Raw genomic sequence first — 141,019 nt, forward strand, 5'->3', positions numbered from 1 at the left:
GTACATTATTATTATTTTTTAAGAAAGGCACAAATGTTGATAGACTGACGGTAGGGAAGGTGAGTTTTTTTATTAGGAAATATAAAATGAATTGTTAAGAAAAAACAGAGAAAGCGAGATACGGCAGAGGAGAGGAGGGTGGGGTGAGGGAAATGAAGGAAGAGAGTGGCAGGGACGGAGACAGGCTGGGGGAACGCCATACATAACATAATGGAGTCAATGACAGTCTACAGGAATTTATAATTATATTTGTAAGCACTTATAAGTATGTACCTCTAATTTTTTTTTCCCTTCCATCTTCTATTTTATTAAAATTCCTCTCAGCCGCTGGTCAAAAAAGAAAAATCTTCTCAGCCCTCCCGTCAAATACTGTGTCATGAAAAGGACAGGAGAGGGAGCTCTATGCTTTGCAGGTAAAAAAGTTACAAGTCGGTCAATGTATTTTATGTATGTGGATGATAATAAAACGCAATTTTATAGCCTGCTTCGCCCCTTGGATCACTTTTTTATGATCCTTTTGAAATAATTTATCAACAACTTTTTAATTATAATTTACTGAATATATGAAAATATGTAGGAATAATTTTATCTTAATTTATGTAAAATATGTTTATAAATAATTTCAAACATGATGACAAATGATGCATCTATCTGTGTTTGTTCCTTCCAAACACCAGGACATGAAAATAACAAAATTGGGTCCTGTCAGGAAGGTGAGACATATGGCAGTTTTTTAATTATAATTTATGAAATATAAAATAAATATGTAAGAAAAATTTTCTCTCAATTTATATAAAATATACTTATAAATAATTTTAAGTGATGTCAAATAGAGCCCTAGTTATTCCCTAGGCTCAACGCTTCCCTCCTGTTCCCCTTCTCATCCTCTTTGGTCCTTCCTTCTTCCAACGTCCACCTCAAATTAAAGGAAGTCTACATGAATATAATGATCTTTGCGAGAGAATACAGGCCTTGCTTGAAATTACATTAAAAATGACTTATAAACACGTTTCATTAGCATAAAACTCTACTCATATATTTATCTCATATTTTATAAATTATGATTAAAAAATTACTCATGAATCATTTTAAATGAACACACACGAAGATGCCATATTATACCCCCACTTCCTGCGTTTTCTCACTTTCTCTCTCTTCCCATCCCTTCTTCATTATTATTGCATCTTTTATTCTCTTCTTGATGTTCCATTATTCAAGTCATTTCATGCTTCACGGCCCTGCGACTTCATAAAATGACAACAAAAAAATTAAAATGAAAATGAAAGCCAAAAATTAATATCCCTTTTTCTCTCTAAAGATTGCGCTTTGAATCTCATGAATAAAAATTTACTCGCCGTGAGCTATCCGCATCCCCCAAGAGTACATTACTACGATTTTATTTGGAAAGATGGGAAAAAAAAATTATAGCAAGTAAAAGTAGTATTCATAAAATGACAGACATCCCTGTTAAATCCAATCAATCATCAACAGAATTGCTGGTCAAAAAAATCATCAACAGAATAGCCTTAAAGTGACACGTGGATGGGATTGGCATCCAAATTTGAGATTAAAAGGGATTCTTTTTTTGAAAGATGACAAAAACAAAGGCAATTGCAAAATCACAAATCAGGTATTTTCGCAAAAATATGTTATTATTTTTAAGTTAATTATTGTCAAATATTGTAACAAATCAGAATTTGAGATTTTGCAATTTTCACGATTTTTATTTTTCATTTTTTTCATTTAAAAAAAAAAAAGAAACATTGACTGGGACTGTTGTATGTGAAGCTTTTATTCGTTGTGTCCTAATTGATTAACTTTTGCTCGACTTTGCCTGGGTCTTGCCGCTTGCTGGATTTTCTTCGTGCTCCACTTTACATTTTCCTACTATATTTTGTTTTATATACTACTGAATTATTTATGTTTAATACCCTTTCTGGTTTCAATTCTACAAACTCGATAACTAATTTATGTAAATCAAAAGATTTAGTTGAATTTATTATTTGTAAAAAATATATATTGATTTTCGCAAGACACCCATTCTAATTAGTCGTAATAGAAATTATCCCATATGAACTCTTTGTTTAACATATGCCGTCAATAGAAATAATTTAAAAAACTATCATAAATTTAAGACAGAAAGCAGACTATTGTTTGTGAATGAGACCAAAATATAATTATATTTACTCCACTTGTATAATTAAGTGTAACATTATACTACCTTAAGTCCTAATTATAAGAGCTAGTTGACTAATTTAAGGAGATTAATAAAAGAAGTTAAGTTAGTTATTTGTAATAAATAGATGTTATCTTTTCAAAAATATTCTTGCTAATCAGATTTATTGGTTAGAATTATCATTATTAGAAGGATTGACTTTAAAAAATACATAAATATGATAGACAAAATAGATTAAGGTTTTATATTTAAGATCATAATAAGAGTCAAACAAGATTTTATATTAAGGATAAGAGAAAGTATTACTCCTCTGGTCCTAATTATAAGACCCAATTGACTTATTTGAGGAGATTAAGGAAGTAAGTTAAGTTGGTTATTTATAATAAATAAGTGTTGTTATTCCTAAAATATCCTTGCTAATTAAGTATATTAGCTAAAACTATCATTATTAGAAGGATTATCTTGGAAAAAAATGCATAAATATAAAAGAGAAAATGGATTGGGTCTTATAATTAGGACCAAATAAAAAGTCAAACTGGGTCTTATAATAAGGACCGGAGGAGTATGTGAAGTAGGCATACGTCATTGGTTACCATTATATCTATCATGATGAAAATTAAAAAAAAAAAAACATGTTTTTTTTATTAACTTGAAAAATGTAAAAACAAATTTACATGAATAATTAGCGGATCATATGCAAAACATAGAGTCTCAGATGCTTTGTTTTTACTTTTAACCCTTTTTATCTGTCTCCTTCGTTCTTCTTTCTTTCTCTTACTTTTCGAGAACGACTTCACTCTTCGATGCCTCTCCAAAGCGAAACAAAAGAAGCCAACGGGCCTCAAATGCTGGAGCCATCACTTCAATATTAAATACCAACTTCGATTATTTATTTCAAAAATCAATTATATAATTAAATACCATAATTCGACGAGACTATTATATTGTCCAAGTGTATCATTACGGAAAGTATGGCAGGGAGTAATAGCATAAAGAGAACAAGGCCAGAACATACATAATTATCACAGAGTAACGTGACGGATCAGAAAAGAGTATTTTGAAAAATGATTAGTGCCACTGAAAAAGCTGGAGGGGCAGTAAGAAATATACATGCAAAGTCTTGGAAGCACTTTTATCGTTCATTATTATTATAATATTTGTGGTCCTCCCAAGAAAGAAAACAAGAGTATGGCTATAATAATAATAAAGCGAAAGACCCGTTTCTGTGGATTGATCAAAAAGCCACATGGTGGGGGGGGTATATATTGTATTGGATGCTCAGAGGCACACTCATTGAACTCTACTTTTACAGTTCAACAACTCTAAACAATCCCATTCCTATGATTATGAGATAAAAGCTTCATCGTATGTTAATTCTGTTCACCTAATTCTGTATCTTCTCTGCAAATTGGCCCAAGAAATTGACAGAAATACATGCTCTCTTGTCATCCTAGGAAATGAAATCTAATAACTCTGGCAAGTGAAGAGTGTTCTTCACGAAACACATGAATATTTATATATATATATATATATATATTAGTTTACTCCTCATTCAGCGCCACATGATGCTCATCTACCTGAAGAATAAGAATGAGAAAAAGTTAGAGACAGGTGAGAGAACACATGACAATGCATCATCAACCACCATAAAGAAAAAGCTTTCTTGCCTTCTAAGTTCATTGTTTTTAACACTCACACACACACACACACACACATATATGCTGCTATGCAATAATGGTGACTTATGAAGCTCCTTAGAGAAGAAAGCTTTTTCCCCCCACAAATGTTCAAGCCCTTGGTCATGAGTAGGAAAGTACGGGCACAAACATTCAAACGTTAAATTATCTTAGAGTTGAGTTTAAATACCAGTATTCATTGTTCAGAGGTTGTTGGTTTGATTACAAATAAGAAGAAACACATTACAAGATATGTACTCTGGTCATCACAACCATTATTACAAATTCAATAGTATCAGAGTAACATCACAACCACCATAGCAAAATATGATTTGATTATTCAATAGATTAGAACAACCGAACCACCACTTTTTTCCATAACTGTGAAAGAGCAAACGAGGCGAGTTCATTTTCATGGAGTTATAAGTTGTGATTAGGATGTTTGAGTTTTATTAGGAAAAAAACGTTAAATTCATTTTGATATGAAGGACTCACTTCGATACGTAATTCTTTAAGATACACTCCACCGGCAAATAGCCTTTTATTGTTAAAAGATATTCTTCACCTACAAAAGATAAATCAATCAAATCAAACCAATCAGAGAGACATGTACATAACATCAAAAGTAAATTCTATTGAAAGATATGCTACACATTTAAATCTCTTTTAATAATTAACATGTTTAATTTATCTTTTATAAATCGGATGTGCAATAAAATTTATGAATGGGAACATCTTCAAATGTAGGATACGGACTTAAGAAAAAGAAAAGAAAAAAACAAGAATTGATGAATGCCAAGTGCTAACAGCCATCGTAAGGAATTTCACTTAGTGGTGGACCTGAAGGTATACTGTACTAACCCTTTTCAACACGCTGTTCCACCATCATGTGACTTCGCTTAACAGTTGAAGACCCAGTAGTTCACCCAACTCTCCTTTTTCAAATAATGGAGTTTGAATATAGAACATGTTTATCTGCCATGGCCATTCAAAATTTTCCATCTGCTTGAGCAATTTAACTTCTAAAGGGATTTCACAAAAGAAAGGGGGAAAAAGTCAGCATTAATGTAGAGAATCACTCACATGACTTGCTCTTTTTGATGACTTGGTGACACCTCAGGAAGAAAGACTCCTAGTCTTGTCACTGGTTATCATGACCTGAATAGAGGAATTGTCGCCACATTATGACGCATCTTCGAAAAACAACGTGCAGCACGGTCATGCAAGTCAATGAAAAAATCTGGTTATACATCTTAAGCAAATATTGGGCTTAGTCCACTAGTCTTCTTTTAGCACATTGGAACTGCTAGTTTGATTGTGCTCTTTGAATGGAAAATTGGAAATAATTTCCTTTGCACATGGTTAGGCAGACTAAGCATTTTCAGTGACTGCGAAGCGGCATTGAGTGTTAAAGTGCTGTACTGGTAAGAGGGAATGCAAAATATGTATATGTATCTCAGAAAAGGGATTCATAATCTTGGCCTCTCAATCATGGAAAAATGCCACCTCTGACACTTCCTCATAGCTACTATTAGACAATTAGTCAACTCTCTTCTGGGTTATTAACTATTGACCTGGTGAAGAGCCAAAGGAGGCAGTATTTCTGAACTTTGAGTTTGTTAGAAACAAAAAAGAAATGTGTTAGAATTTCAAGCATTTATGGTACAAGAGAAAGGCTATCTTCAAGAAAACATCCCTCTTTCACTGCAGCTAGATCACCTTTTCCGGGAAAATTTAATGATCCTGACAATTTTGATCTGAAATTGCATCATACCCTAGTACAGCAAGTTCTGTTTGAGAAAGATTTGCCTATGGAACATTCTCCCAATTGATGGATCGATGCCTAATGTGTAGGGAAAATGATGTCAATCCCAAGGGGAGTTTGCATCCTTCTATAAGTTTTTACCATAATCTGACAGTAGATTTAGCTTTCAAGTTCCTTTCCTTCAATAGACTTGCCAATCGCCACTTTCTTATTCTCCATGTTACCCCCTATTTTTGGCAACTCATACAATTCCACCGGAATCATAAAGAAACATAGAAGAGGAGGATTTTTTCTCAGTACTATGGTCAACGAACTTTGCAGAATCCATTTCCTGTCTCAATAAACTCAACGTGGTGTGAATTTCTTCTATCTGGGGATGTGATCTAGTACCAGCAACAAATACATGAAGATCTTGTCCAACTTCAATCCAGCTACATCCTGGAATTTTTCTCAGGCCCTTTTCTTTCATTAGGCCCCTTATACTTGACACTTTATCCCATCTTCCTGCAGTTGCATACAGATTTGAAAGAGCCACATAATTACCTGAATTACCCGGGTCCAATTTTAATAACCATTTTGCTATATAACCTGCAAGTTCAATCTCATGGTTTTGTCCACAAGCCACAAGTAGAGATCCTAATATATGCGCATCGGGATGGCTAGGCATAGTAATAATAATCCTAAGAGCTTCATCTAACTGGCCATGGCTGGAAAGAAGTTTAATTAAGCAACCATAATGTTCTGCACTTGGCTTCATATGGAGTTCAGAGACCATATATTTGAAAAGCTCCAGACCTTCCTTCACCAATCCTGCATGGCTGCATGCTGACAAGACACTGGTAAAAGTTATGTGATCTGGCACTATAGGGTCTTTCTCCATTTGTCTAAAAAGCGCAAGAGATTCAATAGCTTGACCATGTAATGCATAAGCAGAGATCATTGCATTGTAGACGGGTAATTCCTTTCTTGAACACATGTTGAAAACACTCTTTGCGGTATTTATAGCTCCACATTTAGCATACATCTCCATTATAGAGGTCGTGATGTGAAGAGACAAAGAAACATAATGTCTCAGAACATAACCATGAATTGCCCTTCCATATTTCAACAATGTCATATTTGTACAGGCTGAGAGTGCACTAGTTATGCTAATGCTGTTTGTTCCAATTCCTGCATCCTGCATCTGCTTAAAAACCAGAATAGCTTCATAATTACGACCATTCTGAGCCAGACCAGATATCATTGTAGTCCGTGTTATCAAGTTAGGTTGAACACCCTGGGAGTACATTTCTGAAAACATATTTTGAGCTTCAGTAACCTGACCATTCCTAAAGAAACCCAAGATCACAGAATTCCATGATATCACATTTGGTGTGACGGTCTCTACTTGCATCCGATAGAATAATCTCAAGGCCTCACCACTCAGTCCTAGCTCTGCATAAGCAGCTAACATTGTATTCCACAATACGATATCTCTTTTTGTGGTAGAGCTAAACACTCTCCTCGCATAATCCATTTTCCCACATTTTGCATACATATCTATTATGCCACTTGAGACAACCAAGTCAGATTCGAAGTTGTTTTTAATGCAATAACCATGCCCAATCATACCAAGTTCTACATTCCTTGTATCTGCAGCCACAGTCAATAAAGATGATAGAGTCACACCGTCAAACCTTAAGTTTTCTTCTCTCATCAGATGGCACGTGTAAAGTGCCTTCTCAACCTGCCCATTGTGCACGTAAGTGGATGTGAGCAAATTCCATGTCACCTCGTCTTTCATGATTATTTTGCTAAAAACCATTTCAGCTTCTTCAGTCAATCCGACCTTGGAATAAAAGTTAATAAGGGAGCTACCCAAAATGTTGTCCAACTCTAATCCACCTATAATTGCCAGACCATGCCCTTGTCTTCCCTCTTCTAGTGCCTCCAAATTAGCAGATGCAGTAAGTAAACCTGATAGAGTGACCTGAGTCGGTTCGACACCTTCCATTCGCATGGAATGAAAGAGTTTAATTGCCTCCTCGTTCTGTCCATTTTGGGCGTAACCCAAAACCATTGAATTCCAAGCAACCACGTTCTTCTCAGGCATAGCATCAAACACCTTCCTTGCATCCTCCAAAAACCCAAATTTCCCATACATATCCACGAGACTACTTGCGACAAATACACATTGATCAAAATCCTTCATCTTTACGACGTTTCCATGAATTCCCTTCCCAGTTCCAGTCCATTGCAGAGCACCACAAGCTTTTAACGCATTTGGGACGACAAAATTATCCGGTAAAACCCCATTCTCTTGCATTTCACAGTAATTCAACAATGCTTCTACATACAAACCGCTTCGAGACTGCAAACCGATCATGGCAGCCCAGGAAAACACGTTCTGTTTCTCTAGTCTACGAAATAGACGATTTGCCACCTCCGGTTCCTCACATTTTGCATAAAAAATCACCAATTTCGTTTCAATGTACTCGTTCCTCGAAAATAAGTCGCCTTTTTTAATAATCTTAGCATGAATTTGCCTACCCAGAAAAAGAGCCCGCTCGTATACGCATCCCTGGAGAATTTCTCCATAAACATCAGGTCCAGCATGGAGGTTCCTGGATTCCATTTCAGTGAGCAAGCCCAGAGCTTTCTGGATTTTCCCATCTTTGCATAATGAAGACATATAATCAAAGTACGACTTGTGCAAGTCTTGATGATTTCTGCCATCATTATCTTTGAGGTTTATAAGTTTTGTCGGGACTTTAGGAAAGTCCAAAGTATTTTGGGGTTTCAGACGAGATAATCGTGGGGCTGTAGTGGTTGAGAAAGGAAGGCAGGCTATGCATTGCATGGAGGCTCAGTCCGACGGCAGCAACGACGTAGGAAAAAGGCGCCGATTGATTTTGCAGTGCCGCAACTAACCGAGCGGGAAGGGTATTTTCGTCAACTAAAAGTTTAACGGTCATCGTTCCCCTCGAATGGATAATGTCTGAGACAGAGTTATATAACAGTAACAGTGATATATTTTCTTTTACCTGAATATTTATTTCATAATCTGTAATTCGGAATAAATTAATAATTTATTATGTAAGTACTATCTCATTTTTTAATATAAGACCTTATTTGACTTTTATTTTGATTTAAATATAAGATCCTAATATATTTTGTCTCTCATATTTATTAATTTTTTTAAGATAGTCCTTGTAATAATGATAGTTTAGACAATACACTTGATTAGTAAGGATATTTTAGAAAAGGCAACACTTATTTATTATAAATAACTAATTTAATAATTTCTTAATTTACTCAAATTAGTCAACAAGTCCTTATATTAAGGACAGGAGGTAGTAGTATTTTTTGGCAAAAAATAATAATATTTTAATTTATTTTTTAAAATAAAACATTTATATTTTACTTTAATTAAAAGAGATTAAAGAATAAATATGATAAATAATTCACAAATTCCAATATTCCACGGGTCCACGAGTAAGAGGCTTGGTTAGTTTGTTGTATGCTTATTGGGCTCAGCCCAAGCATATCAAAACTATAACTCACTAGGCCCATCAAATCTTACCATGCATTTTATTTTATTAATAAAGTCATTATAGAAATATTAAATGAGGAAGAGAAGCTGGGAGGAAGTGACAGAAGAAAGTGCAGAATTTGGATGAAGAAAAAGAAGGTTGATGTTGATGGTGGGAAGTGTACTTTTGGCTGTTTACACAAAGAATTGAGGATGAGGATATGAGTCAACAAATATTTTAATTTAATTATAATTTAAATTAGTGAGAATAGAAATTCCAATCTTCTCAGTGACTCTAACTTAGTGTAACCTTTCATTTTCCCAACCAAATTCTTCCTTTTTCATTAGAGGCCGACCAATCCCCATTCTATTCCTTATTCTCCACTCTCTTATGCTTTCCCTCTCCAGATTCCCCCCCCCCTCTCTCTCTCTCTATATATATATATATATGGGGTCAAACTCGGTGCCAATCCTCTGTTATTCTCCATAATTAAATCATATACACCTTTGTGATAATCACCGTCTGATATATGTATAAATTGTTAGCTTTGCCTTTGATCATACATATGCTGAGTTAGTTAAATATAAGATTATGTTTTACTGATCCTTTAATTGTTTGCTTTCATTCGAGGTGGTTGATTCACATTCACATGCACTTGAAAAAGCAGATCAACATCCAATGTCGGGGCATACACGTGTACATATATATATATATATATATGTATAGTTGATTGAGATATGAATTAGTAATTAAGAAGAGAAGAAGATGCAGAAAAAAGTGAAGAGAATTCCCACATGGCCAAAGATGGAAACAGCTTGAAATATCATTATAAAATAAATAAGGTATAAGAATCTAATCTCGAAGTGGAAGAAACAGTGGCAGAATATGGAAGAACAATCCTGGCTAATAGGTGTTAGCTACTGTGTGTGTGTGTGTGTGTACATCACAAGTGCAGCTGTGAAGTGAATTCCCCGTAAATAACGTACCTATCATTGTTGGCTTTAATTAATTTCCCCTCCATGACCACCCACCAATATATATTAATTATTATCAAATTTATATACTATATATTTCATTATTATTCATTTCATCAACTTTTTCTTGTATCATAATTATATTATCCTGTGAGATCCGAGTTTAACCGGATTTTGGCACTTGTAATATGGCATATACATGAACTGGGAGTCGGGAGAGGTGTTTTGTGGTGGATTCATAGGAATATATATACATAATATAATATCTATGTCATGGAATTTCCAGTTTCTTGTCAATTGTCGTCTACAGCTTATTGCCTCATATGTCACTTTTAAATTACTGGTTCCTTATTTCTATCAGTATCTTTGATTTTCTCACGCAGCACTTCAAGTGAAAACCAACTGCTGAATTAACCCATATTTAAATACCACGAAGAAGTGATAAAATTGCAATTCATGGTATCTTAGATAGGGGCAACGGTAACTGGAAGGCAATTTTTTGGGGGGCAAAAAATCAATTGATACCATAACTTATAATAAGAACAATTTAATTTTTTAGAAGATCCAATTATTCCACCTACAATTTTGTGACGTGAAAATATTAAAATGTTAAACTTAAACTTAGAAGGTCAATTTAGCAATTAAAAAGACTATGTTTTACCTAATAATAGTATAGAAACACAGTACTCAGATTTATAGATAACTAATGACATTTATGTATTTTGTTTTATGATATTTTTTGGGCTAGCTTTGGTGAAGAAATCTCATACAGATGGAGGCTTCAAAATCATGAATAAAGTGTTTTTTTTTTTTTGGGGAATATATCGAATACGACAAACACACGCGTGTGCATAATCAAAGTGTGATTCCAATTTTCTTTTTGAAGCTATGTAAATGCAATACTTGTCTATAACAAAATTGAAGTAGCATATCCACATTGTTATATCGTCAGTATATAGACAAATGGATTTTAATATTTTCAAAAGAATACTTCAACTAAACTGTGCAAAGATATAGATGCGAATTATAAAAAAGCCAACCACTCATTTTTCTTATTTATATTTTTTATGATATCAAATTTTAACTTCCCCATTTTTTTCCTTTTGAAATTAAGAATTGAAAGCATATGAAGACTGTTGAAAATAGAGAAAATAATAATTCTCCACTCAGAAGCATTATCCCCAATATTTTTCTACCCTATTTGCAATAAATCAAGACCAAAAAAAAAACAAAAGAAATGAAACATTGAAGGTACTCCTCCGGTCCTTAATAAGACCCATTTGATTAATTGATTAGATTAAGGAAGTTAGGTAAGTTAGTTAATTATAGAAATGTGACAGTTTTCCTAAAACACCATGATCATCTTTCTTAATACATTTCTCCCTCTTCTACTTGAGTATGGTTTAGAGAATATCTATAGGGGTAATTTAGAGAAAATTGATAAATATGAGAAATGGGTCTTATATTTAGGACCAAAACCAACTCAACAATTGGGTCCTATATTAAGGACCGGAGGAGTATTAGGAAAGACAATGATAATACATTGTTCCTAGAGAAAATTAGCTGAAGAAATAATTTAAATATTTGAGTTAATTACTTTAGTTAATAGCTTCTCACACGTATATGATGAATAAAACATAAAAACACATGCATTTATCGTTTATTATTAAATCAAAAGTTATTGTAAATTGATACAGCACAAGCATTTTATTTAACTGTGTGTGTGTGTATATATATATATATATATTCAAATGAATGGTTGAAGATTAAAACCATTTGGCACAGTTAATATAATCATAAACAAACGCTCCAATATCTACTTATTTACATTCACTAATATGCTAACTCCGGTCCTTAATATAAGAGGTAGTTGACTAATTTGAATATATTAAAAAAACTAGTTAAGTTAGTTATTTGTAACAAATAGGTGTTGTCTTTCTTAAAATATCATTGGTAATCAAATGTATTGATTAGAATTATCATTATAATAAAGACTATCTTGAAAAAAATAGATAAATATGAGAGACAAAGTAAATTATGATCTTATATTTAGAACCAAAATAAAAATCAAAGAGCTCTTATATTAATAACCGGAGGAGGTAGTACATAAATTTGTCACGTGGAGCTTGAATTCCCACTTTTAAGGAGGGTGGGTAAATATGTGCAACTAAATCAAACCATATAAGTGAAAATTTTCTTTTCTTTTCTTGTTTTTTGGATGAGGACTTGACCTAAGTTAGTTCATTGGACTTTTGCTATCGCGCATTGGCCACTTTATCATTCCAAATCCCAATTTGAAATGTTGAGATTGAAATTGAGATGTCATTGCCACTTTAATTTTTGTTGCACTTTAAGGACAAATATTCAAAGATCTGACAATACTGTTATCTCTCTCTCTCTCTCAAACAGATATATGCTCATCAAAGTGTTTGACACTATGCATAGATTAAATGGAGCCGAGCCTTACATCTCCATCAATCGGGCCAACATGTTCAATTAATACGGTCAAATCGAATGCTCTTGATCTGATCTTTGTTCCGTTATGTATTCTAATGCTTCATTTTTTGCCAGTGGTTACAGTAAATTATTCCATCAACAATTACAATTGTTAACCATTGTGCAGTTGTACATATATTCGAGGAAGAAAAATTCACTCATCAACACAAGTTACGTAGAGTTATATATAAGCACATTTAAAGCTGGTTACTGATGTGAAAATCTTGTTCATGAATATCTTATAAAAAATATTTTATTAATGAATAACGTGTAAATACTTGTTTGGAATGACGGTAGGACTTTTTAAAAATATTTTCTAAATCACAATTTATAGAATATAAAATAAGTACAGGAAAAAAAATTGTCTCGATCTGTATGAATATACTAATTAATACTTATTATGAGCAACTCCAAATCAGCCCTAAGAATTGTCAAAGTCCTCAAACCTTCTCCAATGACCTCACTTCGCAATACGAAAAAGATGTCAAGACTCACAATTTTGATAACCAAGATGATTAGCAATGAATTAAAATTGTGACCCGTAAGTTCGTATATTAGCAAAAGGTGGAAGTAGGAGAATATTCCGGGAGAGACAAAAGGGATATTCAGAAGGACGATATGGCAGAATAAGAGTGACACGTGTCGCCCTTATGATGTTGTCCTCTTTCTTTTCACTTTCTTTTTTAAAAGCCTTTTTATTTTTTCCCCCTTCGAAGAAAAGGTGTGGGTTGGAGCGTAGCTTCACGCACAAGACTCACTCTAAAGCAAGTAAGCAACTTACCCCCTTCATTATTGCCTCTCAAAGGAATTCGATGCCCTCTTCCTTTTTTTCTCCCCTTTTATTTTCCCTCATTTTCAAATCACTTGGCATTTATCTTTATTACTAAACATATACTTTAAGATATTCTCTGTTTTTTTTTTAAACAAGTGAATTCCAATGAAGAAAAAAAAGATTGGATCGGGGAATCGGATCAAATTAGTTAGAGCCGAATGAATCGTACACGGATCTTCTTGGCCCATGTGCCCTAATACGGTTCGTATATACTCAGATCTCCCAACAAATTTACCCTCCAAAACAGGATCAATTGTGGGGAAGAAAACAGTTATTTATTATACTAACTGTAAAAAAAAAAAAAAAGGTTAGTTCATGCCATGACTGATGAGTATTTCTTATAATTAACATGTGATTAAATTTAATTAAAATATTATAACATCCCTCATCTACGCCCTTTTTGTGTCTACCAGAGTTTGTTACGTCTGAAATGGACATGAATATTCCAGTTCCAGGCCCCAATATGTATATGTGTCACGTATGCGAATTCAAAACAGTAATTCACTTTTTGGTGTTGGACAAAAAAAAAAAAGAGAATTACTTAGCACTAATTAAATACATAATTATGTATAGCATATTCATAATGTGACACAATATTCGTGTGGAAAAACGAAGGATGATTATGTATTTGCATGGGCTATACGTACGATGTATCCATACATATCCAATTTGGGAAATTCCAGGTGCTATATGAAGAGCAGCGAAGCTGAAGCAGATGTTAATTAGGATTCAAATGCTCACATCAATAAATATATAAAATGTATTATATGGGCTGTAGATATATGTTAATTGAATTTATCTGATTTTCAGATAAAGACAAGTCTTTATATGCAGTTAAAGCAAGACAATTATCAGTAATTACACTATGGTATTTAAAGGAAGACACATGTCATGTTTGGCTCAGTGATAATCCTCAGGGGAATCAAGCAGGCGTGACCCCGACACAAGAAACAAGCAAATACATATGGACTGTCCCCACCAAAAATTTTAAAAAAAAAAAAAAAAGAAAGCAAATGATCCGACCCGAATAGGGATGGATCTCATGACCCATAGATATATATATATATATATATATATATATATCTGTAACGAAAAGAGAATCTTGTTACCTTCCTGCCCACTTCACTAAAGTTAGTAGCAGAAGAAGATTCTCCTGGGTTAGCCTCCTTTATCACTCTCTTGGAGGGTAATTTCCTTTTTGAAAATCTTATTTTACTCTTCCTTTAAGCTTCGTGGCCTGTGCTCCCTTAATTTAGAATCGGAGAATTGGAACTAAGATATTCCTTCCTTAGGGGCAAAAATATTTTATTCTTTATGATGAATGTCTCATTTTTTTTTCCTGAGATTAGATATTCCTCCCCCCCCTCCCCCATCGTTCTTCTCTCTCTGATCAATGCACTAAACCTCATGCAGGACAATTATGCAACTTTCTGGACTCAAAAAAAAAAAAAAGGAATAGTAAAGTTGCAAGGTGGATTGATACTAAAACCTATTTGAATATGTGCTTTCTCTTGCCTTCTTCTTTTTTTCCCCCCTCTTTATCTTTATTCAACTTAATGGCAAAATCATGTTGCGTGGTATATGCTCCCCACAAAGTCTTTGCCATTAATTAATCATGCTAGAATCATTAGTTTCTGCTCTTACATCAATAAGGACACCCACAAGTACTGCTTTGCCATACATCTGGCCAGCATCTTCCATAACTGTTGATTTTTCCCACATATTTTCTTGGTCGCTTTCTCTTTTCGGGTGTTGCGGCCAGCTAGAAATTTGTGCGAGTTTTGATCAATTTATGTTATACAGTTCCATGCAAAGAATCTAAGATTTTCACAAAGACCTGACACCTTAAACATGCATCCAGCTCCCAGATACAGCCGTATTCAATATAGATGATATCCTTTAAGACAGCTAATATTGTATGTAAAGAGACCTTTGAACCAAAATTTTGGATATCCATTCACTGAATAAATTCAGTCTCGAATAGGAAGAATAATGAACAGAGGGGAAAGGAAAAGGAAAAGGAAAAATAAAGTCACAAGAATGATTCACTGTTAATGAAGTTTTAATTTGATTTGAAATTGGCAGGAAGGAGAATCCGAGTTTCATTTGCACATAAATCTTTATAATTAGAAAGGAAAAAAGGAGAGCAATGGGCATAAAAGAGAGAAAGATTAAAAGAAAAAAAAGGAGGGTAACAGTAAGAAGAAGAATCATCTTTTTAAATTGGTGAGATTTTGAATTCGTACAAAGACTACTCAAAGGTTCTTAAACCAGGCTCTAAGCACATGACCCTCTAATGTCAGGCTCACTGATTCCTTCTCTCACACCACCTCTCTCATTTTTTTAATCTTTTGCCCCCTTTTGCCTTGGTTCTTTGTAGGAAGTTACATCCCTCTGCTTTATCTTCTGCTTTTTCTTTTGTCTCTCTCTCTCTCTCTCTCTCTAACACTGCTTTATTCCCTCTTGAACTCACCCTAAAAAGAAGACGATCCTCCCCGATCCTCCTTGTGTTCACAAACAATCTCCACCCTCCCTTCTCTCTCTCTCTATATCGTCCCCACCAGACTCAAACAAAGAAAGGAAGAGGCCAAATACCCTCTTTTGCTCGTGTTTTTTCCTACATACCACCCTGCGCCTATTTTGGCATGAACATCGTCTCATACAGTGATTGTTAGGAGATATTTACCTTTTGTACGTGGGAAAAAAATGGCTTCGCCGTCTGAACTAAGCCTGGATTGCAAACCCCACAGCTATTCTTTGCTTCTGAAATCATTTGGAGATCAGGCAGATCATACCTACAAGCTTGAGGAGTTCCTTTCTCGGCTTGAGGAAGAACGTCTCAAGATTGATGCCTTCAAGCGCGAGCTTCCTCTCTGCATGCAGCTTCTTACCAACGGTACACCTTGAATGATCATTCATATTGGGCTTGTCATGCACATGAAAATTAACAAATTCAGAAGCCTCCAATAAACTAAACACAGAATCAGAAACCTTACCGCAGATTCAATACCATGATGATTATACTATCAAACTGGTGGTATATTCATTCTTTTGATCTTCCCAGTGGCGATTAAAATCAACCTTTTTCTTTATCTTGTTCTATCTATTCTTCCTCTTCTTTTCCTTTTCCTTCTCCTTCGTCGGATAGAAGTAGGCGATAGCTTTATCTGTGTGGAAAATCATTTCTCAGGCTTTATTTTTGAATGCAAAAGTAGTCAGGCAATTACTTGTTCTGGATAGCAACATATCATGCAAATTATTTCCTTTTTCTTTATTGTGTTTCCATTCTTCTTTTGCATATGGGATTGATTCAGTTACCATGATTATGATTTAATTTTGGACAGCTATGGAGGCCTCAAGGCAGCAACTTCAAGCCTACAGAGCAGATCAAGGCACGAGACCAGTGCTGGAAGAATTCATACCCATCAAGCAGTCAAACTCAGAAAGCTCTGAGAAGGCATCCAGCATATCAGACAAGGCAAATTGGATGACATCTGCTCAATTATGGAGCCAAGCAAATGAAGGAACCAAGCCCCAGTCCACAATTACATCCCCTAAAGAAGCTGATATTGGCTTCAGTGTAAGCCCCAAGCTCGCTCTTGACAACAAACAGAGGAATGGTGGAGCCTTCCTGCCATTCTCAAAAGAACGAAACTCATGCCAAAGTGGCTCCACATTACGGGTGATCCCCGAGTTGGCCCTCGCCTCTGTTGAGAAAGAAATGGAGGACAAGAAATGCACAGAAACAGAAAATGCAGTGTCATGTCCCAAGAGGGAAAATTCTGGTAAAGCCACAGGAGGCAACGGTACTGGAGTGATCACCGATCAAGGAAAAGGAACTCCAGTTGCGTCTGATCCACAAACAACCAGCACCACCAACACCACTAATCAAACTCATAGGAAGGCAAGAAGATGCTGGTCACCTGACCTGCACCGCCGATTTGTAAATGCTCTTCAGATGCTAGGTGGATCTCAAGGTATAAAAAGTTTAATTAAAATTTTCATATACATACATACGTGTGTGCGTGTGTCTGCATATTACATAACCCATCTTATAATCATTGGGACAATCAAGTAGTCTAGTTATTTTGATAATCATTACTGCTATCATATGCAAGTAACAACTTTGATTTTTCCTTTTCTTTTCTGTTTTCAGTGGCCACCCCAAAGCAGATAAGGGAGCTGATGAAGGTTGACGGTTTGACCAATGATGAAGTTAAAAGCCATCTCCAGGTATCTCTCTATCTCTCAGACTCACTTTCTTTCTCAGGCGTGGACACGCGGGACAGGCATGAAAGAGGGAGCCCACTGCCCTCTTGTACTATTATAATTGCCTTGCCAGCCTCACTGACAACGTACCACTCTGCAGGCTGCAGAATGTATATTCTGCATTTCCAAAACACACCTTTTTTGGTTTGTGAGTTTTCTTTTCCCGTTATACTCATCCTTCTCTTTTCTTCTGTCGTTGCACAGAAATACAGGCTTCATACACGACGTCCCAGTCCAAGCCCACAAGCAGCCGGGTCACCCGCACCTCAGCTTGTAGTCCTAGGAGGAATCTGGGTCCCGCCGGAATACGCTTCTGCCGCCGCTCACACTGGCGCACCTGCCATCTACAGCCCACACCCTACCTCCCACCCTCCTCCACCGCCGCACTACTGCACCACAACGCCAGTGCACCAAGAATTCTACGCTGCCGCGGCGGCGCAGCAGCCAACTCCGCCGCACTACCACACGCTGCTCCATCACCATATGCAGATGTACAAAACGAATTCGCACCAGGGCTCGCCGGAATCGGAGATGCGAGGAGGGGGAGAGAGGTCCGAGAGTATAGAGGGCGGGAAGTCAGAGAGCAGCAGCTGGAAGGAAGATAGCGGGGAGAACGAAGGGGAGAGGAAAGGGCTGGCGGCACTGAGGGAAGAAGGAGAAGAGGGTAGTCGGACCGAGACAACTCTGAAATTCTAGGGTTTACGGGATATTCAGAATTAGGGTTTTTTTTTCTCTGAAGATGCATGGCGACGATGAATGGTCAAGTATTGTTATCAGCATTATTATTATTCATTCAACATGCGAAGAAAAGGAAGCAAATATCCTTACGGCGTTACTTTATTATTACTAGGTACCTACATATGTGTACATGTATGGATGTGAAGAGGGTAAAAAAGGCATAAAAGTGAACGTTTGTTTTGTTTCATTTTGTTTTGTATGCATTCATGTGTTATTTACTAGGAAAAATTATTATTGGATTCCATCTATGTCCCTCTCTGTCTTTTTCTGGTTTTCTTTTCTATTTTCCTTCAAGATGATGACCAATGATCATGTATAAAACCGAGCGAATAAAACTTCTTCTGTGTATGTAGAAAGCAGTTTATTAAATTTTGCTCAACATCATTTTATTGCAAAAAGGGTAAATTCTTTTTAAAAAAAATTCATGTGTTGCTTTTATTTGAGAATAAAATAATGAAAACCTCTATATTTAAACTGGGGATTTGCCATAGGCAGAGAATCAATTTCCAAACTTTATATATGGGAAAAAGTTGATTTACACTTTTATTCTTTGCTTAACATGAGTTTTAAGTTAGGTAGGCCGCTTTCATATGAAACCTCAGCAGGGTCATTATCCGAATAAATCAAGCAATTAGTCATTAATAAACTCCCCAGAACCCCCAAAGATAATAAAATTAATTATAGTTGGATAAAACCAGTACATGATCTCCGGCCCCCCTATAACATTACTCCATAATCCATAGGCACAAACATTATACTATTAGCCTGAACCTGATCCCATGCCTACGTTAGTACTAACCTTAACAAGGTTCTGGTCCGGTTAGATCTTGACATGGTAAGGCTCAATGCTTATTAATTAATCAATTTAACCAATTATGCAATTCTCTCGTCTTACTATATACTACATCCGGTTCTTAACATAAGAGCTAGTTAACTAATTTGAGCAGATTAAGATTAAAAAAATTAGTTAAGTTAGTTATTTGTAATAAATATGTGTTGTATTTTCTAAAATATTTTATTAATTAAGTATATCGGCTAAATCTATCATTATTATAAGGATTATCTTATAAAATAAATAAATATGAAAAACAAAATAGATTACGGTCTTATATTTATGACCAAAATAAAAGTAGAATGAGCTTTTATATTAAGGATCGAGGGTAGAATTATTTTTTTTAATATATATCAAGTCACGTTAGTCTCAATTAAGTTGAGTTTATTCAAGTCAGATTATAAATGAATATTGTCTCTTCTAAAATATCCATACCACTAATATGCATTTAATCATCTTTTTCATGAAAACAACTTAACATGTACAATTACCATGGAGATTACTTGAGAAAAAAATAAATAAATATTAGAAATAAAGTAGATTTGTGTCTTATATTTAATATTAAATTAAACCTTTAACTAGTTTTTAAATTAATTTAAACTTTTACCCCAAAAAAAAAAACTTCACGGACGATAATTTTCTTTAGTGCGGGACATTGAACTTGTAGAAATGAGATCTGCCTAGTTGCCTTTTAAGAATGCAAATTTGTATAGTAGATTAGTATAACTTTTTTTTTTGGGTACAAAATTAGTACAACTTTAGTGATGTAGCAGAAGCAGAGAAGGATACCAATGGTTGGGCATAGCCTCCTGCCACTCTTATTGGGTTGCGACACAAAAGAGACACACCCTAAGTCACTCTCTATTTACTCACCTGTTTTTCGCAATCCTTTATTTTTTGGGGTCATTCTTTTTAAGTTTTGGGGTGCTCCCAATCCGTTACTTTCAAGGTTCCGGCTACGCCTTTTGCTACCCGCAGGATGCAGTTGAGATTTAAAACGAAAAAGTACATCTAATGTTTACAATACTATATAATAATTTTTAAGTTTCCCAACGTTGAAAAAATTGTATTTTGTTATCTTATGAAATATATAAACCCTGTGATACGCACAAATTTTCCCTAGTTCTTGTTTAAGAAATAATCCCTCACTGGTAAAGTTAAAGTGGAACTTACCTCCATTTTAAGGGCGTTGATAACCAGATAGTATACTACAGTGTCCCCAAAAGGGGGGGGGGGGGGACCTTGAATCAAGGGGGACAAAGTCCAATTCTTATGCCCATCAATACAACTTCAAGGTTTCATCAAAGATAGATAAACCACGGGCCAAAAGTTGGGGTAGCTTTGGTATTTGGGATTGGATGCGTGGAAAGGTTTGGCCCCATCTATCTTTGGATGGCATCAACAAACAGTCAAGGCTCAAGATTACGAGTGCCCCAGAATAAAAATACAGCTTGTTCAAAATTTATACATCGCAGATCACAGCAACAAGTACAAGTTTTTGTCCATTGAACTTGACATAAAATTGTGAACAAAAATTTCGTCAGATTTATAACTAAAGGATGATGCATTTTATGCTTTTTACTTATCACTGCTACGACCTTAAGCATGATAGTTAAATACAATCTACTCAGCACAGCGACAACTCAATGCCGCATCAACCAGAGATCATACATATCCACTCATGATTTGTGCATCCTTTAAGCCAACAGCTTCGCCATCACCATCACTCTCTAACATTGCCGTATCAACCATAGTCTGCATGCCCAAAAAAAAAGCATGTAAATGTAAGCCACCACTGACCAGCATAAGTACACTGTCATATTCACATCCGTTTGAGACGTTGCGCGGGAAAGAGGAGAAGTTCAATGGGAAGTGAGCAACTAGATTTCCAGATGGATTAAAATCATTACACCGCCAGAAATAAATTTAACAATATATGTTCACTACAATTCTAGTCTTCAAGGTAAACAAACAACGCAAAACAGGATATAATTTGAACAATTACACCAACCTGAAGTTCTTTTTCACAGGTTTTTAGTCGCTCTGTGTACTCTTTCACTTGCATAAAGCATTTGTGCAGCTGAAGATTTTCGCAAACCCAGTGTCAGCATTCATGAAGTAGACATCAGAATGATAATTCAAAGTAGCTTACGCGTAACTAGTTTTACTGGTGATTACCTTGGTCAATTGCATCTGACGATATGAAGAATGTTTCTTTGCATTAATTAATGCATCCTCCAGTTTCTGCAGCAGTTAACATCTTCTTGGTCAAGACAGATTTTTTTGTTCAAGTATGAGCAAGCAGATAATTGAAGAAATGTAATGCTTAATAACAGGGCTATCGCACCCTAGATTGCTTTTGTAAATCCACTACAAGACATCGTTTCTCTTGTAACTTCTCTTCCAACTGAGAGACCTGAAAAACCAATAAATTTCAATTTCCTGAACTATTATAACACATCAGAACCGAAGACAACAAATGGAAGGTTCAAACATGATTACTAGAATTTTTTTAATCCTTCAAGTAATGGCATCCTAAAACAGCATTTCAAAACACTAAAAATTGTGGATTACTCTAACGAGAAAATGCTAATCCCCCCAAAAATACAATTGCTGCAATTGATGAAAACCAACCATAATTTGTCACCCCCTCAGAAGGATGCCTAAGAACATAGGCTTGATCATTTAGTTAAAAAACGACATGTTAGGTTATCCAAGATAACAAACCTCTTTTTTCAGCTGACCAAGCCTTTGAGTTGACCTCTCTAATTGATCTGCAATCTAGAATCCACAAAAACGTGTGAAAAGATAACAGAAATGTTCCCCAATCAGCTTAAGCTTATCCAAGAATTAAGACACCTGCAGGGATTCCCAAATGCTTAAGTTACCTCATCATCGTGGTTACCATTTGAGTCAGATGAAAAATCTATGTTAGGTCGCTTGGCAACATTTAATCTGCAGAGCGAACAGAAATTTGTCTAGTGAAAAGAAAACAAAGGCAAGCATTAAAACTAAGCTATCTCTCACTAGTTTCAACAGTATGTCAAAAAGACATCCCCAAAACAGCCCTCCGTTCATTACAATTAGGACCATAGTTTTCATGGTGGTTCATATATTATGTAAAACACCACCATGCTAATTTAGAAATGACCCAGGACCAAAGGTACTCATACAGATTCAAAATATTTATAATTGTCCCCAAAGAGAAATCATGCAATTAACTCATTGCTTATACACAAAAGCGTGCTCGCATGCATATACATATAATAGTATTAAAAAAATTCACCGAATGTGATTTAATGAAAATTACAACAAAAATACACGTGTCTCATTAGAACATAGCTCTGCACAATCTCTGATAACATCGAGTATTAGAAGGTTCCTACCATAAATTTTTCTATTTTCTTCTAGGACTGTCAACGATATCATGCCAAAACCACAAAAACCTGACAGTAACTAGATGAAGCACTGAAGATGAGCTTTTATTCTTGCTTAGGAATTGGAAACAGTTAAGGATGTATCAGGCCAAAAGATTCAAGTACATTGACAATTGAGTGTTCATTAAAGAAGGGAAGATGAGCTCTCATTCTTGTGGTTTTCAATTTGAATGCAGCAATAATAAATATCTAAGCAATGCAAAGGGACATGCTGCAAAGTCACAAAAGGGAAGGAAGGAGAGTAGAGGTGAGCTAACCCATTGTTTCTCCTTGAGTGTTCATTTCTATCCCCATCAAAACTTCTGTCAGGATCATAAGTCCTGTCAATCTCCCTGTCTGTGTCATAATCTAGGTCATAGTCTCTTTGCACAGCTTGACCAACTACTTTGCCTCGTTCTTGCTCATCATCATCCTGATGTCTCTCTTGACTTCGATCTTTAACATGCAAAGGTTCTCTTTCTTGATCATGATAACGTCCATGCTCATATCTTCTATCCCCTTCATAGTCAAAGCCTCGAGACCTATCATGCTCTCGAGATCTATCACGCTCTCGAGACCAACCTCTACTTCGATTCCTGTGCCTGTCCCTGTCATGATTATAATCAGGATCTTGATCTCTACCACGATCCCAGTCTCCATTCCTATCAGTGTCATGATGAATAAGTTCTCGACCAAAATTTGATCTTCCACCTCGCGTCCTCACCCCATTTACTTTAACCACACGCCCATCAATGGTCTGATTCAGAGCAATAGCAGATCAAAAGTCTATACATTTTAACATAAAAATCAAAAGTAGATACCTCTAAGACTTCCCCTTTAAAATCATGAAAGGAGGACAATAAAGATGCTCAGAAAACATAGAGACGCAAATTTATGATTAATTCAATCATAAAATATACAAAAAGAAAGATAAATTAGCAACTTCATACCCTTCCATTCATGTCATTGATTGCATCAAATGCTGATCGAGGATTTGTGAAAGTTACAAAACAGTAGCACTTGCCCCTAGTCCGGACATCATTGATAATCTGCCAGTTGAACCGAAAAATTGATTCAATAATCCCAATCCACAAAACATCCACGCGTATAAGCAGCAAATAACGGTACTAAGTAGCTAGATTATCATCTTTTCCATGTACAGCACAACAAAACAAACAACGACTAAAGCATAGACAAATGAATTCGATGCCACAAGTTGCATGCCGACGGCATCAGAATCGAATCGAAGTTGGTAAAACAGCTCAGCTCAAAAGGAGAAGAAATTGACAGCCGCGTCCATGTGAGAATACTATCCTGTGTAATTAAACTATCCTGAACTATCCTGCGTAATTAAACTGAACTATCCTGCGCAATTAATCTCCGAAGATGGCAACTCCGGGTCACAACACAACAAAGACTGGTAGAGTTCTACTTAGCGAAAAACCTAATTGGTTCAAACCCAAATTACAGGAATGATACAAGATGGGCCAGCGAAGGTGCGGAAGTAGATAGAGAAGCAAGATACCTTGACATCAAGAATGGCGCCATACAGATCAAAGACGGTGCGGATGGTATCTTCTGTGGCACCATAGGGAAGACCGCCAACGTATATGGAGCTCTCGTCGTCAATCGTCATTGTGCCCAGTCCTCGCCCTTCCCTTACTCCGTCTTCGCCTTCCTGCTGTCAATGACCGCACCTAGCCCCTCTTCAGTCTTCACGCCCAATATCCTCCGGAAATAGCTTTTGCCGAGAAAAATTAATCAATATTTAATCCTATGTTTTTATTCTTGTTTTCAATTAAGTCCCCATACTTCAAATTTTTTTAAAGAAAACCTTATAATTTTATTGTTAGCAAGAGCAGTCCCCGAAGGCTAGATTTATTTATAAAGCCGCCTCTTATGATGTATGTAAGGATACGTGAGGATGCATAGGTTCGTTTGGGATTGGTGGTGAAAAAAATAACTTATTTTTAATATGATTTTTAAAAAATAAAATTAAATTGGATAAGATAAATTGTATTTGGATTGGAATTTAAAAAATTATTTTGTAAAAATGAGATTAGTAAAAGATTATTTAGATTATAATTGAATAAAAGTAAGTTTGTTTGAATTAAAAAAAAAAAATAGAACCCATATTTTGTCTTTCTCTCTCCACTTTTTCAATTCTATAACTTGCAATTTTTAGCTTTTGACTTAAATATGTAATTTTAGCATAAACTCTTAATTTTTTAAGCTCTTCCAATCACACTAACATATTAAAAATCAAAAGCAATTTAAAAGCCACTTAAGCGTGGCTCCAAACAGGTACCATGGTCTTAGTATAAGCTTAAAACTAGTTTAAAAAGTTAATAATAATTACATGTGTGTTTGATTTTGTGTTTCCAATATTAATGCAAATGCATTTTTTATATTGATCCTGTGCATTTGAGGTGTTTTAAGTGCTGTCCCAAATAGTTAAATTAATCTTATGAAAGATTGCGTATTCAATCTCGCAAATAATTTGTAACCTCTCGATATCAGTATCTGCCATTCTAATTTATTAAAAATGGGTGGTTCCAAATATGCTACTTTGCCGGTATTTAATATAGGCAGGTAGAAGAGAGAGAGAATCGTATCCAAAAAAGAAAAGAAAAGAGAGAGAGAGAGAAAATTTTAAAAAAAAATGATTAGAATGTTTTAAAAAATATACATTAATCTGGTCCTTAATATAGGATTCAATTATTGAGTTAGTTTTGGTCTTAAATATAAGACATATTTATCAATTTTCTCTAAATTATCCCTATGGATACTCCCTTAAACATAATCAAGTAGAGGAGGAAGATGGGGTATTAAGAAATATGATTATGGCATTTTAGTAAAAATATGTCATATTTTTTATAATTAACTAATTTACCTAATTTTCTTAATCTAATCAAATTAGTTAAATGGATTTTATATTAAAGACTAGAGGAGTATATCATATTAACTAATAACTAATTTAATTAATATCTTTAATATGTTCAAATTAGTTAATTAGATATGGAAGAGTAGTGCATTTCCTTTTCTATTTTTTGGGTACGTAGATGTAGCCAGAAAGATCAAATAAAATAAAAAGAGAATTACAATCAAGTCTCACAAAAGAGAAATAATTATCAAAAGGTCCTAATAACAATCTCAATAATCTATAATGACAAGTCCTATAGTGGAAGGAAAATGACAACTTCTATAATTTTTTTTAATTGTTTTTTTTACTTAGGACCTTGTTGTCATTCTCCCTAAAATAAAAGCTAGCGGGCCTTTGTGACACTCCGCGAAGTGTAGAGGGACGACGGTGGATCCAGCCCAATATTGTGGTCCAATAAGAAGTCAGCCCATTTCATTTCATCAGGATTCATTGTTCCGATGAGCACTTATTTTGCAATTCTTTAAATAAATATTTTTTTAAAAATAAAGTGATATTTAAAAGATATTTTTTATTTTTTATTTTCAATCAATCAAAATAAAAAAGTTATTATGCATATAAAAATAATATTAAATTTGATCTGGACAATTTACTTTTAATTTGAATAGTTTAAATTTAGCGTTCATCAGTTTATCAATAAAAGCAAGGCCCATTCTCTCATCACGCATAATCAAATCCTAATCAACTCAGCTTTACAATAATAGCGTCAATGCATGGGAAGCTGATGACCTGGGATTAGCATAATCATGCTTGTTCTTCACAAATAGAGTCATACCCGTCACATTCCTAGCTAACCTTTTGATGGAGCTTGCCAACAATCAGACGATACTGTTTTCAGTTTTTTGACAGTACATAGAAGATGCGAATCCGGTCATTACACAGAAACATAGTAGTAGTAGGATACGAATAACTAAGCAACAAGTGAGGTTTTTGGTTGTATTGACGAGTACCACATAGGAAGAAAAAGGAATCTTAATTAACGAATGGCCACCCTTGCCTTTGTACATTGGTCTCTGTCATGTTATTGCCTTCTCTGCTCTGATCTCTATCCTCCAGTGTTAATATAAGCTCCTTGCTCAAGTACGTAGCAGTCTGTGCAAACTATTCCAAGGCCAATTATATATATATATATATATATACACATTCCTTTTGCTCACTGTTTTGGCTTAGTCCGCCTGCTTCATATATATGTCCCACAACCACGTACGCTTGCTTTGTTTCAACCCTAGTTCTTTTTTGTTAGTGTGAATAGATATATATATATATATATCAACAGGAAACAGTTAAGGTGGAGAAAGCAGCCAGCTGGCTTTTATGTATGTTCAAGAACTCTATGATTATATATATATATATATATATATGTATATAAAAGCACATGTCATCATCATGTTGAAGAACCATTATATATGCTTTTGAGCTTGATGGGACTTGTTATTTTGGTTCATTTGCAGGTGCGAAGGCACACGGAGGGGCGAGGGGATATGTGAGGACAAGAAGCTACGTGAAAAGAAAAGAAAAGGTGCTTAGAGAGACTCGAGGGGAATATTTGTCTGCTTCTATAGTTCTATTACAAAGTACAACCCCCCCCCCCTCCCTTCATGTTTCTGTCTTTTTCTTCTTTTATATTGGCCAAATTAATCTTTTTTGGTTCATGTAGTTGTAATTCAATCATTACATTTTTGACTTGATAAATTTTTTTTTTATAATTTTGATTTATTCACAGCTCAATTTGCAAATTTTGGACAATTAATGCCACTCTCTAACCACTCAAAATACTATTACTCCTTATATTTCAGAAAATCAAACTATATATCTCATGAATGTTATCTAAAGATTTAAATGGTTGAAATTTTAGGAGATTGGGTCGTATTAAATCAAAATTATAATGAAAAATTAAATTTTCTGATTCTTTTTCTGTGCCTTTAAAACGTCACATTGTGTTGTTGGTAGGCTGATATTCAGAGTGGGGATTCAATCAAAATTTTCTTTCATTACAATTACTCCATTTACAAAAAAAATGATAATTAGAAAATTAAAAAAAAATCGAATTAAACTAAGTAATAGTAATTAGGATAACAAAATTGCTATTTCAATTTTATACACAAATAGCTTGTGGTGCTCCTGATACATTGCTTTTATTTAAAGCACTGTTTTTCTACCTAAGTAGGTAAAATCTTTTAACTAAATTAACCTAAGCTTTTTATGCTAGAAAATTAATTAACTATTTGTTATTTATTAAAAGAAAGTAAATAGTACTGAAAAATAATCAATCGAGATACAATAGGGGGTAATAATGCAACTATAATTAACAGTTCTTTTGAGGATGAATATTCCAAACACAGGAATATCCATCGAAAAAATAACCAATGAATCTCTTAGGTAATGATTATAGCCAACCTGGTGTTTGGATTTATGGCAAAAAGAATGTCGGTGAACAAGGAAAATTATGAGATCAAAACTTAAAGTAGTGATTTTCTCATGATTTTACAGGATCTAAAGTTTGAACATCCGATTCAAAAAAAACAAAAACAAACAAAGAAACAAAGAATAGTCTTAAAAGCACATAAAATCACGAGTAAATGGTTTTTACCCGCTTCCTAATAAGTAGACCTGGCCCCTTTTTTTGATATCCAGTCAAGAGGACAGATTAGAATTCAAACCTTGGGACGATATTATATTATTAAGAAATATATTAATACATGACATCCCCACTAATAATCCTATAAAGTGTACTTAATAATGTGGATCCTTTGGTTTTTTAAAAAGGAAAAAATTTCAATATATTTACTGCTTTCGAAGTGATAATCTGAATCTTTGTCTGCTGATGTGAGGCCAAAGCCAATAATCATTTTTCACCTTTCTGGCCTTACAAATATGTATTGATTGAATATATAGACACACACACTTGGTCTTTATTTCAATCATTTGTTTTGGCGGGGCAGCCTGGTGTTTTGTGTGTAACATTCTTCAATCCAATCATTTCCCCACTTGACTTGAGCACATTTGTTTCTCTTGCTCTCATTTTATTTTGAGTTATTTTTATTGTTATCGACTAATTATTTTTCATCACGGGCCACGTCTCATTTTATATATTGGATTCCAGGGATTCTAATACGCACAAATAAGATATTGAATTCACACTCAGTGCTGATATAATTATGTGCTTTCAAATTCACTGCTCAGTAACGACAAAATATTGTCTCATTAGATGAGGTTGATTACAAAAACCACACAATATTACTATACTCTATCAACAATTAAATTTTTAGATGGATTGTTAACTGAAACATATCTTACTCAATAACTTTATTGAGTACTACCTCTGATTCTAATTATAAACATCGTTTCTATAAATAAGATCTTATAATTAGGATTGGAAGTAATATTTTTTTTTACCTTACTTTATTACCTTTTAGAGTACTCCATGTATACTACCTTAAATTAACTGTTATTAAAAAAAAACAGAGTGAAAGGTTGCAATCACTAATCAGTTGATAAAAAGTATATATAACCTTAACTAACAAGTTATTGGTTGAGATGACAAGTGGTCATACTTCGTAAAGAGAAGCATATAAGTTTAAATCTTGATAAGCATAATTATTAGAAAGACTTTAATCTTACAATTTCTAACCGATAAAAATTAGTTTTGACATTCCAAGTTAAAAAAGAAAGAAAGAAAGTATATATAACTGCAATTAGAATTGGCTTGTACTTTCTACTATAGTTTTTGAATCTGAACTATGAAAATTTAATAATTCAATTGTCGATGATAAAATTTTTCCTTCTTTTATGACCCTACTATCTTCCATCAGATTGAAGACATTGGATGCTTTGAGAAAAAAATTCTGTAACATTGTGCTAAGTAAAAAATAACTCGAAAAAAAAAAACTTTCTTGTAAACTGTCACCTACTACGAGAGTCTAATTCAAAATGAAAGCACTGTTAATTTATTGATTATGTAAGAATTTTCCTGGGAGGCCACACCAAAAAAGACTATACGGAGCTCCTTGGTATTAAAATTGAGATATTTGATTATAACTCTTTGCATATAACTATAATTTTACATGTAAATGGGGCATGTTTACTTGTATAAGATACAAAGTCCTGTTCCATATTTGTTTCAATTATGCTAATTTTTAATAATGTTTTTCAATTCATCATTTACATTTATTTTTATGAATACGAAAAGCTTACATTGAAAATTTTCATAGTTAAAAAGGCGAAAAAAAAAGAAAAGAAAGAAAGGTGACATCTTTTAATACTGAAAAGAAAAGAAAGAAATCATGGACGTAATCTTGCAAGGGCATGTGCTCCCTCTTGGTTTCTTCCTTTATAAAAGTAGTACCCACCCACTTCCCATCTCCCTCTATCCTCGTCTCTTGCTTTCTTTCCGTCACAATCACTCACCGGAATCTGAAACTCCGGCCAACTAGCCGTCGCAGAAACTGACACCCCCTCTCTTTTCCTCCCCCCCACACCCACCCTTCAATTATTTTCTCCAACAATCACTTGTTTATTATCCCGTCGAAAAGAGCACAGAGCAAGTAAAATGCACTGAACTTAAAGCTTTGTTGCAGCAGAGAGAGAGAGGACAGGCCAGCCTTCAGCTGCAGACACCACTTCTCTCTTTTGTATGGAATCTCACACCTTTGCATACTCCTCTTCAATGTATATATATATCCTAATATATATTTATTCACTCTATGCATCCAAATCCTCCTTTCTGATGGCCACATTTTTTTCCTTTTCATATATATGTTTGTGTTTTCTGGTTCCAAAAAGATAAGAAAGGTGTCTTTGAGTTTTCTTCCCTTTTAATATTCAAACGAGGGCACGCTCACCACCACCACTTACCTTTCATGCTTCAAAAGCCTTTCCGCTTCTCGTTTAAAGCTCCTTTAATTATCTCAAAGGCAGTAGTGGAAGATAAAAAACACTATTTCCGTAACTGCGTTTTCCCCTCCTCTCATTTCATTCACAGCCCTATCAATCACTCTCAAAAGAAATAAAAACACAACAAAATGGGAGGCATATTCCCAGTAATCCCAACCGAAATCCATGTTTCCTCCAGTTAGAGTTAGTATATTCGTTAGAGTGAGAGAACATTCCATATATATCTAGGCAGAGGTTGAGATCAGAAACAGTTTGTTTTAATTCCTCATTCGAATCCAATTCCTGAGAGGTAACTCGTTTCTGTGTATCTTTACTCTAGTTTTAGCCTCATATAGATACGTAACAAGTGTCTGTCAACAATATAGGATTACTAGTTCATATCTGTCATGATCTTCTTATATATTTACTTTTGATTTTGATATGTGGGTTTTAATTGGGGCAGTTAGCAGTTTGTGCTTGAGAAAAAGCTGTAGAGCTATGATAGGGCATGCATGTGGCCACCCTCTAGAGTTGAATAGATCTGGAGCGAGAGCTTACACACACACACACACGCGCGTATCCACTGATGTATAACAGATAATAAATGTAAAATGGAGGCTGCAGAGAGTAATGCTCGTGTCTTTCATGTCATCCATTAAAGTCTGCTTCTTTAATGAATACTGTGCCTACTCTTTTCTGCAGAGAGAGAGAGAGAGAGAGAGAGAGATCAGCAGAAAGAAGAAGAAGGAGGAGGTTGAATTGGCTCATAACCCGATTAGAACAACACAAACACATAGCGTAAAGCACAAGGTTTGCTTCCAGGTCTCTCGTATATATCACATTACTGATACTGCTCAATCTTTGGTTTTTTTCTTTTTGGCTGTGGACTTGTGGGAAAGTGTTCGGCTGGCCCCTACGTTCTGGTGGGAAAATGTGAAGTTATGTGTGTGTGTGTGTGTCATTGAATGGGGATGGCAGGAGCAGGAGGAGGCGTGAGAGTTTGCAGCAAGCAGCCACCCTGTCTCTCTCAAACTGTCATCATTGCAATGTGTGGCAAACTCAGCTTTCTTTCTTTTGGTTTGGTCTTCGCCTTTTTTCTTTCTTTTTTTATGGTTTTGTTTTGAAGTCCCCCACATCCACATCCGCTTCCACATATATATGCTTAATTACACTAAAAGGGGGAAAAAAAATCTTGTCAAGTTTTCGGCTTTCAAACCTTGCTTTAATTTCCTTTCTAAGTTGGCACCTATATCCCTGCTCATTTAACTCTACACTTCCCCCAACTAGTTCTATATGTACTACTCTTTTAAGCTAGCTTCTTTATATCCATTCCTTCATGTGATATATTAAATATTTCATTAATTCATAAACACTTTTCCTCCTTTTAAAAAAAGAAAGAATATGATTTATTATATTTTGAGTATTTTTATGTTATTTTTCAAATGACAACTAGTTTTTTGGTCAAAGAAATTAAGCATTATTTTTAATGATAAACTATATGTTATCCAACACAACTTTATATTGTTAGTTAACTTGGATTACTGATTAGTTATTTTTTTAATATAATTTGATTTTTCTATGTGTAAGATTCAAGCATGCACGTTGAGTCTTGTAGCATTTAACCCATTGGTACTGAGTAGTTAGGACTGGAGGTAGTATTATATATTCAAATCAAATTATATAGCCTATCAGTTTCTCCCCTCCCCCTTGGCCCCTTATTGTCAAAGTTTTATTTTGTTAGTCATAGGAAAGAAAGAAAAAAGTCATATAGTTAATTTCTCGTTTCTTTTATAATTATATATAGGGTTAGATGCAGCATTTCAAAATATTTTTTTTAGATGCATTCAATACCTTAAAATATTTTATAATGTGTCTAATACTTTAAAATATTTTTTTAAGTGCTTTTAGCACCTTAAAGTGTTTTTGGTGCACAGAACATTTTAAAATATTTTTTTTAAGTACGTTTAATACTCAAATATATTTTTTGATGTATTCATCACTGAGACAAACCAAATATTTCAGGTGCTAGATGTGGCTTAAAAATACTTCGGTACCATAAAATATTTTGAAATACTGGATGACCTAAAAAAAAACTAAAATATTTTAAAATACTAGATCCACTTTAACCTTCTGTATGGTCTCAATTTAAGTTTGGGATTGTAGATTTGTTTGGTTTTTGATGTATGTGGTCCAGCCGGCCAGGCATTTGTCTCTAGGTTTACGAATTTGTGTCGTACATTGTACATGTTTCTCGTTTGATGAAATTATGAAAAAGTATTTGTATATAAAAAATTTAGGAAAAATTATATATATTTTAATTTTGCTTTTTGCCTTTTTAAGGCAATCTGTAAATGAACGGGGAATCATTTTTTTGAATCCTTAATTAAGCAATATGTCTGATACATATGCCATATGATTTTAACGTCGGAAATGATTAGATTAAGAAATTAATTAAATATTCTTACTGTACCAAAAAAAATTGATTTTTTTAAAGAATTAAATTCTGGTCATGATGGTATATTGTGATTGGGAGGGGTGTGCGCTGCAAAATTCGTGGGAGCCCCCACTCCCTACTGCCATCGCTTCAGTCATTCTGTGTGTCATTTAATTTGGAGCTTTTGTTGGCCCAACCGCACTCCTTATTTTCAAAATCTTGAATATTTCATTTTTGTCATTAGATAAATACAAATTTTTAAATACATGAAAAAGTTATTTTGCCTTTGAATAAATTTATATTTTTGAACAGTCATAATATCATTAATATTATGTTTTATTGTTTTCAAAATTTTTTCAGACTAATATCATTTTTAATACTCAAAATTTGATTTGATTTTGATTATGTTAAGACATTTTATCTTCGAAATAATATTTTTTGGTCCGTAAAAGAAGAGACTAGAATTCCAAAAACTCATCAAAACAAAATTAAATTTTAAGGACTATTAACTCAATTTTTTCCCCCTTTCTTTGTCTGGGATGGACGCTTTTCATCTTGATGGACCACATATTTTTAATGTCTAAATTAATCTAACGTTAATCTTATAATTATTCATTAATAACTTTTTTTACAAAAATAAAAATCCTATTTTAAATGGAGAGATGATCTTCCGTAGTATTTCATTATAGGGTTGTGGTTTTTTAACGAATCTTAGGGTGATGGTGATGAATCTTGGTAGGGTAGGCTTAGGAGGGGGGAAGAGAGAGAGGGATAGAGCTGAAACGGGTAATACAGACAATCTAATATTCGGATCATCACTAGACAGTGACAATTTGACCCGATTTCTTTTTTCCTTCTTTTGAACCATTTAATTCTTAAACTGATATATGTTTCACAATCACAGGATAGTCCCTTTCTCCTTTTTGTTTTCCTTCCGATTCCGATTATCAAATCTATAGCAGGCGCTATATAGCTTCCCTATGTGATTACGACCACCAGAAACATACCCAACTATCTCAGAAACAAGGGGTGGAAAAAAAAAAGTGTCTTCCACCAGATTTCTCACGAAAAGCAAATTTTTACAGCTAGCTACTACTTCCCAACACATTTATGCACTGTCACATTAACCAAAGTTGCAGCATTCATTCATTCACAGCCATGGTGGCAAAAATTCATTAATGAATGTCTTTTTCACTTTCCTCTTTTACCATTCAGGTGGAGCAAATTCACGACAATGGCCTATCTAATTAACTTCTCAAAGTTTATGACTCCATTTTTGGTTCCAAATATCAAAGAACGAGACTTTTCCTTTGGGTTTTGGAAGGAAAAACGTTTGAGTAAAGATAACTTCTCTTTTTTCCTTCTTTTTTAGTGAACATGCTTCTCAAATTTACATGTGTCATGAGAACGATCCATTGACACTGAGTAAAGCCCCGAAAGGGACACGGCATGTGATTGTTCTTTATGTCTTGTGATGAACTAACGATCCCATGGGTGGTGAGTGTTGTTGCCATCACTTTAACCATTTCTTGGCAAGTTCAGTTTTCTTCCTGCTGCCAAGTGGGGCGTCCGTGTATCTATCTGTATGTTTGTGTTTGTCTGTAGATATATATAAATATATATTATTTTTCTGTAATTGTTGGCCAAGTTTGGAGATTTTATTAGCCATATAGGTGCGCACGTACAGGTGCAGCTGACAATGGCAGGCATTATGGTAAGTTGATGCGTGAACAGTGGCATACAAAGAAGACAAGCTTCAAATTTTGTTTTGACTCGGGGCTTCATTTTGCTGGTGTCATGAACATAACCAGCTTTCTGATTTCCTGATGATCGATTTTTTTTTTTTTTAATGCCTCGTGCCTCTCCCTGTTGAACCCGTGTGTTGTCGTAGTATTATACTTGCTTTTACTTCTCGTTCTGTCACTTTAGTTCAACTGGGAAAGCAGTTAAAGCTCCTTTGTGCTCGCTGAAAAAAATAAAGCCCTTTTTATCTTTATCTGTTTCATTTACTCTAGCTACCCTGCCCATTAACTTGGACTACTATAGGGTAATTCCCACTTGGGACCACCCCATCCAGCTCAATAACTCCTTTCAATGGACCCAAATCTGCACCTTCGGGTCCTAACTGTGACCCCCCCCCCCCAACTGTATCACTCACACCCTACATCTCTGGGATTTGGGTAAGGAGTGCGACCACACTCTCAAATCAATCTCTTATATACTACTATGTATTCAAGCACGTTGACTTTAACTTCCTTTTAATTATAACTAGGGTGGATTATGTGGATTGCATAAAGTCTAGGAAATGAGTAATAGTATAAATGGCAGTACAGCTTATAAGAGTTTCAATATTATATACGTACAGATGTGATAAGTTCCATTTATTTTAGCTTGTAAGTCCATGAAGGATGGAGAGTTTCTTTTTGGTGTCAAGCCGCTTGCTTGAGTTGAGCTTGTTGGAGATGAATGGGAGAAGAAGAAGATTAATTAACTTATTGACCTGCTTCCAAAATTAGCTCAAGATTCTACAAGCATGAAGCAGCACTGTGTTTTGTGAACCAATGGAACCAGAGAAAAATAGGGAGGAAAGTTGTGTTGAGGACAAGAAAGCAATATGAACGTCAGCTGTTAATGAATAGTAGTTTGGTTCTCCTTTGTGTCACATAGGGAGTTTAACTTTAAAGGACAGGAATTGGGACCATTAGAATTTACTAGGCCATTTCTGTGGTTTAGTTTTGCATGTAGATAAGCACGTCACTAAAGTTATTTTCACCCTCCCTCACTTTTCAGAGAATATACAGCGCCTAGGAGAGGAGAAAAACGCTGTGAAGATTTTATGTCGTGCCATCTTCTCTTTTCTCCTTTTACGCTCCTTTTCAGCTATAGCAGTCGTTACAATGCTTCCTGTCTTTCCCTATTCTCTGTACTTTCTCTATGCTTTCTCTTTCTTTATTGCCCAACTTCATCAGCTTAATGGGTTCCAGTGAAAACGTGGCTCTTATTTGTCAATCTCTCTCTGGTAAGCTAGCTACCCGAAACCACCATGTGAAAAGTCTCTTTTTCTGCAGAACTACTCTGTGAAAATGAAGGACCCAGAAGAAGAACAAGTTAAATCAAGAAAGCCTATGCAGAAACACACGGATCGTAGAAGAAGAGGTAGGAGAAGAAGCCATTGGAAACCAGAGATATTAAAAGAAGAAGGGGTTGATTTAGAACTGAATCCTTATGCTGCTTCTTGCAATAGCCTTGAGTTCACCCATAGGCCTGGCTATGGCCAGCTTGGGACAAAGTGTGTGGTCAAAGCTAACCACTTTCTCGCAGATATATCAGCATCTGACTTGAGCCATTACAGTGTAAGTTGGGTCTACAGAAGAAGTGATTCAATGCAAACTTGAGAAAATACCTGGCTTATACATAATTATCTTTCTTGTTTTGTGAAGGTTAAGATAGCGCCTGAAGTTACTTCTCGTAAAATAAGCAAAGCTATCATTGCTGAGTTGGTGAGGCTTCATAGAAATACAGACTTGGGGATGAGGCTCCCCGTTTATGATGGAGGAAAGAATCTTTACACTGCTGGTTTGCTTCCTTTTATACACAAAGAATTCACCATAACATTGACCGAAGAAGATGAGGGTACAGGCAATACCTGGTAATTAACCATATAAATTACTATGTTATTCTCAAAGTAATTTTTTTCTTAATTGCTGCCATTTATTTGTTGTCGTGTTACCTGCAGATTAATCTATTTGCCATTCAAAATCAAAATATATAATATATCCCTTATCCGCCCCACTGAATTTTCTGATTTTGCAACTGGTTAGGGAACGAGAGTTTAGAGTGAAAATCAAGTTCGTAACTCGTGTTAGCATGCATCAACTACGGGATCTTCTTAGTGGAAAACAAGTGAACACCCCACAAGAAGCACTTAACATCATTGATATTGTATTAAGGGAGCTTGCGGCTCAAAGGTGCATTTTCTGATCCCCCCCCCCCCAAAATTTCAAGCATTAATTATCTTCGTCATTTGTTGTAACTTAATCTGCATGTGATGTATAGTTACGTATCAGTTGGAAGGTCTCTCTATTCTGCTGATATAAAAAAACCACAGCAGCTAGGTGGTGGTTTGGAATCATGGCGTGGCTTTTACCAGAGTATAAGGCCTACTCAGATGGGATTGTCGCTTAACATTGGTGAGAATTTCACTATATATTACAGATTTTTCCTTGTGCTAAGACTAAAAACTTACACTATGTTGCCAATGGTAACAAGCTGATTTTGTTCACCTTTGACACTACATTCAGACATGTCATCTATGGCGTTTATTGAACCACTCCCTGTCATTGATTTCGTTGCTCAAATTCTGGGTAAAGATGTGCATTCAAAACCATTGTCAGATGCAGATCGTGTCAAGGTGTGCTGTTGATACAAATTCAGAAATCATTTCCCAAGATTTGGGTAATATTTAACCAAAAAATCTTCTACATGTGGTCAAGCAGATTAAAAAAGCCTTAAGAGGTGTGAAAGTTGAAGTTACTCATAGAGGAAATGTTCGAAGGAAGTACAGGATTTCAGGACTGACATCACAGCCTACAAGAGAGCTTATGTAAGCATTTCTATATTTTGCATTGCAAGTTGGACTTTTATTTAAAAGATACGAATTATTGTTTCTTTGCTCCGAACAGATTCCCTCTTGATGAGCAAATGAACATGAAATCAGTAGTTGATTACTTCCGGGAGATGTATGGCTATAGAATTAAGTATTCTCATCTACCATGCCTGCAAGTAGGGAACGAAAAGAAGGTGAATTATTTGCCAATGGAGGTAAGCTGCTAGGCTATTATTTGAATTCGTTTTTCTCTGTAAGATTTTCCACAGACAAGTCATCCGAATTTTTGCCAGGCATGCAAGATTGTTGGGGGCCAGAGATATACAAAAGGGCTAAACGAGAAGCAGATAACTTCTCTGCTTAAAGTTTCATGCCAAAGACCCCGTGAACAAGAGCTAGACATTCTGCAGGTCCTCAACATTCATCAATAGATTTCAACTCCTAGAAATAGGGAAAAAATGAAGTTTATTTGGTTAATATAGAACGTTTTCAATGTACTTACAGACGGTTGAACAAAATGATTATGAGAATAACCCCTATGCGAAAGAGTTTGGTATCAGCATAGACGACAAGCTTGCTTCTGTTGAAGCTCGGGTTCTGCCTGCTCCCTGGGTAATTGCTCATTGTCATAACCAGTCACCTCTAGTTGGCAATCTTCTGTCAAATATCTGATTAAGATTTTGCAATTATCTGTTGCCTATAGTTGAAATATCACGATACAGGAAGAGAGAAAGAGTACTTGCCACAAGTTGGTCAGTGGAATATGATGAACAAGGTAACCTCAGACATTAACATGTTATAATTCTCTCTCTCTGTTTTTCCCCCCTTAAATTCCCTTGTTCCGAGCTGAAAAGGATCCCAATGATTTATATACAGAAAGTTATAAATGGAAGCATAGTAAGATATTGGGCATGTATCAATTTCTCACGTAGCGTTCAAGAAAGCACAGCTCGTGGTTTTTGCCAACAGTTGGTTCAGATGTGCCAAATCTCAGGCATGGTAAAGATTTTCGTTTTCTTTTATGTACTTTTATATCCACAGACATCAATTATTGATCCTTTTGTACCTGTGCCATGCATAATGTGTTTGATCCTTACTTAGGAATTCAGTCAGGAGCCAGTAATTCCAATATATACAGCAAGACCAGATCAGGTTAAAAAGGCTTTGAAGTACGTACACTCTGCTGCTTTGGACAAACTTGAGGGGAAAGAGCTGGAATTGCTCATTGCCATTCTTCCTGACAACAACGGCTCTCTGTATGGTATGGTTCCAAGTCACTTCTCCATGTCTACATAGTTATAGGGATGAATTTAAGGAATTTTTGGAAGGTTCTAGCTCCTCAAAGATTCTCCTTATTCCTCTCTGACTGTGGAAAATGAAGCCGAACCCTGGTCTTGTTGAAGCACATCGTGTCACACTTTTTCTGTGGGGGAAATTTCTCTAAATTTTATTGCTTACATTAAACGAAACCTACTTTTTTTTTTCCTCAGGTGATCTCAAAAGGATTTGTGAAACAGATCTAGGGTTGATTTCTCAGTGCTGCCTCACAAAACACGTCTTCAAGGTTAACAGACAATACCTGGCAAATGTGGCGCTTAAAATCAATGTCAAGGTACGTTATTACTAATTGATGTATGTATCCATTCATTCTTTACTTTCGGTTCATTCTACATCTTCTTGAATAAATGCATCACATTTTTAGATGGGAGGAAGAAACACAGTGCTTTTGGATGCGTTGAGTTGGAGAATTCCACTTGTTAGTGACATTCCGACAATAATATTTGGAGCTGATGTAACTCATCCAGAATCTGGAGAAGATTCTTCTCCATCCATTGCTGCTGTAAGCTTTTGCAAACCAGTATATATCATGAGTGGCCTTGCATATGTTCAAGCCATACTGATTATTAATCACTGTAATTCAGGTTGTAGCCTCACAGGACTGGCCTGAAGTAACAAAATATGCAGGACTTGTGTGTGCTCAGCCTCATCGTGAAGAACTTATTCAAGACCTTTTCAAGTGTTGGAAAGATCCTCAGCGTGGCATAGTTTATGGTGGCATGATCAGGTATTTAAGTTCAACTCTTATGCATGTTCTTGGTATTTAGCGTGAAAGTTCAAGGATTATACTAATTTGTGGCTGCCCAACTACAGAGAGCTCTTACTCTCATTTCAGAAGGCAACTGGACAAAAACCATTGAGGATCATATTTTACAGGTGGGAATGATAACTGTTTGATTTTTAAAACTTAAAGAATATTTGTTCTTGTTAAGGGTATTGTTAAATAAAGACTTGAGTCATAATTAGGAATATCCTTGATTTTTATAATCGTAATGTCAAGAAATTTATTTACAGGGATGGGGTAAGCGAAGGACAATTCTACCAGGTTTTGTTGTATGAGCTTGATGCGATCCGCAAGGTACTCTTACACTTGAAGTTCTTAAAGTTACTTAGAAGTTAACATAGTTACAGTTTTTTATGTGTTCACTATCTTATTCTTCAATAGAACAATAACATGTGGATATTTTTAATGACTCAACGTCACATTATTATTGATTAATTAAAAAAAATCCCTCTCCTAGTCATAATAGAAAAAGCCTAAAGAACTACACTGTTTTGCCCTGATGCTTATTCAAGTTGACTATACCATTCCTAAATGGTTAAATTCTCACCATATGTAGGCTTGTGCATCATTGGAACCTAGTTATCAACCTCCAGTAACATTTGTTGTGGTTCAAAAGCGGCATCACACTAGACTCTTCTCGAGCAATCATGATGACAGAAACAGCACTGACAGGAGTGGCAACATCTTACCTGGTACACATTTTTGCCTCTGCCGATATGCTCAAGATTGTGTCCTTGTGACCAATTTTAGGATATCTTATATGGTGGTTCATAATGTAATGGGAAAAGTTCGTTAGTTATAGTTACCCGATGCGCATACAAGGAAAGGGAGTTCACTGTTTTGGCCTTTGTCTTTTGCTCATGAGGATGGTACATGCCTGGGTTTCTTTTTCTCAAGTCTTCTACAAGCTGTCTTAATATCTATTTCTCCTTCTTTCTTCATCCAACTGCTCTCTTTAATACTATTTGACACATCAAAACATTAATAGGTGTCCTGAAATTGTCTCGCTTATCTTTCTTAAAAAAACATTGTTAATGTTTAAAGGTTCTTTCATGTTATGGCTTAACTGGCTTTTACTTACCTGCCTGATCAATGTAGGGACCGTGGTGGATTCTAAGATCTGTCATCCTACAGAATTTGACTTTTATTTATGCAGTCATGCAGGAATACAGGTATGAGTATCATTAAGTGACTTCTATGTTGCTACATAACAGTGTCTTTAGATTGGATTGCAAGAGATTTTCTCGGATGAACTTCAATCTTCTTCTTCTTCTTCTCCTTGCTTTTTTTTTCCCCTCTCTGTTGAGACCATTTAGAACAAAAGATGTCGATAAGATATACGTTACTTCTTGACGTTATGATTGGCAAAACTGCAGGGCACGAGTAGACCAGCTCACTATCATGTCCTCTGGGACGAGAACAAATTCACTGCAGACGAGATTCAATCTTTAACCAACAACTTATGCTACACGTAAATAAACATTCTTCTTCTTTTTACTCATCAACTTGGTCTGCTTCATTCTTATAATGCCATAATCAGCCTGCTTAACTCTCTAATTGCAGGTATGCAAGATGCACGAGATCTGTTTCCGTAGGTAATACTTATCTTCATCTAATAGCATAAACTCTTGAACAAATTGACGTTTGACTGGTTTAAGGCATGTCTCAAGTATAAAGAGCTTTCCCATGATCAAAAGCATTTTAGATGGCTAATTCAATCACAAGATGTTAGTGATTTGTTGATATTTAAGAAGAGGGAAATGGCATAATTCTATGAGATATTAATGGTGGCTTGTTTATGGGTGCAGTGCCTCCAGCATACTATGCTCATCTGGCAGCTTACAGAGCTCGATTCTACATGGAACCTGATGTGCATGAGAATGCTAAAGCACGAGGGGCAAGATCAAATGATGGCTCAGTTCGGCCATTGCCAGCTCTGAAAGAGAAGGTGAAGAATGTTATGTTTTACTGTTGAATCCAGGGCAGGGCCAGACGAATTAAAGAGAGATTTCAAGTAGAGAAACAGTAGAGGATAGTTCCAGAGAGAGAAATTGGAGGTGAAATGAATTAGTTGTACATGTACAAGCCTGTTCATATTGTAACGCTTTTTTTTTTCTGCATGCAAAATTTTGACTCTGCCTTGACTCTGTTTCTCTCAGTGTAATGCTTCCGTCAAATTTTCCAAGTTCAACTTTTGGTTCACAAAAGCTCCTTCACTTATTAGCCTCCATATTCTGTAATTAAATTAAAGGTTAAGGATTTAATTAAATTGAAGTATTCGAACTATTTAGTTTTAGCTTAATATGTTGATGAGTAATACATACCATCGTGCTGACTGCTAACTAACGATTAGTATGCACTCCTAATCATGTTAATTAAATACACTATATAATGCCAACAAATGTTGGCAAAGTCGTAGAGGTCAAAAAAATAAATACTCCTCCGATCCTTAATATAAGACCCAATTATTGAGTTGGTTTTAGTCTTAAATATAAGACATATATATATTATTTATCAATTTTCTCTAAATTATCCCTATGGATACTCCCTCAACCATAATCAAGTAGAAAAGAGAGAGAAGGTATTAAGAAAGATGATAATGGTGTTTTAGAAAAAATGTGTCATATTTCTTATAATTAAAGGTAATAAGAAAGATGATAATGGTGTTTTAAAAAAAATGTGTCATATTTTTTATAATTAACTAACTTACCTAACTTTCTTAATCTAATCAATTAGTTAAATGGGTCCTATATTAAGGACCGGAGGAGTAAATTATACTGTCAACGTAAGGAAATAGTTAATAGGTGATTATGAGTGTTTTTTAAATCTGAAGGTATGTCATGCTCTTAATTATCTTTGTAAACTCAACTTATTTAAATTTTTTTACTAATAAAAAAGTAATACAATATATTTGTGATTGTACTTTGAGCAATGCGTTCACAACATTTGGATTCGACATAAATACAATTTACAGGTCAACGGCCTTTTTTTAAAAATAGAAAAGAAAAGAAAAGAAATCATATTGCCGTTGTCCATCAACCTTGAATTTTCCGATAAGTCATCTCATATAATAATAGTAGATAACGATCATTGGTATAATGCGGTTGAAATATTAGATTATTATATTAATGAGATTGTTTACGTACGTACGTAGAAACGCAAGTTTTTTTCTTTAAAAAAAAAAAAATTAAATGACATGGTACGTGGCTATAACTTAGAATCAATCGTTCGTTGCCACGTATATGATGCGAAAGCATCTTCCGGTATATTTGCTGCTAAATTAATAAACAAATTACTAAACCCAACACCATTGGTGGCGGTAATAAATATGTGATTAGTATCATAATCATGACAACATAGGATTTAATTACTAATTAGTTTATTGTCTTCCATGTTCACAAGTTTGGCTACTTTTTAAAATGTGAGCACTGCCTCTGCATTAAGTAAAAGTAAACCCACCAATCTCCAAATCCCACCTCTCTACAAATTAATTTTTTATAATTTATCTGTAAATTGAATGAAAAGCATAATATTTAGATTTAGGCTTGAAATTAAAGTATGACACTCCCCTAATTTATGGAGAAAAATTAAGCAAGTGGACCAATGCATGAATTTTTATTTTTGGACTAGGCACAAGTGCATATAATCATGCTTGAGGTATTGTCATGTGGATATCTTTTTTAACGGAAATTCAAATTTTGATTTATTATACTGTGAGACTATTTATTTTTACCAGACTCAACCTTTGTCGGTCGGCCAATTTAAGATTGAAGTGTATTTGAAGCTGCAAATAATATTTTAAAGGAGGCTGAAAATGGCCGAAGCAGTAAAATGAAGAGGTGATTTCGCTTTCATAATGTTTACTTGGGACGAAAATTGAAGCATAAAATATAGGAAATGATTGAGGCAGAGAAATTAAGGGAGCTTGAGGCTAAAACATGATGGCGTGAGGTTAATTAATTAATTAATTAATTAATTTCGGTAAACATCTCATACATACCCACTCCTCAAATGATGAAAACGTCAGGGTTGTGGACCCTTTGATGGAACACCAATTCGGATATATTACTAGTATATTATAAGGATCAAATATGATTTGGCTTCCTCAATTAATTTTTCATCAGGTTAAGTTAATATATTAAGATTCAAGCTAGTCGTGTTCCCTTGGTTTAAGATGAGAATGTTATAGAACAAATACATTTTTTTTTCTTAAAACGTAGATTAATAAAAATTAAGTACAACAAATAACATCAAAGTTGTATAATATGTAAGGTGAAAGTTGCAACATATTTAAAATTTGAATTAATAAATTCTAATATAACTATTTTTTTTCTTAGATGGAAAAATAAATTTGATAGGAGTAGAATGGTTTGCTCATTATTAGGCTATTAGCTCACCTCTCTTCCCATCCTAAAGCAAAACTCAAGTGTGATGGTTTGCACGGGTATTATGAAGTTATTTGATATCAAAACATGTAATATGGATTTTTTAAAAAAAATATTTAAGAATATATAACCAAACTAAACAAATGACTTGTCATTTTTCCCATTAAAAAGTCTCCAACAATTGACCAATTTACCAATAATCAGAAAACAAGTGGGGAATAAAGGAGCCAGGGGGGGCAGAAAAGAAGGAAGAAGGCTCTTGACTGAGTGGGTGGGACAGATCCCTCCGTCAATGACTTGCCCCTCCTAATATCTTCCTGACATCTTCACGTTGTGGAAACCCCAATCCTTTAAGTCACAAAAATGACATTCAACAATAACCTTTACTCTCAAACCTCACACGTCATGCCTTCTTACAACCACCCAAGAAGAAAAGAAAAGAAAAAACTTCTAATTTCTTGCACATAACATCATCATCACCATTCTCAAATAACAAGGCCTTGGTATTCACAAGAAGCTTTCCTCAAAAATTACAAACTTGTAGTGTGGATCATATATATCCCTATTAGTAAGGCAAGGTGAGGCCAGAGGAGAAGCTGATTCCGGCCAAGTTACAACCTTTCATTTTACAGTCAGGTAGTGGAATCCCTGACCAGTGATCTGTGTTTGGATGGAATGAGATCCACATGATGTCCCAAAGGCCTTCCCAATTGGTTACCAGAGATGCCCTGATCACTCCATTCCTCTGCTCCAGGCAACCCATCATCACCCCATAAACCCTAGCTATCTTCTTCATCACTTCGCTTGGTGCTTTTGATATGAATTCCCACTCAGTCCCTGTTTTTCCCTTCACCCCCCACATCTCTATCCCCTTCAACATCCTCCTCTTCCCATCTCTTCCCCCTCCTTCTGATTCCACGATCATCATGTACCCATCACCGTACACGTGTAACCTGTCTATCACGTTCCCCCAGCTGAAACCTACTCTCATCTCTCTGTCTCTCTCTTCCTCGCCGCCTCTTCTCTCGAATCTTGGCCGGACCACCACTGGATACTCGCACTCCGATGTGCAGGCCACCAGCACGCTGTCTCTCCGACCGTTGACTACGTTCAGGAATATGCGCTCGTCTCCTTCTTCCTGGCTTACCTGGTTTCCACGTGCGGAATTGTTGCCTCTGTTTGCTGTGCCTTCTTCTGCTTCGATGGACTTCCATGTGTCGGTGATGGAGTTGTACACGAAGAGGATCGGGCGGTTATCCACGAACTCCGCGAATATGAATCTGAAATGGGCCGACCCGGGTGGGCCGGTCACCAGCTTCATGCCTGATCTTCTCCAGGAGGAGGTGCCGCGAGGGCCCAAGGGACTGGGAGGGATTCTCTTAACGGTCATGGTGACTAGATTAACCGCAATAACTTCCCTCACGGTGTTGGAGGCGAAGAGGAAGACGTTCCCGGAGGCCGTCAGGAAGTAGAGATCTTCAGAGTGGAAATGGATAGGCTTCAGGAGCTCTGCGATCGGGATCCGGAACCATCGGTCGGAGCGGTCGGTGAAACCGTGGAGGACCGCGTCGCGAAGCCACCGTTTCTTGTAGACGAAGAGCCACGCTGTGGAGCTGGACCGCGAGTTACACTCACGGACAAAGCTCTGATCGGAGATGATGTCGGAAAACGATTTGCTGACCAACTTTAAGCGAATGATTTCGGGTAAAACCAGCGAGAGAAAGATGTTTTGCACAAGCTCAGATGGGAGGAGACAGAGGCCAATAGCATTCGGCGTTGAATTCTGATGATCTTCCATGAAAAGAGTCACAGAATTCCCCTGTCACTGGCACTTGATGCGAGAAATTCTGAGAAGGGACGGCTCAAAATGTTGCATATATAGTGGGAATTTGAAAGGGATGTTTGAGTTTGTGCGTGTTCTGAATTATTATGATTTGGGGGAGCAAAAAGACAACCCAAAAGGAGGAGCTGATAACTAGGCAGAAAGGACAGTGACTCGGAAAGTTTTGGAAAGAAGGGTGATCGCTCGTCATGGGGCGGTGTCATTGGTAGAGACACAAGGGAGTTTTTAAAGGCAAAAATTTTTTAGTATAAAAAGATAACGTTGGACTTTGTGGTTGGCCAAATGTGGAGAGTAAGTGAGAATGAGAACACGAAGGATTAAGAATTAATTAATGATGCATTGCAAGAATGATTTTGGAGGTAGGTGCAGCTAAGCAATTAGGAACTGGAAGCAGAGCACGAGCAGGAAGGAGCACGCCTCCACTTCCCAGTAGTGTTTTTTAGTCAATTAGCTTTAGGCAGGAGTCAGGCTGCCATTGCGTTTACAAGAGACAAACCTTAATCAAACAATTTCTTTTTCTTCAAGACTCACTCACTATTTAATATATTAGTGATCTGAATATTGTTAGGTGGAACAGGGCATGAAATTTTAGGCAGACTTGACGCACCGCACACTTCATTAGTAAACCCTACTTATTATGTAATTTATTTTCAACAGTTGACACAAGAAAGCTCTAGAGGATCCATATCATCCATTCAATTTGTGTGTGGTCACCAGATTTTTTTTGGCTAATTATGTATCCCAGGTTTCCCTAAGAATACGGAATGTGATTTTATGTGTATGTGTTGCATTACTCAAACGGCAGCACTCCCAGGCATAACATTCTCAAGGTTTAAATAGAAAATGCTTCACACTGAAAAGAAGGATCGGTTCTGATAGATTTAACGCGACTGTCTCCGTCATTTTCAGCAACGTTATGAAAGAAAACGAGGCACACGACAAAATTAACCGGGCTCTCTGTGAACTATATATTGGTTGGTATGTGAGCTTCGTGCTAGCAGAATTACTAGAAATCTTAATGGCTTCCCATCACAATCAGAGAACATGCAAATCAGATAAAATGCATCTAATGTATTTGTATAGAATGATTCGATATAATCTATAAGGCAGGATGACATTGGCTTAAGAACACAAGATACGACTAGTGGAAAGAAGGGGCAGTCAGACATGTAAATTGAACTTCATACTCTCGGAGTTCTATAGATATGACTTGCCAAAGCATCAGGACTCGCTCAGGAAGAGATACGGCTACTAGTTTTGGGGTCGCGAATGCTATCTGTTTCTATTCTAGAACCGGAAGATGTGGCATTGGCCTAAAGAGGATGTGAAAATGGTATATCACTGCACAGGAGGAGCACTTGAACCTGCTCCTTCATTAAAACTTCCTTTTGTCTGATCAATGCACTCGCCAAATCTTTAGTTCCGGACTACTTTTCAGTATATTAGAATGGCATATCCATACGATAAACCATGACTATTGGTATGGCTATGGGGAAAATACCAAATGCATTAGACCAATGAAGGAAAATGCCTTTAAAATCATCTAGAATCCGGTAAAACTTGAGGATACCCTTGGACATGATGCCAAAAATTCGCATCTTATACGTCAATATAATCCCTAAAAAGGCCATCAAACATACTTTTACATCTCTGCCTTGAATTCTGTGACAAAAAGTCCAAAACAATGGCTTATCTCCCGACTTACCCTTAATTTCATCAGCCTGAGAACCTATTGACCCTCAATTTTTTATGCCGGTGAAGGGACTATCAGGGTGTCACTAACATTGTGTTTTGATTACAACGAGAAACAAGAAAACCTCTGCATTATGGCTAAAAGCTAGCTGTGAAACTCTCAAACAATTACTCTGACACTACTGCTTCTGCTCAACGGCAGGCTGTGTTGCAATATCACATAACAGTAACTCACTAGCCATAAATTTACTAATTAAGGTTAGAGTAAGTTAAATCACTGATTAAATGCTTTACATCAAATCACAGTGTAATATGGCTGGCTTGAAAGATAACACAGCAAGCTTATAAGATAATGAACAAAGTTGTCAGACGCTTAAGGCCTGCGATCATCATCACAGATAATCCCATTTCAGACCATCTATTTTTTCGTAAGTAGCAATAGTAATAGAACCTAGTACATCTACCTCTCCCCAACATTACAACTTGTCCTATCAGCATGACATCACGCAATATCATGTTCAGAGTTAAAGACGAACAGGAAAAGACTACAGAATCTCTTAAGATTGGGAGACCTGAAGTGACTAAGTCATCAACACTTGTCAAGAGAAAAATTATGGAAACATTATGATCGATTTCACAACTGATTAATACCTCCATATAACCTCATAGCAAAGTCCACCCGAACCCCAAATTTGTTCAGGATTACCACAAGGAAGCCCTCCCGCTGAGAAAAAGAGTACCTTAAAAATCCGGGCAAAGAAATGATCCTTCATCTAGAAAATCTTGATCTGATGAAACCTAGGCTACCAAACAAACTCAGAGAGAAGGCAAAGCGAGAGAAGTAAACTATAATAATAGCAGAACATAACCCTACCGAAACAAATATTTGTCACAATGCAACAAAATTTTCTAAAATCGTTACTAAAGATAAGACCGCAAATAGACCGCTTAAAAATGAAATCCTGACAAATAATAGTACAAATGCTCATACAGATGCATGTTTATTATGCATGCCCATTCGTTGATTCTCATCCGCCAAATCATCATCATCATGATTATTCTCAACATCTGGCTGCTTAGACACCAGTGCATCACGCTGTGGTGGAGCTTTGGTAGATCGAGTAACTGACTGTTGATAAAGAATTCCCCCTGCAATAGTAAAAAGCAGACAAACCAAACCGATTGGGCTGGCATGCTTATCCCAAATAACCACATTAATGGCTACGGTAAGAAACTTATTGACCACTCCGGTGACAGTAAATGCTGTTGCAGAAACAGCTTTTCTAGCTGCAAAGCCAAAGAAACTGATGAGCAAACCAAACACGCAAGACAATGATACCGCAGCAAATGCTGTACGTTCGAATAAATGGCCTGAGTTTGATCTCAAAGCAGCGAAAACTTCAAAGTTCTCTCCCGTCAGAAACCAAAATATCGGAGCCATCATCAATGACAACAAGTTATTGTACAGAACAAACCCCCAAGTGTTCAATCCAAGATTCATGACCATATGTTTGATATACACCATCTCAGTAGTAATTGTTATCAGATAAGCAAACGCCCACGAATAAGCAGTCAGCGAAAAAGCAGAATCAGTGGCCACATACCCTACAGCTCCGCCCAGAATGATGACAAGCGACAAGAATGTGAGCTTCGAAGGGCACGGTTGCTTCCGAAAAGTGGTGTCAGCCACAGCAACCAGAAGGGGAGTCAAGGATCTAAACACTATGAAAGTGTCGACATTTGCGTGACGGAGAAGATTCGTATTGGTAAAGATTGCCAGATAAAATACCAAAGCAGCAGGCAAAAATTTCTTGGCAGTTTCCAATGTGAAAGGATCATGGTGTAAAAATCCCAACTTCCCCAGGACCCATACCCCAAGTGCGGAAGTCAGATACTGCAATGCAGTTAAAAGGCCGGGGTAATTGAACATAGTGATAGCATACTTGTTTATGATGGCAAGCAAGCTGGAACAGAGTGCATACCCAACCACGAGGCTGCTCGTGGTGTAGTACTGCTTGGTGGCATCGAATCGAATCGCCGACATAACGATACTATTTCACCAAATTCACCTCCAAATGACACACAATCCTGGGGAAATCAGAGACTGAGCAGTATGAAGAGCGTAGAAATCAATTGAGAAGAGATACAGCACGGGATCATCGCGGAGGCTTGATTCTGGGTATTCACTATTCACGATATAGGTCGATTTGTAGAAAAAAGATCGAGAGGTGAAATGGGATGGGGCACAGAGTGCTAGCTAAAGATGAGGGAAGGATTGAATCACCGACACAAAGATGGACGCAGATCTTGACGAAAAAGGAGGAGAGATAATGAGAAAATCAGGATGAGTGAATGAAATGAAACGAGAGAGAAATCGTACGCACGGTAATAAAGACGATATTGATTGAAGGGAGAGAGAATGAGAGACGCGGGAGCAAGGCAAGCGTTGAAAGTGAGGACTGACTACGGAGGAAAGAAGCAGAGGCAGGAAGGGAAGAGCCAATGAATGGATAGAAAAGGCGCGCCCGGACCACCACGACATCGTTTGGGAAATCTTGTTCTGGGTCCGGGTCCCGCAAAATCAGGCCCAGCCCATCCTAGTAAACTATGTCTCTTTATTACCCAGTCTCAATGTAAATGAGCCTGTTAGAATCGCCACAGGGCAAGGGGGACGTGCAAGGCCCCTAGTCCCCTACAACACATTTTTTTAAAAAAAATTAAAAGTAGTTATATTTGAGTCACAATCGAGTATTAAACATATAAACAAAAATTTTATTGAAGATTTGAATCTTAACGCGCTACGTTATAAGAAACTAACCCATTATGCAAGACATCCTTGTTGGTGACCCGCAGGCATTGATTAGAAATAAAGAGGGAGGCTGCACAAAAGGCTTCATATTTAGGGGTGTTTGGATATCCAAATAATCACCTTTTAAAAGTATTTTTTTTCGTAAATCGAGATAAACTTCTCCACATATTTACTCGTATACTATAAACACACTCTAAAATCATTAGATTTTGATCTTACCACCAAAACACCCCTTATACTCATCGCCTTATAGTCTAGTGGGATAAATCTATCTCAAATATTAACTAACTAATTAGATATAACACTACTTGAAAAAACAACTATTCTGCTTAGAAATATCTTTGAGTGAGAGGTTGTAAGTTCTACCCTATTTTTAGAAGTGAAAAGTTTTTAACTTTCAAACCAAAGAATTGATGCAGTAAGTATAAAGCGGAGGCAAATGATGATTGAATTTTCTGTTGGAATAATAATTGAATGAGTCACATAATAATAGGGTATGTGGATCCATGGCTGCTACATGCCTGCTGCATCCACATGGGAAACACACTGTGCCGGGCAAGGTCCGAAAGACAGAGAGAGGGGTGTTTTTTTGTTTGTGTGTATGGAGGAGATACAGTGATAATAATAGAGGCATGAGTGCTGGTGGTTGCTCTAATATTATAGATACATGCTACCTTCAGTACTCAATATAAGAATTAATTATCTAATTTGAATAGATTAAATTAATTATTTATAATAAATAAGTGTTATATCTTTAAAATATTCTTACTAATTAATAGTCATTTGATGAGACACTTAATATGTACAACTAAGACTATAAAGATTATCTTTTAAAAAAAAGATAAATATGAGAGATAAATAGAATGAAGTTTTATATTTAAAAACAAATAAAAATCAAGCTAGTTTTTATATTAAAAAAACAGTACTAACATTACATTTATTTATAGGCATTAATTACAATTACAACACATATCATCTCAAACGCAAAGATAATGATCTTCTCTGAGTGAATAGTAGTTTGTGATTGTGCTAGCTCCACCATTACCTTGCAGCAGATCATCAAAACAAAACTATTCGTACCATTTGCCAACACATCGAATCTCCTTGTATAATTAATTAATTCATAGTAATGCACACATACATCCAAAGGGTGCATTTATTATGTTTTCAATTTTCTTTACTTTTGTAATATTGCTGCTTTATAAACTAATCACAAACCCGTACACACACACATCATATAGTTAATATTTATATATATATATATCGCTTTAAAAAACTATAAAAATCACTACAAAACCTTGAGAATACCTTTGAGAATATAAAACACTTTAGTATAATAGGCTATCAGATCAAAACCAAAACTAGTGAGGATATTGCTCAAGTTAAGCCCCTCGAGGTCAGTTTCACTATATACCAAGACTATATAAAACATTTTTGCTTTAAGCTATATACTGTTATATTATATTAATTCACATGAATCATATATGTATCATAATTACTTTATATCTCTCAGAAAAATACCATATTATATGGTGAGGTTTGTGTTGTGTGTGTTCAGCGGGGCCTTCTACTACCTCTTTTTTCTTCTTCTTTTCTTCACTTTAAATAGTCATGGTTGGCTGTAAACGTAAGCAGTCAAACATACACAACACACACACACACACAATCTAAGCTATATATCAATGAAGAAAACACCCATCAACGTTCAAAAATACGTTATACTGTTAATTTGTGACAACAATATATTACGACCATGCACACCATAGTACATATAGAAATACTAAGCTTACAAGCAAGCTTAATAATGTATATATGTGAAGCTGTTTCTTCTTTCTCTCTCTAACCTAGCTAGGGCTTCTAAACCAGTTAATTAAGCAGCTAAAGCTAATCTCAGTATCGATACATATATATAAAGGCAACACGACTCTCACTAAGTGATTTTTTCTCTGTTCTAGGCTGCCGGAGCATAGTCATAGTCGCCGTCCCCGTCGCTGCCGTCATCATCGTCTCCATCTCCTTCAAACTTGGGTCTGGTTTGAGAAGCAAACAGATCTTGCAGTTTATAATAATCAGGCAAGGCAACATCACCATGCAGCCTCAAGCACTCATCATTACTCTGATGAACGACCGCCATTTCTGCACCAGAAAGCTAGAACTGTACCAGCCACAATATAAGGCACAGCAAAAGATATGATGAGCGCAAAAGCTTGAGTGATTCTAGTGGCAGCAGAGAAATGATGAAGTTATATATAGATTTTCATGTCAAGTGGCTTCTGTTGTCTTGTTTTGTTGTGATTAGTGACTGCAGAATTTTCTTTTACGAAAGAATGACATAATATAACGACATTTAAAAAGCCAAAAAAAGAAAGAAAAAGAAAAAAGCAGAAAAAAGAAAGAAAAAGAAAAAGGGAATGGCATCATCAGATCTGTTCTACGTGGGGAAAATACTCTTTCCAATCGTAAATTTACAAACTAGGTAATTAACTTATAAAGATTAAAATGTGTATTGATTTTCTAAATTACCTCTTAATCATTTGCATTAGATATTACTTCCTTGATGAAGATCCTCTTAATATGTGTGTCTGAAATTAATAGGAAGAATTTAATTAAAAAAAATAAATTTGAGAGATGAAATAGATTATTTGGAATCCAAACTAATCATCTTGCTTGTTCTTGCATTTAAGATTGGGAGAGTAGTTAAAGTACCATTTTCATTGATTAAAAACTAATGAAATTGCATTATCTTGACTCAATAGTCTCACTAGCCCCGTCCTAGGAGAATATCTTAACACGCGCGAGGGGATATTCTCAAACTTGGGGAATGCCTGAAAGAATATCTATAGTACTGTACTATTGTATTACTATTCATGAATTGAAATAAAAAAGATAAACTTAAATAAAGGAAATATGGCAACATATTTTTGGCATATTCTAGGCTTAAAAGTGCTTTAGGTGCTGTTCCATTAGTTTCTTCCACCTGTTTATTGTTCAACCCCACTTCCCAATTCTCATATTTGTTTGCTTGCCTCTTATCATGATCCTCTCATTTGTCTTCGTTTCCACTTTTATGTCACTTTTTTTCTCATAAAATTTTGTGTCACTTAACCATTGAAAGTTTTATTCTCTAAAATGGGGACGTTTTAAATGCTTGTTTTATTTTATCTGTCATCTATAAATAAACTACTTTACGAGCACCAGAACAACACCTACGCCAAATCTGATCAATTTCACTTTTTCAAAACAACAACTGCTTCAGTTTCTAAAACACTTATCCTATATTAAAATAAAAACCTAATTTGACACTATATTGATTCTATACGTAAAACTTATTTTACATATTTATCAATTTCTTCTCCAACTTAATCTTAGTGATATTCCCTCAACAATAATCAAGTAAAAAGAGAAGAAAGAAAATTAGAAAAAGAATAGAACATTTTAAAAATATATATATTATATCAACTAATTTAACTAGCATCTTTAATCTACTTAAATTAGTTAATTAGATTTACATTAAGGATGAGAAAAATACCATTGAGGACAAAATAATCCATTTTCTATAGTTCACATGAGCGCACAAGTAACAAACATTAACTTACAAATGATCTAAGTCTAATCTAATCACCCTTAATACTACCTCCGGTCCTAATTATAAGAGCCAGTTGACTAATTTAAAGAAATTAAGAAAATAAGTTGAGTAAATTATTTGTCCTAAATAGGTATTGTTTTTCCTAAAATATCCTTGCTAATCAAGTATATTGATTAGAACTATCATTGTTAGAAAAACTACTTTGGAAAAAACTTGTATAAATATAAGAGACAAAGTGGATTGAGGTCTTATATTTAGAACCAAAATAAAAATCAAATAGGGTCTTATATTAAGGACCGGAAGTAATAGTAAATAATCTGAAAGGTATCACCCCATTCCGACGTATGCAATAAGCTAAATCATGAGTCCACTAATACGATGACCCCACCTTCCTTTTTGGGTCCAAGGCAAGGGGAATTCGATCACAGCACAACACGACATCTAATGACTAACTTCTCACTCAAGCCATTCATGCAGTTGAAAATTCGTAAATATGTCATAGGAAAATTAACATTATCCACAACTACCATAGTTCAGTCAAGTAGGAAGTTGAGAGCCATGAGGTCAATTTTATCCATGACAGAATCTGAACACAAATGGCATGGCTCTGCTGATTCAGTAACATACAACAAAGTCACAACTAATAGAGAAGGGGGGAAATTTCCATTAATTCAGCACCTCTTATCTATTAGTACCCTACTCCTTGGAAGATTTGTTGATCAGAGATTTGTGGATATGAGGAATCACACCTCCCCCAGCAATTGTTCCTTTTATCAGCGTATCGAGTTCTTCATCACCACGGATCGCAAGCTGTAAATGCCTGGGAGTGATACGTTTAACCTTCAGATCCTTGCTGGCATTCCCCGCCAGCTCCAATACTTCAGCGGTTAGATATTCCAAAATAGCGGCAGAGTAGACAGCAGCTGTTGCTCCCACTCTACCATGTGCTGTGGTTCTCGACTTCAACAGCCGATGGATCCGGCCAACTGGGAACTGCAGTTCATATGCAAAGATATAGAAGGATAGATGAGACAAGAGCATATGGTGCCTTGAGAACTATAAGAAAAATGGTCCAATGCAGTTGAAAAAGCTTACTCCCTCGTCAAAAAAGTGAAAGTTGATTGAGAAAGAAGCACTAGGGTTTAAAGGTCTTCCACTAATCACAGGAACTGGTGCCCTTTCCTCAATACATGTTTCTTATTGAGCACAGTAGCTCTATAGTTGCATTAGGCCTCCCAGAAATAATACCATTCCAATAAAAAAACCTCTATCAAAATGTGGAGGGGCGGAATCATGTAAAGCAAAGCTATCAGAAAGAGTTGAAAACTCTTGATCACTGATGAGGTCATGAATTTCAATAAACTATCTAACTCATCTAATTACTGCTTAATCAGATCGGTGAGATTCATTATCTTGGCAATGGTCCATAGAAATTCAAACTAGTAAGTACATTCAAATGGAGAATATTCCTCTGTATACCCACTCAATTAGTCAAAAGGCATAAAGGGCCGCGTGAAATTGGCAGTTGTTAATGTTTACGGTGACTTGCTGACATCAGCTAGCAAGAAATGACTTCAAACCGAATGGGCTTCCCAAAGCAGGGCCTCCAATAACATTTAAGGCAAATGAGCCTAGGATGTAGCTATGGTTAACTTCATAAGTCAACAACAAAAATGGTCTGCTGACTATTTCTGTATTTCATATCACAGTCATACAAACTTTTCTAAGTATTCTCTTGGCCCAAAACTTTCCTACGAATAAACGATCAAAGACATTAAAAAAAAAAAAGAAAGGAAAAGGTAAGTAATGTATGTATGTCGTGAATCCAAGAGACATAAGTCATGCAAATATGATGCTTTACTAAGAATGTACACTCACGAACACTGAAACGGAAAGGAAATAAGAAACAGCGTGCACAACTCGTGTGTGTAAGCTGCATGAAAGTTGATGGATTAGCCTAAAGAAGCAAACAAATACAACATTTTCAAATGCACCCCCTGGACCTAATAGCAACTATTTATGAAAAATCAACATTCAAATTCAAGAGTTCACTTGTTGAATTTGTGCCCTGTTCAAATTGTACGGAAGAAATGGATTGACAAAAAAAAAAAAAAAGTTTTACTTTTTAGCCGTGCGAGAATTTAGCGAAACTTCCACAGAACAAAGCAAACATACGAACAAGACCCATAAATTTCCAGAACAAATAAATCACATATTTCCCGGGAGGAACAATGTTCAGATTGCAGACAGCTAAAAGAAGACATCAACTCAAGAAAATCAAAATGAAGAAAGGAATCGCAAAAAGCCGGAGATCTAGACGAAGAAAGAGAAAGACCTGAAGTCCGGCACGAGAAGAGCGAGAAGTGGGCTTCTTCTTGTCCTTGTCTTTGTTGCCAGTGGCGGCCGAGGTCTTGCCGGTGATTAAACCCTTCGCGCCCTTCCCCGACATTTTTTCCCGCCAAAAGAAGGGATAGAGAGAAGTCCGATTTTAGAGAGAGAGAGGTCGCTGGTCTCAAGTCTCAACTCTGGGGCTGAGTTTACGAACGCACGCGTCGGATTTGAGGGAGATGGGAAACCCAATTTATAGAGCCCCTCTTGACTGACCTTCTCTCACTCTGCAAAATGCAAATCACATATTCGGTATTTCAGCTCATTTTTCTTTAATATTTTCGCTTAAATAAGTAATAAAAGCTTAATTTGAATTAATAGCAGTATCTGATATGATTTGGGTAATACTATTTGATTTTTATATTGATCCTAAATATAAGACCTAAATTCATATTGTTGATTAGCAATGATATTTTAGAAAAACAACACCTATTTATTACAAATAAATAACTTAATTAGTTTTCTTAATCTACTCAAATTAGTTAACTAGTTCTTATATCAAGGACTTATAAATGCTTAACTCAGTTTAACGTTTAAGTTGTGAAATAAATAAATAACATCCTTTTTATCTTGGTCTAAATTTAAAAAATAATATTTTAAGGCTTAACAATTCTTTTCTTCTTTTGGCTAGAGTCATGCATCAGAATATAGTAAACCTTAATCAATCATATGCAGAAACAATAGTCTTTCTCGAGTATGTCATATGTTAGACTTGAATCTTATCAACTAATTAGTCATGCGACCAATGAGAAAGAGATAATAAAAAAGGGACTAAAAAAGAAATACAGCAAGACCCCTGTATTTGAAATATTACCTCAATTCTCAAGAGCTAGTTGACTAATTTAAATAGATTAAAAAAATTAGTTATTCTAAAAATATCTTGCTAATCAATTATATTAGTTAGAACTATCATTTAATAAAACATTTAATATGTGCAACTATTACAAAGACTATCTTAAAAAAAATAAATAAACATGAGACACAAAATGAATTAGTATCTTATATTCAGAACTAAATTAAATATTAAATCAGTTTTATGTTAAAGATAGAATGTAGTAATAATTTAATTACGTAAAACTGCCTCAGGGGCTTTTTGTTTTTATTGACATTTTGCTCTTGGTCATCGTACAAGTCACAGAGAAACTATCAAGTGCTAACGCTAATGACTCTGTTAGTAGATCTCTCGGCGAATCAATCTCACTTATAACTTTAAAGTTTACGAGATTACATTAATAATTTTCCCTAAATGCAGATTTGTGCCCATTCCCCATCCAGGGAAAAAATAGTCGAACTTGTATTTGCAGAGCTCTGCATATCGCATCTACAAATTCTGATTTCGACCGGCATGGCAATGAAAGCGAATGGAAAAATACAACGGCCAGCCAAAACCTTCGTTTGGCTTGTTGGAGTCCCACACCCATTCCTCAATTTATAATTAATTTCTTCAACATTAATGCCAAATATCTCAAATCTTGACTGGTTTATTTTATAAATAATATCTTATGATGAAGGGTACTTTGGCCAAGTGCAATAATATCATTTCCTTTTCCATTATATTTTTACTCCACGAAACATAGTAATGAAAAAAAAGTCCCTATCTTATTTGAGACATACCAAAGGAAGTAATCTTATTCCCATCTTCATCCTCAATCTCATTACTTCAAAAGAAACACTCTTTCATTGGTGGTTATAACAAACATGCCGAAGAAAACCTAGGTTATTCCCTTACGCCGCAAAACCCCCGTTAAAAAAGTTGAAGTAAATAAACATCAAACATATTACAAAGTACAAACTGGATGGAACAAGGTCGCTTGATTCATTTAATGACCAATGTAAACAAGAATTTACAAAATTTAGGTTCCGAAACCTCTGTCTAAGTAGGTACTTGTCTATGGCATGATAACCCCGCTGATCCAAACGACCACACTTATTAGGATCGTTATTCTTCCCCTGCCTCTTCCTTTTCTTTGGATTTCCCCTCATCTGCAACATGGAAACCCTCAATCTTGCGTGAAACTTCGTCTGCATTAACCTTCACCTTTGCAAGTGATCCATTTGCAGATATAGATTCCGACTCATCAAAGGTCAAAGGACCAGTTTGCCATATTCTGATGGTTCCATCCTCAGATCCTGAAGCATATGATTCTCCCCCAGGAGAGAAACGTACACAATGCACAGGACCATGGTGACCCTTGTTGCACGCTGTCATCCAGAGACACATTATCAGAATAATTATAAATAAATCACACAAGTTAAAAGGATAAACTGAAATATTAGACCATCTAAGCATATTGCAAACCACAAGTCAGAAATGTGAAATAACCGCACAAAAGCTTCAAGCAAGCAGCAGCCAACACAATGGGAAGTGAAGATTGATTGATTACTTACCAATCTCATGGCCAGTATGGAAATCAAAAACACGAACCCACATATCTTCTCCCCCAGCAACAAATTTATTCCCACACTTAGGTTCCAACGACGCTGATTCAACGGTGCAAGGCATATCGTAACTCTTCACCAACCCATAGCTGAAAGGCAAGAGTAACATGCTGAACATCCAATAAAGAATATTCTGAACAAATTGACCAACTAGGCTTAAAACGTACTAATTCGCATCCCAAAATTTAACGGTAGAACCATCTGCCGTTACGATGTAACGACCATCCTGACTAACTTCAGCACTGGTCACAGATGACTTAGTCTCAAGTGTCTGGACTATCTGACCGCTTCTTATATCCCATAACCTTTGAATTATTGACTAAAGTCAGTCTAATATAGCATTTGATGTTGATATCAAAATTTAGAAATTGCAACAAGAAACAAATACAATCCAAGAGAAGCTTCAGCATCACATGATTAAATGAGGAATGTACCTGACACCTCCCATATCAGTACAAGAACTTAATATTGTCTGGTCACTATGAAGCCACGTAACAGTTCTGACTGAACCAGGGGATTTATCAACTTCTCTGGGTGGTGCATCAGGACGATTCAAGTCATAGATTCGGAGAATTTTCTCTACACCCCCAGTGAGCAAAAGGTGCGTATCCTGCTCCCAGGTATAAAATGGTAATGCATGTGAACAACGAAGCATTTGTAGTCTTGGTGCGGACAGATAACAAGTGTTCGTGGCATCAATTAATGTACAGAGTTCGTTTTTTGGATAGAACAAATTCAGCAGTGTTAAACAAAAAGAAGCCACAAAACATCTATTGTCAAGAAGGCTAATGGTGTGCAGAGGGAGAAATCAGGAAGGAAAAAAGGGGAGCAAGGGAGAGCTTCTAAAATTAAGTAACAGGAATCACTATTAAAAACGCAGAGGGAGAAATCAGGAAAGGAAAAAAGGGAGCAAGGGAGAGCTTCTAAAATTAAGTAACAGGAATTACTAATAAAAACCTCAATTGAAAGTAGACAAAACTTCTGCAAAGGCTAAATTTTCAAATATGTTGGTACAGTAGAGATACAACGTTAAAATATATGACCGGTAGATAGCTATTTGAGAAATTAGGATTAGGATTCTAATTTACTCAATTCTAGGCAGACACATCAATAACGCTACTTCTAGGTTCTTATTTCCCCCCACCCTAGGGTTTTTAGTTGTGCTGGCATGTCGAATCATTCTGGACCATTGTAACTTACATTTCATATTTCCATCCGCATAAACAATCAACAATGATCATAATAACAAGGCAAAATCGGCAATGATAGCATTATAAAGCATCCAATCTACCTCAGAAAAGGCACACGCACGAACAATGTGCTTGTGTTCAAATGAGTGTAATTCATCTCCTGTTAATGCATCCCAAACTTTACTGCACATGAAAACAAATAGCATAATCCAGCAACCTCACATTGATGAGCATCTTCTATCATTCGCTCAACATAGCACTGCATTTATAGCTCAAAGCCTAGAACAACGTTTGTTGCATTTTCTTGGAAATACTAAAACAAAAGGGGGGAAAATAGAGAACTTCTTTTTTCGCGGGGCATCAAAAGAGTAAACTTGTTTCAGCCAAATATCGCTCCCATTCTATTAAAGACAAGCAAATATAAAGGAATCAAGTTTCAATTTTCAAACTTCAAAATAAAATAAAAGAGCAGGCGAAGAAAACTTGAGCTGCTGACAACCCTAATAAGACAACTGGATTAATTCAGCAGGCACAAGGCACAACTAGCCAACAACAGGGGGCACTAGTGACATGTGTACATTGAAAAAAATTAACTAAACTTATTGAGATGATCCCCATAAGCTAACAAGACAATTAGCATTACCAAAGCTGCATAGGACAGTGAGCTTCATAATGAGCAAGCCAAAATTAGGTGGGGAAAAAGGCAATTACTTACGATGAGAAATCAGCAGAGGCAGTTGCAGCCCGTAAAGCATTTGTATCCAAGCAGCAACTCCATACCGCACCTTTGTGCCCTTCAAATGTTCCAATCCAATCTCCGGTCTCTCCATTTCTGAGCATAGGACTAGAATCTAAACCCCACAAGAAAAGCTCACATATCACCATGGTGAATTTTTTTTTTTTTTGGGGAAAAAAATCAATGAACAATGTGTGCAAGTTCGATACATTAGTGCAGATACGCCACCATCATATCCAGGATTCTAATTTGAACACGTGCATAATATTACAATAAAAACCAATTTCGTATTTCCATTGCAGACAAAACAAATGCAGCCAACAGGAATAAGTTCAAAAGCTGAATTTCATAGCCAAAAGGATAAGGCCATGGCTGAAGAGACCTTACCCTTGCTTGCACTGATAAGGAAGAATCCATCGGGCGTAACAGGACTGTAAAAGAGATCGACTACAGGCCGGGAATGGCCGTGGCAAACAAGCGGAACAGCGACCTTTTTCTTATCCATTCTTGAAGAAGATTATCCAGTAAATTCTGGCCTAGTTTACGAGTAAGATAAGCTAAAAATGAAGAGACTATTTCCCCCCCTATACATACTGTCTTTCTTTCCTTATTATTATTTTTGTTTTCTTATCAAAAGTATGAGTTTCAAATAAACCCTAAATCTATAAAAATCTATTAGTAATTGCAACCAAAAGAAGATTCAGAAGAAACAATCACTTGTAAAAATAAGAAATACAATTCTCGGTGAGTGATTAAAACTCAAGCGCTGACTCAATCATACGATGATTGAGTTAGAAAATGGCGGTATTAAAAACACAGGTGGGAAACGCTGATTCACCGAAACTGGGAAGTATACATGAATCCACACCTCCTAACCCTCCAAAAAAGCTCTGAGAAATTTAGATCTAAAAGAGAAATGGGAGACTAAGAAGAAACCAAACATAAAGAAAACCTACAAATAAAAAACAAAGTTGGAGAGGGGTACAGAGAAGAAGAGAACAGAGCCGGGCAAGGCAAGGGCTAGGCGCGAGGAAACGATGGCTTTGGATCTGCTCTTTTATACGGTGATCTCTCGTCGGGGTGGGACCCCCAAATGGGGGGGAATCGTACGATGTCGTACGAGCATTCCAAGAAGAGATCTCATTTGCATATGCCTGAATGACTTTGGGCCTAGACCCAACTTCATAGTTCCCATCCCATTGTTAACGAATTGTTGATGTTATCTTACCCAAAAAAAAAAAAAAAGAGAATTGTTGATTTTATATATTAAACCTGTCATAAATTATGATTATTGTTGAACAAAATTTATTTTAGAATCGATGTTTTTTTTGGAGCAAAACTATTTTAGAATCGATGTTAAAAACAAGGTAAGATATGAAATTTGATGGGGATGAAATGTAATAAAATGTTTACGTTAATTAATGATGTGTGTGATGCTGTATAAAATAGTGTATTATTTCGGTAAAAAAAAACAGTGTATATTTTATAAAATTAATTTTTTATATAAAAAACTTAAATAAAAAATTCTAAATGATACTACCTCCAGTTTTTAATATAAGACCTTATTTGACTTTTATTTTGGTCATAAATATAAGATCACAATCTGCTTTATCTCTCATATTTATATATTTTTTCTCTAAAGTAATCCTTTTAACAAAAGTAGTTCTAGCCAATACATTTGATTAGCAAGGATATTTTAGGAAAGATAACATTTATTTATTACCAATAACTAACTTAATTTTTTTTTAATCTTCTCAAATTAGTCAGCTAGCTTTTATAATTAGGATCGGAGGCAGTATTATCTTCGAGTGTGCTCATCAAAAATTGAAAAAAGTAACATACTAGATGGAACTCAGTTCCAACCTCAGTTCTTTCCTCACTTACCATCTCTACCCTCAACTTTGTGCTTGCATGTTTATCACTTTCGATACTTATGTCTACTAGTTGCCCCACTTTTGTCGTCGTTGTCTCCGACACTGATCGCCTCGCTGTCTCCGGCACCAATCTTCACACACGTTAGATGCATTTCAAGTCTGGAATCACTCCCCCGGCATCCACTTGCAATACACATGCATTTTGATTCATTCTTGTTTTATGATGGGTTCTTCATCATCACTAGCAAATCAAGATGGCAATGGCGGCTAATATAAAAGTACAAAGCTTTTTCGATCTTTTCTCTGCAATTTTTGTCTTTATTCTTCATAAAGCTTCTTTGATTTGGTCGTTTTTTGTGCGCGTCTTTTTTTTTTTTTCCTGCTCTTGAATCTGCTGCTAATGGCCACCATTGATGGCGGTGAAGCTTGGGAGACTTTTGCAACAGGAGTGTTCGATGGGTTGGGTCTTTCTCATATAAAATTTAGGTGTATTTTAGGCTTTTCATAATATAAATATATCAATTAAATAAAATTAATGCATAAATTCCATTGACATACCAAAGACACATTTAACTCATTTCCTCTTCTTCCACTTCCATTCCCATTTTCATCAAAAACTTTTTCATTATACTAAACGGGACATAAGGTTTTTAAGTTCCTTATGTAATCAAAACCTATACAAATTTATAAATTCCAATTATCGCCATCAATTCATAACCAAAACTAATCATTTAAAGTTTTGAAATTGTTCCATGCGAATTTGTTGTTCGAATTTTCACTATTTAAATTTTATTAATATTATTCGTACCATAATTCATATATTTTTCAAACGTAATATTTACATTTTTGTTATTTATATCCAATATTCATCAAATAAGAAAGTTAGTTAATATTTTCTTTTTATAAAATGTCAAATGTATATTTATTCGGTGATCAATCAAAGAGAAATAACAAATAAAGCGATACCCATGACTAGAGACCACTTCTCAGGAACGAACAGAGCATATCAACTTCTTACCAAAACGCATCCGGCATCTTTAGCATTCAGTATTTTCAACTAATTTTTTGTGCATCCTCTTCTTCCAGCATCGATTTTCACTGATTCTATAGAAGCTTTGAACCTTATCAACGGGGGACATTCCCAAAGTAATCCGCTTATGAAAGACAGGAAAGCAAATTGCTGCGCTCATTGACTCGTTCACTGGAGTCACCATCTCATTCATGAAAATGTTCCTGTAGATACTCATCTTCTGGTGTGTAAGGCTTTACTTTTTGATGAGTTATGTAACAAGTTATCTGTATAGGTAGTTGATCCCTCTTTGCAAAATTCTTTGACTTTTGTATTAACGAACGTGCCTTCCAATTTACAAAGCGATGGCCCCAGGAATGCTAAAGCATGTCCAACTCAGAAAATCCTGATTAGGTCCAACGCCAATCAAAATATTCAAGCCATTACCATGTTATTAATTTTTAACAATTGGAATACTAGGTTATTCCCCATACGCCAGAAACCCCAATAGAAAAGTTAAATGTGAAAACCGCCGAGCATATTGCAAACCGGATGGAACAATGTCACTTGATTCAGTAACTGACTGATGTAAACAAAAATTTACAGAATTCAGCTTACCAAACCTGCCTAGAAGTTGGCACTTGTCTATGATATGATAAGCCTGCCAGTCAAAAGGACCGTCCTTATTCGGATCACTTATTCCTCCCCAGCCTCTTCCTTTTCTTTGGATTTCCCCTCATCCGCAACATGCAAACCCTCAATCTCGCGTGAAACCTCGTCTGCATTAACCTTCACATTTGCAACTGATCCATTTGCAGATATAGACGCCGATTCATCATATGTCAAAGGGACAGTTTGCCATATTCTTATGGTTCCGTCCTCCGATCCTGAGGCATATGATTCTCCCCCAGGAGAAAAACGGACACAGTGCACAGGACCATGGTGGCCCTTGTTGCATGCTGTCATCCAGATAGAGATCATTGCAATAATTATACATAAATCACAACAGTTATAGAATAAACCGAAATATTAAACCCTCTGAGCAGACTGCAAACCACAAGTTGGAAAAGTGAAATGACCCTACAAAAGCTTCAAGCAGGCAGCGGACCACATATTAGGGAGTGACAGATGTTTGATCACTTACCAATCTCATGGCCAGTATGGAAATCAAAAACACGAACCCACATATCTTCTCCCCCAGCAGCAAATTTATTCCCGCACTTAGGTTCCAACGAAGCTGATTCAACGGTGCAAGGCATATCATAACTCTTCACCAGCTCATAGCTGAAAGGCAAGAGTAACATCCTGAGCATAAAATATAAAATATTCTGAAGAAATCAACCAATTATTTTTACAACTTACTAATTTGCATCCCAAAATTTAACAGTAGAGCCATCCGCAGTTACAATGTAACGACCATCCCGACTCACTTCAGTACTGGTCACAGATGACTTGGTCTCAAGTGTCTGAACTATCTGACCACTTCTTATATCCCATAGCCTTAGAATTGTAGAGTAAAATCAGCCCAACATATTATTGATGATTGATATCAAAATTCAGAAATTGCAACAAGAAACAAATAGAATCTAAGAGAAGCTTCAGCATCACATGACTAAACGAGCAATGTACCTGACACCTCCCATATCAGTACAAGAACTTAATATTGTCCGGTCATTATGAAGCCATGTAGCTGTCCTGACTGAACCCGGGGACTTCTCAACTTCCCTGGGCGGTGCATCAGGACGATTCAGGTCATAGATTCGGAGAACTTTCTCTAATCCCCCAGTAAGTAAAAGGTGCGTATCCTGCTCCCAGTTATAAAATAGTAATGCATGTGAGCAATAACGCCTTCGTAGTCTAGGTCCAGACAGATGACAAGTGTTTATGGCATCAATTAATCTCCAGAGTTTATTCTTTGGATAAAACAAATTCAAGAGTATTAAAGAAAAAGGGACCACTAAACATTAATTGTCAAGAAGGATGATGGTGTGATGGGAGAAGACAGGAAGAAAGAACTTCTAAAATTAAGAATTATGAATTGCTAATAAAGACCTTGCTTGAAAGTAGACAAAAATAACATTATAAAGCATCCAGTCTACCTCAGAAAAGGCACATGCGCGAACAATGTGCTTATGTTCAAATGAGTGCAATTCATCTCCCGTTAATGCATCCCAAACTTTTCTGCACATGAAAACAAAATAACATGACCTAGCATCCTCGCATTGGTGAATGTCATCTACCATTGGTTCAGCACGGCTCAATGCATTTATTGCTCAAAGCCTATAACTACCCCTGTTGCATTTTGTTGAGTACATTAAAAACAAAAGGAGATAAAAGAGAACATTTTTTTTTTTTTTGTGGGGCATCAAAAGGGAAAACTTGATTCAGTCAAATACTGCTACCATTGTATAAAAAGACAAAAGCAAACATACGGGAGTCAATTTTCAGTGTTCAAATTTTGAAGTAAAATAAAAAAAAGAAAAGGTGAGGAAAACTCGGGATGCTGACAATTCTGATAGGAACAATGGATTGATTCAGCAGAACGGACAACTGGCCAACCACTGGTGATGTGTATATGCTTATGCAGAACTTATTCAGATGCATCCGAAGTGAATCAATTAATTTCAATGGAGACTCTAGCCAAGGCAGGTGATCCAGATCCCCGTAAGCTAACAAGACAATTAGCATTATTGAAGATGCGCAGAACAGTGAGCTTCATAATGAGCAAGCAAAAATTGAAAAAAGCAATTACATACGATGAGAAATCAGCAGAGGCAGTGGCAGCCCGTAAAGCATTTGTATCCAAGCAGCAACTCCATACCGCACCTTTATGCCCTTCAAATGTTCCAATCCAATCTCCAGTCTCTCCATTTCTGAGCATAGGACTAGAATCTAAACCCCACAAGAAAAGCTCACATATATCACAGTGAAAATATATATTAAAAAAGTTCAATAAATAACACGCGCAAGTTCGATACGTTAGTGCGGAAATGCCAGCATCCTATATGAGATTTTAATATAAGCACTAGCAGTTTAAGCAACTCAACTTCTCATCCTTTAACATAAACAATTCTGTTTTGGATTATAAGCGACAAAATATTGACCCAGTGAAGTCTGAGAGCGACCATAGAATAGAACAAAAAATGAGTCAGACGCATCAAATCACAGGAAAAATAACAATCAAGACCAGTTTCGTATTTCCATTGCTGACAAAACAAGTGCAGCCAACAAGAATAAGTTCAAAAGCTGAATTTTGAAGCAAGGAAGATAAGGCCATGGCTGAAGAGACTATACCCTTGCTTGCACTGATAACGAAGAACCCATCGGGCGTAACAGGACTGTAAAAGAGATCCACTACAGGCCGGGAATGGCCGTGGCAAACAAGCGGTACCGCCACCTTTTTCTTGTCCATTCTTGAAGACGATAATCCAGTAACTTCTAGCGTAGTTTATGAGTAAAATGAGCTAAAAATGAAAAGATTCTGCTCCCAATAAATTCTGTGCTTTCTTTCTTTCCTTGTTATTACTATTTGTCCAAAGTATGAGATTCAAATAAACCCTAAATCTTTGAAAAATATTAGTAATCGCAACCAAAAGAAGGTTCAGAAGAAACAATCACTGGTAAAACAGATGAGTACAGCTCTCGGTGACTGATTGACACGCAAATGCTGTCTCAATCATACGAAGATTAAGTCAGAAAATGGCGGTATAAAGAGTGAGGAACGCCGATTCACTGAAACTGGGAGCCGAAAAATGGTAATATACATGTATCCACACCTCCTAAATCCTAACCCTCCAGAAGAGCTCCAAGAGGAATGGAGGCTAGGGAAGAACCATTTGTAAAGAAGGCCTACAATTGTCAAACGAAGTTGGAGAAGGGCACATAAAGGGCAGAGGAGAACAGAGCTGGGCAAGGTAAGCGTGTGTTTGGTCAAGAAAGTGGAGGATTTTTAATGGAGGGGAAATGCAAGGGCGTGGTCGTGGAGGTCAGTCAACAAGTTCCTGTTTGGTTAATTGGAAGAGAGGGCGAGGGAGGAATTTTAATTTTTAATGATCTCGGCGGGTTCGCAGCCAAGGGAAAATGAGCTAATAATAAATTACTGAATTTTTTTATCCAAATTAAAATTTAAGTTTTTTTTATGTATAAATCACATACCCATTATATTCATAAAAGTTGGAACACATAAGCTATATCTAAAAAAGGTTAAGAAATACTCCTCTACTCATATTTATAAGATATTTTTAACATGTTTTATATAAGTTATGAAAAACTTTAAAATATATTAACTATCTATTAAAATATAACAATTTTTTAATTTCATTTTTATTTAATATATGCATCTTTTAAAAAAAATAATTATCTACGCTATGATAAATAAAAGATAAAATAGTATATTCATATTAAAAATTTAATAAAATGATTTATAAATAAAATAAAAAAATCTTTTTTGTGTGTGTTATAAATAAGATTAGAGGAGTAAGATATATATCACTATATCACAAAATAAAATCCCGGAACAATTAAAATTTAAGTTGGTTCATATAAAATGTAACTCTTCCAAATAATTATTCGATCCAGTCTTTCACTGTAATAATTATTTATACTTGAGAATAAAAATATTATAATGTATCTACCTCCATTTCTTATTATAAAAATTTATTTGATTTTTAATTTGATCATAAATATAATAACTCAATCTATTTTGTTTTTCATATTTATTTATTTTTTTAAAATAGTTTTTATAGTTATTATATATTTTAAAGGTTTTATCAACTGATAATTTTAATTAATATACATAATTAATAAGAAAATCCTCAAAAAAACAATACTTTTTAAAAACAAATATCTAATTTAATTAATTTTTTTAAATTAATCAGTTAGATTTTATATTAAAAATATAAAGTAATATTATAAATTATTAACTTATTAAAATTTTCTCCCTCCGTCCCATCGCCAGTCTAGAGTTTCAATTTTTTTTATATTTTTTCACGGCTGAAAAATTATTACTACTTTATCGGGCCCGACGGAGGTCACCGACGTTCCTTGTTTATCAAGCACAAGAAACGAATATAAGGGAGACAGTAACCAAGAAATAAAGAATACAGGAGAGGTACATCAGTGACCGGATTTGCACATCGAGCGATCCCTAGTCACTCTAAGGTTTCCAATGGCAACGGCCGGAGTGGAATTTAAGCAACCGGAGGCGGCACCGGAAGAGACGTGCTCGGCGAAGCCCGCCAAGCAGGGAGAGGGTCTTCGTCAATACTATCTCCAGCACATCCACGAACTTCAGCTTCAGGTCCGCCAGAAGACCCATAACCTCAACCGTCTTGAGGCTCAGCGAAATGAGTTAAATTCCCGTGGTGAGTTTCTTGCACTAACCCTAACCCTAAATTTGAAATTGTTTGCTTCTTGATTTTATGATTTCTTTTGTTTCCGGGTCAACTTTTCGATAAAATCCGGGGTCTAGATTTCTTTTAAGTGGGGAGACGGGAGGGGGCGGGCTTTATGTCAGACTTGATTCGCCATGAAATAATTTTTTTTATGATTTTGGTGGGGGAAATTCAGCTAAATCATATAAGCCTTAACTGGTCTTTCTTATAGAGGGTGATTGTTATTCATGTCACTTGTAAATTCTTGGTTTTGATGGCCTGTCTGCGCTGCTTTCTCTGTTCCCGAACTATTGGTTGATTAAGATTTTCCTAACAATGCAAAATTGGGACAGTGAGAATGCTTCGGGAAGAACTGCAGCTTCTTCAGGAGCCCGGATCATATGTCGGTGAAGTTGTCAAAGTTATGGGGAAAAACAAAGTTTTAGTAAAGGTAAGCTGATGGTGCTTTCTACGCTCTCTCTTATTTCATTAGGGGTGTGGTTTTGAAGCCCTTTTTTTTTTAATAGCGATATGTGGTTTTGAAGCTTTGGTATCTTCCTAACTGCCGTAACTTGCATTGATTTATATTTTCTTTTAACTGCATTACTCATTGCTAGAAAGATTTCTTCGACTATTTTTGCTGCTGAGTCAAGTATCTACTGCTCATTTTTATCTCTGCACATAAATAACATAGAGCATGGATTTGAAACCATCAATCACGGTAGACTTGAGAAGATTGTTGTAATAGGGTTTCCGGTGGCGGTCAATATGATATGTGCAGTCATTCAGCTGAGTTTGGGAGTAAAAGTAACAAGTTACCTACTGGCAGAGTGTGCACAACTTTAGGTGCACTTCAATTATTAGAATAGGATGCGAAGGACAAATCTGCATTCACATATGATGTTTTCATCAATCAGTTTATTTTTCCAAAATAACATGTCCGATAACCTATTTCATGATAGTTATCAGTACTGTCCTTGGAAATATGATTAACCATCTTATGTATTATGGAACAAGGAATGTTCATTATGGATTAGGTGTGACATCTGTACTCTTTAATTGTTGCAACATGATTGGCACCACCAAAAAAATTGTTGCCGCATAGGTGTTCCGGCTGATTGATGGCTTCTTTGGTCAATTATGCAAAGAGAACAGCAAAAAAAGTGATGTCTAGGAGCACGCTTCATTTGTTGTGTTTCTCCAATATCGGCAGTTGTAAATTAATCATTTTATCCTACGAAATTTATGTTCGTTTATGCATGAGATTGCCACTATAGAATAAAAATAAAGCAGAAGCACTAATTCTTCCAATTTTCTTCAGGTTCACCCAGAAGGAAAATATGTTGTTGATATTGATAAAAGTATTGACATTACAAAGATTACTCCATCAACCAGGGTGGCCCTCCGCAATGACAGTTATGTTCTTCACTTGATCTTGCCTAGCAAAGTTGACCCGTTGGTCAACCTGATGAAAGTTGAAAAAGTCCCTGATTCTACCTATGACATGATCGGTGGACTGGACCAGCAAATCAAAGAGATAAAAGAGGTGCGGTCTCTTAGCCCTCACTTTCAGCACCCAAAGATTATTACATCTTTTTGGTTTGATGTTTGATATCTTTTTATCCTTTTATACGTTTATGTGGCACCACTTCTCTCTGTATCACTTTCTGAACCTGTAGTTGAATGTGTATGCATATATAATGGCATCATTTATTCTGCAAACCAGTTTAACTGTTTCTTAATTTCCTGTTTGGAAATTATTTTCACAGGTCATTGAGCTGCCGATCAAACATCCCGAACTGTTTGAAAGTCTTGGAATAGCTCAACCAAAGGTAGCACGTTGTGCTAAAGTTATTAAGAAATTTCATACCCTCTGTTTATCCAAGAATAGTTGCTTGAGCTTGGTTCTTCTCTCATTCATGCTTGCACCCTCTTTGGGTTGCTTATTTACTGACTCTCCTTTGCATGCGACAGGGTGTCCTACTGTATGGACCTCCTGGCACAGGAAAGACGTTGTTGGCTAGGGCTGTGGCTCATCATACTGATTGCACATTCATCAGGGTTTCTGGTTCTGAGTTGGTTCAGAAATACATTGGGGAAGGTTCCAGAATGGTCAGAGAACTTTTTGTTATGGCCAGGTTTGTCTCTACTGAGAATTCTTACCTTTCTTTCATCTGTCATCCTACCACCATAGAGAACAAATAAAGAATGCGGTCTGCTTGGCTTCTTGATATGTGGGTTGAAGACAATTCTAAGGCTGAATGTTTTGTATGAATGGAATGTGGTGTGAATATCGCAAAGTGTTGTGTGATTCATTTATTTTTTGTCATCATTGGACTGGCTTGGCTGTTGACATATGTCTTATGCGAGAACGATGTTCTTTTTGTAGGGAGCATGCTCCATCTATTATCTTCATGGATGAAATTGATAGCATTGGATCTGCTCGAATGGAATCTGGAAGTGGTAATGGTGATAGTGAGGTGCAGCGCACTATGCTGGAGCTTCTCAACCAGCTAGATGGATTTGAAGCTTCAAATAAGATCAAGGTATTGCGTGATGCTTCAGAATGGTGCTATAATATTATAACTACCAATTAGTAAAGGTGATTAGTGTTGTTTCTGTGCAGAATATATGAGGCTTCTGTAATGTATAGGACATATCTAATCATTTTACCCAGCTTATTCATTTAATTGAATAGTTTCTGGCCAAGTTCTGAAGAGATCTCTAACTTACAGGTTTTGATGGCAACAAATCGTATTGATATCCTGGATCAAGCACTCCTTAGACCTGGACGGATAGACAGGAAGATTGAATTTCCAAACCCTAATGAGGAGGTATGCATTGATGCCTTCATGATATCATTTTCATGTTTATGTTTTGAGGAAAGGGTGAATACACTGCATTTCATAAATACTCCTCTTTTTTAACATGGTCTTGTTTTGAATTCCTGGTAGTCTCGGTTGGATATATTGAAAATCCACTCTAGAAGGATGAATTTGATGCGTGGGATTGACCTGAAGAAAATTGCTGAGAAGATGAATGGTGCTTCTGGTGCAGAGCTCAAGGTATTTTTTCCCCTCTTTATTTGCATTTCATCTTTTGAATTTTGAAGTTCTCCAGTCGGTGGTCTTAATAACGGTCCCTGTTTGAGCAGTGGATGGTAGTTGCCGAAAACTTAGTGTTTTCAATGATTACTCTATCTGTTAGCCTAAATAAAGCCTGAATTTTGAACAGAATAGTGAGAGATTGAGTTAAATTTGAGTGGTCGTTATAAGTTGGGATTGGAATAAGCCTTGGAAAGAAATGCGAGTTTGAACTTTTTAACATATACACCATCAATATTTTTGGGATGGATTGATTAAATGGGGGCTACTAATTTTATAATATTAAAGTGAGTTTTCAAACTGTGAGTTGTATTTCACTAGTGTTACTTCTGAATTTTGGGTGACAGAGAAAAGCTCAACGAAACACTAACAGAGATGGACAATTGTAGTTCAACAGTTGTAAAATAGAAGTGTTAGTTTGTCTTGAGGATAGTTAGGTGATGATAGAACTGGTCGAGACTTGGAATATTGTGACATGTAGTGCATAACAAGAGTGTTTAAACAATGGAGATTTCGTTAAGCAATTCAATCATAACGTTTGGCTTGTCCAACGAATGATGCAGATAGAATGACTGTAGAAGGATCCACCAAAAACAAAAAATATATCAAAACCTCTAGCGTTAAAAGGCAACTCTGATGTGTTGTCTATGACAAATCAATGCTTTTCTTTCAAGTTGTGTCCCGTTGGAACTGATATTGAATTTTCTTGTGGATTTAAAGGCGGTGTGCACAGAAGCTGGAATGTTTGCTTTGAGGGAGAGGAGGGTCCACGTAACGCAGGAAGATTTTGAGATGGCTGTAGCCAAGGTCATGAAAAAGGAAACCGAGAAAAATATGTCGTTGCGGAAGTTGTGGAAGTGATTTGTATTTCAATGTATCCGTTATGCGTTCTCTGGCTAGATGAACAGAAAGACATACACCTGAGGCCTGCTTCCAGTTTACATACTTCGCCGTTTTTTCACAGTGCTTGTATTGCTCACAAAACTTGTGTACTGAATTATGATTTATCTTTTTCAAAGCTTTTCAGCACTATGGGTCCCTTCTTTGGCTGAGAATTCAACCTATGGTTTTCGACTAGGATGCAGATAGTAAGTTTGGAGGTGCTGAGCATTATGCTCAAAAGGGTAATTTACATGTAAATTTCGCCAGCACACACATGGCCAGAGTGACCAAACAAATTAATACATAAGTTAGAATCATGAGATATATAGTCGGCAGGGATTGCAGGGATTGCGAACAGCAAAGGCTGGTGGGGATGCTCATATTTTGCATTTTGCTTTATGACTCCCCAATCACGGGGCAGTTATGCTTGTCCAGGGGGCATTTAATCCATGAAGCCGACAAAGTCAAAGGGGCTGGTGGGAGGTTATGCCTCTTTAATTAATTTCCTTGGACTTTTGAGTTTTTGGCCAGCACCTCTCTGCACGTTGGATAGTTGAATATTTCTCATTTCTCAAAATTTTCAAATTTTATATTTCGAGTTTAATTTCATTTTTTTGATCGTATACTATATCTTCTTGTGTTAGCTTGCGCTTTTTAATGCAAGTCTTTCTACAATATCTTAAGAAATGCGATTTTGCAAGTTCGATACATGATCTTTGTATTCATGGATTTATATGTTTTACGGTGAGAATTTATTTGTGGTGATTTTTTAATTTAAATAATGAAAGAAGCAAAGTGGAAAACATCAGTTGTTTTTCTTTTTGACCAAAATGTGTCCTTGTTCTTCGGTTCAGAAGGGTACATGCTTTCTTAAATAGGAAGCCGACCTATAAAAAAAATTTGAATTCAAATACTAATACTACGATCCAAAGAATAAAAATTTAATTTTTAAACAGCCATTTAAAGTGAATATGGTGTTACTGCCATTCTTTTGTAATTGTGTAAATGAAGTTGAATCTAATGTTGAGCCCTAAAATCATCTGATGTGATTTTCTACATACTTTGCGCTTATTCGAAATTATTAAACTATTTGTGTTGAGATATATCAAATTATAAGAGTGGAATGAGGTTCATTAAAATATGAGTAGAGGTTAAAGATTTAAACTCTCGTATCGAAAAAATAAAAAGATATGTTTGATTAATTATGGACCTTAGTTGATGATATTTATGTTTGTTAAATTATTTTCACAGATGAAATTAAAGAAGTAATCATTCTCCATCTCTTTTCATTCCCTTGGTCCTTCGATTTAAGATATTACTGTACGGCTCAAGCGCGTGGACCCGAGTCAAATTTGATAACGAAGACAAAAATTTATTAAAATATCATGATAAAATGACCAATGGATTGGGTCTAGCGGAACATGTTAGTTCCTCACAACACGGCAAATCAAGATTCGAATTTTACTGGAGAAGTGTCCACATTAAAACTTGATAGTCCCTCAAATAGAATTACTTTTAATAAGAGGGCATCCATACTTTAGAAGGAAAAAAATCAAGGTAAAATGCTCACCCAATCACAAATAAAATAAAATAAAATGCCTTTAAATCTTCAGTTTTAACCCGCGTGAATGCAGAAAATCCTTTTGGATGAGCAATTAAGAAAGTGCTGTCCTTTTTTCTTCTTTTTTTCGCTTTTTTAGGTCAAAAGTTGCTTTTTTCCCCCCTCATATTGTATTGCCTTCTCCCATTTCCTTCCTATCATTGCGTCTCCAACAATGTGCAGACGTCATACACAATTGCTCCTCTGCTTATTCATCACCTTCTTCATCAATCTTCCCTTCCCTTCCTTTGCTGATGTTGGAACTGCCGCTCAATATTCTCCTCCATATTTACGTATGTTCATTTCAAACTTCTCTAACCATTCTCTGAATTGATTTACTGTATTTATATTTGATGATATTAAGATTATCTAATCAAGTTACTTCTATATATGATATATAGCGACGGGATGCTACGGCGGCGAGGCCTTACAGTTCCCTTCGAGCAACCTGTTTGCGGCGGCCGGAGATGGAATATGGGACAACGGGGCAGCGTGTGGGAGGCAGTACTTGGTAAGATGCATAAGTGCAGAGCAACCCAGGACTTGTATTCCGCAGCAGATCATTCAGATCAAGATCGTTGATTATGCGGTTTCCACCGTGTCGACTCCGTCGGCCACCGGAACCACCATGGTTCTCTCTCAGAAAGCTTTCCAGACCATTGCTAATTCATCTGCTGGTCTCATTAATATAGAGTTTCAACAGTGAGTTCATTATCTTCTTACTCTTCGTTCATCTCGCTTCTTTTTTTTGCAGCGTGTGATTGTCTCTCACTCCTCTGAGCCAGCTTGCTGTCACTATTCATTCGTATAACGACAAGTGAAAAATGAAACAACTGAAGTTTTGTAAGAATTATCAATTCTAAAACTTCAAGATGAAAATCATGGGAGACCTGGGTATCTCATTTTTATTCGTTTTAAATCGTTTTTAACTCGATCTGACTACATGAGTGTATCTTTTTGTACAGGGTCTGATATAATTAAGAGCTGTTGATGATTCAATTTGCTGTGATTGTCTGGGAAGGTGAATTGATGAAGCTAGAGGGAGATGATGATGAGAAGAAAGGTCTTTGTGGTAGAGGTCAAGGGTACTGTTGAGTGTTTTGGAATGGGATTGGTGATTATTTCAAGTTCACATGTGGGTTTAAGGAATTAAGTTCCTTTTTTCTTTTCTTTTTTTGTAACTTTCTTGGAGGGTCCTCATGTTTCTGCGTTCCTGTTTTAAATTTTTGAGCTTGGAATTCCACAGCCAGTCAACCTTAAAAAGTGCTTACAATCAATCAAATTCTTGCAAGTTGTGAGGAAGTTTCCTATGTGCTTTCTGGTTTTGAATGCTTCTTTGATGCACAAGGCTAACAACCAATATTATGTTAGAAATAATATTCAATTTATAAAGAGAATGACCTATGTAACTTTTTTAAACTTTCACTTGGAAATACACTATTTGTTTTTCTTGTCTTTTCTCCGGAAGAAACCCTTTACAGATTGTGTTAAATTTAGAGGCCTTTTGTAAGCAAATAATAGATGAGTCGTTTATGGATTATTTTCTTTCATCCATTTAATTCAAGTTCTCTTGAAATATTTACAGCCTTCTAATTCTTCTATCTATCATACACTGGTGATACGCTAATGTTTCTGGAACTCCTTATATCATGTTGCATTCATGCTCAGCCAAGAAAAAGAAAACTATAAAATGAGGCAGAATGCTTCCATTAATTACAAAGAATCATATGCCTTATTGCAAAAAATCAGGCGAGCGGGAACTGGGTTTATGAGAACTGACAAACAAAAGATGATCACCATCTCTAATCACATCTAGATCATCAATTTCAGCTCCATCCCTGCTCAGAATCCTAGCGGGAGTGATACCAAATTTATTGGCTCCAATCTCAAGTAGCTCCTTGAAGCTTCCTGGTAGGAGCACAACTTTTCCTGCAATTTCAACCTTTTCAGGGCAACTGATTGTTACTCTTGCATGGTGACTTCCATGGTTCCTCCCAGTTCTTGTAACTCTTCCAACAGACCTCTCAGGAGTCGAAGAGGCAGGAGTTGGAGCCTTAGGCTCCACAATAGACTGAAACATAACCTTAATTTCCTCATGTCCCTGTTGATCTGCTAGGGCTCTTGGCTTCCAACCATGCCTGTCTGGTTTGTCAACGTCAGCCCCTTGATCCAAAAGGAACTTGACTATCTCAACATTGCCTTCACAGACAGCAATATGTAATGCTGTGGTCCCATCATAATTCCTAGAAAGTGATACATCCCCTCGATGTTTCACTATATCCTTGAGCAAGTTCAGGTTGCCCTGTTCAGCGGCAATGCATGCAAATTGACCCATATCTCCACATTCTAAGTTAGCGCCATTTTTTACCAACAGCTTGCTCACGGATTCGTGTCCACCCACTATTGCCTCCCATAATGGGACACTACCATCATAATCTGCATATGAATTAAGCCTAACTTATAAGTTGAGTAGTAGTTACGTCTGTTTATACTCCAGACGGTGTTCATGTTGGTAAAGTATGGATCTAGAAAAGGAAAGGAAGAAAAGCCGAGCGACATGACAAGTTACCTCTAATGTTTGGATATGCCCCATGATCTAAAAGAAGCCTGACATGGTCCAAGCTCCCTTTGGATGCTGCTATGTGCTGAAAATGCAGGTATGGATTAACAAGGTTAGTGAATCTAACCAAATGAAGAGAGCGGAAAATATGGAATGTTTCACTTTTTCATACCAAAGCAGTCCTTCCTTTGTTGTCGGATTCATTTGGATCCAAGCCCCGATTCAACAATTGATGCAACAACCAGTCATCTCCTCTTAATGCGGCGAAGGACAGACTAAGCGGTAGATTCACCCTACCACTGGCCAGCAAGTTCTCTGTTGTCACTAGGATTCCATCCATAAATGGGTCCTTAAGTTCTTTCAAATGCTGCCACAAACGCGCGCGCCCGTGCGCACCATAGTAAGCCCAGTATTTCAACGATTAAAGAAAGACCTGAGGGTATAACGTTAGGCAGACCTGAAGGAGATTATTCATGATTACGTTCCCATCTCCCACGTTGGCCTGAATAGCATTTAAAAATGTGGTACGGTTCAACCTCAGTAGCTGGCTCAGTCGCTTGGTTCGAACGGTAAAGGGTTGTAGTCTATAGCAAAGCACTCCGATCTCGCCGAAAACATCACCAGCTCTAGCCTCGCCTACGGCCTGCATCAGTTATCATCATTGAGGTTCATCACACAAGTAACACAGCTTCAAGCAATTATATATCGATATTTTGGACTCTTTCAAGTAACCAGACTTGCCTCTTCGACTCCATTTTTGAAAACTAGCAAGTCCTGTTGATGGAAACGTTAGAAACCACATCTTGTAAGATAGCTCTCGAGGAAGGCATTGTCAGAGATAAGTTAGATAAATACCGCAGCACCAGTGACTATGATATAAAGATCAGTTGGTTCTTCGTTCTGCAAGATAACATCTTCTTTCGGGGGGAAATACTCTGCTTTCATCTCTGTTACCTATTGAAGTTACATAAACAAAGCAATACCCATTTAATGCAAAATGAAGAAAAAGTTTTCTCAGAAGAGAGAGAATTCGAAATTTTCCTGACTGAGATAGGATATTGCAATTACCAGTTGAAAAAGCAAGTTCTTTGAAACTCCAGAAAACAAGTAGACATCATCTACCACAGAGTAGAAAAGATTACGTGAGATGCTTGATCTGATAGCTTTAGGAAGAGTATCGAGGCTCTCGTGATGCTGCAATCCCTCTGAGTCTGTTCTGAACCTCAAACACATGTGTTCAAGCATCTGGTCTTTCAGACGAGAAGGCAAATGGTTCCGTTCCGCAAAATTTGAGGCAGCCTGTATGGTATCCCTCTGAAAATTATATACCAAACCTTAAAACTTTACGAACTTCCAAGTGAATTCCTAAGAACAGACTTAGAAATAGACAAGTTTCTCTCGAGTAAATCAATTTAACTACAGCTACATTCCCAATAATATAAATTGCTTACAAATCTACTGGTTCGACTTGTGCCGTTGACAATTAAGTTGGTCATATTACCAATCAAATAGGACGTTAAACCCAGATTGAACAACATGTAACAGATGTCAAAGACCATCTCTGACGTATTTACTGGATGCAAATCGCCATAGCCAACAGTGGCTAAAGTAGTGATAGACCAGTACATAGAATACACATATTTTGTATAATAGCTCTCTTGATGGAAGTCTTCCAATGATAGCCCGATCCAAGTCTGTTTGGGATCAGAATGTGCGGCAATATAATAAAAGAAGCATCCGGCTAAGTGTACAACAAAGAGGGTCACCTGCATATATACATTAACAACCCGAATTACTAACGATAGAACTTGCATTTGATATTAATATAATGACAAATCCAAGGTTAGAAACGTACACAAATAAGCTTAGCACACCGAACCCAGAAATAGTTATAGTGTATGTCCTTCTCCAGTCTGCTTACCAGAACCGCAGTAAGTTACAACTAGCAATGAGTGATAAAAAAATTGGTCGAATCTAATCAAAATGAATTTAGTCTGAAACTAATTTTATTTTCGGAAGAAAAGTAAAATTTGAACAGTTAATATTCTTCTAATCGCTTAGTCATTTTGAATCTACGCTTTCATGTAAATTAATATATCTTTTGCTTGTGTAATGAGTGTGGCTTTGCATTATGACGAACACATTGCATACGCACCTAGCAAACAGGGCACCAACTCTTCGGATTCGCCAAAGACGAAGCATGTTGAAAGGTCCATAGGATTGAAACGGTGAGATGGGAATTTGGCGGGCGAGCTCCGAAGGGATAATGGAGATGACATCGAAGACGAACCAAGTCTTGAGATATCTCGCGGCAATGGCTTTTCGATCTTCAACCAAAAGGTAAGTGAGTTTGTCAATGTAAGCGACGAAGAATGTGAGAATTATATCCACAGCGAAGAGTCCATTCGTAACATTGTCCGTGATCGAGAGGAACCCTACTGGCTTTTCCAGGAAGCCGAACTCAAATGGCGATACCCATGCAGTGTACCCGACCAGAATGATCAGAAAGTTCTCCCACAACCTATACATATACGTCCATTTTATTTATACCCATGTTCATTTTTTTTTGGCCAAAAAAGTTATTTTATTAATATCAAAAAAATTTCACATAATCTTGATCCGTACACATAAAAGATAGAGAAAAAAGAAAAAGAAAAAGAAAGACCACAGGAAATCGTACTCGGAGAATAACATGAAACGCATTGATTCTTCTAAAAACAGAGCTAGTGTCAAAACAAAAGGAAGAAGAAAAGATATCCCCGTTTATAATCTTGGGATTAAAGAATTTTTTCTTCCCCCCAAATAACTTTCCATGAAAAGAATGTTAAATTTTTATGAATCATTTTGAGAGAGAAGCTTTTTTACCTTGCATGCGAAACAATAAATGAATGACAACAAAAGAAATGAAAGTTACTGTATATACGTATATATATCTGCAAAGGAATGGGACGGACGTACGTGAAACCCAGAAGTAATTAATTAGAAGAATGATGAATTAATTATTGATGGTTTGATTATCAGAACCTGTAACGACGATCATAAGGTGAGATAATGCAGGTTTTGAGGCTAATTCTGGGGGCATGGCTGGCTCCAAGTGAAGGCAATAAACCAGTAGAGAGGCTGAAATGGTTGGCCTCTCTTGACAGTTCTATCTCATCGTGCTGGCTCGACATTAACAATTACTTTAAAACCCTAATAATCTCTCCCTCTGGATTCTCTCCCCTGCATATCTTTCCTTCTTCTCTCATCAGAATCAAAAACCAGCATGATATATGATTCAAACACAACCTACCCACTATATTTATATCTTTTTCTCTCAAACATCCTCCACCTATACTATATATATCATCATCTGCGACTTTTATTGTGTGCTTCTGCTCTAATTGATTATATATAAGCTACCACCTATAAATATATATATCGCACTAATCACTGAGATTAATTCTAATTCTTGCCATTAATTAACTCTCTTGTGTGTTAAACTTCTTACTCCATATATATTCCTTACTTAATTTTTCTTGTTTGGAGTTTCAAGAGTGACTTTCATTATGATCTTTGATTATTTGCTATATATAGAATGCACCCTTACTTTCCCTACGTATTTTTAACTTATTTAAAAATAGAACAAACTATTCTTATTAATTACCTCTCTGATATGGACTTAATACGAGGCCGTGGGCTTCTCAGGATGAATTCAGGAAGACCAACTAGAAAAATGGCAGCAAAGCATTGGGGTTGGGTTTAGTGACCCGTCACTCTGAGGTGAATTAATATTCAAATTCTTATTAGGAACTAGTCCCTAATAATACTACTCCGTTCTATTTATAAGAGCTAGTTGATTAATTTGAGGATATTAAAAAAAATTAAGTTAATTATTTGTAATAAATAGATATTGTCTTTCTTAAAATATTCTTACTAATCAAGTGTATTAACTAAAACTATTATTGTTAGAAGGACTATCCTAAAAAAAATGCATAAATATGAGAGACAAAGTGGATCGGAGTCTTATATTTAGGATCAAAACAAAAATCAAACAATGTCTTATATTAAGGATCAGAGATAGTATCTCGAATAGGATTATTTCTAATAGGAGGATACATATGTCTAGAAAAAAGGAGGAAAGAAAATGGCAGCAAGCAAATGTTGACTTTTCAAGGTGCATAACAAATCAAAGAATGGCGAACAAGACGTGAAAGAATTCTTGGGCATCAATCAAATACTTCACTATTTTCTTTCTTCCCCCTTCTCCCGCTCTGCTCTCTCCCTCCTGTCCGTCTCATGAGGGCAAATGGCAAAGGCACGATATTTCTAAGTTAAAAAATGACCGTCCTATACTAAATTGGCATGTATCAAATTGGAGTCATTATGTGGGGAGGCCTCTTCGAAAGTGGGAGATCGTTTCAGAAACAAAACAAGGGATGAGAAGTGACAAAATTCGCCAACTTGCGTCCCCATGTGCCATCTCTTTCGGTATTTCCTTGTCCTTCTTATGCCCTTTTTTTTTGTTACAAAATTTTAATCAAGAATTGAGACTCAACTCAAGAAGGATAGACCGCTTGAATGGCTCCTCCTAGATGATATCAACATTGAGTAGGGTAAACCCATATTATATCATCAGATATCAATCTAGACACTCCTATTCTAAAATACCTCCCCAAACACTGTAACTGGAAATCGAACACCTTCCTTTTCTAGTGAGAATGCGTATTCCTACCACTAAATTCTTTCTTACGCTTTTTACTTTTCAAATTTGCCATCTAGCTCTCCCCTTAACAAAACGACAAACCCATATGTCGTTGCTTCCCCACTGCCACGAACATCACGTGCTTGTCTTATGTGCCTTGTCGGCCCATTCAGGCCCAAACCAATTGACCACGAGCAATGTACATGTACCTGTCCGATCAAATCTTGGGCACACGGTCCATACTATTCCTACGCAACTTCCGAGTATCTCCCTGCCTTCGGTTAATTATTAATATTATCTAATTCTCTAATTATAATTACGTTGGCCAAAAACAAAAAAATTTATGATTACACGCAATATGGATAACATTGAAGACTTGCTTCTTGCACAATGCTAACAAAAATATAATCTAAATATGATGGAGTGGCTAAAGCTAACAGAAGTTGGCCCAAGATTTAGAAGTAACTAACAGACGGTGGCCAAAGATTTAGAAGCAACTGAAATTCTGAAACTGATCAAATACTCCTCCGGTCCTTATTATAAGATCCAATTTGACTTTTTATTTGGTCCTAATTATAAGACCCAATCCATTTTCTCTCCAAGATAATCCTTCTAATAATGATAGTTTTAACCAATATACTTAATTAGCAAAGATATTTTAGAAATAACAACACTTATTTATTATAAATAACCAACTTAATTTACTTCCTTAATCTCCTCAAATAAATCAATTGGATCTTATAAGTAGGACCGGAGGAATATTAAATAATAAATGGATCATGGACACGCATTACGTCATTGACGCGGAAGGCTATTTTCGTAAATAGCTCCATGCCCCCCCCTCCCCGCAACGGACAGGAGAAATGGGCCACCGAAATAGCCGGTGAAAAAGTCATTAAAAAACCGTGAAGAGGCCCACCGATCCCTCTCTCTCACCTCGCCACGCGTCTGTTCTTATCCTTTTCCTACCCCAACATGCTATAAATACATGCCTACGATGATAGGGCTTGGCCGGTAGAAACCTACCTTTACTGATTTTATCTGAAAATTTAGAAAGTTCCAGTTCTCACCCTCTCTCTCTCAAGATGGCCTCTACTTTCACCCCCGTCTACCCTGCCGTTATCCAAGCTTCTGCCAACTCCGGCCACCGTAGGCCCGACCAAGATCGCCGGAAAGGTTCGTCATCCAACTGGTGGACTCCGATCTTCGGCTGGTCTTCTGAACCCGACTACATTGATTCCAACAACAACAAAACCGCAGATCTCCCGGAGAAACCCGAGTCCGTCACCGTGTCGAAATCGAAAGCTGGAAAACCACGATTCGCCGGTTGCTTGACGGAGGATAAGGCAAGGCGGCTCCGGTTGATGACCATGGAGACGGAGACTTTTCACGACACCATGTATCACTCCGCTATCGCTTCTCGACTCGCCTCCGACTTCAAGACTCGCTCGGATCCGTAAATTCCCCGCCTCCGGACTTCTAACGTTGCATATAATAATCAATCCTTCCTTTTTTTTGTTGTTTTTCGTGTCAAATTTTAGTCGATGATGGCACTGCTGATGATGAACGATGAAGAATGTATAATACTCGGGATGATTATGTTTATAAAATCCAGTTTGTTAGTGACCTGTCTCGTTTTTGTTGTTTAACAATCCTAGCGGAATGACGATGGATCTGCTCGCAGTTGCAAATCGTTAAATTTTAGTTAATCAATATTTTACCACTCTGGTGGGTCTGACGCAGGACCAACTTGGTCGACACCAATTGGATCGGGCATTAAAAATTGAAATTTTTAAAATGATTGAAGAATCAATTCCTTTTCAGCTTTTCTAGAAGCGTGGGGTGTGGATAGTAAATCACATAGGCTGTTATGGAGCCCCACTCCTAAGTAGAAAGATTATCCTGCGCTGAAGACGCGCGCACACCAATGTTAAGGTGGGGATGCACGTCCTGAATCGGTGGGTGTGAAGGGGAATCTTGGATTGGATCCAGGAATTTAAGTCAAAGCCCGCAGATATTGGCATCTGGCCGAAGAATATGCTGATGCTCTGAGTGATAAGGATTATGTACGTTGCATCACAACCTGTGTATAAATAATTATATGATCAAGCCAAAAAAAATCTAGAAATTGTCACGTAGGGGCAAAGAGTGCTTAAGGAGTTGGATGTCGTTTTTGGCATCAACTTCAATGGATTCCATTGCCCATATCTTCTGTAAAATTAGTTGTTTTTCAATATAAGTGAATCTTATATTTAAAACTGAAGACCAGTTCTTATTCAGTTTTCACCTGATTTGATTTATTTGTATTCAAAATTTCAAACTTTATCGATTAATTCTTCTTTGTTCTAAACTGTCAAGAAACGGCAAATTTTTCCAAAAGTTAGCCGAATTTTATACGTGTCTCGCCCTGTTTTCACAATTTGAGTTAGCCTAATTTTATTTCTATCAATACTTTTTATAATTTTGTGCACTTTCTGAATCGAAGTTATTAGATCTGCAGTACTGTCAAGCTGTTGTGTGTACTGATAAGAAATTTTATCTTCGGGTGAATTATGATTTGAAAGACTCAGGGATCAAATTGTAACTTGCTTCGATCGATTTAATTTCCGGTTGATTGGGATTTGCAGAAGAAATTTGCTTCTTTTTTTTTAATCGATTGACTAAAGATTTACTTATACCTTAGTTCTTTTCGATTTACATCATTTGAGTATATTTTAACGTGAGATACATATTTATATATTACTAAAAAGTAAAACACAGTTGTTAACAAAAACTAGGGGCACGCATCGATATTAACGTTTGATACGGAGACAATAACAGCAACGGCAGAAAATGCTACTGCAAATAAATAGATGAAGACTGATTGGCAAATCATTTTGGAGGTACCTATAGCTTTTTCTTTTTTTTTTTAATTTTCAATTTGATATTTATGTTTTTTCTCTTAATCAAATATTTAATTTGGCTCTATTAATATCATTAACTCTTACATAGAGACTACAAATGCTAATATAACAAAATTACAAGAACTAATATTGCTTAAAAAAAGTAAAATTAAATAATTTAATTGAAAGAAAAAAAACACACAAGTACCAAATTAAAAATTGAGAGAACTTATAGATATTTCAAATATTTTTTTTTAATATAGATTTTTTTTTTAAAAAAATGCCAGTTGTGAATTGACAAAAGCCAGGGGCAAGCAAAATGGCGCAGCTTAAAAGTCCAAAACAAGACAAAAGAACAAGCGAGTGGAAAGATGAAGTTTTGTTTATCGACAGAAGGGAAGGCAGGGCTGTGAAAACATCATCATAACTAATTTTCCCAAACTCACTATATAGTTACACTCTAACTAATTTGAATTAAGCTGGATTAAATAGTACAGATGAAAATCCCCCATATAATCTTTGACTATTTTGGGTTAATACTACTAATTCTTATAATTTCATTGAATTTTGATTTTAATCCGTATAATTTTAAATCACAGTTCTAGTTCACATAACTTGGTAATGAGTTGGTCTGAATTGAATGAGCAAGATTGGAACTCGTTAAAAATATAATAATAAAATGATTTTTGATTTTAGTCCCCATGCTCTTAAGAGATTCCTCTACTTAATAATATTAATTTAGATTAAATCCTCGTGAAACTATATGAAAAAAAAAAAAAGACAGTTTGAAACTACAGGAACAAAACAAAAGTTCACTCAAGAACTAACAATGAAATTAATCCAATTAAATTTGCTCAAAGGGGACAGATGGGCAAACGGAATCTCGCTAGTTATATTCTTAAAATTCTGTTGCGGGATCAGAAATATGTTCTGCTGACACTAAAAATCAATCTCTTCTAGGATAGAAGAACAAAGAGCATACCCGAAAGGGTGTTTGCTAACCTCCAAATCATGGTTTCAGAAGTATTTTTCTGTAAAACGAGACAAATTTCTCCACATATTTATTTCATAAACCGTAAAAGTACTTCTGAAACTATAGTTTGGTTTCTATCCGAACACTCCCTAATTACTCTTATTATTTATTGTTGATACTTGTTGCTACAAAGAAGGTTGCCAAGAAGTCGTGCGACCTCTCAGATATTTGAAAGGCCCAAAAAATGGGTTCAAGAACTGAATTCCTTAGCTCGGCAGCGGCGACCAGTCCATCATTGTTGGATAGATTTAATGACATCAATTTCAACAATGTTTAATGTCGTACTCGTAAACGGACAATATAGTTCACACTAGCAAGTAGAAACTACACTTAAAACAGGTCCGAAGAATTGATGGATAATTTGATTGATTCGTCTTTGAGCATTTTGAATTCCGATAATAGGCTTCATAACTCCACAGTTATGCAGCCATTTATGTCAAATGATTTCTTTTCTTTTCTTTGTTTTTTCCCAGAAAAAAACACTGCAAATAAATTAAGGTTTTACATTTAGCATGAAAAACAATTTCCTAAATAATTCTTACACTCAGATCATGAGTGATAATTAGCAAAATAGTTCATTATATGGGGATCCTTCAAGGCAACTGCAAAGACGAGTTATATAATGTATTAACAAACTAAAAGTTGTCCATTTTATGTCACATCAAATGATTTAATGTGGTTCCCAAACAATACAGTAAAAGTAATAATCACCCAAAACAATGTATGAGCTCACGCCCAATCTAGACCTACAGAATTTTTGACCAAACGAGCCGCAATTTTAATCCCCTACAATTAAAAATAATCAAGAGTTGGATCTAGTGAAAAAACTGAACTAAGGTTCAAATCATCATTAGGAGACATTTAGCACCCTGCAGTGTTTTAAATAAGATTATCTTTAACAAGAGAATACCTGTATGTAGTCCAAAAAAAAAAAATTTCATATCAATCACAAATCGTATCATTATCATGCCACCCGCCTTTAAAATTTCATTAAGTTATCGGGCTGTGTAGTCACAATCGTCATAACACTACTGAAACGAGTAAGTGGGCCTTCGCTTATGGGCTTTATTACTTGAAATTTTAGGCCCATCAGCCGATTACATGTTCACCATGGAGATAGGTTGAATGTTCCTAGCTAAGGCCTTTTAACGGTTTGACCCCTTGCGTATACTTTTTACGGCCTTGAGTTTGAGCACACACTCACACACACACACATATCTGCGTGGCCATAATATATAAAAGGGTCAACGAAAAGCTAAAGCATAACGGTCAAGTATTACTGCTACTATTCAAGTCCATAACTAATCTGAACCGCTTCTCTCTCACTTTGTGCCCCCCTAGATTCTTACTCTGAGAACACTCTCCGGAAAAAACAAACTGGAAGTTGAGGGGAAGACGCGCATTCGGCTATGAGTATTGGGGGTGAGAATTCAGAGATGATTCTGATGGTGCTTGGAATGTCAAAGTATGAGACGCGTTGATTGAAACAGAGGCTTGCAAACTCATAAATTGATGGCATTGTCATGGTCAGGTGGTCAGCTCGTGAACATCACATGACTGATTGTCACTCCCTACTTCTGTAGCTCCTACACGCACACAACACAGCTGGACCAACCATCGCCCATGGCTCACTTGCACCACCCCATCGTCATCATCATCGCCAGTTTGCCCACAGCACTTGTCGCTCTCTGTGTCGCTTCTAACCCACACAGCCCATTTGTCCCCATTGATTCCCCATTTACTCTTCACAATCTCTCTGCTCACCCTCACGCCACTTCCCCACTCGGCTCTAGTAGGTACCGTTACCATGCATTAGTGGGGGCATGTGAAAGCTGGACCTGACCATTGCCAGCAAGCTTGTCTATCACTTGTAGGGGTTCCCCTCATTACTACACTGTCCATTTTTTCAGGAGCTAAAGGTCCCACCTTGGTAAAATTTTTCATGCCCCTGGTGTATTTGATGTTTTGCTTTGGGCTTTTGGCCCTGCTTAGCTGCTTATCTTATTTACTACTGTTTGTTTTTTTCCTCGTTGCTCTTTGGTTTCAAAAGTCATACCCTGTTGCTGTTCCTCAAGGGGACTGACTTTGCCCCGCGGCCCATGCTGTCTTGCTATGTATAGGCTCCTACTGTCTATGGAATCATCCATATGCTTATGTTGTGTGTCTGCTAATTTTGTTCTTAGTCTAATTATCCTCAGTTTAAAATGAATGGCTTCCAAGTCATTGGTAGACTATATAGATGTTGACATATCACTGAAGCAATTAATTTAAGTATGTAACGAAGACTGATCAGAAAATGGGGGAGATGCATAAAAGGATCTTTCATGAGCAGTCTTTTTTATGCACCTGTAGCTATGACTTGTGTTTGACTGTTTGTCTGCGTGATCATTCAATGTATTATATGTAATTTCAAGTTTTGCGGGGTAAAGAGGGGGAACCCGTGCAATCAGTGGGGGGAATTTGCGAACAAGCTCCAAATTATAGTTAAAGCGTCTCTGTGTGGTCTTTTTCTACTTATCTCGGCCATTAATCTGTCTGGTTTATATATATTTCAGTTCATTATAAAAATGGAATTCTCACACAGTAGTTGAGGGCTTATAGCAACACAGGGTCTAATATTGAGTGGGAACTTGTTATACTATCTGCACAATGATTTAAAGAACTCAAGAATTTGTTTTTGACCTCTTTATTGTCATGAGAACGGTTAATTTCTCTTAAAATGAAGAAAGTGAACGATAGTAACCCAAAGCAGCAAAGGGATGTGAAGAAGAAGAGGGATTTGGGTGAGAGGAGAATACAGTAGTAATGGAAGAGTGTGACTGATCATCACAGGGCCCATCATGTGATGTGAGGATGCATATTTATAACAGGTATGCATGGGCTGGGAAGCCCCCTCATGGTAGGGTAGGGTTAGTGATGATAGGAGAAATAAAACATATTGTAGCTTATTTTCATGTAAATTTGAAACAGGACATGTTCTTCAAAGGAAGCATGTGCTTACACATAATCGGGAAAGCATAAATAGGAGGATAGCTAGCAAATGTCACTTTCTGTGCCATATGCATCTATTGGCAGTAAGACCTTAAGGAATAGGGCAACCTGAATTTATTGGCAATAAGGACTGGTAGGTTCACCTATGCTATCATTTCATATGTCCTGCTTCTCACTTCCACTGTCAACCTGGTAGTGATCGTTTCGGATTCTGTTGCTTTAGCACATTTCAATCTCTTATCACTTGAATCTAATACAGCACCCGGAGTTGAATAGCTCAGTATTTAGCTTCCTGAGCATCGAAAGAATGGGCTGTTCATATAAGGTGTGTACACAATGTACAAACACCTATAGGACTAGAAGAGTGACACTTGTATAAGGGACATCTAACAACATATTTATCCCATCTATTAGGTTTTCATACATATGACAGTAGTCATTTACACAATATATACACCTATATACACATAAATTCATAAATACACAATTTTTCATCTTCTAGTCCAACACTTAACAGCTAAATTGCACTGCTATATTGTCCCCAAACAGAACTTTATAGGCTGGACTTCCTTCTCTCTCTCTCTCTCTCTCTCTCTCTCTCTCTCTGTGTTTTTTTTTTTTTTTGTATAGAAAGGCAAGCTTAAAACTTGAAAATTACATTACATTACAAACAGGCTGGTCTTCCCTTAGTTTGTCGGACCACCACGTATTAGCTCTGTCTTCAATATGGACTCCTTTGTGTTAAACATTAACCGACATGATCGGGGCCTAACTTTCTGTTTTTCTTTTCTTGCTTGTATGTGAAAAATAAAAATTGATACCAACCAGTAGGTATGGTTTGGTGGTTGGGGACTGAAATTCTTAGGTTCAAACTTATGATCCCATTATTTATCCAATAGAAGTGGAAGCTCATAATGGTAACATGTTCAGATTTTACTCCCTTCAATGCTGATGGCTTTTAGGTCAAAAGCAGAGAAGAAAACGATTAAATTTAATAAGCAAATCAAGAGAGGGGTTTGTGCGCATGAGGTTAAAACGGAGACACGCTGGGGTGAAAGTAAAACTTATGTATATGTAAGACAAGGTGTTAGGAAAGGGACATAATCTAACAAGGATAGTTCTAAAAGGGACAGAACCAGGAGCATTATTACGCTGCTTTCTAGCTTTACCTTCATTTGTCTGCAGCAAGGAACAATATAATACCGTTATTTTTTTTAACCAAAAGAAAAACTGGGAAAGGCAGTTTACAAAAGTAAACTCGGTCACGTCATAACACAGATGGCTGTTTTCTAACTGAAAAGTTGAAAATACATCCCCTCGATTTACGAGGGATTTAGGTGGGTCTAAAATATAATATTCCCTTTTTTCAATTCTGTACCATAATATCTGTAGCTTCAGACTGTAGATGCTTGCATGATGATTTTTTTCCCAAGGAAAATACTCGCGTGGTGGCATTAGCTGGCTGCATCAAATGTACGGATTTTTCCTCTGCCTGTGATTCTCATACATCATTTCTTACTGCCAGAGGTTGTTATCTTTGTGTACTCAAAAACAAACCTGACCCTTCTGTCTTTTGCTTTCTCTCTGAATGAAACAACGTTTTATAGCCATGTGATTTCCTTTCTCATTTCCCTTTCCCAAAATTAACGTCGTCCACTTGGTGTTATCCTTCTTTCTCCCTAAAACACTTTCTAATTTAGACGGTCACGCTGAAGAGTAAATACTCTATACTTTTCTAAGGTCTTACAGGTGGGAGTGTCCTGGAGATTTCCCAATTCTAACTTATTTTCAAAGGGGATTTTTAGGGCATCCACTGGGCTAATATATTAAGGATTTTTCATCTGATGTGCTTCCTTGCGGAATCAAAACCAAATTCATTAAAAAAGGTGCTAGTGGCAAAGGAGAGAACAAATCTTGTTAGTTTGAATTTGGAATTTGTTCTCAATCGCAGGCGTTTATTATCTTGTTTCATTTGGGAACTGTGTCAGAACTCAGAAACACAAGCTGGATAAGTAACCAACTGTTACAACATATGTTTGAATCATGTTTCAGTGGCATTAGGCAAAAGGAATATGTGTAGGGCAAGGATGATGTTTACAAGGGCAAGATATATTAATTCGTTAAACTAGGTGGGGCACCTTGCCTGAAGCATAAACAAGTTGTGCAGCTGTGGTAGGGCTGAGTTGATGCAACGTAGGGCTTTGAGACACTGAGGGGTGTGTGGCACTATCTGTTTAAATGTGAAGTGAGGGAAAAAAACAAATGGCATGATACGTGGCAGTTCTTGATTTGACATGACTGTGTAGGGAAAGAAGATATTGCAGCATTTGAATCGGCAATGACAACCTTAATTGCGTGGAAGAAAGCTCCATATTATGTTGGTATCTTATTGCACCTTCCTCTCCTGCTACAGAGGATACCAGCCCATCATTGTTTTTTCCTTAGGTTAGCACTTGATGTACTTCTCTGCACACAAGTTACTGAACTATGCGAATTATATGCTAGGCTAAAGCTGTATGCTCAATATGTACGAACTTTCTACTTTTTGTTGCAACAAAAAAGAAAAATTAAATTGGAGATCTGGGGATTTTGGCACTGGTAACATCTAATGTCTTATTTGAGGGATAATGGTTTCTTTTTATCTTTTTCTCATTACTAAAGCATGCGCAATCGCATGCCTTGATTAATATATAGTGAACTTGAGCTTTTACTTTGTCCTTTTGATAATAATGAAGTGTGCATTTTCTTGGCCATTGGTGTATTTAAATTAAACAAGACACATTGTTACTATTCTCATAATTAAAAGTTCATGGGAGATCTTGTAAAGGCAAACTGTTTTTCCATATTGATTTGGCATTGAGTAGCAAATCTGATTCGATCGTAACTCCACTAGTCTTCTATTTAATCCAAGGTCAAAAAGTTATCTCATTTAGAAGCATTATGAAAGCATATTAGGTTTGCCAAATATAGAAAGACAAGTGGATATGCATATCCCCAGCATGGCCATAAACAAATATAGAATATTATCATGTGGGGTTGATGACTTGACGGAAGTAATTGTTTAAAGGACCAAGTGATCCCAAGTAGGAGATTTGTGATATGGCGGGAGGGAGATTTGCCACCAAATGTTATGTGCATATCCCTTTGTTTGCTCTCATAGCTTCTCTACTCTCAGCCATCTAAATACTTTTGAAGTTTTTAAAATTAGCTTCTTCTGTTTGCCATTAAAACATGCATGGCTAGGAGGAAAATAAAATTATGTGTGAGAATTGGAGCCAATTATTGTCAATTATTTCCTTGGCTTTTGGTTTGGACTGGTCTATGATAGAATTCAATTATTCGATATCTCTATTAAAGCCAGAATTTCTTTTCAACACACTTTTTGATTATTTTAGTCTAAGATTGAAGCATGCTTCGTAGTGGTCTATTAATCATATTGGATGTGTTCTTCGTTGTCTTCATATATTTTGTTAGATACCTTCAATTAATTACCAATAGCCTAGGCTAGCCACCTACTTTGAAATTTAAACGTTTGACTAGGCTTTTTGAGCTTTCAATTGAAAAAACGATTTGATGGATCAATTATCGCAGCTTCAATTTCCTGATATTCCATTGGTGGGAAAACAGAATATTGATCCAAAAATTCTTGCCCTCTTTCCCCTTTTCGATGTATGATGGTGTTTTGTTTTATTGATCTTACAAGTAATCTGTTTCATTCACTTTTGAATATCAAATGACTGGCCAGTTTTGTCCAAGGGATATGTACTTATCTGTGTATGTTCAAGCGCATGCTTTGTCACCTGAGTTTTTAATAACAGCCAAGGAGTTCAAGATATTTAATCAAATTGGGAAGGAATAATTTACATTTGTCTTTTTATCAGTTCATCGTTGTTGCAGCAGGTACTTTGATAATAAGATCTTGAATACACCAACCACTTCGAAGTGAGATACTGCAATATTTTTTTTTAAAAGATTGATCTCAGACACCGCCCTAAAAAATATCAATGTTCAAATTTGTTAGCTTCTCAGTCAATTAGGTCTTAATATGACAAATAAAGATCATAATTATTAGAATGTTTACCTACGCAGACTTAGAGCTCTGTAGTGATGAATAAGTGATCATCTTGGAATGGTCTCAAAACTTAAAATAAATGCTCTACACAATTAGCATCTAATCTAATTAATAACTAATAATGTATTAATGTCCAATTATGGACTTGAATATTAAAATCTCAAAGTGAAAAAGAAAGGAAGCAGATGTGCTGCTACTTTTTTCTGGTCTGCAACAAAAGCAAACGATACAGATTCGGCCAAATGTTACACACAAACAAACACACAGATATACTGTTATAGGATAGTGAACATGCAGGGTGGCAGCTTTTATTGGATTAATTAAATGAATCTTTAGCAAATATGAAAAAAATTGCAAGCAATTTACCACACCTGATGCTGCAGCCAGAGTTAGACGCAGGCTTTATCATAATTGGACAATAGTGGTCATTTTCGAAAACTCCAGGCCACTCACTTGATTGCATATTCTAGTTTGTCCTTTTCTCTTTTAGATTTTGCAGAGAAAAATTTTGCTGGCCACATCAGCCTCGTGACATGATTCTCTATCTTTCTTAAAGTTCCCCTTTCCCCTCCCAGGACTCTCCCCTCTTCTTATCTGATATATTCTGAAGAATTGCTCCCAGATAAGTTAAACCTGAAAAACATGTATATACTATAACCATTAAGTCCCTAATCATTATTACAGATATGATCCTACTTACATGTTAGGAATCCTCTGAAAGCCACACACTCTTACACTTAAATAGGAAGCACTTGTGTGTGCACCCATATTCCATATCATCCCGGATGGCTATTTTACTGGTGTTTGAGGCTTGTAATTTAACATGAGAGCCCGTCTGACTAGGACATGAAATTGAGTCTTTTTCTGTATTAAATACTGATATTAAATAAAAATGCCATATTTCATGAGGAGGGGTGGGGGAGTTTAGAGGGGTGATAAATAGAGTGGGACCCATGGTCCCAAAGTGTCTTGGGAGTATTAGGACAATATTAAGAGAGGGAGGGTTTTGAGTGTTGGGTCATCCACGGCATATTTCCCCACCGTCTGCCTCTTGCCATACACTAACACTAACCCTTTTAAACTTGTTCCCATGTGCTCTTCCCTCCTCCACCAACATTCCAATACCTCTCAACCTCCTTTCTGCTCCCCCTTCCCTTCCCTTCTCTTCCATACAAACAACAAAATATTTTCCTGTATATACAATTATTACTTGCATATATAGAGCCTGTTACCTCATCTCTGAGCTTTCATTTTATCTGCTTCTTCTTACCCTATTAATGCCTCATCATTCATGGACTTGTCTCTGATATGGGTCAACCTGATGTTTGTATCTGTTTTGCTTTCTTCAGTTACAGTTGTTGGTAATTATTATGTGGTTCTATTTTAGTGTTTTCTTTATGCACAACTAAATTGTTAGCCTAGGTAGCTAGAAATTTATAATTTTTAGGCCATAGCTTCTGTGCTAATCAAAAGTTGTATATCTATATATATAGAGACTGCGTTCTGCTCTGTGAGTTCTGCTTATTTGGCTTATTCATTGACAATTATTGATGATTTGACTCAACAGGTTGTGTTTTTTTTTTTTTTTTTTTACATATATCTCCATGTGTAAACATATTCCTGTGATCATTTGTCGTGGAATCTCAAGTATTAATTTATTCATTTGATATCCATACATGTCCTTTTGGAAAGTCATTCTGATAAGTTTTTTTTATTCCTGGAAAAAAAAAATCTGCGCGAAAACATGTAGAGCTCACTTTAGCTTCAAAACATTAAAGCTGCTATATGTATATTCCCAAAAGCTGCTATAATGGTTATATATAATGTGGAAGAGTTAATTACACTTAAAGGTATGTTTAGTCATGTGACACGTCTCTTAATCTCACAAACCTTACGTAAAAAATACAGCTCCTACATATTTTCTCTTAATTGCAATATATATATATATATATATATATATAGGAAAAGGGCAAAATTTAAATTTCCAGTACTAAGCCAAGTGATTATAGAAATAATGGGTTTGGAAGCTTTTTATTATATTGCAGGCTGTAAGCAACACTTCATGATCCATGCGACTTCTAGCATATATGATTCAATTAATGCCATAGATATTTAAAACACTAATCACGGGGTATCAAATTATAGTATTTATTTACTGAATGAAGTTTTTTTTAAAAAAAAAAACAATGGACACCTCATGCTTCTCTGGTATCCTACATTCACGTTATAATTTTGAAGGGATATATATATATATATATATATATATATCATTTCAAGTAGCAATCTTCACACCCATCATTACTTAAGGTCTATACTCTATATATATAACATAATTATATATATATATATTCAAGGAATCTTACAGTTCAATTTTTATTATTAAAATTTTTGATACATTGCAATGTGACAGCATATTTTATTTACCTCCATCAAGTGTATTAAAAGGGAACATTCTTACATTTGTGCCTGCCGTATGTAATGTAATGCCCTTGCTTCCAGAAATGTCATTATTTTCAAGAATGGTGTCATGACTGCAGAACTAACACATGTATTAATAAATTGCATGATTAATTGCCTTGTAAAAAATATGGTTATAAAGAATTTAATTTAGATTGGAGATGTATGAAAGTAAAATAATCATTTTCAGTTACGTGGCACACAGTGCACTCTAAAAAAAAAAAATTTTATGTTCGTTAGGAAATTTAAATCTTGTGGATGGAAAATTGATTTGAGATTGATGAATTTGATGTTGGATTTACCCTTCTTGTCCTATTTATAAAGTAAAGAGATAATGTTTTTTTTGTCTTATTTCTAAGTCATCTCATTAAATTTTTAATATGAATGTACTATTTTATTTTTTATTTATTATAGTATAAATGATTATTTTTTAAAAGATGTATATATTAAACAGGGGTAAAGTTGAAAAGTTAGTATATTTTGAATAAGAGTTAATGTAATTTAAGTTTTATTTTTGCCTATGTAAAATATGTTGGAAATACCTTATAAATAGGACTAGAGAAGTATGATACATTTAACTTTTTAACATGGATTCTATGTTAAGATATCTTTTTGGATCTTATTATAAGTTACTCTTCTAATCATATTTATAAGATAGAGAGAGAATTTTTTTGTCCTATTTATAAATAACTTCATTAAATTTTTAATATGAATGTATTATTTTGTCCTTCACTATTATAGTATAGATAGCTTCTTCTTTTTTTTTTGAAAAATGTATATATTAAATGGGAGTAAAGTTAAAAATTGTTTTATTTTAACGAAAAGTTAATGCAATTTAAAATTTTTCTTAGTCTGTATGAAATATATGTTGAAAATGTCTACTAACAAGGATCAAGGAATATTTTTAACATATTTTTTACAATAATTAAAAAATCCTTAAAACTCAATAATCTTATCTGAAAAATTAATATGTTTTCAATTTTATACCTATTAAATATATATTTTAAAAATTCAACAAAATACATCAATATTTAATGAGAGGTAGAATGATTTGTAATTAAAAAAAAATCAATGGCACACTTTATGGTTAGAACAAATTTTTTTTCCTTTTTTCTGCCTAGTAAATAAAACCGAAGGGAATATCAAGCTTGGTAAGGTTTTTATGACCATATCAAGGGATGTGGTCCATAATTATTGCAAAATACCAAAGTTTATAATTACAATTACTAATTATTGGCAAAAAAAATAATTACAATTACTAATAATGAAACGTAGATACATGGTCAAAAAGAAAATAATGAAACGTATATCCTCCAACAAAATCATGTAGCTGTATTAAATACTCTTCTGATCCTAAATATAAAACCTTTATACTAGTGTCTATAAGGGTTTTATATTTAGGACCAAAAGAGTATTAGAATAAATATTACTCCTCTTTAATAAAGGATATAATTATTGGGTTGATTTTAGTTATAAATATAAGACATATTTTTCATATTTAATCAGTTTTTTTTAAATTGCCCTGATGGATACTCCCTTAACTATAATTAAGTTGGAGAGAAAGGGAGAATATTAAGAAAAATGATTATGATGTTTTAAGAAAAATATATCATATTTATAATTATAACTTATCTAAATTTTTTAATCTAATCAAATTAGTTAAATATACAGATCGAAGGAGTATTGAATATGGATGAATCACTAGACGTATCTGGTGATTAAGCATACATAAAGGGTTTCTACTCTCTACGCAATTACTACAATTTATTAGATTCATGAATAATGTAAGAAAATGAAGAGTTATGATACTTGAGTCATGAAGGGTATAAATAAGGCTCCTGCTTGGTCCTTCTTCTCAGCACTCAGCCAAGTTTGTGAGACTCCTATCATTCCACAAACATTTTAAAAGAAGAAATTTAAGGTAATATATTTTTCTTCTATTTTTTATTTTGAACTGTATATTTTTGTTTATTTTCCTATAGCAATTAGAATTAATTCTAAATCAAAGATATCATGTGTATCACTATCTCTTTATAATCGTATACTTTTGTTTGTGTAATTTTAATCATTCACAAATATCTAAGTATAACATTTTTCTAATTTTAAGAGATGAAATTGAAACATTTGGCGGTGTAGTGTGAATCTTGAATCTTGAATCTTGATATTCATAGTCATGTAGAACATAGTTTAGTTTAAATTTAATTATAGTTTTAAAAAAAGACATTCTTCGCATAGTTTAAAATTTATAATAAAATGTATTATTTATAAACCATAAACTTATTTTTTAAATTTGATGCCATACAATTAAGAAATAGGTATGAACAAATAGGTATTGAAAAAGTCAATTTTTACTTCTTCTTTTTTCCCCCCATGACTCACGTCCTCATTTGAAACTCGTAATCTCACATCTAAAAAAATCGTAAAAAACATTGCTAGATGCGATTTGGATTACAAAATCTGTTACTCATTGCGCGTTGTAAAATGAAGGTGCTAATAATGGGTCATTAATAAGGATTTATTATTTTATGCCAAAAGTAACAATGCATATTTTTTAACATATTAAGCAAATGCTGAGGATCAGCGTGATCAGAAAAGATTAGTTGCCAATATATAACTGCATATTAAGCAATAACTGGTCATTAGCTCGTTAATATCAAAAATATAAACTATACCAATGGATTAAAGACTCCCCATTAAAACGATAAAAAAATATGTTGCTAATAATATATATATTTATTTAAATTTTTTATATACATTGTAAGAGTATTGAATATACTAATTACAAAGTAAAAGTATTGAATATACTGATTTTAAAAAGGCTAGGTTGCCTCCAATATTCTGAGGAATTTTTTTAGCAACACTCAATAACATAAATTAAATCTGTGATTCATCTGGCACTCAATAACATTCTCCCAATAACATTCAATATTATAAAATATTTTTTCGTAGGTTTTTTGTGAATCTAAAATTTTAAAGTAGTTTTTAATAGCACTTAATATTTTAAGCTTAGGATGTTCATTACTGCTAAAAAACTTTAAGAGTAAATTTGCATAAAAAATACTTTGGCAAGGTATTACCACAAATTAATACTGAAAAAATGTTCCACATGATGCTGATGCATCATAACCTATTATAAAATAGGGTAATTAGTAATTCTATTCCTTATTTTATTTTGAACTTTAAAACTTTATTTCATTCTTACCGGAAAAAAACCTCAGGAATAATATCAAAAAGGTTGACAGACATGTGATTATTTATGAGTGTGTAATAAATATTTGTTGGACAATTTTTCTTGACAAAAAATTATTTGATGGATGGACATGAAAATAATATCTGAGGAGGGCAAAATGGTGATTGAGAGATGAAAAATTGAAAATGAAAAAAGGGATGCCGCTGGTTGACCCTTAGCGGCCCCTACGCCGTTGGTCGTGCTTAGTCCCTTCCCCCCTCCCTCTCTCTGTGAGTGTCTGTCTCTGTTATATTTAAAAGGCCAAGCTCCTAATACACTAACCAACACACGAAACACAGCAGGAAACAAGCGAAAGGAACACAGAAAAGGAGAATGGAGGAAGTAGTGTGGTGGATTATGAAGCCTCTATTCTTGTGGCTGATCGGACTTGTGTTAATGGTGAAGCTTGGAGTATCACTGTGGTGGCGACCTTTCAAAATCCAGGCTCATTTCTCCCGCCAAGGAATCAGAGGCCCTCCTTATCGTTTCTTCATTGGAAACGTCCATGAAGTCGTCTCTATGATGCTCAAAGCTTCCTCTCAGCCTATCTTCCCTTTCTCTCACAATATCCTCCCCAGAGTCCTCTCCTTCTACCATCACTGGAAGAAGCTTTACGGTATACATATATATAAATATATATCATATCTTGTTTCTCTCTGCATCATCATTCATATGCATTTTCATCATGTTCCCTTTTTTAGCTTGTTCTTTCATTTTCAGAATTTGATGAGACTTTTCATCATCGGCTCATTTCTGGAGTTAATAGGGGTCCGGCCTCTTGGTGGTGCTTTCCTTTTGCTAACTTTTTCAGGCTTTTGATGCAATATCATGTTCAGCTCCACTTTCTCTCTTAACTTGATCAGTTTTTTTTGGGGGGGGGGGGAATGAAAAAAAAGGGTAACATTTGCAGTTATTGCAGCGGGTTCATTTTAGGTTCTCTCAGACCCAGACACACATTATACAAGTCTCTCAACTTGGTGTTATTGGCATTGTCGTGTGGGATCGAATTCAATTCTTGACAACGTAGTTGTTTGTGTTTGGTAACAGTTTTAAAAACTTGACTTGTCTTCTTCCCAACCCTCCTCTCTCTCAGTGTGTCTCTGTGCTGTTTTGTAGGGTCTACACTATCCATGCCCCTTTCCTTCCCACTCTCTGAAACTAATGGCTGTCATGTTTCCTGCTCTTTTCCTCTTTTTGCCAACTTCCCACTTACTATTTCTGCCTCTCTAGTCTGCATCCTCCATCATTTACTTCTCCCATAGCTAAACATGCTTATAACCTCTCTTATTTTTACCAATTAATCTCTTGTTTAAGGTTTTGATTAAACTTTTGATCGTTCATTATTATGTTCCCCAGGTGCAACATTCCTGGTTTGGTTTGGACCCACGGTTCGTCTCGCAGTGTCTGATCCCGACCTTATCAGAGAAATATTCACCTCCAAATCAGAATTCTATGAGAAGAACGAAGCACCGCCACTTGTGAAGCAGCTTGAAGGCGATGGACTGCTTAGCCTCAAAGGAGAGAAATGGGCTCACCACCGGAAAATCATCTCCCCGACTTTCCACATGGAAAATCTCAAAGTAATTAACTACTGATTGAACTAAACTGTCAATAATTGACTCTATGTATCACAATAATCCTCATCAATGTGTGAGAGAAATCTGTGTGATCAACGGTGTGTTGTCCCGCCCTTTTTGTAGTTGTTGATACCGGTGATGGCGACCACCGTAGCAGACATGTCGGACAAGTGGTCGGAGATGTCGTTTGAGAGTGGCGGTGAAGTGGAAATCGAAGTCTCAGAGTGGTTTCAGACGTTAACGGAAGATGTCATCACCAGAACAGCCTTCGGGAGCAGCTACGAAGATGGCAAAGCCATCTTCAGACTCCAAGCTCAACAAATGGTCTTAGCCGCCGATGCCTTCCAAAAAGTTTTCATCCCAGGTTACAGGTAAACCGCCATAATATATATACCTCCATTAACTGCTTCTTTTACAAATGAATATACAAAGAACACAATTTCCAAAATTATTTTTGTGGTTCTGTACATATAGATTCATCCCGACGAGGAGGAATATAAGATCATGGAAGCTAGACAAGGAGATGAAGAGATCAGTAGTGAAGCTGATAGAGAAGCGACGGGCAAGAGAGAAGGAAGGGGAAGAGGAAGAAAAAGAAGCCGGAGGGGCGAAGGATTTGTTGGGGCTAATGATGAAGGCGGAGAGCGGGAAGGTGACGGTGGAGGACATGGTGGAGGAATGCAAGAGTTTCTTCTTCGCTGGGAAACACACGACATCGAACCTGCTGACGTGGACCACCATCCTCCTCGCTATGCATCCTCAGTGGCAGCTCCTCGCACGTGACGAGGTGCTTCGAGTATGTGGTTCCTCACGTGACCCGCCCTCCAAAGATCAGCTTCTCAAGCTCAAGACTGTAAGTTGATTTGACTTAACCAACATGCTTTACAAATTATCCATCGATCAACTAACAGGATTATGATTGCTAATTTTTTTTTATTATAATCAATTTAAACATACACACAAATATGTTAATACCAAATTTAGAATCTCTTTCAAACATGACAAGTAGTGTCATCACTTAAATAGTTCACTTGTTAATTAAATCAATATGTGTTGGTCATAAATTAGTGATGAAAATCAGTTTAGCAAGAAAAATTTCTTGCTAATAATTAGTAATATGTGTTAAGATAATTGGACCCTTTGTGTGTTATTTGTGTTTGCTGAAATCCCCACCTTGTGCTTTCTGGTACCCCTTCCTCTGGGGAACATGGTGTGCCACTTTTGTCCTTTTCATCAGCCACTCAACCAGACATCATGCCTCAGTTTTTTGTTTCATTCTTTTTCATTTCTTTTATTTTATATATATACACACACACTTCCATCCCCATTATCTAATTAATTCCTTATTATATGATTGCAGCCGATATGGGATTCTAATTTTATGTTTTCTTACTTGGGTTTGACTTCTTTTTGTTTTTTAAGCATATCCATCTGTGACAGTGAATAATGCTATTGATGATTATATATAAATGTGTTGACATTTTTACAAAAATGATCCAATATTATGTATATGTGGATGAGTCCGATTCAAACATCATCAAATCTAATTAGAATTTTTTTTCATTTTTCTATTCATAAAATTTGAATTCTCGTTTATATTTAAGAGAAACTGAATCTTGAAGGTATAGATAATTTGTGTGCTGTGAAAATCTTTTCTGAAGAAATGGGTTGAATCTTTGTGAGATGCTAACGTTCTATGTTTTTAGTTCGATCTTAAGTGGGGTTCTGATCTGATGCAGCTAAGCATGATTATCAACGAATCGTTAAGGTTGTACCCGCCAACAATTGCAACAATCAGACGAGCTAAAACAGACGTGGATTTGGGGTATATAAGATCCCGCGTGGGACCGAGCTTCTGATTCCAATCCTAGCCGTCCATCATGATCAAACAGTATGGGGCAACGACGTGAACGAATTCAATCCTGGCCGTTTCTCAGAGGGAGTGGCCCGCGCAGCAAAGCATCCAATGGCATTCATCCCGTTTGGCTTGGGTGTTCGCACATGTATCGGACAAAACCTCGCACTGCTGCAAACCAAGCTTGCTCTAGCCATCATACTACGGCGTTTTAGCTTCAGGTTGGCCCCACACTATCAACACGCTCCAACGGTTTTGATGCTTCTCTACCCTCAATACGGTGCGCCCATAATCTTCAAACCCTTGTCCAATCCTGATGAAGGGTCGTGATTCGACTGGCTATGATCCTTTGCATACGCTTCCAATGTATCTCCGTTTGTGTGGGGCACATATATAAATTTTTTTCGGGAAAAAAAAAATTAACTAAAGTCCAATTTTCAAGAGACAGAGTTCATCATCACGGTGATGGTCCCCTTTAGAAGAATTTAGGCTCCTAACGCAGTATATGTAAATGTCAATTAAAGTCGGGGGCCTGGAAAAGAATGAAAAGGATTATTATGGGGGTTAAATTACCGTGGTGACCTTCCCCAATTTGTTTAATGACCCGTGGAGCAGAGTGCGTGCTGTGAGGATTTTGGTTTGCTACTAACAACTAGCTAGTCATATAGCTTCTTCACCATTTTGTGTATATCTTGTGTAAATTTTCCTTTCATTTTTTAATTGAGATTTGTAATTTTATAATGCTTTCCTCTTTTTCCCTCTTTGATCTTGACTGTTTTGTCAGAGTATGTATTAGTAATTGCACCATTTTTTTTTTAATGTTTCTATATATCAATATGCTAACAACAATGTGAAGGAGGTTAAAGGTATGTAAGAATATTGAACCCCACAAAAATTCATAATGAAAATTCACATACGCGTCTATGAATATAATAAATAGAGTAATTTGATAAGCTATAAACAATTATATAGCATTTATATGGGTATATTATTTTATTGTACTGCTGAGAGATGTTTTTGGAAAATATCTTTATTTTGTAGGTCCATATAGGACCGTATTATATAGACTTCACTTTGACATTAAGTCAAATTGAGTGATTTTTTCTAGCGACTATTTTTTAAGTAATTTCAGAAGAAGATAACGTTAAAAATGAAACATCCGTTGAAAAACTAAAAGTGTCCAAAACTTTTAAAAGAATAATTAGATATACTACAACCAAATATTTGTTTAATTATTGATGGAGGAAAAGAAGAGGGACGGAAGAGCCGGTAAGGGGCAAAAGAAGATAGACGAGGATTTGGATTTTTTATGTGTATTGAAAAGGAGGCATAAAAACGTAATTATATATATGCAGTATATGCACTCAATATTCTAAATCTATCCCATTTCAATTGAAAGTTTTATTAGAGTTTAAACTTAGATTAAATCGACGAGTAAAATCTTTACAAGTGACAAACTCTATTACCGAGATTATTGAAACTGGAAAACTAATTAAATTTAGGTAGGATTTTTACCCATGACAAACTCTGTCATCAAGTATTTAACACAAATACATATTTATTAAGATGGTACAATCCCTTTGTCACAGCTACTGCCTAGTACTCCTTCCGCTTCTGGTACATAATTTAAGATATTGGTTAAAAAAGATTATAATCCAAAATACAAGATGTTGTCAAGATAATTAATCTGATTTTTTTTACTTTTGTCCCCGTTAGATATAAGAGAAAAAGGAGAGAGATGAGGGATAATGAAAGTATAATATTGAATGTAACTTTATATTTTTTTCGGAATAAAATAGAAAAACTTTATCACCTTAGAATATATTCAATGATTAAATTTTCATTTCTTAGTATGTGAGAAAAATTAACTAATTTCTTATATTATGAACCGAAAGAGTAATGCTATTACTCCGTCCTTTAGTATAAAATCCAATTTTTTGAATGAGTCTGTCTCCTTTTATAAGATTCTTTTTAAGTTTTTCTTAGCATTTAATATATTATTACCTATTTTACTTCTAATTTAATGTATTTAATATTTTTTTATTTATCTTATTATTACTTCTTACATTTATCTATTTATATATAGGGTATATTTGAAAAAAATTGTATTTGCTACATATTAATTGCTTTTAACTAATTTTAACTGATTCCTTAAACCATATATTTAGCTAAAAAAATCTTCTAATAAGAGACGGAGAGAATATATATCTTGAGTACATATACTAGTAATAATTAAATAGAAGTAAATGGAAACATGGGGAATGGGGGAAGGGAAGAATGAAAGGAGAAAAGAGAAAGGAGCACAGATATTGAGGAATGGTTGTCCCAAAAGAAGGAGCATTTTGATGATGAAGAAGCATCGAACTCATGAACCTGGGAGTGTGGTCTTGAGATGTCCATAAGACGCAGTCCCTCCAACTTTAAGACCCAAACTCATTATGAGTCTTATGGTAACTTCTTCACTTTCCAAGAAAGACACTGTCTTCTATTCTATACTATTTAATTTATCCCTTCATCAATTTGTTAGTATATTACTACTATGACTCATATTGGCTTACAGGTAAGATTTGCGAGACCCCATAGTTGTTGGGTTTCCAAGTCCCTTCCTAACACTCTTTTCCATGACTCATAAGCCTTCCTATTAATAAATTCATCAAAAAGTTCGGACCTTGTACTTTGTAAATCATCCCATTTAAAAATCTTAACAACCCAACTAAATTACAATTCTTCTCCTATTTCTTGTCTTCCCCATTGTGTATCAGTGTTTGCATCCCAAAAAATAATTCTTTTGTGAGTAATATTTTCATTGTGATTTCATGGATATGTTTTAAACAAGAAAATATACCTATTCACCTTAATTTTTGCCTTCAATTTCACTCTCGAGTACAAAATATTTACCTATCTCGATCTTTAATATAAAATTTATATTGAAGGGTTTGTTTTGGTTTTAAATGGAAGATTTCAATTAACTGTCTAATAAAATTATCATTCCTTTTTTTAAATAATCATGGTAATTGTGCATACTAAAAGATATTCGTTTTCAATATAAATAATTAAAAAAGATATTTTAAGAAAACTGATACACATTTATTATAAACAACTAAATTAACTAATTTTTTTTATCACATTTATCATTAAAGAAGGTATAAGTTGCGGATAATATGAGATATACATTGAATCATTAATTGGCCCTTTATAATAAACTAGCAATGATGCTTCCATTTGGATGTTGTTCTTCTCAAAGAATGGAGAGGGAAAGTTGCATAATTTGTTGGTCCCCAGAGATGCATGTGAGAAGGTGAGATACTCCTGTCCTCTTTTTTAAATTTGATCCTCTTCTTCTTTTCTTTTCTTTTTTTTTAAATATATTTTAATAAAGAAACCAAAGCATGCCATGCTGCATGTGATCCCTTCCATAATTGCCCAACGTACTTATTTTTCAATTCCAAAAATTTTGTACACCTATAGTACTAGCTTTGTAGTAGTTGTTATTATTATTATTATGAGTCATTTATACTCTATACAACCCAGTTACTCTTGAAGAATGTGTAAATTAAATAAAATATTAGACATCAATTATGTGAAATGTATCTATAATATTGCAAATTGAATGATGAGGAATTTATTAAGCTTATTATTGTGATTGATTTTAATTGTTTTGATTAAGATTTGGAATACCTTTGTGTGGTGTGGTTTGATGAAAATGGGAGTCGAAGCTTATGCCTTGAGGATACCAAAATCACTTGAAACAAGACACATGATGTCTCAAATACTCTTAATAATTAATAGTAATATTCTCTTTTTTTTTTGTCTTGTTTAATTAATTAATCATCCCTAGCTCTCTGTGATCCAATGGTAATCCATGCAGGCTTTGATGATTAATTATTTAAATTTCTTGGGTTCGTAAGATTTAGAGGCTTTTGTGTTCTTTTCGTGCTTTGTCGTTGAGCATGCTTTTGCGTTAACATCTAAGCAGTGTTCCCTTTGGCCAGCTTTTTCACAAAATCTAAACTACTCCTACCATCTTAGATTATATATATACCTCTCCGGTGCTCAACTTTTAATCAATGTTATCTTTGTGATTATAATAATAATTGTGTAAAACACAAAGATCTGATTTAGATTCATATACCACAAGTTTTTAGCCTTTTAATTTTAACGAAACAAATCAAGCAATGCATGTTAAAAGTTTTTAACTTTATTTGAAGAGAACGTTAGTTGTTTGTTCTGTATAACTCACTTTATTATGATTCAGTTCCTAACTTTTAGTTTGGAACAGCTTAGTGCTTAAAGTCTTAACCTAGTTAAAGCTTAATTCTCAAAACTTTATCTTAGTGTGACAGTCCCTATAATTTTAGTCCTTTAAAATTTTAATATCTAAATTTCAAGAAATAACTTTATTCCTACTAATTTTACTTCCTAAAATATAGGCACTGACATTTTAAATAATTAACTGATTGAGTTACACCTATTAAAATTTTATGAATAAGTTTTAACTAGATCAAAATTATAGAGGTCGATCGAATTGTGCTGACTCAAAATTTAGGAATCAAATTATAACTAAGTCAAAATTGTAAAGAGTAAATAACTAATCTTCATTCCCTTGTTTAAAAAAAAAAATCATGAACTAAGAAATTAGGACTTGGAAACATGAAAATTCTTCACATTTGAAACAGTTAATCAAAATTACTGACATTTTATTTTGTGCTGAAGAAATTGGGAATGCCCAGAGAATGATTAGTATATATTTTAAGAAGAAGAGATGATGGAGACAGCTAGCTCATGTTGATTCGAGATACATATATATAACTTAACATTGTGTTTGAGTTTGTTTTTGTTTGTATCCATCAATCTGGTGCCATTAATTATGGAGAATAGTTTTAAAATCCCAAGCAAATGCTTAAGATCTAGTAGTAGCAGCAGCATTAGTATCAATAAATATTGTATAGGCATGGCATATTGCTTAATTAACAAATACTTAATTAATTGTGAATGTCTCCTAATAAGGCTCTCATGGCTAAGCAATTGAGCTGGCTTATGTCTGCCCCTTGATTCATGACACCTTGTCGGTCTATCATTTCCCAAAAAGCCATCCCTCACTTTCAAATTCTACTACTACTTCCTGTCCTAATTATAAGAATTAATTGATTAATTTGAGGAGATTAAGGAAAGAAATTAAGTTAGTTATTTATAATAAATGAGTGTTGTTTTTTTAAAATATCCTTGCTAATAAAGTATATTGGCTAGAACTACCATTGTCAGAAAGACTACCTTAGAAAAAATACATAAATATGAGAAAAAAATAGATTGAGGTCTTATATTTAGAATCAAAATAAAAATCAAATAAGGTATTATATTAAGGACTGGAGGTAGTACCAATTAATAAAACTAACTAAATAATAAGTCAAAATCATATTTCAATTACATAATTTATAAAGTTTCTGCTCTGCCAACATATCGCTCCTAAAAGCTGGCATCCAGATACATGGTCTTCTCCGTTTATGCGTAATTTTTTTCAATTATGAAATAATAAATAAATATAACTCTTAGTATGAACATCTCATTGTCAGTTGAGTTGATAGAGAAATCTCAGTGCCTATGATTAATAGCTAGTCACGGGGAGATTACTGGGATATATATATTCACATTACTGTTATGTTGATACATCTTATATATTAAAATAAGAATGTGGTGATAAGCATATTATTTATTATTAATTCAGTTTTGGCCGGGTCGTTTAGTTGGATTTTAAAACAAGACAAAGAATGTGATTTAATAATAAAAAAGGTCATGTATATCTGTCTGCCAGAGAAGAGATAAAATGGAAGAGTTGACACCAGAATGTTGTCAATTAATTTAATTATTATTTTATTGGATAATAAATACAAAACTATGAAAACAAACTCTGCAAATTTTTTCTTTTCGGAAAAGGAAAGAGTGAAGATGAGAGAGAGAGGGAAAGGGGCAGGATCACATGGGAAGAGCAATGATGAAGGAAGCAGAAGAGACAATGGAAGAGGATTTGGTGGAGCCACATCAATGCACAACTCATTTGGGGGTTTCCTTATTTAATTAGCAGCTCTCCTCATTATTAGCTTATTACAACAATTCTGCAATTTCAATCAACATTTAATTATTTTCTTAAAATAATAATGCCATCCTTAAATTAAAATATCCCCTCCCCTGTCTTACTCTGCCTCTGCCTGACAGCTTTTCCATCCTCCTGTGTCTTCACAGCCCCACACATACATTTACACCCCCTTGAAAAGAACTTTTTTTTTTTAAAAAAAAAAAGTGTATTGCCCATGCATGTTAACTTCAAATAATAGTTTTCTCTCAAGAATTTTTTTTTTCTAGGTTGGTCCCAACGTGTTTCTCATCTTTGAACTCCACGATACACTAAATTGAATTAAGTTAAAAGGTGGTAGAAGACAAAAAAGGGAAAAAAACAAAGACAAGAAAAAGCAATATTGTCATGTAGAACTATATATTGTAGGGAAAATAGATCTAATTCTTTGTCTTTTTATTATAAATTTAATTTTAAAATATAATAAATGCATAACTTTTAGTTCACTTATGTTCACAAACACGTTCATTTCAAACTTGAAATGGGGATCAGAAACACTGCCATCCTTCTGCTTGGGATAAAAGCGAGGAGGATTAGGAGCAGGCATTATTAGTTTGCAATAACGCCAGGCCCAAAAATCTGAACCAGAAGGCCGAACTATAACAAGCCAAAATATGGGCCTAAACGAAGCCCAGAAAGAGTATGGACCACCACCCTCAGAGCATAAGCGATTGAAGCCCACAAGTGCCTCTTCATTGGAGTCCAATCCCTCCCAAGCAAGAACCCAGTTTTGATTTTTATTTCGGCTTCTCAGCACGAACAATCGACCAGCATTAGAGATGCAAGAAAATCAGACGCGAAAGAGAACGTAGCTTTGAAGAGTCTTGGTTCATTCTTCACTTGCTTTAAACTCAACATGGAACAGCAAGTAAATAACGTGCATCATATGTAAGCCAAGCAAGAAACCTACTGAATAAATATGCACCTGAGACCGGCTTAAGAGAAACCGGGCATGCCGAAAACTAAAATTAAAAGCTCACAGTGCATATCCCATATAAGCATACCTTGTGATCATTTCTAGCTTTAGCAGCCATATTCTGACACCAAGTCCCTCCAAGAGCCATCTGGAGTCCGTGCTATTTGACCATAGCTGAACAGTGATGCACCAACAAGTCATCGAGGAATTTCAATTGTATGCATCCCACCACAAGAGGAGAAGAATTTGTTCTTGTTATTTATACAGCAATGCATATGAGCAGCCACAGCAGCAAAAACAAGAATTTTGCGTAGAATCTAAATGATTCGGTAATACCACAAGTAAACTACACAAGATGTTTAGTGAAAACATGCTAGATATCCAAATCCAGGACTAAACCCCTTGCAGCTGCTGCCTAATGCAACTTAGGCAATGATAACACCTGATTATGTTACCATTAGTTCATAGATTTGACCACCGAATATTAATTAATGGACAGACATTCACCACGATTGTCTCCCCTAAGCTTCTGTCCCGTTACCAGAATATTAGCATTCCAAAATCATTTACAAATAACTTCTAGACCATTAACCAGGCTTTGACAGGAAACAACCACTTAAGGAGCGTGCGCAAAAGATGGTGTCAATTATTTCAAGTGAAAAGTTCGAGTAAACCTATTAAATATGCGCAAATAAGGACAGCCCCTGGGAGCCACAAGACCCTGAGCTTGTTTCCTTCAGCAAAACACATTTGAGCCGTACAGGCGGCCAAAAATGGAAGAATGCAGAACTCCCATATTTATGGAATCGCTGGCTTATCAAGAGCCATACTAGAAAACCCGGCCATTCTCTACACGAAGAAAAAGATGGCAAGCGCCATCATCTGTAGACTCCTGGAAGCAACATCTATATGCCTCCATCATGGCCCTGGAAAATGCAGGGGAAGAATTACTAGTATCTTCAAATGACATTGCTTATGTTGTCAACTTACGGAGTAATTGAGACAATTTTTTATACTATACATGGCACATCTCATAGTACGTATTCGCGTAATCAGAAAGCAGACAGTAGCTTCCTCACAACTTGAAAAGTCCAAAATGGATGCAAAACGATCTAGACAACTTATACTGAAAAATGATGTGAATCATAAAAAATGGAAGCCTTTAAAACATCAGTCACAAAGAATCAATGATAAATCAACATTTCTAAGATACCACTTAATTTCAAATTTCTGTAGTCACTTAATATCTTCCAGGTATTCTACAATAACCAGAAACGAAGAATGGTGCCAGAGAGATCCTCATCAAATATGTCCACTACAACAGCCAACAGGAATTAAAAGGCTGCAAGATCAAATATACAAATAAGAGATAAGAGATATTCATTTCTTCTCGAAGTTTATCATTTACATTCACATCAATGATCAAACTATATCACTAAGTAGCTTAAAACTTAATTGAACCATCTACTCATCTTGCTTCTTACAGTTGACCTCCTATTATGAAACCCTACGCCTGCAGAATTGTATTATTGATTTGTAAAAAGATATCCCAATCATTTGACAGGTATACTGTTTTCAGAAGAAATCAAGTTTCTTATCTCCATTAAATGTTCATCATTAGATATGTGGAGAGAAAGACGAAGATTTGTCATTAAAGCTTCCAGTTCCCAACTTAAGGGTCCTGAAGCATGCAATGCCTCAATTGTGCAACGATAGGCATGCAACTCTAACCTATGGATTTCTGCTGCCATTTCTTCTTCTGATAAAAGGGAATGACTCCCTTCCTCGTATCTAGAATGGCATGCAGATTCAGCATCAGAAGTTGCACCTTCTAAATCCTCTACAAGACCTGCAGATATAAGATAGCGTGCTTTATTCAAATTGCAGTCATTGATACTACAACTACAAACAGAGCTTGAGACCTCATCGGCATCATTTGTTTCAAAGTTTTCTGCAAATGAACAATTAATGATGTCAGTGTGTTTCTTCCTCCCTTTATCCGTTATAGAAAACATATTTTTTATGTCGTTTAGAGAAGTACCTCTGTATTCTTCAACCTGAATGCCCCTTGGGACAGCAGCACCATCCACGTGCTTGGGCAGCATGGATGGACATGCAACTCTTGCTCTCTGATATCTACCTTCATTATTGGTTGCTCTCAGCTTCAGGGGAGGTTCTTCATATAACCCAACTTGTGAATGGCTGCTTCGCTTCAATGTTCTAGAACCAAGATGGGAATTCAGAACATTCACTTTTTTCTGGTCGTGAAGATAATCATGGTCAAAAGACCGTTTTGTCTTCAAGGTTGTTTGCTGACCTCGGGCACTAGACATTAAATAAAGCTTGGGAGCAAGTGTATCATCACGTTTTCCACTCTCACATCTGGAAGTTCCCTGCATCAAGAGAGAATAATCAGCCAATATTGAAACCGATAACATGGATGATCTACAAACAGCGGCACAGAGAACACAATGTGAAAGCTACTCTATTTTTGTTTTGCATTTACTAGACAGAAAAGTAGATATGAGGAGAATCAAAGTAACAAGAACTATTGAAAGCATAACATGACTAGAAACCTATCAAAATTCACAGTTTTTCTAGAAATTCCCATTAGTTTCTATTAGCAAACATAATGTATTGAATAAATCAAAACTAAAAAACCTAGTCAAAACCAACTCAACATAAGATATGAAATTAGGCCAATCGGTAAAGGAAAAATACAGTACTGCAAAATTGCTGAGTAAGATGATGGAAATAACAAAATGTTCAGAATTGGAAAACAAAGGTTCATGAAAAGTACCTTTCCAACCACAATCCATTTGCCATCTAGCCAAGACTGTCTCACCCGGATGTCAAATTTGTTCACTTTAAATTCCAAAGACGACCCAAGCAGCCTGACCAAAATGCACTCCGTCCCCAGAACCTTCAAAACTGTAGCCATTGACCAGGAGGAATTCCGACAGACCTCTACTACATCACCTGGTCTCCAATCCTCCGTGGCTTCAAGGACAGGAGGACATGGTCTTATGGATTTCCTGGGTACCCTCTCCGCAATTTCCTTGCTAGGAGCGCCGTCATATCCATCATATCTAACAGAGTAGTGGTGGCCATTACCACAGATGATCACTGCACATCGCCAGGAGCCAGAAGGCACCTCTGTTTTGCTTAATACTTCCACCTTGGTCCCTTTCTTGAATTTCATATTTGCTAATATATTGTTGGCAAATTTCAGCCAGAACACCTATTGTTGAAGAAACATGAAGATTTTAGTTATTTCACGACTGGCAAAATATGTATTTTAAAAATTAAGCACAAAAAGTCGTCAACTAAAAGAAGAATAGAAAAAAGCTCAAAACCGATTAATTGCTAACACCATACAGGTCGCGATTAAAGACGCTAACAACTGAAGATAGACAGCCATAGATATCTTGTCCAAAGGAGGCAGTTTTGGGCTGCTGGATCAGCAAATGGTAGCCAACAGCACTATTCAGAAATTCGTACGTTGTTTTAATTCAGATCTTGATTATCGAGGAGATGGAAAACAGCAAGAACCAGATTAGAAAAACAATGAAATTGACAGAGAAGGGGTATAAGTATGCATCTATAAAGTTTCGAATTTTGATAAATATACCAGTACAGGGCCAAAGAAAGTTAAATATCGAACTCGTTGTACATTTGTCTTCCAAGTATATGAGGAAAACTATAAAATTAAATTCAAGGCGTACCCGATCACACATATAGATAGATACGCATCGATCAGTCATGACCGAAGTGCTATTGATCAAAAGAATGAAAGGCATTAAACCGATTTCATCTCATCGAATTAAGTTCAGAATCTGGAGGTGGAATAACCAATCAACTGAGCTTCGCGCCAGTAATTTGGTTGAGTTTGGGGGTTTCCTTTTCTTTTTTCTTTTATTTATTTTTTCAAAGGTTTTGTTATGTTAGAAGAAAGCAAGCAGATAACACCAGGAAATAACTCATTACTATATCAGGCCAACGGAAAACAAAACAGACGGGAGAATTCTGATTCTCTTCTTCCGTTTTCTTAGCAACCAAACAAAAAAAGTCAAAGAAAATGGACTCAAACATAAGAACAACTCGTATGCAACACGAAAAAGAAAAAAACAGAGAGAAAAACTATACAGAATCGAAATTGATAGCTGCTAAGAACAGAAACAATCACAGCAGAGAATGCAAAATCAGAAGCTGAATCAGTTCAAGAATGGCACCATAAGACAATCGAATTTGTGAGAAGGGAGATGAAGAAATTTCACTCACCTCGTTCCGATTCAGGAAAGACGATGTTCTCTCCTTCTCTTTTGAATTTCACTCTCCTGATTGTGAAATCAGAATGGGATTTGTTGTTGGTTTATGCAAATTACAATTTTTGTCTTTGTTCGTATAACTAATTATCATCTTAACTAGCGTGTTTGCCAAAAAAGAAATTAAAGGGTTTTAGGCAAATTTTAAAAACAAAATAAAATAAGAAAATAGGAAGAATTTCCTTTGCCAACTTGCTAACTGTCCAAGAATAGCTTCGTTGAGTTGCAACTTTATTAGTTGAATAGGAATTTTAAAAGAAAAAAATAATCTATATGTTATCTATATCTTTATATTTCTAATATTTAAGACAAAATCTTTTTCTTTTAATGGGGCATAAAAGAATTAGGTTAGATTTATTAATATAAAAATATCTGTGTATGTACCGTAAAAAATATACTGCAAAATTTCTGTGTATGTTTTTCCCCTCAATAATTATCTGTTTTTTTTTTGGGGCAAAATCAATAATTATCTGTTTAATGTTTATGTTTGTATACTTATGCTCGTGAAGCTGTAGTAACAGGATTAAATTATATTTTTAATTTTTGAACATCGCTATTAAATAACCCAATTACCATAAATTAATATGATTTTCAACAGAATTTTCTGTTCAAGACTAAGTATATTTAAATGAAATTACTATTATACTACTATATGATTATTAAGGGATTAGCTAGGATCAAAAAATAAATTATTCAATATATTTTCGTTTTACATTATCTCAGGTCATATTTTCAATGAAGTCACTCAAATAATCGGGGAGTTATATGTGAATAACGTGATTAATTTAATTTTTTGGCTAGCAATGTCATTAATTTAATCTTTTTTTGGCCAGCAATGTGATTAATTTAATTAATTTGATACTATCAATCAGATATTATCCATCGATGGCAAAAAAAAAAAAATCAAATGTTATCCATCAAATGTAATTCATTCAGAGATTTTATATATTTTTTTTTTTGCCAGCCATTCGTAGATTTTAAAAATAAAATGGGATGCGGTAGAAGTATTACAACTGGCATACAACCAACCTTAGAGGTTTGTTGATTCGATTTCGCCTATTACCCTTTTTTGTTTTTATAGAACCACTCTCTATCGCATTTTTTTAATTAATTATGAAATATTTTTGGCTAATCAATTAATTATGAAATATTTGATATTAACTTTTGGCACATATTAAGTTTTTATATACTATTAAATTAAAATAAAATTATTGGCAAAATAGGTTTTAAAAAACTAATTTGTACTTAAATCGGATACTGTGGAACATGTTGCAATCCGATTCGTTATTGATATTCTTAAAAAGCGTATATACCATGTTATCAAAGATTAGAAAAAAGTTTGTTACCCAAAAAAAAAAAACAGAGAGATTAGAAAAAAGTAGTCTCAAAAATAAAAGCGAGATCCATAAATCACTATATTTATTCGTGTTTTATATGGATAAATAAGTTCGTAATATAATAATTTAATTTAGGTTCGCCGGTAATCAGAAAATAAGTAAAATTGTTCATATAACGTCGTTATTAAAATCTTTAATCTTTTATACAAAAAAGATACATTTATTATTTTAATTGGGAAACAAGGCTATTTAAAAAATCCACGCACAAATTTTCTTGAGTCAAAATTGCGCATGATTCTTTGTTTAAAAAAAAAACAACAAAATTGCGCATGATTCACTAAAAAATAATCCAATTAATTCCTCTGGAACGTATGAGAATATGAATTATCAGAAGATATTCATATGTACGAATTAAAATAGTACTCATCAGGTGTTTAATATAGGACCTAATTGTTAAATTAATTTTAGTTCTAAATACAAGATATATTTCTTATATTTATCATTTTTTCTAAATTACCCCTATGGATACTCCCTCAACCATAATCAAGTAGAAAAGAGAGGGAGGGAGGATATTAAGAAAGATAATTATGGTGTTTTAGGAAAAAAAAATATGTCATATTTTTTATAATTAATTAACTTACCTAACTTTTTCAATCTAATCAAATTAGTTAAATAAATCTTATATTAAAGACCGAAAGAGTATTTAATTTTCTAAAAAGAAATAAGCAAGCTTTTGTTTAATAAAAGTAAAACATAAACTAAAGATGACTTAAACGATGATGTGGCTGGTTGGTGCAAGTTTATGTTTAAGGTTGGCCTATGTCACAATTAACCAACCAACTTGTAAAGCAAGGGAACCAAAGGCAAAGCAGTTGGTTCAAGTCTTGTACTGTTCCTTTTTTAAAAATAATTTCTTTTCTTTTCTCCCAATCTCAAGTCATTGCTTTCAAAACCAAGTTTCTAAGGAAAGAACAAAGACCCGTACAAAAACGAAAGTTTGCGTCACCAAAACACTAAAAAAGGAAATTCGACTGGACAAGGAAATCTGGAAATGTTTTTGCATAACAAGGCAACAAGGACGGTTAATTAGTTCCATGGCCAACGATCACCAAGAAAGCAGTAGCATTTTATGATTCTACCTTATTAACTCACATGATACCCAGAAGAGAAGTTTTAAGGAAGGGAGGGAAGATAATTTCTTAAATCATTGTAATTTAGATTTCTTTTAATTGGTTTTAAATATAGGAGTTAGTTAGAAGATTTATTTTTTATTTAAAATATAAGATCTCACCCTGGCTTTACAAATTTATAAATTCATTTTTAAATATTAGTATTGATTTTATGTATCAGAGGGAGATTTTATCAATTGGGGTAATAACTAAGTGGAATATTTGAGGAATATTAAAAATAATTAATAACTTAACTAATTTTCTTGATATATGTAAGCTAATTATTAAGTTTTTATATGTTTAGGATAACAACGGGTCAGAGATTCTCACACCACTGAGATTCATTAGTTGAAGTTTAAACTAACCCCTCAAAGTTGCCTCCCTCACAAATGAATCAAGAATTTAAAATCACATGCCAGGCAACTAAACCAAAACCTCATCATAACGGCAAAATAAATATTACACTAAGCCTTATTTGGTTTTCAGCAATAAAGAATAATGATATTTAAAAAAGTGAAAAATGAAGAATTAATTTTCAATATTTGACAGAACATCCCACTTCAAAATAAACCAATTAAATCCTAAAATAATTTTTATATATTTTGATTAGATCCTAATTGAAATGGCCAAGCACATTCGTGGTGGATCTAAGCCAAAAGTCCAACATTAGGAAATCTATCTTTTAACAAAAAAAATGTTTGGATAGAAACCAGACCATGGTTTCAAAAGTGTTTTTACGGCTTACGAAATAAATATGTGGAGGAGTTTATCTCATTTTGGGGAAAAGTACTTCTATGAAACACTTTTCAATATTGTCAAACACTCCTTAAATTCATGTAAAGGGTTAAGTTGTAAATTTACTTTAAAAGTTTTTACTCTAGACACTTGAAAGTTTAAATCACAGTACTATTGGCCAACACTCTTGAATTAAAGCTTCCCACATGAATTTTCAAAAAGAGAGTAATATTATTACAATTTTAAATTTTCAAAATAAATTTACATAGAAAGAAAAACTTTCAAGTGCCCAACACTCGAGTCAAAACTTCCGATATAAATTTGCACCTTAACGTTTTATTTATATTATCAATTTAAGAATGTCATCAAAATTCTAATACATCAATTCATTATCATATTTTCCAAAATCTAGCAACTAGAACAAAGGTGAGGGGAGAGAGACAGATTTTGTTTTTTCCACGCAGTGAGCCCAAACCTAACGCAGTTTAATGCCATCCGTTCTTTTGATCAATGGCACTTGTGTCACGACTGATCATATCTACCTGTACGTGTGATCGTGTACGTATTAATTTGCCTTTATGGTTTTCAACTTTTCGTCATATACTTGGAAGAGAAGACAAATGTTACTTAACTGTTTCTTTGGCCATGTACAAATTAGAAACTCGCCCAATCACCACCACCCCTTCCCCTCAAAACACCCATTTTCCTTCATTTCATCTCTGTATGTATATGTATATAGAGTATGAAAGTTTGATCAGCAAAGCAACAAGGGCAAAGAAAGTTAAATGCAATGCTCATTGTAAATTTATGTTCGAAGCATACAAAATAGAACAATGTGTTAAAAACGAAGTTGAGTCCCGAAAAAAGATCTAAGCATATATATATATGTGTGTGTGTGTGTGTGTGTGTATTGTTGATATCTGGGCCATAAGATGTGAAATGGACCCCCAAGAATTAAGCCCAACCTGAGAAACTTTTCTTGTCAACGCAAAAATAATTTCTAATTTTCATTCCTAGGAATGGCACGCGGATTCAGCATCATCAGGAGTTGCACCTTCTGAATCTTCAACAGGACCAGCAGATCATAAAGGATAGAGCGCACTTTATTCAAATTGCAGCCATTGATACTACAACTATACAAATAGAGCCTGAGACGTCAGTGTTTGTTTCTTTCTCTCTTTATCTCTTAAATAGAAAATATACTTTCTCTCTTCTTTCCTTTTTTAAATTTCACTCTCGTGATTGAATGCGATTGTTGTTGTTGGTTGTTGGTTGATGCAAATTGCAATTTTCGTCTTTGTTCGTGCATAACTAAATTTATCATTTTCGGTTTTTAGCTAGCGTGACTGCTAATCAAGGGTTCAAACTTGATTCAATCATTGATTTGGTAGTTTTTAATTTATTCCGCCAAAGATTAATGTTAGTTAGTTTATTTGTGAAAAATAAATTATGCATTAATAATTAATTAGTATCAATATTTGAACATACGTAAGAGTCAATCTGCTACAAGGTCCAAAGCCTTTCAGGTCAGTTCTTAATGATCCCTCTGTGTAAAAATACACATAGTCAAAGAAATTAAAATTCAAATATTAAAATAATAATAATTCAAATTTAAATTTAAATCTAAATATAATTCTAAGATATCCTAAATATTCTGTTTTATTGAGATAATGCAAGTATTAAAGATAAATAATTAGATAATCCTAATTCTAATAAATAAATATCCTCATTTAAATTGCTAACAGATATTTTAAATATCTAATTAAATCCTAATCATCGTATATCTCATATTCCACTAATTATATATAGGTTGATAAGTTAAATAAATTAAATTTAAAAATAATAAATTAAAAATAAAATAGACTGAAATGTTATATTTATAATCAATATACATGCTTAAAAGGTCATGATATGATATTATATTTCTCGATTTGTGCGTGTCATCCTGGTTCTTCTCCATTCAGTTTCAGTTTTATCTCTGAAGGGACTAGTGTCACTTGTTAGCTCTGGTTCCGATGAGATGGCACTCGTAAGTTCCTGATGAGGACATTTTACCTTTATGAAGTTACACACATGGAATTTTACATCGAAATGTGAGCCGGATCGGAACCTCTTGTTTTTCCTTCCCATCTTCGGTCACCCAATCTCAACTCTTTTTAACATCATTTTTTTTATTTATAAAATTAGGATCTTTCATTTGTCTTTGTCTGAATTTTTTTTTTTGGCCTGAAAATGTCTCTGTCTGAATTTAATTTCTTGCTAATAACGAATAACTTCAACATTCTTCACAGTTCACACTTCATATTATGCAGTATGATTTTCTCCTGAATTCTGGTCTCTTGTTGGGATATTCTTAAAAATATTTATATTATCACATTATACATTTCAATTTTTAATTTAATGATATATCAAATTACATTGGTCTCTTTCATCTGATTGATGATATTTTGGGTTCATTCCCAAGTTCAACTATCGAAGGAAAAAAAAGAATTTGGAAGGGATATCCCAATTCCGTCAGGTTCCTGTGGACGGTCCCTCTTGAACACTTCTGATATCCTTGTAAAATTGCATCAGTGTATGAACATTTTCTCGTATTTTTTTCTTTGTTGCAAAAATTTCTTATCTTCAGTGAAGTAACACTTACTACAAATATTTTAATTCTTTCGCTGGTAGACATGGACAATTCTAATCAAACGTTCACCTCGTCAATTCGGAGTTCTTTTGGATTGGTATAGCTTATCATGTTCGTCTCTTATTTTATTGGTATAATTATTATGAAGTCTCAGGCGAAAATACATAATTATTAAAATCTCTTAATGACAAGACAACAGCTTACCCTAACAAGTCACAAAATAATAAATGATAATTACTCACTTAATACTAAGACTTATTAATATATTTTTTGGAAATATTATTGTAATTCTTCGCTTTTTATTTTGCTATCAAGTTTTTCTGATTTCAAATCCAAATTCCTGTCCTGCAGGGTCTCACGGCTACATGTCACAGGAGGGGCCAAACTTTTGATGATGATATTAATATCAACTTTGAGGGTGGAAATACCATTTTTGATGTGAAATTTGATACGAACTCCAATGTAAGAAACTTTGACAACGTCCTTTAAATTAATATGCCAATTTCTATCATATTTATAAATTATAGATAATGTACTGCAATTATTTTTTGATGATGCTTCATGAACATGGTATCTTGTCAGGTATCAACAGAAGTGACCATCTCTAAAATCATGCCCAACGCCAACGCGACGTTGAGCTACAATATGCCCAATCATACGTCAAAGGTGAGTGATGTGCCGGGAGATTACTTTTGTACAATACTCCTCCGGTTCTTAATATAGGACCCACTTGTTGAGTTGGTTTTGGTCCTAAATATAAGACTCATTTCTCATATTTATCAATTTTTTCTAAATTACCCCTATGGATACTCCCTTAACTATAATCAAATAGAAGAGGAAGAGGAGGTATTAAGAAAGATGATTATGGTATTTTAGGAAAAACATGTCACATTTTTTATAATTAACTAACTTACCTAACTTCCTTAATCTAATCAAATTAGTTAAATGGGTCTTATATTAAGGATCGAATGAGTATTATCTTCAATCCTAAATATAAGATCTTCTTTATAGATTACAAACTAGATCTTGTATTATTTATTATAGGAAAAAAGAAATTAATTTGGGTATGATTAGCGGGTTAAGCCCATATAACCTATATAAATCGAGGGCCGGCCCAAAGAAAAAACTATTTTAGGATAAATGGGTTTTAGTTTAAAAGTTTCTTATTTTCCTTATATTTTGATGATTTTTTATTATTTTAAGTCAGGTTATTTAAAATCAGTGTTTATTAAAATTATTTTAATTTTTTTAAAATTACATAAACATGATGTAAAATCGATTATGAATCATTCCAAGTACATAATAAGGATAATTTGTATTTATTTTGTTATATTTCTATTTTAGTTTTTTTTTATCACAAATACATAATAAGTTAATACCTATATTAAGTGTATGTGATACTGATTTATTATTTGTTGCAGATAATAACGATTCTGGTAGATGATAATAGAGGTTTATTATCTATGCTTTTTACCATCTAGTTTTGGCTGATCTAGTTTATTTAATTTTGGATAATAATTTATCAGGTTTTATAATAGAGGTTTATTTAGTTTTGGTTTAATTTGTATAATTTATTTATGCAGACATTTTGTATAATGGTCTAAAGGCTTTGGTTTATGCCCAAAAAAATTAAAAAGAAAAAATGTAAATGAGTCTACGAAACAGGAAGTCAATTTTGGACCCGCCTAGCTATACGAGGCTCAGCTTCTACAAAAGGAACAACTCATTTTTACATTAGAGAAGTTGAACATTCGTTCTCTGCAAATATTATTTCAGCTGGATATCCATCATGCTTTCAGCAGCAATTTCACCCAAGAATTTATATATATGGCTTTAGATGTTGGATTCAGCACAACATCTCATTCATTCACAACATACAATGCTAGGGTTTCTCTGCATAATCCCAATCACTCTGCTTCACTTATTGTGTAAGGTATTAATATTATAGACCATATTATTTAGTTTAATATTATAAACAACAAATCAACATGATTCATTATTGTCGGTCTTTAATTTGCAGGGCTGTCAAAGAACAGGTACTAAGTGCGTCTTACACTCATTTTTGGCACTGAACGAAGGGATTTGCAGTTGCTACTGAACTGACTCATCGTTTTTTATCCTTCGAGAACATATTTACCATAAGAAGAGAAAGTTGTGACGCCATGGTGGAAACTGAATTCACTAATAATGGCGAGGTGGCCTTCCGATACCAACGAAAGTGGAGGCCTAATTCATTTATAAGCCTCACTACAGAATTTAATTACAAAAACCTTTCTAGTTTATCCACCAAGTTAGGTCTTTCTCTTTTGCACAATAATCCTTAATACTCCTCCGGTCCTAATTATAAGACCCAATTGACTTATTTGAGGAGATTAAGGAAGTAAGTTAAGTTGGTTATTTATAATAAATAAGTGTTGTTATTCCTAAAATATCCTTGCTAATTAAGTATATTGGCTAAAACTATCATTATTAAAAGGATTATCTTGGAAAAAAATGCATAAATATAAGAGAGAAAATGGATTGGGTCTTATAATTAGGACCAAATAAAAAGTCAAATTGGGTCTTATAATAAGGACCGGAGGAGTATCACGTACGTCGTAGTATTTTCTCAGATGAGCTAGGAACTTGTTCATTAGAGTTGACTTGACTGTGACAAATAATTGTTTTTCGATTAAATTAAATAAAAAATTATTAGTGGAGAAAAAAAACCTAATGTGTAATTAAATTGGATTCTATGAGACGTGCCTTTTATTGCAATCCGATTCGTTATTGATATTTTTAACTAGTGTGTATACTATATTACCAAAGTATTTTCTAAGTAAATAATTCATGTTTATTGGTACTCATAGGTATAAGTAAAATTGCTCATATACCCTTGTTCTTAAAATCTTTAATCTTTAATTAGTTGTTTTTATATATTCATTGCTTTCATTTGGAAACAAGGCTATAAAAATATAATAAAAAATTCACACACAAAATTTCTTGAGTCAAAATTACGCATGCTTCATTAAAAAAACAATCCCGACTTTTTTTTTTCTTGGAACGTATGAGAATATGAATTATCAGAAGTTACTTGTATATATGTTTTTCTGATCAATGGTCCATTAAAGTAGTATTTATTTTTCAGTGGGAAATACGTAAGCTTTTGTTTATAAAAGTAGTAAACATAAACTAAAGATGAGTTTTAATCTTCTTGAACAGAACTGGGTCGTCAAAATCGTGTTATATATGTTATGGTGAATTTAAACAAAACTTGAGTAGCTAAAAGTCTTCAACCGCATTGAAACAGCTTACAAGATCTTGAACTCTAATCCGATATAAGATACTTCATGTTTCTCTATCTAATCTGATTCCAAGTCAAATTCTTCACTAATATATTATACTATCTCCAATCCTTAATATAAGACCTTGCCTGACTTTTATTTTGGTCTTAAATATAAGATCCAAATCCACTTTATCTCTAATATTTATGTTTTTTTTGCTTCAAGATAGTCCTTCTAATAATAATAGTTCTAGCTAATACACTTAATTAGTAAGGATATTTTAAAAAATATGACACTTATTTATTACAAATAACTAACTTAACTTATTTTCTTAATCTTCCTAAATTAGTCAACTAGCTCTTATAATTAGGACCGGAGATAGTATTATATATATGTTTATCAGCTTGTGTTTGTTTAGGCGTGTTACAGGGAGATTGATTAATAGTGTACGAAATTTATTTGTATTAATAAACTATTATACATCACAAGTAAAAATATCAATCTAAATCTAAAATATAAAATTTATAATAACTATGCTACTCTAATAACAACTTCATATACTTGAGACTTTATTCTTAGCAATCTGGGTTGAGCGTTATGAAGGTTTTGGCTGATTTTCTGCTTATGGGGCTTGCCCGGCGGGAAATGAGAGGAAGTCAAGTTTTGAGCAGGTGGTGAAATTTGATGGTTTTCATTTTTTTTTGAAAAAAAAGAAGTAAAAGAACAAAAAAAAAAAAATCAAAGTGATCTTGTTGGAGGAATCCCACTCAAGCATTATTTTAGAGGACATCTCTCTCAATAGAAATTCAAATTTCAGTTTTCTGCTTTGTAAGGATCTCTTGTTGATTGTAACGTTTCAAATCTATTTGGGTTCTGCGGTGTTAATGGTTATTTAAAGAAAAAGCAGGAGAATTAAATTAAATAATTCTGTTGTGTGTATATGTATTTAACAAAAAATAATAAAGACAGAAAAAAAATGAAGATGAAACCGTTTAAAATTCAAAAGATTTCAAATATTGTTATCTTGAAGTTAGCTTTAATGGGAATTTAAATAGAAAAGAAAATAAATAATAATTTGAAGAAACAAATATAAAAGAGAATCTTTATATGTCAAATTAGCTTAAGTTATTTTAAAATCTTCAATTTAAAAAACAGAGAGAGGTTTTCACCCTACATTAGTGTCTTTCAAATACCCTTCTTCTTTCGGTACCCCCCTTTTTCCTTCGTTTTCCTTTCTTTTTCTATTCCTTTTCCTCCTTATTTTTGTGTTTCACGCATTATGCTCTTTATCTTTTCTCTCCCACAACAATCTCTCTATTAATCACTCATCGGGATTCTCTCAAACGTGCACATTTGCTTTCCCTCCCTCCCTCTGCCCATTTACGTTTTCCGGACTTTCTTTTCACCACTAATTATTTGATACTAATCACAACTATTTATTGCATCGGATGAAATCGGACTTTGATTTTGTTTATACATATGGACTTCAAATGAAAAATCTGTTTCATCTAACGAGTATTGCTTAATTTTTCTGATAAATTTTTGTATCAATTAAATATCTCATGTTTAATGGTTTTTATTATTTTTATATAAAAATCAATTCTAATTTATTTTTCGTGTTTATTATTTCACACAACCTCTAAAGTGATTATTCATCTCATATTATAAACAGATATGTTTATTAGATATGTTGACACTATCTCATTAATTGTTATAATTCTAATCTGAGAGTTAACAGGGGAGTCTATTTGACTTTTTTTTTTGGGTAAATATTTGACTTTTAAATATAAGATCTTAATTTATTTTATCTTCTAAATTTATAATTTTTTTGAATTCTCCGTGTTAATTACACATATTACAAATGCTTTCATCAAGGGATTTGTATCTATTGCAGATGATTAAAAGAGTACCATAGCAATTGGACGGTGATCCATTGTCAGCCATCACTGCGGCGGCTCTCATAATTCACAGTCACAACACCATCCTAAACTTCCCTTCTTGTTGGCTGCGGCTGGTTCTGATGCATTGGCTTCCATCATGACAATTGCTGCTTTTATTTTGTCTTGCTTTCTTCTTTTTTTCCAATAAAATTTCCAGTGGTTTATTCTGAAGTCCTGTCAAATATTGAAAATTAATTCTTTATTTTTCACTTCTTTTTAGGTGTCATTATTCTTTATTGCTGAAGACCAAATAAAGTTTAGTGTAATGTTTGTTTCGCTGTAATAATGAGGCTTTGGTTTAGTTGCATGGCATGTGATTTTTTAATTCTTGATTCATTTGTGAGGGAGGCAACGTTGAGGGGTTAGTTTAATTACTTCGACTAAATGAATCTCAGTGGCGTGAGAATCTCGGACCGTTGTTGTTATGGCAGTGAAGTTGTCAACATGGGGCAGTTTTGGAAATCTGTTATGATTGAAAAATCCAAAGGCTAAAAGGTAAATTAAAACCTTTTTTAAGTTTTCAAAAAGTTAAAAAGTTATATACTACTTCCGTTTCTTATATTTCTTATATAAAAATTGGTAGAGGATTGAATTTGACTCTAAATATAATATCATAATCTATTTTATTTCTCTTATTTATCCAAACTAGTTTTATTGATTGTATGCGTTAAAAGAGAGTTTGTAATTTTGTATTAAAAGAGAGTTTCAATTCAAATAATTTAAAAAGGTATTTTAGGAAAACCAACACATATTTTTTTACAAATAACTAATTTAACTACTCTTTTAATATACTTAAATTAGTTAATTAAATATTATATTGTGTATCGGAAGTAGTATGTGATGGTCCATTTTTCATTTAGGACTTAGACTATTGATGCCGAACTTAAAAGAGAATATAAGATCAACTCTGGAAGGATAAGACATATGGTGGAATAAGAGGAAATTAAAATATATTATTTAAAACTTTAGTGAAATAAAATATAAAAAAGTTTAAAAGTGAATTGGATAGAAAATAAATCTCCATTTACTATATAAATATATACACACTTACAATGAGAGGTAACACGAAATCATCTAGATGTGAATCTAAAGGTAAATCAAGAGATTTAAAAATTAAAAGTAACAAATGTATATATATAATTCTGAAAATCATTAAAATTTTAAGATCTTTCAAATTTATTCTATTTATTTTGACATCAGTTTTATAACTTAAGATTTTTAACAATAATAACGATAATGATAAAATAGACATAATGATAATCCTGTTAAATTTTTAGAATATTTTAAATTATCCCAAAGATCAACTTGAAATCAGTTTTATTTTAAATTTTCTTCATCTCTTTCTATTTTTTTCTTATTTGCCATTATCCTTTTTCTTTTCCCTATCCACACTGCTCCTTTTCTTGACAGGCATGATGCCCGCGTTGATTCCCACTAAATTAATATACGAGTATATATATATATATATATATATATATATATATTTATTTATTTGAGTTGATGTTTATTTCTTTTATCAAATAAACATTTGAAATACACGCACATGAAGTTAGCTTTAATTGGAATGTAAATAAAAAAATAAATGATAATTTGGGGGGGAAAAAACATAAAAGAGAATCGGGTTAAATCTTCGGGATATGTCAAATCAGCTTAAGTTATCTTAAAATCTTTAATTTAAAAAAGGAGAGAGAAGGTGAAACCTCACATTAGTCTCTTTTAAATACCCTTCCCCTTTCTCCATCTCAATTAATCACTCGTTGCCATTCTCTTAAAGGTACGCACATGTATATACTCCTCTGATTTTATTTATAAAATAGGTAGAAGATATTTTTTAATCCTATTTATAGAGTACTGAGAAAAATTTTGTATTTTATCCCTCATTTATTATTGTGTTGATTTTGTTTACATAGAGGTATGATATATATTAAATAGAAATAAAGTTAGAATTAAAGTTATTAAATTTTAAATGAGAGTTAATAAAGTTTAAGTTTTTTTTTAATTTGTGTAAAACATGTTAGAAGTGTTTTATAAATAGGACTAGAGAAATATATTTGTTTTCTCTCTTTTCCTATGCCCATTTATGTTTTCCTGACGTTCTTTTTATCACTAATGCTTTGATATTAATTACAGCTATTTATTGCATCGGATGAAATCGGATCTTGATTTTGTTTATACATATGGACCTCATAAGAAAAATCTGTTTCATCTAACGAGTATTGTTCAATTTTACTGATAAATTTTTGTATCAATTAAATACTTATATGTTTAATGGTTTTTATTATTTTTATATAAGATCAATTTTAATTTATTTTTCATTTTCATTATTTCACACAACCTCTAAAGTGATTATTCATCTCGTATTATAAACAGAAATGTTTATTTGATATGATTCTAATATGCAAGTTGGGGATTCTATTTACTTTCTTTTTTTTTTGATAATAATGGGGTACACCTTACAGCGTGGCTACATGCCTACTACGATTACGATCAGCATTGAGAGTGTGCAGCAGCTCGTTTGGTGCTGAACCAATGTAATGGAATCCTCTCGGAAACCCAAGTCCCTTCTTAGCCAAATGATCTGCGGCCTTATTAGCCCCTCTGCTCACGAGGGCTGTTTGAACCTCCCAGTCTCTTCCTAAAAGCTGGCGTATTTCTTTAATAATTGAATAATCTGCATGCAGCTCGTCGGGTTCATTACGTATCAGCTCTACAGCTTCACTTGCATCTGACTCTAAGATCACTCTTCGATGACCGACGTCCCATGCTAGCTTCAATCCATGCAAACACGCCCACAGCTCCGCATGTAACTCGTCGCCCTCGTGGATTGTGTGGATAAAACCTTGTATGAAGGTTCCTGTTTCATCACGTATGAGGCCCCCGCATGCACATGAGTGCGTGATAGAAGAAAAAGCACCATCTACGTTGAGTTTAACCCACCCACGTCTTGGAGCGTACCATCCGGTGTCCGTAGTCGAGCTCTGAACTTCAGGTAGCGAGACCCCCGAGAGAGATTTCTGGGCTTGCCCGAGGCTGTGAAGGATTGCAGCTGTATTAGAGATAATAGCTTCGTTAGCAACCCTCTTCCCTTCAAAGATAGAAAGATTCCGACGCCTCCAAATCCACCAGCATATAATCGCAAAAGTCGCGTTCCACTCTTCATGATTAATGTTCTTAGTTGTGATATTCCACCTAAACCAGTCATGAAAATTAAGTGAACAAAAGCGCTGCCACACTGAAGGGCATATGAGTTTTCTCCAGAGAAGCCTAGTTTCTGAGCAGTCTCGGAATACATGGATCAGCTCCTCAGGTGCTTGCTTACAAAGAGGACAACGTTCATCATCAGTGAGTCCCCTTTTGTGCCGCAATGCATTAGTTAGCAAGCTCTTGCGAGCAACTAACCACAACGTTGTTCTGCAGCGCTGAGGGATACGTAGCTTCCATAGTTTCTCCCACAATGTATCCACTAGACCATCCTCTTGAGCTAGTTGAGCATAGGCCGACTTGACTGAGAAATAACCATTTCGGTCATGTTTCCATCTCACTTTGGTACCATTAGCCACAACCTCAAGTCCATCTTTAACAGTATCCCAAGTTTTTCGGATCCCCAGCCAGATATTTGATCCGCTTCTCTTTTTGTCTATCACAGGGAGAAGGTCGTTTCCACAACGGTATTTGTCTCTAATTACTCTAGCCCAGAATTCATCACGACAATGCGCTAGCTTCCAGCCAATCTTCATGAGATGAGCATGATTCTGTAGTTTTGCATGTCTTAGTCCTAGCCCGCCTTTAGACCTGGGAGTACAAACAGCATCCCATGATACCAGAGAAATTTTCCGTTGCTGCTCCGTAGACCCCCAAAGAAATCCTCGATTAAGTTTATCCAGATTTTCACACAAAGGTGCTGGAAGAAGATTCGTTTGCATGGCATAGCTTGGGATGGCTGAAGTGACCGAATTTATTAACGTAGTTCTTCCTGCAAGAGACAAGGAACTAGTCTTCCAGTTGGCTAGTCTTTGTTTTACTTTATCCACTGTCCCCCTGAAAGTATCTTGAGTCACTTTCTTGTGATGGAGGGGAACTCCCAAGTACTTCCCCAAGTCTGCCGTTTGAGTGAAGCCCATGTGAGAACTAATCTCGGTGCACCTGTTGTGGTTAATGTTTGTTGAAAAGAAGATACGAGTCTTGGAATAATTAACCTTCAAACCAGAGCTGGAACAGAAAGCATCCAAGCATTGTCGAATTGAGTCTGCCTGTTGTAAGGAGGCTTCTGCAAACAAAATAATATCATCTGCAAAAAATAAATGGGAGATAGGTGGGCCATTTTTCGTCAACCTGATCGGCTTCCATTCCCTCTTATGGATTCGCTCTTGAATTAGGTGTGCAAGTTTCTCCATGCAGATCACAAAGAGATAAGGGGACATTGGGTCCCCTTGCCGTACACCCCGTGAGGATTCAAAAGAGTCAGCTTTGTTACCATTCCATAACAGTTGAAGGCTTGCTGAGCTAATACAATTTTCAATGACATCAACAAAATGAGATGGAAGGTTCAGTTCCTTTAAACATCGTAACAAAAAACTCCAGTTAACTCTATCATACGCCTTTTCAAGATCAATTTTGATAGCCATGTACCCCTTTTTTCCACTCAAGTTACGCATAGAGTGAATCACCTCTTGAGCTACAATAATGTTATCTGACCCATGTCTACCAGGTACAAAGCCACATTGATTTGGTGAGATAATTTGTGGGAGAAACATCTTCATTCTATTTGCTAAAATTTTTGTCACCACTTTATAAGTAACGTTACAGAGGCTTATGGGACGCAAATCTGTAAAAGTTTCAGGAGGATCCTTCTTAGGAATAAGAACAATTAACGTACCATTTTCCTCTTTCACCTCTTCAGGGTTGGCAAAAATCCGTTGAATATATCTTACCATGGAAGCTCCAATGGTATCCCATTGCGATTGATAAAAGAGAGCATTGAACCCATCCGGTCCCGGAGACTTCAGGGGCCCCATACTAAAAAGAGCATTTTTAATTTCAACCGCATCTATAGGTCGATCACATATTTGTAAGCTCACCTCATCAATAGTGGGGTACGTAAGTTCACAAGGCAGCTCCGCACGAACTCTGGCTTCCTCGGTAAATAATGAAGCAAAAAATCTCGTGGCTTCCTGTTTAATTACCTCTAAATCATGACACCACTCTCCTCCATCTATCCGGATAGCATCGATTCTATTTGCTTTGCGGCGTTTGTTGGCTCTAGAATGGAAGAGTCTCGTGTTTCTGTCTCCATAAACAGACCACTCTACACGTGCTTTCTGGGCCCACAAGAGAGACTCCTGAACAAGCACTTCCTCAAAATCTTTCCATAATTGAGCAAGAAGATCCTCATAGTGCCCCTTATTTCTTCCTCTTTCTAAAGCTTTATTAACACCATCCATCCGACGTAACAGTTTGTTCTTTCGACCCTCAATGTGCCCAAAAACATTTTTATTCCATCTGCAGCATTCATGCGTGAACTGATGGAGATTCTGCTTCCACTCTCTTTCTGTCTTCCAATTGTCAGTAACAAAGCGTTTAAAGTCATCATGTAATACCCAGGCCGCAATAAACCGGAAAGGACGTTTTGGTCTCTCTGTAATAAAATCAAGCTGCACAAGAAGTGGGCGATGATCCGATTTGTAAAATGGCAAGTGAGACACACGAGCATTGGGAAATAGTCTACACCATTCGTCATTTGCCAAGACACGGTCCAGACGAGCTTCTGTGTTCCCTCGCTTCCAAGTAAAAAGTGGCCCTACATGCCCAAGGTCAGAAACTCCTGAGGTCTCATACCAGTTACTGAATTCTCGGTCCGTGCTGAGTCCATTTACAGCAGTAGTGCGTCTTTCTTTCTGAAAAATAGTTGCATTAAAGTCTCCCCCAAGAAGCCAGGGACCATGAATGCCACTCTCTAATTGTTGTAGTGCATTCCATAGGTTATGTCGTCCCATCACGTGCGGGCTAGCATAAACTATAGTCATGAACCACTGCTCTAATCTCGAGGTTTCAATATACAGGTGTAAATATTGCCTATGTCGTTCTAGCACCTCGACCCGCCGAACTCCTGCATTCCATAGACACCAAATGCCACCACTGTACCCTTCGGCTTCAATAAAGGTGTATTCTTGAAAACCAAGACTACCAATCCGTCTCTCTGTTTTAAGCTTGTCTGATCTAGTCTCAAGTAACGCCAAAAATCTAAACAAAAATGTTTTTTTCAGTTCTTGCACCAGGCTAGGAAAAGTCTTCGTGCCCGTGCCCCTAGAATTCCATATCATGTAATTCATAGGGAAACATTTTGTTGAGTTGGCGAAGCTTCAATGCCCCTTCCCTGGACAATATCCATCTTATTTCCCATAATAATATCCTGATTGTGAGAGGTCAAAGCCTCCCCTTCCAATGACGCATGCGTGGAGATGCTTTGAGTACCAACGGGCCCACTTACAATTGGATTTTCTCCCCCCTTTGCGTTGTGAGCCTCTATGTCAGCAGACCCAGCTTGTAAAGTAATGAAGGGATTGTATATTTCTAATGGGCTTTCATTGAGGTTGATCGTATCCTTAAAGGGGGCCTTTGACTTATCAAGAATGTTCTCCTTACCCCTCAATTTGGCTCTTTCAACTATTTTCCTTTTAGCTCCCAGAACCGTGTTCCACGTGCCTTCATTAATATTATTTAACTCTGCGCCAAAATCACGGGTATTATTTTTAGATCCTGCCACCTTCTCATTCTTATCTTTGCGTATCCCAACTGGCCGATATATCCTCTTCTTCTCCTCCTTGGTATTAACCCGAGATTGAAGCTTCTGAATCTTTCCACTCCCAACGCCTTTTTGATCCACATCTTTATTTCCATTCCTCAATCCCTTCAAATCCGCCCCATGCTTCTCTCCATCAGATCCCCTTATTTCTATACGATTTGAAGGCCTACGGAAATCTCGGCGAATCAACATCTGGGGGCCCAAATGAGCATCCGCCGCCACCATCGGTGGTTGCACTGTCGTGGTTCGCGATTGGTTATCACTGGTCTTTTCTGTCTCCGATGTCTTCTCTTTCTCTCCTGTATCCGCCATAGCCCCTGTAGTTGCGACATTCACATTTTGGGGGCATGCATGCATTTCATGTCCGTACTTTCCGCAATTAAAACAAACTTGATGTAACCCTTCATAAACAAGCTGCCAATCCTCACCAAAAGCCGTGAACGCAGTGAGCAAAGGTTGTTGTAGATCTATTTCTACACATATGCGAGCAAATTCTCCTTTGTCATATATCGAGGTTGAACGGTCCACTTTGATGGTCTTGCCAATCATGTCGCCTATAATCCCCAATGACTCAACATTATAAAATTCCATTGGTAAGTCTGGGATCCGGACCCAAGCAGCTATCTTGCGTTGTGTGTCCGCCTTCCGCGGATTAAAATTTGGCCTCCATCTCTGAACTAACAGGTAGTGATCATCAATCATCCACGGACCTTCTTGAAAGGCATAGTCCCGGTCCTCCCTACTGGTGAAAGAAACAATATAATAATCATTACTAAGCGGGGTCACTTTCATAGGATCCTTTGGCTTCCACATCCTTCTCACCCTGTCAATAAGAACATTCTTTGGCACCTGTGCCCCTAGAAGCTTGATAATCAATGAGTTTATCCACGGTTGGCACCAGGCCGTGTATTGAGATGCAGTAACTTTTAGCACGGGATACCTTGGTTTAATAGTAGTGCCCTCTGTCTCTACCCCATCAACCAGATCCGCATCCCCATCAGTAGTCTCTGAACTTTGATTTTTCTTCATAAAGAAGGATTTCCATCCGTTTACTATATCCTCATTCTCATCATGTTTAACCAGAAAACCTCCACACCCTAAAGAGAGAAGTTTCTCTTTATATGATAAAGGCAAAACTCTCCGGTTAGCGGCAGGTTGCGGGGTTTTCATTCTCCCCTCCGACTCGCTTTCCCCAGCACTACCTGCCCCGAACACAAAGTCCATAGGTGAACTACCAAGCTCCGCTTCTTTGTCGCGTTCCCTTCCTCCTCCCCTATCAACCTCTCCAGCACCTCCTCCCCCAACGCTACCTCTCGATTTATTACTAGGTTTCTAGTAATTTACCTCGACAACTAAGACTTTGTTATACAACAAAATGAATATTAACAAATTTTATTAACATCCTTTGATATTTCAGTTCACAAAACGCATTTTCATTTATTTTAAAATGATATGGTGATGAGTAGCAAGATAAGTAATATGTGATTGCTTGTTTCTTGTGATGTTTCTGTGGCATATAATCACTTGCACTTTGTTCTTGTAGCCATAAACAACTCAAATAAAAAGGACAAAAATGTCAACATCAACGGAGGCTGATGAATCTTATCAAAATTATTTGGATGAAAAAGTAGGACTATGGACTCCAATAGATCAAAAAATTGATCCTCTTAGAGAAGCAGCATTGAAGCAAAAAATGGACAAATTTATAAATAAACTTGAGAGCTCTCAATTTTACCGTGATTTTCGAGATGAGGTGCAGAATTCACCCATTAGCAAACACATAAAAAGAATTTTGGGGTCAGAGTCAGAAATGGAAATGGTAATTTATGGTATTGGTAGTATTGAATTCGATGAAAATGGTCCCCCATTGCAACTTAGCCTCGCAATATTGATGAAAAAAGATTTTAATTGGATTGGAGATGTAGAAGTATTTGATCCTGTTCTTTCAAAAACTGAAATCCGAGTTTTGGAATCTTTTGGTTTTTTTGTCTTATCCTTCAACGAGCAGGCAAGGAGGCAAGTCAAGAAACCAACTATGTTCTTCATGCCACACTGTACCCTAGACTTATACAACAACCTCTTACAAGCAAATTGGAGACCAAATCTATTAAATAATGTTATCATATTTGGTAACTCTTTTGATTTCTATTACGATAAAGAGATGCCGTATCTGCGAGCTGCTGAAGCATTCACAAATGAGGTCAAAATGAGTATGATTAATTATGACATTTTAAAATCTGGTCAAGATACAGGTTTCCCGCCAGACCATGAGGTTTCCTTTGGCTTCTTAAGTTGGCATTTTTTCAGCCTGACATGGTTGCAATTTGTGAGAGAGGAGACAAGGATGCAGGTGATGAGAGAGAAGATGAGGATGCAGGTGATAAGAGAGAATATTAGTGCAGAATGCAGACTGCTGAAGGGAAAATTGGGAGAGCTATTTCCCCATAAGAAAGACGCTTTGGCCACCAGCAACTCATCTCAGAAGGAGGAGTGTTTCCATACTCACCAGAAGCTCAACCAGAAAGTAGGAATCTCAACCCATACGTCTTCTCATTATAATTATATTCCCATGGCTGTTGTTTTAGCTGTTCCTGCTATTTGTCTTTTTACCAAATTAAGATGCTCTAATCCCTTCCGAAGTAACTGGGCCAAGAAATCCCAAACCGGAAGGTGATATATTGTCAGCCATCACCGTGGCGGCTCTCATTTCCACCCTCATTGCTCATTGGCAGCATTTGTCCCTCATGATATTTCTTAGATGAGCTATGAACTTGTTGATCAGAGTTGATTTGCCTATGACAAAAATAACTGTTATAATCATTCCGGCTTTTCAATTACAAACTCCAAAATCCCCATCGTCCTTCTGGCACATATTAAATTTTTATATACTATTAAATGAAATAAAAAATTATTATTGGGAAAAAAACTAATGTCTAATTAAATTGGATTCTATGAAACATACCCTTTATTGCAATCCGATTCGTTATTGATATTTTTAACAAGTGTATATACTGCGTTACCAAAGTTTAGGGGGGGAAAAGTCTTAAAAATAAAAGCGAGATCCATAAATCACCATATTTATTAGTATTTTCTGAATGAATAACTTCGCAACATAATAAGTATAAGTAAAATTGCTCATCCACTCTTGTTATTAAAGTCTTTAATCTTTAATTAGTTGTTTTATAAATATTAAATATTTAGCATAATATTATAAAAAGGATATATTCATTATTTTCATTGGGAAACAAGGCTATAAAAATATATCAAAAATTCACATACAAATTTTCTTGAGTCAAAATTACACATGATTCATTAAAAAATAATCTCAATTAATTTTTCCTTGAAACGTATGAGAATATAAATTATCAGAAGTTACTGATATATATGTTTAATTTTCTGACCAATGATAAATTAAAATAGTATTTAATTTTTAGAAGGAAACGCGCAAGCTTTTTGTTTATAAAAGTAAAACATAAACTAAAGATGATTTAAACGATGATGTGGTTGGTTGGTGTAAGTTTATGTTTAAGGTTGGCCTATGTCACAATTAACCAACCGACTTGTAAAGCAAGAGAACCAAAGGCAAGACAGTTGGTTCGAGTATTGGACTGTTCCCTTTTTTTTTTAAAAAAAAATTTCTTTTTCCTTTCTCCCAATCTCAAGTCATTGCTTTCAAAACCAAGTTTCTAAGGAAAGAACAAATATGCATACAAAAACGATGAAATTTTTTTGCATTACATGCACGATGAGAAAACTTAGGGGGAGAAATAAACAGTGTTATAATTAACAATCAAAATGGTACATTTTCTTACATCCTAAATCTTATTCTAGAACTCTAAGTGAAAAGTTTGGAAAAATATTGGTTGTTTTTCATTTGAAAAGTGTTAGATCCCAAATTATACTATTTCCAGTCCTAATTATAAGACCCTATTGGTAGTCTACAAACGGATCTTACAATTAGGATAGAAAGTAGTATATAAATTTTTACTCTCAAAATTATTGATTTTGGTACTATTGTTTTCTATGTTAACTCTATGTTTGGTATGAGAGAAATGGAGGGGAGAAAAAATTTTAATGAGTTCAATTTTTAAGTAGAATTAAAATCTTTTAATGGAAAGAAGATGTACGATTTAAAAAAAAATTAAGAAACAGTAATAAAAATTAATTGAAAGCTTTAATATCACTTTTCTAATTTTTTAAATCGAACTCATAAAAATTTTTTCTCGCCCCTTCACTTTATTTCCCTTCCCTTGCGCCAAACAGATCCTTAAGTTTCTTTATGAAGTATTCAATTAATAAAATCATCAATAGTAACCCAAAATTTAGAAAATTTAGCGACAGGCTAAATCCAAGTTTATGTGTGTCTGTATGTATATGTATGTTTAGAGTTTGAAATTCTGATCAACAATCTATGTAGAGGGGGCAAAGAAAGTTAAATGCAATACATACTCATTGTAAATTTATGTTAGAAGTATAAAAATTGGATCACGAAGTCAAGTCAGCTAATTAATCATATATATTGCCCCAACTAAGAAAATTTCTTGTCGACATAAATATGTAATTTCTAGTTCCTTCCTAGGGGTGGCATGCAGATACAGGATAGCGCGCACTTTAGTCAAATTATCACCATTGATACTAGCTACAGAAACAAACAGAGCCTTAGAGACCTCATCAGCACCATTTGTGTCATAGTTTTCTACAAATGAAAAACCAACGATGTCAGTGTGTTTCTTTCTTTCTTAAACTATCTGCTATGGAAAATGTATTTTTTGTGTCTGTGTTCTTCTTCCACCCCATCCACGTACGTAGCTGCTTGGGCAACGTCGATGGATACACACACACATGTATATATGCAACTCTTGCTCTCTGATATCTAGCTACCTTTGTTATTGGCTGCCCTCTCAGCTTTAGGGGAGGTTTTACATATAATTCAACTTGTCAATGACTACTTGGCTTCAATGTTTTAGAACAGAGATGCATGGGAATATTCAGGAGATTCACTTTTTTCTTGTCATGGACAGAAGATGGGCCTGTTTGAGATAGTAGTAAAAATCACTTATAAGCATGTTTTACGTAAACCAAGACAAAACTCCTCTCACATACTTACCTCATATTTCATAATTCACGATTGAAAAGTTACTTATAATCTATTCTAAATAGGCCTGATATCATTTTGTACTACTAAAGTGGGCCCAAAGAATAATTGATGGGCCCCAATTTTCCAATGTGGCAAAATATGAGAATATGGTGTACGCGCGCACTATGGACAGATGCATAATACGTACATAGCAGTTTTATGGGGTGAAGGCCATGGAAGAATGCGATATTGTTGTTGATTGATGTAAAGTGTAATTTTCATCCTTGTTCATACAATTAATTTTATCCTTTTAACTAGCGTTTCTACTATAAAAAGAAAGCATTCGTATTTCATGCTCGTCATGCTGATGAGCACGGCATGCTCAGCACTCAAAACGCTAGCGTTTTGAGTGCTAAGCAATGTGGGACCTTTTTTTTTTTTTTCTTTTTCTCTCCTTATTCATCACAAAAAATATACTATCTTTGGTCCTTAATATAAAAACTCGTTTGAATTTTATTTTGATCTTAAATATAAGATCTTAATCCACTTTGTCTCTTATATTTATCTATTTTTTTCAAAGTAGTTATTGTAATGATGGTAGTTTTAGTCAATACACTTGATTAGTAAGGATATTTTAAAAAAAATAACACATATTTATTACAAATAACTAACTTAACTAGTTTTCTTAATCTACTTAAATTAGTCAACTAACTTTTATAGTAAGGACAGAAGGTAGTATCTATTAAAATTACTTTTGCATTAAGTTTTATCCAATACTCAAAAGTATTTTTTTTCATGTGTATTCAATAAAAATAATGATAATTAGACCTACAGTATAGCTGTATGCATAGCATAACACGAAGGATTGAGAAATGCGATAGAAGGACATGAGAGAGAGGGTATAAGGGAATTAAGAGGGAGTGTGGGAGGGAGAGCTTTTCCTTTTTGAACATCCATTCATAATACTAGGAAGCTATAAGTAATTCCAACCGGAAACTTAATTTTACATGATATCCTTTGAGTACTTCCTACTCATGAGTTAGCTTGTGAGTTAGATCCAAGAGCCTAATGTGGTATCAGAGCCTTGATTACGAGAGAAGGTGAAAAATGGTGGGATGAAGTCCCGTATTGTCTAAAGTCTTAGTACCTACAAGATTTAAATATCCTCTAGATACCATCTAGCTTTTAAGTTAGACCCAAGGATCCAATGTGGTATCAGAGCCTTGGTTTCAGGGGATTTAAATATCCTTTGGATACCTTTTTTTCTTTCTTGTCCCTCATCTCTTACTTTCCTTTAGAATCGTCAGTCATCAAACTGAGAAAATCAAACTCATCCTTTATCTTTCTTTGCATAGCTTTGGAACTGTATATATTTTTTATCAATACTACCTCTTACTATTAACTTTCCTCAGCCACGACAATTGTGAATTAATCCACAAGTTTCATTAACACTTAGTCAATTGCAAATGGAAACTTAATTTTACATGACATTAGTAATATCCTTTGAGTATCTCCTACTCATGAGTTAGCTGGTGAGTTAGATCCAAGAGTCTAATTTGGTATCAGAGCCTTGATTGCGAGAGAAGGTGAAAAATAGTGGGATGAAATCTCGTATCGTCTAAAGTCTTAATACCCATAGGATTTAAATATCTTCAGAATACCTTTGACTCACCATCTAGCTTTTAGGTTAGACCTAAAGACACAATGTGATATCAGAGTTTTGGTTGCGGGGGATTTAAATATCCTTTGAATATCTTCTTTTCTTTCTTGTCTATCACCTCTTACTTTCTTTTAGAATCGTCAGTCATCAAACTGAAAAATCAAACCCATCCTTTATCTTTCTTTGCATAGCTTTGGAACTGTACGTGTTTCCATCAATACTATCTCTTACTATTGACTTTCCTCAGCCACGACAATTGTGAGTTAATCCACAAGTTTCATTAACACACAGCCAATCCCCAGATTGTGCACGAACTTCTTCAAATTTGGTTGCATAGGTGGAACTGTTAACAAATACGCCATTCATACTCATTGGATAATCGCAGTTCTCACACCTCTCTACATTTCTCGCATGAAAATGACAACATGCTGTGCAAGCCCAAGCATCCTCCCATGCGCTCATTTTTGCAGTCTACGTTAAAAAGGAGAAACTATTAATTTAGGCAATAAAAAGAGAACAACACAGTTTAAGCTATTTTTTATGAAAAGTTAGAGATAAAGGGAAAAAAGGAACATACATAACTGAAACAGGCAAGGGGAGAGGAAGAAGGAGATGGATGGCAGATCGAAGAGGAAATAAATAATGAAGGAGAAAGGAATGAAAATGAAAGTGAAAAAAAAGAAAGAAAACTGGAAAAAAAATATGACAAACCTGATAAAAGAAAGAGCTCTCCTTGAAGATCAGAGCTTGAACTTGCTAGTGAAATGAGGTTGACGATGGATGCAAGAATTTATAAAAGAGGTTTTACCACAAAAGAAAGAGTTGTCTTCGAAGGTCAGAGCTTGAAGGCTGTGGAACCCGAAGATGAGAGCCGAACTTGTTGGTGAAAAGAGGGTGCATGATGTATGCCAGAATTGATGCAAGAGGTTTTAAAACAACAAAAAAAAGGCTTTAAGAATTGAGGTATGACGTAATAGGTACCTTGGAAGTTGGAAAGATGCGCACAGATACAGACTGAAACTAAAATGTTCAACCTTGAAGACAAAAAAAAAAAGAGCTGCATGAACCAATAGGCAAATTTTGAAAGTTGGAAAGATGGGCAGAGACCAAAAAGTATGTAAAACAGGGGAAAAAAAAGATGTTGTCAAAAAGAAGCTAGAAAAACTAGGGATGGGGCCATGAAAATAACAGCATAGCTTTAATTAAATGTAAATAGCAGCATCAAAAACCCCCATTTCAAGAATACCGAATAAAATGAATATCTTTCCATTTCCTTTCATCATCCATCGCTCTTCTGCCTCTGCCCAAGAGAGCAGATCAAAACTAAAACAAAATTTCCATTAAATGAACATGATTTAAGTTACATTAAACATCTTGAAATATTTTTTTCAATATCACTTGGTATTTTTTTAAAGTAATATTTGATGCATCCAATATTATAAAATATATTTTTTCAAAAACACTCAGTATTTTAAAATAATTTTTAGTACATTTAATATTCTAAAAGTTTTTAAAATTTAGTATACTCATTGCCACTAAAGAATAATTTAAAATAAAATTGCATCAAATAATTACTTTTAAATATCAAGTATTACTATAAAAAAAACACTTCAGAGTATGGAATGTACCAATATTTATTTTAAAATCCTGAGTATTACTAAAAAAAATATTTTAGAGCACTATATATATCTGAATTTGAGATTTTTTTTTTAAACTAGCAATCTGAATTTGAGATTAAGTTAGGGAATATAATCATTACACATATGAAATCCAATTACGCAGAGTCATGTCGCAGTCTTCTTTTTTTTCTTGTCCCTCACCTCTTACTTTCCTTCAGAATCCTCAGTCATCAAACTAAGGAAATTGAACCCATTCCTTGTCTTTCTTTGCATAGCCTCGGAACCATGCACGTTTTCATCAATATTATTTATTATTCTTAATATAACTAGAGTTGGTAATATGGGCTAGCCTGCGGATTGCGGGTTAGCTCGTGGCGGGTTAAGCCCATGGCTGGTCAGGCTGAAAAGACTCGTTTGAAGGTGGGTTGGCTAAACCCACCAAGGGGTGGCTATTTATTTATTTATTTTAAATTTTTTTTACTTTTCAATATTTTTTTCTTATACAATATCCAAAAATAATAATAAATTTTTTGTTTTCCTTAAAATATTTGATTGAAAGCACCAAATAAATTATATAAGTATTTTTTTTAATTTTTAGATAAGATATAATATATAATAATATAATTATAATAATTAAAAATATTAAAAAATAAAAAAAATAAATGCGGGTTAGCCTGTGGGTTGACAGGCTAACCTGTAACAGGTTACGAGCCTGGCAATGCGGGTTAAAAAGACTTGTTTACTGACAGGTTGGCTTTTGGCCAACCCTAACCTGCCATTTTTTGCTGGTTGCGGGTCCAACCCATATTATCAGCTCTAAATATAACAGTTTGACAGTACCTCGGTTTTTAATATAAATACTCTAGATTGATTTTTATTTTAGTCTTAAATATAATATCCCAATTTATTTTATCTCTCAAATATTTTTTTTAAAGATAGTCCTTGTAATAATGGTAGTTCTAGCCAATATATTTAATTCATAAGAATATTTAGAAAAGACAGCATTTATTTATTAAAATAACTAACTTAACGAGTTTTTTTAATCTACTCAAATTAGTCAACTAGCTTTTATATTAAGGACTAGAACTAACATTTAAGTTAGTCATAAATATAAGATATAAGAATCCAATTCATTTTGTTCTTTTATTTATCCATTTTTTGTGGAGATAGTCATTTTAATGATTGTATATATTAAATGTTTCATGATCAAATGGTAGTTTTACCTAGCGTACATAATTAGTAAAGATATTTTTAGGAGAATAATACCTATTTATTACAAATAATTAATTCAACTAATTTGTTTAATTTATTTAAATTAGTCAACTATCTTTTATATTAAGGACCGGAAGTAGTATATCGTTATTGTTGATAAATAATGAGGCTCATAGATCATTTAGGTAAAATAATAATTAAATATTTAATCCTTGTAGGTTAGGTTAAGTTAGAGTCAATTTTGTTTAATTTTATTTCTTTTTCTCCCGATCTGAAATCATTCCTTCCGAAAACC

The 141,019-nt window shown here is 35.1% G+C and overlaps 15 protein-coding genes and 1 long non-coding RNA gene across 27 annotated transcripts; 6 read left to right on the forward strand and 10 right to left on the reverse strand.

Moving 5' to 3' along the window:
- Window positions 1–3,406: 3,406 nt before the first annotated feature.
- LOC114713420 (uncharacterized) lies at window positions 3,407–5,773 on the reverse strand. 2 transcript variants are annotated; one of them, XR_003737339.1, is made up of 4 exons: window positions 4,936–5,773; window positions 4,714–4,827; window positions 4,348–4,417; window positions 3,407–3,753 (listed from the first exon to the last, which is right to left on the reverse strand). It is a non-coding gene; the product is annotated as an uncharacterized LOC114713420 (long non-coding RNA). The 2 variants fall into 2 exon arrangements; XR_003737338.1 differs by lacking the exon at window positions 4,348–4,417.
- A 197-nt stretch (window positions 5,774–5,970) lies between these two features.
- LOC114713387 (pentatricopeptide repeat-containing protein At5g55740, chloroplastic-like) lies at window positions 5,971–8,417 on the reverse strand. The gene is given in 2 exon segments (XM_028898018.1): window positions 5,971–6,157; window positions 6,159–8,417. Coding segments are annotated over 2 exon segments (2,193 nt in total). The 5' UTR covers window positions 8,289–8,417; the 3' UTR covers window positions 5,971–6,094.
- A 7,532-nt stretch (window positions 8,418–15,949) lies between these two features.
- Window positions 15,950–18,684, forward strand: LOC114713364 (myb family transcription factor EFM). Its single transcript, XM_028897997.1, has 4 exons — window positions 15,950–16,327; window positions 16,776–17,408; window positions 17,588–17,664; window positions 17,905–18,684. The coding sequence occupies exons 1-4, from the start codon at window positions 16,138–16,140 to the stop codon at window positions 18,394–18,396; spliced, it is 1,392 nt and encodes a 463-aa protein (XP_028753830.1). The 5' UTR covers window positions 15,950–16,137; the 3' UTR covers window positions 18,397–18,684.
- A 2,015-nt stretch (window positions 18,685–20,699) lies between these two features.
- Window positions 20,700–24,402, reverse strand: LOC114713363 (zinc finger CCCH domain-containing protein 25). Its single transcript, XM_028897996.1, has 9 exons — window positions 24,212–24,402; window positions 23,637–23,735; window positions 22,965–23,443; window positions 22,159–22,225; window positions 21,998–22,051; window positions 21,618–21,686; window positions 21,449–21,514; window positions 21,282–21,350; window positions 20,700–21,025 (listed from the first exon to the last, which is right to left on the reverse strand). The coding sequence occupies exons 1-9, from the start codon at window positions 24,320–24,322 to the stop codon at window positions 20,936–20,938; spliced, it is 1,104 nt and encodes a 367-aa protein (XP_028753829.1). The 5' UTR covers window positions 24,323–24,402; the 3' UTR covers window positions 20,700–20,935.
- Window positions 24,403–30,111: 5,709 nt separating this feature from the next.
- Window positions 30,112–41,885, forward strand: LOC114713360 (protein argonaute PNH1). 4 transcript variants are annotated; one of them, XM_028897993.1, is made up of 24 exons: window positions 30,112–30,258; window positions 31,206–31,309; window positions 35,903–36,286; window positions 36,374–36,582; window positions 36,755–36,901; window positions 36,990–37,123; window positions 37,235–37,344; window positions 37,430–37,536; window positions 37,616–37,754; window positions 37,833–37,949; window positions 38,044–38,151; window positions 38,243–38,314; window positions 38,416–38,538; window positions 38,641–38,800; window positions 39,030–39,151; window positions 39,242–39,379; window positions 39,462–39,604; window positions 39,691–39,753; window positions 39,892–39,955; window positions 40,218–40,353; window positions 40,760–40,833; window positions 41,038–41,132; window positions 41,225–41,256; window positions 41,470–41,885. In XM_028897993.1, exons 3-24 carry the CDS (start codon window positions 36,017–36,019, stop codon window positions 41,634–41,636), a joined length of 2,730 nt encoding a protein of 909 aa, XP_028753826.1. In that variant the 5' UTR covers window positions 30,112–30,258; window positions 31,206–31,309; window positions 35,903–36,016; the 3' UTR covers window positions 41,637–41,885. The 4 variants fall into 4 exon arrangements, with proteins under 4 accessions (XP_028753826.1, XP_028753824.1, XP_028753827.1 ...); XM_028897991.1 differs by having other exon boundaries at window positions 36,002–36,286; XM_028897994.1 differs by lacking the exons at window positions 30,112–30,258; window positions 31,206–31,309 and adding an exon at window positions 33,991–34,264 and having other exon boundaries at window positions 36,002–36,286.
- A 2,315-nt stretch (window positions 41,886–44,200) lies between these two features.
- Window positions 44,201–47,473, reverse strand: LOC114713406 (uncharacterized). Its single transcript, XM_028898043.1, has one exon. It carries the CDS (start codon window positions 45,842–45,844, stop codon window positions 44,612–44,614), a length of 1,233 nt encoding a protein of 410 aa, XP_028753876.1. The 5' UTR covers window positions 45,845–47,473; the 3' UTR covers window positions 44,201–44,611.
- An 849-nt stretch (window positions 47,474–48,322) lies between these two features.
- Window positions 48,323–50,024, reverse strand: LOC114713407 (GDP-fucose transporter 1). Its single transcript, XM_028898044.1, has one exon. The coding sequence runs from the start codon at window positions 49,623–49,625 to the stop codon at window positions 48,567–48,569; it is 1,059 nt and encodes a 352-aa protein (XP_028753877.1). The 5' UTR covers window positions 49,626–50,024; the 3' UTR covers window positions 48,323–48,566.
- Window positions 50,025–54,418: 4,394 nt separating this feature from the next.
- LOC114713361 (probable histone H2A variant 3) lies at window positions 54,419–56,537 on the reverse strand. The gene is made up of 2 exons (XM_028897995.1): window positions 56,312–56,537; window positions 54,419–54,969 (listed from the first exon to the last, which is right to left on the reverse strand). Exons 1-2 carry the CDS (start codon window positions 56,423–56,425, stop codon window positions 54,673–54,675), a joined length of 411 nt encoding a protein of 136 aa, XP_028753828.1. The 5' UTR covers window positions 56,426–56,537; the 3' UTR covers window positions 54,419–54,672.
- Window positions 56,538–57,987: 1,450 nt separating this feature from the next.
- Window positions 57,988–61,748, reverse strand: LOC114713392 (serine-threonine kinase receptor-associated protein). The gene is made up of 7 exons (XM_028898023.1): window positions 61,117–61,748; window positions 60,709–60,844; window positions 60,095–60,176; window positions 59,238–59,413; window positions 58,971–59,108; window positions 58,753–58,892; window positions 57,988–58,566 (listed from the first exon to the last, which is right to left on the reverse strand). Exons 1-7 carry the CDS (start codon window positions 61,232–61,234, stop codon window positions 58,304–58,306), a joined length of 1,053 nt encoding a protein of 350 aa, XP_028753856.1. The 5' UTR covers window positions 61,235–61,748; the 3' UTR covers window positions 57,988–58,303.
- A 2,294-nt stretch (window positions 61,749–64,042) lies between these two features.
- On the reverse strand, window positions 64,043–67,519 carry LOC114713393 (serine-threonine kinase receptor-associated protein-like). The gene is made up of 7 exons (XM_028898024.1): window positions 66,907–67,519; window positions 66,369–66,504; window positions 65,712–65,793; window positions 65,242–65,417; window positions 64,975–65,112; window positions 64,757–64,896; window positions 64,043–64,571 (listed from the first exon to the last, which is right to left on the reverse strand). The coding sequence occupies exons 1-7, from the start codon at window positions 67,022–67,024 to the stop codon at window positions 64,309–64,311; spliced, it is 1,053 nt and encodes a 350-aa protein (XP_028753857.1). The 5' UTR covers window positions 67,025–67,519; the 3' UTR covers window positions 64,043–64,308.
- Window positions 67,520–68,148: 629 nt separating this feature from the next.
- On the forward strand, window positions 68,149–83,463 carry LOC114713391 (uncharacterized). The gene is made up of 3 exons (XM_028898022.1): window positions 68,149–68,160; window positions 75,647–75,655; window positions 82,900–83,463. The coding sequence occupies exon 3, from the start codon at window positions 82,900–82,902 to the stop codon at window positions 83,272–83,274; it is 375 nt and encodes a 124-aa protein (XP_028753855.1). The 5' UTR covers window positions 68,149–68,160; window positions 75,647–75,655; the 3' UTR covers window positions 83,275–83,463.
- LOC114713389 (26S proteasome regulatory subunit 8 homolog A) lies at window positions 68,670–73,148 on the forward strand. The gene is made up of 9 exons (XM_028898020.1): window positions 68,670–68,975; window positions 69,338–69,435; window positions 70,306–70,530; window positions 70,754–70,816; window positions 70,959–71,122; window positions 71,374–71,530; window positions 71,720–71,818; window positions 71,939–72,049; window positions 72,809–73,148. The coding sequence occupies exons 1-9, from the start codon at window positions 68,780–68,782 to the stop codon at window positions 72,947–72,949; spliced, it is 1,254 nt and encodes a 417-aa protein (XP_028753853.1). The 5' UTR covers window positions 68,670–68,779; the 3' UTR covers window positions 72,950–73,148.
- On the forward strand, window positions 74,688–75,872 carry LOC114713390 (EG45-like domain containing protein). Its single transcript, XM_028898021.1, has 3 exons — window positions 74,688–74,863; window positions 74,972–75,272; window positions 75,536–75,872. Exons 1-3 carry the CDS (start codon window positions 74,746–74,748, stop codon window positions 75,540–75,542), a joined length of 426 nt encoding a protein of 141 aa, XP_028753854.1. The 5' UTR covers window positions 74,688–74,745; the 3' UTR covers window positions 75,543–75,872.
- On the reverse strand, window positions 76,235–80,303 carry LOC114713388 (potassium channel AKT1-like; the record flags this gene model as incomplete). The annotated part of the gene is made up of 11 exons (XM_028898019.1): window positions 76,235–77,006; window positions 77,140–77,215; window positions 77,303–77,497; window positions 77,588–77,773; window positions 77,872–77,904; window positions 77,986–78,084; window positions 78,199–78,444; window positions 78,582–78,896; window positions 78,986–79,043; window positions 79,286–79,651; window positions 80,155–80,303. Coding segments are annotated over 11 exons (2,427 nt in total), but the record flags the coding sequence as incomplete, so codon positions are not given.
- Window positions 83,464–98,776: 15,313 nt separating the features above from the next.
- Window positions 98,777–102,651, forward strand: LOC114713408 (cytochrome P450 734A1-like). The gene is given in 6 exon segments (XM_028898045.1): window positions 98,777–99,094; window positions 99,835–100,058; window positions 100,179–100,426; window positions 100,530–100,908; window positions 101,795–101,879; window positions 101,882–102,651. Coding segments are annotated over 6 exon segments (1,578 nt in total). The 5' UTR covers window positions 98,777–98,811; the 3' UTR covers window positions 102,241–102,651.
- Window positions 102,652–108,400: 5,749 nt separating this feature from the next.
- Window positions 108,401–113,353, reverse strand: LOC114713409 (uncharacterized). Of its 8 annotated transcripts, none has more exons than XM_028898049.1 (6): window positions 112,679–113,069; window positions 111,754–112,194; window positions 110,995–111,346; window positions 110,685–110,904; window positions 109,042–109,127; window positions 108,401–108,880 (listed from the first exon to the last, which is right to left on the reverse strand). In XM_028898049.1, the coding sequence occupies exons 1-5, from the start codon at window positions 112,751–112,753 to the stop codon at window positions 109,061–109,063; spliced, it is 1,155 nt and encodes a 384-aa protein (XP_028753882.1). In that variant the 5' UTR covers window positions 112,754–113,069; the 3' UTR covers window positions 108,401–108,880; window positions 109,042–109,060. The 8 variants fall into 8 exon arrangements, 7 of the variants coding, with proteins under 7 accessions (XP_028753882.1, XP_028753881.1, XP_028753880.1 ...); XR_003737337.1 differs by lacking the exon at window positions 108,401–108,880 and adding an exon at window positions 109,628–109,879 and having other exon boundaries at window positions 109,065–109,127; XM_028898048.1 differs by lacking the exon at window positions 108,401–108,880 and having other exon boundaries at window positions 109,046–109,879.
- Between the last annotated feature and the right edge of the window lie 27,666 nt (window positions 113,354–141,019).

The sequence above is a fragment of the Neltuma alba genome, unplaced genomic scaffold (genome assembly GCF_004799145.2).
Source record: "Neltuma alba isolate B1F8T4 unplaced genomic scaffold, ASM479914v2 tig00011424_pilon, whole genome shotgun sequence".
Lineage (NCBI taxonomy): Eukaryota > Viridiplantae > Streptophyta > Magnoliopsida > Fabales > Fabaceae > Neltuma > Neltuma alba.

Bases quoted from the DNA above. Each gene is read 5' to 3' on its own strand.
- LOC114713391 (XM_028898022.1), top strand. From the start codon at position 82,900: ATGGCCTCTACTTTCACCCCCGTCTACCCTGCCGTTATCCAAGCTTCT.
- LOC114713406 (XM_028898043.1), bottom strand. From the start codon at position 45,844: ATGGAAGATCATCAGAATTCAACGCCGAATGCTATTGGCCTCTGTCTC.
- LOC114713389 (XM_028898020.1), top strand. From the start codon at position 68,780: ATGGCAACGGCCGGAGTGGAATTTAAGCAACCGGAGGCGGCACCGGAA. The intron at 70,531-70,753 runs GTGCGGTCTCTT...TTATTTTCACAG, and splicing joins AAATCAAAGAGATAAAAGAG to GTCATTGAGCTGCCGATCAA. The intron at 71,531-71,719 runs GTATTGCGTGAT...TCTAACTTACAG, and splicing joins AAGCTTCAAATAAGATCAAG to GTTTTGATGGCAACAAATCG.
- LOC114713393 (XM_028898024.1), bottom strand. From the start codon at position 67,024: ATGGACAAGAAAAAGGTGGCGGTACCGCTTGTTTGCCACGGCCATTCC. The intron at 65,794-66,368 runs GTATGTAATTGC...TTTCATGTGCAG, and splicing joins GCCTCTGCTGATTTCTCATC to AAAAGTTTGGGATGCATTAA. The intron at 65,418-65,711 runs GTAGACTGGATG...AACTGGGAGCAG, and splicing joins GCGCATGTGCCTTTTCTGAG to GATACGCACCTTTTACTTAC.
- LOC114713407 (XM_028898044.1), bottom strand. From the start codon at position 49,625: ATGTCGGCGATTCGATTCGATGCCACCAAGCAGTACTACACCACGAGC.
- LOC114713361 (XM_028897995.1), bottom strand. From the start codon at position 56,425: ATGTCGGGGAAGGGCGCGAAGGGTTTAATCACCGGCAAGACCTCGGCC. The intron at 54,970-56,311 runs GTCTTTCTCTTT...TATGAACTGCAG, and splicing joins CTTCTCGTGCCGGACTTCAG to TTCCCAGTTGGCCGGATCCA.
- LOC114713409 (XM_028898046.1), bottom strand. From the start codon at position 112,753: ATGCCTTTCATTCTTTTGATCAATAGCACTTCGGTCATGACTGATCGA. The intron at 112,195-112,678 runs GTACGCCTTGAA...CTTCAACAATAG, and splicing joins CTATCTATATGTGTGATCGG to GTGTTCTGGCTGAAATTTGC. The intron at 111,347-111,753 runs GTACTTTTCATG...CTCTTGATGCAG, and splicing joins AATGGATTGTGGTTGGAAAG to GGAACTTCCAGATGTGAGAG.
- LOC114713360 (XM_028897990.1), top strand. From the start codon at position 35,770: ATGTCGTGCCATCTTCTCTTTTCTCCTTTTACGCTCCTTTTCAGCTAT. The intron at 39,380-39,461 runs GTAAGCTTTTGC...ACTGTAATTCAG, and splicing joins CTTCTCCATCCATTGCTGCT to GTTGTAGCCTCACAGGACTG. The intron at 40,354-40,759 runs GTACACATTTTT...TGATCAATGTAG, and splicing joins GAGTGGCAACATCTTACCTG to GGACCGTGGTGGATTCTAAG.
- LOC114713364 (XM_028897997.1), top strand. From the start codon at position 16,138: ATGGCTTCGCCGTCTGAACTAAGCCTGGATTGCAAACCCCACAGCTAT. The intron at 17,409-17,587 runs GTATAAAAAGTT...TTCTGTTTTCAG, and splicing joins GATGCTAGGTGGATCTCAAG to TGGCCACCCCAAAGCAGATA. The intron at 17,665-17,904 runs GTATCTCTCTAT...GTCGTTGCACAG, and splicing joins AAGTTAAAAGCCATCTCCAG to AAATACAGGCTTCATACACG.
- LOC114713392 (XM_028898023.1), bottom strand. From the start codon at position 61,234: ATGGATAAGAAAAAGGTCGCTGTTCCGCTTGTTTGCCACGGCCATTCC. The intron at 60,845-61,116 runs GTAAGGTCTCTT...TGTGGGGTTTAG, and splicing joins CCTTATCAGTGCAAGCAAGG to ATTCTAGTCCTATGCTCAGA. The intron at 59,109-59,237 runs GTACATTCCTCA...AATAATTCAAAG, and splicing joins ACTGATATGGGAGGTGTCAG to GTTATGGGATATAAGAAGCG.
- LOC114713363 (XM_028897996.1), bottom strand. From the start codon at position 24,322: ATGACGATTGACGACGAGAGCTCCATATACGTTGGCGGTCTTCCCTAT. The intron at 23,444-23,636 runs GTATGAAGTTGC...GCTCTGAATCAG, and splicing joins TCAATGACATGAATGGAAGG to ACCATTGATGGGCGTGTGGT. The intron at 22,226-22,964 runs GTTAGCTCACCT...TTCGCTCTGCAG, and splicing joins CACTCAAGGAGAAACAATGG to ATTAAATGTTGCCAAGCGAC.
- LOC114713390 (XM_028898021.1), top strand. From the start codon at position 74,746: ATGTGCAGACGTCATACACAATTGCTCCTCTGCTTATTCATCACCTTC. The intron at 74,864-74,971 runs GTATGTTCATTT...TATGATATATAG, and splicing joins ATATTCTCCTCCATATTTAC to CGACGGGATGCTACGGCGGC.